This window comes from Crinia signifera, chromosome 7 (assembly GCF_055691185.1).
Source record: "Crinia signifera chromosome 7, ASM5569118v1, whole genome shotgun sequence".
Lineage (NCBI taxonomy): Eukaryota > Metazoa > Chordata > Amphibia > Anura > Myobatrachidae > Crinia > Crinia signifera.
Genome location: NC_139223.1, coordinates 120,476,580 through 120,620,758, shown reverse-complemented (window position 1 = coordinate 120,620,758; position 144,179 = coordinate 120,476,580).

Below are 144,179 nucleotides of genomic sequence, written 5' to 3'. Positions count from 1 at the left end.
TATGTATACTGTATATATGAAATAAAGGGGGGGGGGTGAAGATAGATGAGACAAAGGGGCAGGGGATGTGAGACAGATAGGGGGAGGGGGGAAGGAGAGGGGAAGTGAGAGAAAGGGGAAGGGAGGGAGAGAGTGTAAGGTGGGTGAGAGAGGGGGAGGGAGAGAGAGGGGGATGGGAGAGGGGGGGAGAGAAGTTATGCGAGAGAAAGAGGGGGTGGGGAGTGAGAGAGGGAGGATGTGAGAGAGAGGGTGAGGGGATGAGAAAGATGAGACAAGGTGATGTGAGGTGAGAGGGGTTTGAAAATGTTGACAGGCATCAATTTGATCCCCCCAAAATACAAGTGGTGCTGTTCAGGGCTACTTCACGCCTGCCTCTGAAGTAGCAGATCTCCTCTGCTCCAGAAGGCTCTGGCAATGGTGTTGGCAGGTATCCTGTGCCCTGCATTGGCTCCAGCAGGCGGGTGGTGGGTGATGATGTCCTGTTCCCCGATCCTGAAAGTGGCATTGTCTTTTGCTCCGGGGCCCTGGGGTCGAAAGCTGCAGTGGTGGTTGTCTTGCTGCAATGCAGTATAGTCTCCTGTGCACAGCGCCAGAAGTTGCAGTAGCGGATGTCTTGTGCTGTGGTACAGAAAGGTATCCTGTGCCCTGGGGTCTGAAGTGGCGGCGGTGGTTGTCCTGTATTCCTGCGGCATGGGAGATGGGCATAAACATAGCCATCACATTAGCACCCAGTGTTACTTGTGAGTATTTAGGCAAAATAACTACCTTTTTTGAGGTTCCATGATTGTGGGAAATCCTCAGTAAATCCAGATAAGGACCTTAAAACCAAAAAAAGCTTCCCGCTAAGGCGGGAAAGGACAGGATATTGTAGTATCACTTTAAACACATTTATTAACACAATACATAAACAATTAATAAAAATTAACTTATACAATGTAAAAAAAAAGGCTTAACTGGGTGACTGCAACAGCAGTGGAGAGGTATCTGTAGGTGGATAACGCATTTCATCCCTTTTTTGGGTATATAGGACTTCCTCAGGGGATAGCACTAACCTCTTAGGAAGTCCCATATACACAAAAAGGGACGTAACATGTCATCTACATGAATAATTTTTAAAGATATATTGAAAATATATAAAGTAGACTATAGAACTAATAAATACATAAATTACATAAGTGACTACCGATAATAAAGAAGAAGAATAAACATAGCACTGCACCTTACTCATTAAATCCTTTCAGATGTAACATTTTTAGTTCATATATCCAATTCACCACCCTTCTAAAAATAAATTTGTTCTTCAAAATTTACCTGATTGTTTTAAATATCTCCTCTGGATGCACCTTGTGATGATCTACAATGTACATGTGATATCACGTGTTTTGCCCTTTATTCTTGATGTTCCATGCATGTTTTTGAATTCTTATTTTTAGTGGTCTTATTGTCCCACATATTTTGATCATGCACATACATTCCAGTACATAAATGATGGAGGCATGTTACAGTTCATAGAGTATTTTATTTAAAATTCTTTAGTCAGGTCTGTACTGTAAAACATTTTTTTCTTTTAGGAAATAAGAACCTACAAAGATTATACCACCCACATTTATAACAGCCTGTGCATTTCGACAGAAAAGACACTTGGTGTCAGTAAGTCTTTTTTTTTAAACACAATTTGTGGTTGTGCTGGAGGACATTATCCATTAGAAGAATTCCCCAATGGTCTTTAAGAGAGCTTCTAATGCTGTTTTCATGTCTGTTACATCTAGTAACAAACATAACACATTCTTCTTTATCTTCCTTCTCTCAATGTTTTAAAAGTTTGTTCCAATCCAGTAAACTAGTTTGTCCAGTTTCTTCATTGAGTATATGGGTAGGATATCTCTTTTTTTAAAAATCTGTCCAAGTATATTTGTGATCAGATTTTTTTACCCCAGTAACATTTTGAATAAGTGATATTATTTTCGAGGCTGATTACTGTAATAATGTACATAATACTTATGTCAACCTTCTTAACATAGTTCTTGCTTTAGACTTCATACTTCATACTTGTGTTCGTAGTACTGTTACTACTAGATTCATGTCATTGTTTGCAATATACATTAAAAACTGAAGTTTTATTGTGCCTTTCCATATTATTAAAATATTGGCAAATATCGGTACTTGTGAGTTATCTGGGCGCCCGATTTTTGATCGTATACCATCGGATCGGATCGCGTCGCATCGTGTGTTAACCAAATGGCATGCGATGCGACGCGACGAGATCAGCACCCGAGCCCGATTTTACATCGGGTACCATCTGATCTGATCACGTCGCATCGCATGTTAACCACATGGCATGCGATGCGACGCGACGAGATCAGCACCCGATTTTAGCAGGGCAAAACCCCCAAAAAGTGACAAAACGTAAATCCCATCCCCATTGTTAACGCCACTCCACTATTGACGCCAACCCGAAGCGTGGCGAGCGCAGCGAGCCCGCGAGGGGCGGCGGTACGCGTCCTCCGACCTTTTCATGCCCTACTATCCACTAGGGCGTGGAGTGAGAATAGAATAGTGTGGCGAGCGCAGCGAGCCACCGAGGCCCGAAGCGTGGCGAGCGCAGCGAGCCCCGCGAGGGGACACGGATACCTGTGAAGCCCACGAAGGTATGCGCTCACCTGTGAAAGTATCTGCGTCCCCTCGCGGGGCACGCTGCGCTCGCCACGCTTCGGGCCTCGGTGGCTCGCTGCGCTCGCCACACTATTATATTCTCACTCCACGCCCTAGTGGATAGTAGGGCATGAAAAGGTCGGAGGACACATACCGCCGCCCCTCGCGGGCTCGCTGCGCTCGCCACGCTTCGGGTTCACGTTGATAGTGGCTTGGTTGTGAACATCCAATATCATTCATCAATATCATTCATTTCTGACACATTAAGGACAGAATAAACAGAATTTAAGGAATAACTGTAATTAGCATATATCAGAAATAAATTATAATAACAACAACACATAGCATACAATAATTACTCACCGTAATTATGTAGCCAAATAAATTATAACAACAGCAACACATAGCATACAATAATTAATCACCGTAATTATTTATCCAACAAACTGAGTGCATGTAGAATGCGGTTAAATGGGCTGTCCCCCGCCAGGCACTTTCGCCACACAAACTCCTGCATATAAGAGTCCAGGTGATGGCGGGCTGTGCCCCGCTGGCGTTTGTTTCGCCATTTTGCACATCCCCATAGTCTTTCGATGTTTTGGGTGTGTGCTCCAGTGTCCGGGTCCACAAAATTGTATCTGTGGTTCACTCTCAAGTGACTGTATCCAGCCCGCTCCAGTTCTGCGGTTTTGTACGCCCGCCAGCAATCGCTGACAATTGTACTGCCAGGCTCGATGTGCTCCACAATTGCATTAATCAGAGTTGTCGCATCTCGCTTCTCCACTGGTAGCATAAAACAGTCCCCTGTTTCACGACACACTCCTCCAAACACCCACTGCTGTGGGAGAACTCTGCCGACATTGGCTTGTCTCTTTGCGAAGAGTGTCTCATCAACTTCCACTATTTTCCCTGGTCCACCAATCTGGCGTCGAGGCTGGGACATCAGGTCGCATTGACATGCCTCCCGCATCAATGCATTGTAAAAGATAGTGCTTTTATTACATATCTTTAAATTCTTGGTGCAAAACTCTATCGATGTGAGTTCGTCACACCAACAGAAAATAAAGCGCAGTATGGTCATAAATGGCAGCCTGCATCCGGGGTAAAATAGCGAGGCCCGCAGACTCTGCTTTTTCCTACAACTTTTGATGTGGCAGCGCCATTTCCGCTCTTTTACAGACAGGCACATTGGGTGTCCATTTGGACAGGTAGCTGTGGATGGAAGCAGCCCATTGTCCTGCATGAATTGAACTGTATCCTCTTCAGTTTTGGGGAGGCTGAAGATACTGTCCACCAAAGCCATACTGGGAAATAGGGTGTAAGGGGCAAAATGGGGCAATATGGGGCAAATGTCAGAAATTTCACCTCACAAATACTCTGAGACACACCAACACTGCAAATCACTTGTTTTCTCCTGTCAAAACTCACTCACAGTGATTTTGTGCCAGATGTGGCAGAGGGCGGGTTTAAAAATGGGCGGGAAGTGTTAAAATCGCGTTGCGTCGCATCGCATGCCATTGTATACCATACAATAGCATACGATGCGACGCGATTACGACGCGATGGCAAATCGCGTCGCATCGCGTCGCATCGTATGCTTATTGTACTGACATCCGATTTCCACATCGGGCGCCCGGATAACTCACAAGTACCCAAATATCTTCTGTAAAAAACAAGATTTCCCTTAAAAGGACGATCATTATAAATATATGCATTTTCTCAGCACTCCATAAATAAATGATCAAAACTGGGTCTAAAAACGGTCCCCATTGCTATTCTGCATATTTGAAGCAAACATTTATCCAGAAAGTTTAAAAAATGATGTGTTAAAATAAAAACCATAAAGTCACTAACAAAATTCTAAGATCTGTGCTTACTCTCTAAGCAATCACATTGCTAAGAAAAGAGCACAAAATCGCTCCATGTGTATGCCCCTTAAGATATTACCAGGTGTTTGTTCCAACCACCCAGATCTGACAATCGATCTGTAGGTGTATGGCCAGCTATAGTATGGTAGGTATAGAACTCTGGTTTGCCAATAGGTCTTGATCTCCGTGACCACTGGAGAGATGTTGCTGGGTCTACGTGCCTGTAATTGCCATTTGTGTGTCGCTGAGGTAAGCGGGCTCGTATATCCATGAACCATTTTATTGGAGTCCCATGCCGCTTGTGTGACACTGAGTGGGTAGATGGCAAGAGAGCATGGATTTCAGTGAGCCCTGCTTTCTGTGTTCCGGCCGGCATGTACTTACAGCATCTGTATACGACCACTTAGTAAATTTCCCCCTGTGCGATAATTGCAGTAGACGCAGTATCTCATTAAGCTTGCCTGAGCATTAGCAGCTCTAATGTGATTGGCCTTGGCTGTATTCCTTTCCCTTGGAGTCAACCCAGCCATGCCCTGACGGTCATAGCCTCTGAGCTTAGCCTCTGTCCCAGAGAGTGTTCCTGGTCCCTTGTCTTGCTCCTGTGTCCTGTCTTATTCAGAACACCTGCCAAACTTGTCCGAACCAGCCCTGGACCACCTCTTTGCTCTCTTCCCACCAGCCATTCGTTTAACTGAATGGCAGTTGTGGCAACATGTGTTCAAAGGCAAAATGGTAAGTGTTGATGTCAGTGTCCATGTGCTGGTGTCAGCTCCTGTGTGTCAGCATCTGTGTGTTGGCATCAGTGTATCTGTGTGTAGACATTAGTGTGTCAGCATGTGTCAGGGTTAGCGTGTCATGGCCCATATGTCAGCATCTGTCTGTGTCGGCATCAGTGTTTCTGCATCTGTCCATGTGTCAGCATTGAGGTTTCCATGTTTCAACATCTGTCTGAGTGTTGGCATCAGTGTGTTGAGGTTAGTGTGTCAATGTGTCTGTGTCGACATCAATGTGTCACAATCTGTCCATGTGTTTGCATTGGTTTGTCCGTGTGTTATCACCTATATGTGTGTCGGCATCAGTGTGTCAGCATTTGTTGGGGTTACTGTGTCAGAGTCATTGTGTGAATGTGTGTCCAGTGCTCATAGTGGGCCAGTATACACTGGTATGGCTTACTGGCAATTTGAGTTCTGACTGAAAAACCCATCTGCCATTTCAAAATGGTGCTATTCACATGACAATTGGAGCTCTCAAAATGGTAGACAAATTGGTTGTGGCAGATTGGAAATGATGGTTTTCTGAATGCGGAGGGGGGGGGGGGAGTGCCACACAGCCAGAGCCTCTCTGCAGGCCACAGCGCCTCCTCCACACCACCGAGCTGCTGCCAACCATATTCTCCTCTGCACAGCTGCTGACGCCAACCACAGATTCCTCCTCCACCCCACTGCTGCCAATCACAGCTAACTCTGCATTGCCACCAACAAACCCAGGCAAACTCACCACTGCCACTGATCTCAAACTAAGGTAAAGTAATTTTTTCCTGCAGCATTTCTCTCTCCCACCTGTTTGTCCCTGCTGTAACTCTCTCTGTCCATGCTGTCACTCCCACTGCCCCTGCTGTCACTCACTCATCCTGTTCCTGCTGTATCTCTCTCTATCTGTTCCTATTTCCCTGCTGTCACTCTGTCCCTGCTGTCACTCTCTGTCCATGTTGTCAATTTATGTCCTTGTTGTTAGTCTCTGTCATCGCTTTCTCTGTCCCTGCTGCCCCTCTCCTTTATATCTCAGCTGCCCCTCTCCATGTCCTTGCTGTCACTCCCTGTACCTGCTGTAACTCTCTCTGTCCCTATGTCCCTGCTGTAACAATCTCTTTCCCTGCTGTCACTGGTATCCCTTTCCCTGCTGTAACTCTCTCTGTCCCTATGTCCTTGTGCTTACTCTCTCTTTCCCTGCTGTCACTATCCCAGTTGTCACACTCTATGTCCCTGTTGTCACTCTTTCAGTCCCTGTAACTCTCCCTGTCCCTGTTGTTCTTCTCTCTGTGGGCCAGATTCTCTAAGCTTCAATAGTGATAAAATGGAGAGTGATAAACAGCCAGCCAATCAGCTCCTACCTGCCATGTCACAAACTGTGTTTGAAAAATGTCAGACAGGAGCTGATTGGCTGGCTGTTTATCACTCTCTATTTTATCACTTTTGAAGCTTAGAGAATCTGGCCCTGTGTCAGAATCAGCCACCCATCCCTTCCAGTGCTGCCATCATTTTGTTGGGCCCTAGGACTGACAAATTAGGCAGCAAACTCCCTGTCCACCAGCTGAATTCCTGACACTGCCATGTAGGCTGCACATACACTGCCTGAACAGTATTCATACAATACGTACAATACATGAAGTGTATTGCGGCTTCCCAATCAATGCTAGCCACAGTGATCGGGACAGCTGCCGGGTGGGTCTGCTGCTTAAGTAGGCAGGCAGCTCTCACCCACCTGTCAGCAAAACAGCATCCAAGTGCTCCCCCCAGCCTCTGCCAGAGAAGGGATCAGGCACTTAGGGATAGAGTGACCCGGGCCCTCCATTAGATGTCAGAGGCCCCTGTTATCCATAGCCGGGAGGGGTATCCAAGTCAGGTCCGACCTCTGATTTATGTCTCAGGTGCATGGTACTGCACATGGGCCCCGATGGGACATCAATGGCAATCTGATTTGGGCAGATTTCGGGAATGGGTGAAATTGGCCCAAATCGCTGTATTGTATGCCTTAATTGTATGTATTGTTCCATTATGATTATATACTTTAACAACTGCTATATTTGGCCTCTTTTACAGTTCAGATACAGTAGATTTGTGTAAAAGTGATAAAAAAACAACCTTATTGTGCTTTCTTTTAGTGTCATTTTTATTACAATTTCAGCTCCAGCACCCTGTTTCTATGTATTTTAAGGCTTGTTGAAGTCACGGAATATACTGTAGATTAGGGTGGCCAATCCCGGGATCGGGATCGGCGGGATCCCGGGATTTGGCCCCAATATTGCCGGGATTTGAATCCCGGGATTGGACCTTCCAATCCCGGGATTTCGGGATTAGATTAGTTTAATGCTGGGCAGCGTCTGAGCACTTGCTCAGATGCTGCCCGGCTGCTCCTGAGTCCTGCGCCGGCTGTGCAGCTCAGACGCGCAGCGTGATGTGGTCAGAGGTCACGCTGCGCGTCACACTGTGCAGCCAACCAAACATGCCCCCGCACCGCCGTCGCTCTGTACCATACTGGAGGCTGTTCGCTGAACTCGCCGCTGTGACCAGGACAAGGCATGATGACTGAGCGGCAGGGAGAGGTCAGGCGGCGAGTGAGTTGTGACACTGTAGGTGCAGCGCTGCGGACTGCGCAGTGTGACCTATGGGTCACGCTGCAAAGGCAGCAGCACTGAACCCGCTCCCCGCCCGACTTCTCCCGGCTGCACAGTGTAGTGACACACTGACCTCCCTCTGGCATCACACCCACAGCCTGCCTCCATTCCGCTGTCGCCTGCCCCACTTAAAGTAAGGCAACGTGGGGGAGGGGGGGGGGTGGTTTTCTTTTAAGGATGCCAATCCCGGGATCCCGGGAATCCCGGGATTGAGCATTTTTCAATCCCGATTTCCGGGATTGAAAAAATGCCCCGGGATTGGCATCCCTACTGTAGATGCCTCAGACACTAAGGATGGCATTTGGTTTCAAGCCATGTGCTGCAGCAACCAACTTGTCTGTATCAAGTTATGATGTCACGGCAGCTTATACTATGCTAATGACTCATGGAAAAAAGCTTCTCCAGTTCTCCAGCTTCTTTCCAGTTTAAAGCTGCTCTCTCTCGTGACTGGTAATAAAGAGGTAGAGTATGCCGGCACTAAAAGAGGAAAGGGATTAAGTTTGGATTTCAGGAGATGGCATTCCATATGCTGTAAATGTGAATGAGCATTCCTGCTCATGACATGGTATCATGTCTGCTCTTAATTTCCCAGTGCACATTGGGGCCTGCTTTTAGCAAAAATGTACAACATGGGACAGAAGCAGTCAGTACGTTTGATCTCCTAGATCAGTGGTTCTATACCTCAGTCCTCAAGGACCCCCAACAGTGCACGTTTTCCAGGTCTCCACACAAAATCAAAGGGAAAATAATTAGCTCCACCTGTGAGCTCTTAAAATGTGTCAGTGACTAATGAGTGCACCTGTTCACCTGCCAGGTGACCTGGAACATGTGCAAAGTTGGTGGTCCTTGAGGACTAAGGTTGGGAACCACTGTCCTAGATATACACTCCTCCCGAATGAGGAGAAAAATAAAAGGAATCTGCAGGCCGTGCTTTGATGGTGGGGCCTTGTGACGCAATGCTATGGTATTCGAATAATTTAAGCCATGTCCTATATGCAAATATAAGCTATATGCCTTTTTAATGAGACTAGTGTTCTGGACTCGCCCTTACCAGCACCCACCTGCTCAGTGCTGACACACACATTTAATATGTATAGGTACATATGCCTGTGGCTGTTTATCTAAACATGTGCAAAATGATTTTAGGAAAGTTACGCTACTTAAATTAGATACTTTCTCTGCATGATCCCCATTATGTTTCTGTGTAGAAAGAGAATTATACATCAAACCAATTCTTCCTAAACTATGCAGAGTCTTCACAGCATTAGCCAGATGTATTAATCCTTGGAGAGTGATAAAGAGAAGAAAGAAAAATAACTAGCCAATCAGCTCCTAACTGCCATGTTACAGGCTGTTGGTCAATGCACTTAAGGAAAAAAAAAAACATTGTTAGGGTTTTTATCGCAATTCCACATGCACTAAGACCCGATGGCTGTGTTTTCGCAATATAGAGCATTGCCAGAAAAAGCTGGCATCACTCTGTAGAAGCATATGGGCTTCTCACCACCACGGTGTTTGAGGGATCCATCAAGGATCCCTCCCAGCATGCACCACGGCTGGCCCCATCACTCTGCATTAGAGATGTGCGGGCTCGGATTCCCCAGATCCGAGCCAGCACGGACGTCATCAATCCGGGCCCGGATATGAGCAGTGCTCGGCGCTTCCCGCCTGACTGTAATCCGGGCGCACGAGCAAAACGTCATCGCCCGGCGTCGGATTCTCGCGAGATCATGGAACCCTCAAATTCCGCAACCTCGCACCGCCATCTTCACTCCAATCTCGGAGAAGGGTAGGGAAGGGTGTGCTGCTGCTGTGTGTGGTCTCTGCTGGGACCCGTGCTGCTGTGTACTGCTCAGTGATCAAGACATCACCATTGCAAGGATGACTGGTGCTGTGTTCTGTCTCTCCTTTGTGCTGGGGCCTGCCTCTGCTGAGTCTGCTCCTGTATAGTCAGTCACAGTGTGATAGTCCACTGGTGCTGCTAGTGCCACTGCCTGCCCTGCACTGCCTAGTGTCTGCTGCAGTCTGCTCTCTGCTGTTGCCACTGGCTAGTGCCTACCAGTACCTATTGCAGTATATAATTCCAGTGTGCTGTTGCCCTTGGCTACCAGTACCTATCACAGTATATAATTCCAGTTTGCTGTTGCCACTGGCAGTGGCTACCAGTATTTTATTTATTGCAGTATATAATTCTAGTCTGCTGTTGCCACTGGCTACCAGTATTTATCGCAGTATATAATTCCAGTCTGCTGTTGCCGCTGGCTACCAGTATTATTTATCACAGTATATAAAAATCCATTCTGCTGTTTCCACTGGCTACCAGTATTTATCGCAGTATATAATTCCAGTCTGTTGCCACTGGCTACCAGTATTTATTGCAGTATATAATTCCAATCTGCTGTTTCCACTGGCTACCAGTACTATCAGTCCAGGGGTGCCCACATGTGTGCTGTATCCATCCAGGGGTGCCCACATGTGTGCTGTATTTGTCCAGGGGTGCCCCCATGTGTCCTGTATCAGTCCTGGGGTGCCCGCATGTGTGCCGTATAATTCCAGGGGTGCCCCATGTGTCCCATATCAGATCATGGGAGCTGCCCTTTTTTAATGAAAATAAATTTAAGGTGTTTTTTTTTTTTTTTACTACAAGGGCTGTTAAATGCGCTGTAGTCCAGGGGTGAGCCAAGAGTGCTGTATAATTCATGGGGTGTTGCTAAGTAAGGTGTGCTGCTCTTTTTTAAAAGAATACACATTTTTATTTTTACTGCAGGAATTTGTCTGCTGTATAATTCCATGCCTGCCGCCATGTGTGCCGTAACAGTCCAGGGGTGCCGCCATCTGTTCCGTATAATTCCATGTGTGCTGTATCAGGTCAGGGGTGCCACCATCTGTGCCGTATAATTCCTGGGGTAAGCCAAATCTGCCGTATAATTCATGGGGTGCTGCCAAGTGTGCTGTATTAGTCCAGGGGTGATGCTAAGCGTGCCATATCAGTCCAGGGGAGATGCTAGGTGTGCCGTATCAGTCCAGGGGTGATGCTAGGTGTGCCGTATCAGACTAGGGGGGATGCTAAGTGTGCCATATCAGTCCAGGGGTGATGCTAAATGTGCCGTATCAGTCCAGGGGTGATGCTACCTGTGCCATATCAGTCCAGGGGTAATTCTAGGTGTGCAGTATCAGCCTAGAGGGTATGCTAAGTGTGCCATATCAGTCTAGTGTTTGTGCCGCACACTTGTGTGGCTTATCATAGTTATCCAGCTACCTCGGTGCAACCTTTTGCCCTAAAAACAATATTGTAAGGTGTGAGCTGTTCAGAATAGACTGTAAATGAGTGGAAATTAATGTTATTGAGGTTAATATAGCGTAGGAGCAAAACAAATAAAAAATTCTGCGATTTTAGCAGTTTTTATGCTTTTTTAACAAAAAAATCAGAACCCAAAACCCAAGAAATCCAAACACAAAACACTTAGGAGGTGTTTTGGCAAAACCCATTAGAACCCAAAACCTCAAGGTAATCAGAACCCAAAACTCAAAACCCGAAAAGTGGCCGGTGCACATCTCTACTCTGCATATGCGCATGCCCTGGAAGTCCAGCACCAGAGCCGGTTCACAAATGACATCTCTTATCGCAAGAGCTGTACTTTTCCGTTAATAATCGCATGTTAGTGCATATGTGATTATTAACAATGCGGTAGCCACGAATGTCGGTGCTGTTGGGGAAGTGGGTGTTAGCGCATTCCCCATGTGTTTGAAATATGAGAGGTGCTGCTTGGTACTTGTAGCTACATTATCTTTCGACATGGCTTCACACATCTGCCCCTTTACAATGGGCCTGATTCTGGTGCACCTGCAAAAGCAAATTCTCTCTAATGGACAAAGCCATGCACACTGCAGGGGGAGCTAATGGAACATGTGCAGAGAGAGATAGATTTGGGTGTTATTTTGTTTCTGTGCAGGGTAAATACTGGCTGCTTTCTTTTTACACTGCAATATAGATATCAGTTTGAAGTACAAACCCCACCCAAATCTAACTATCTCTGCGCCTGTTACATCTGCCCCTCTGCAGCGCCCATGGTTTTGTCCAGTAGAGAGAAAATTTGCTTTTACAAGTGAACCAGAATCAGGCCCTAAGTCACTTTTTTGGCAGTTTATCATAGATAACCGTGTGTGTTCTGGATTTTATACAGTATATTTTTAGAACCTCTTAACTACTGTAAGATACTTTTGCATCATCTAAAAACAACAATGTAAACATTTACAGTACATTCGTCTTTGTTAAGATTTATTTCATGAAGAATACAGACAGCAATTCCAGCCAGACATCATTAATATACAGTACTATGCTGTGCTGTACTCCAGGTGCTGACTGTCTGCCAAGGCGTGTCTGAAGCCACAGCCCCTGATGTTATAAGTAGCTCATTGTCCAAGATCTGTGGCAAATGATGATAAAGAATTAATTGTGTAAATTAAAACTATGGCTAAATAGATTGTAAAAGGTTTTTTTTTTTTCTAAACATTTTCTCCTTCAGCCAAAACATTTATAAATGTTATACAAAATGTATAGATACTTTCCTCTTAGATAATCCATCTGCACTATACAGAGTGGCGTCTGTTTAATTCCGTGCATCCATCTACAGCTTATCTCAGGCTTATTACTGCAGTCTCATCAAGACACTGAAAAAGTGCCTCCTTATATTAAATAAAAATATAGTCATTCTTACAGTTAGAGATTCGGTAACCTTGGAGGCCGGGAAATATTCAGAGAAAGCTGTTTGGTACACTGGGAGTCAGTCCGGACCATAAAAAGAAACATTTGTTCATGGACACAATAATTCTTCTGAAGCCGTTTATACAGCTGCTGATGTTTGCAGAGAATCATTTTTTTCTGATTAAATGCTAAAGAAACCCCTTAGTTATATAACAGTGTGCGGTCTGTGGTATAAAACGCACGTTTCGCCATGACCAAACAAATAGCACTTCAAAAGTCGCATTGAAAACAGCAAAATCCCAAATGTAATACGGTGCAATTTGAAAAAATGCACCGTAACATCACTATAATCGCAACAAAAATAGACCTGTTTCTGGTAGGCAAGATTGACAGAACCATGCACAAATCAGTGAGATATGTGCATGGTTCTGTCTAAAAAAGTATATAAAGGTAAAAAAAAAAAAAAGGCGTAGGTTCCCCCGATAACTAGCATAACCAGCATAACCAGCCCCGGGCAGGGTCCCAGCTTCCCAAATACTGGGGAAAAATAAACAGGGGTCCCCCGTGTTTAAGAAACCAGCAGCAGGCTCTTGGAATGGTCCTGGTTCCAAAAATATTGAGGGTAAAAAGAATAGGTGTTTCTCATATTTTAAAACCAGCACCAGGCTCCAACAGCCAGTGGTCTCTCCGTGATTGGTGAGCCCTGGACAGGGTCATCTAAGGGAGAGGGGACCTCCCCAATAAAGGGGCCCCTCCAAACTTCACCCATGCAGGGCTGAAGCGCTGGGGTTTTCCCCAGCACCCCTGGAAAATGGGTGTCAAGCTAATTTTTTTCATGTAAATTAAAAAACATATATATATATAACATTGGGTTTTGTTGTGGAACAACATCTCCCAGCAAGCCTCCCCCACATGGAGGGACTTTTAGTCCCACAGCATGACCAATGTTAAAACACAGACACACACACCCAGAACAGTACAACTTTAATAACATACATGCATGCAACACACGCAAACACACATGCTAACTTTGCCACACACTCCCATGTAGGTCAGTCCTCTTGTCCAGTAGAACACCAGGGGGTTAAAAATAACAAAACAAAAAAAAATAACTATAAGAACCCAGGACTTGAAGAGCTGCATCTGTGTATACTCCAGATGCTGCACTTCCCCGATACTGAAGGAAATCCCAGTGATGTCAGACACCAGGACTCCCCTCAATCAAGCTGGGCTGAATTCAGCCCCAATTGGATGTAGCCATCTCCATGGGCTACATAAAATCAGGTGGGGAGCATACCCTTAATATTAAAGAGGCAGAGGTTTCTTGGGCCAGATATTCTTTATTTAAGCACAAAAAAGCAGTTGGTGACACGCCAAGTATTTTCACATTACTCTGATACTGTCTTCAACCTAATAAGAGCTTTAATTATCACACCTTAAGTAAAAACCCCCATAGCAAGGTTGGTCAAGACCAAGACCACTGTTGTTCCTACTGTACAATCTACAACTCTAAATATCCAGACAGACCGGAAGATTGAGGAGGCCCTCCTTATATCTGTTTACTTTTTGCAGATGCCTCTCATTGCCAACAACTCTTCTTATTCAAGTACACCGAAAAGAGTTGGGGTTCTAATCGGTAGTTTAACAGGTATGATAACCTGTTTATGGTTTTCAAGCCTGATGGCACCATCTGTTAAATCCTCATCTTAAAGCAACTGATTCTGCATCTGTTCTTATCAAAGTTCAAGATGAAGTCCTTGTTCTCGATAATCAGTGCCATGGAGGGTAGAAAGTTTCTTGTATCCTTAGACATCTAAGACACTTTCCTGCTTGTTCCTATGTGGGTGGGTTAACCCACATTTACATTTTCTGGCCATTCTATTTGGTCTCTCCACAGTACAAAGGGTGTTTACAAAGTTAATTGGCTGCATGATTTTGTTCATTAAAGCACAAGGCAATCATTATCAATCCATACCTAGCTCACCTTCTTATAAAAGGCCCTTCAGATGCTTGAATGATGCAAATCTGCAGGTAGTAGTGTGCACCTTCGAGACTCACAGTTGGAGACTGAATTACCCAATATTCCATTTCAATCTCTCACAGTGAATGATTATACAACATCCACTGTCAGCGGGTTTACCTGAATACACAGAAGGCTCAGGACATTCAGACTTTGGTGAGGTTACTTCTGTAGCTGCTTCAGGTATGCATTCTCCACTGCATGCAACTGGTATACTGTAGAAGATGGAGGCTTCTTTTGAAGTGATCCCTTTTTACAGGTATCATGCTCAAATTCTTCTGAATCAGATCTTACTTCAATGGTCCAGGATGGGATGTTCTTGTCCTTATTTATGCTAGAAAGAACACTCAGTAAGTTCAATAAGAGATTATTTTGGACATTCTTGTAGCTCCATGTTTACACTGGTATTTTCTCTTTCAGGGAATGTTGATGGCACCACTGTTTAGTATTTTTCTACAACAAGACTTACTTTATTAAGGTCTCACCAAGATTTAGCTCATCTGGCTTTGATGGTATGGGAGGGTTTGAGTTCTTTAACTAGGGGTACAGACCATGGTTTGAGCTCGTTAGCCACGACTTTCCAGATCTAATATCCAGCTTGGCATTTGTACTTTACCTGGTGTAAACAGCACAAACTGTGTCTGCTATTTCTAATGTCGTTTTATGGACATTGGCAGGAGGCCTTGAACTACAGTATAATTCATCTAGGTCAAGTTTTGGGCTTTTCATATATTTTTGAATAGCGTTCAGCTACTATTCCGGAGATACAGACTTTCCTCTAGGGGGACTTTAGCACAAACCGCTGTACATTCCACAAATTCCATATATGGATTTGAACCTTGTAATGTGCCCGTGCTACGGTTATTTTTGAGCCTCTGGAGACAGATGATCTGTGCTACCTTACTTTGCATACAATGAAGATGGTTTTTCTTGTAGCAATTGCTACTTCTAGAAGAGTTCCAGAGCTTGTTGCCTTGTCTTGTAAGTCCCCTTTATCATCATTCAGTGATATTGGGTGGCTTTTCAGACTAAACCTTCCATTTTACCATAGATGAACTCCGAGTTCCACTTAAATGAGGATATTGTTCTCCTAGCTTTTATGGGGCTTACTTGGGCTCACAGACCTCCTCATTAGCTCTCTTGGATGTGGACTGGGCTTTGAGAATTTACATTGATCATATTCTTCTCTTATTGGTGTTAGTAATGCCCCAAAAGTGAGATTGGCCAGAATCTAAAAATGTAATTGTTCAGTTGACATAGGAGCAGAGACATTTAATAAGTAATACAAAGTGAGGTATTCAACCCCATGGCTAATTGCTGTCGCAGGAGCTAGCCAATGTACTAGCAGTGTAGAGAGCTGCAAGGTAAAGTCCATGAGAAAACCAAGAAAATTGATTCACAGGAGAGGGGAAAAAAAGATTGATTCTGCAGTTTACACTGAATTAGTGGGTTTCCATGCATGAATAGCAATTTTTCAAAACATGTAGAACAGTGTTGCCGACCCTCCCGGAATTACCGGGAGGATCCCGAAAATCGGGTCCTCCTCCCGGCCCCCCGGAAAGGTGTGCAACCCTCCCGGATTCCAGGGGGCCCCCCACACCACCCCCCGATTGCGTCATCTTCCCCATACTTTTGGATTGACATCCGTCAATCCGCGGGTCTCAGAGGAGGGGGCGGAGCTAAAATCGCGTCATTTTAGCCCCGCCCCCTCCACGAAGATCCGTGAATGGGGGGGTTTTACCATCCTGGGGGCGGGGCTTAATGATGTAAAGCTCAAGCCCCGCCCCCCGAACTGCAGCTGCAGGTCTCCTCTCCGGGCTTCTCCCGGAGAGGAGACAGAAAAATTCGGCAACCCTGATGTAGAAGGCTGTTTAATTTAATAGCCCTTTGCTGCGCCATGGGTAGGGTCAGACAGGCACACAAGGGAAACCCTTGGTGGTCCCTCATCTACAGATCATGTTTCAGACTATGCACTTGAATTATATATATGTTACATTATGCTCCACAGGTCTATGGTGTATTATCTACAGTATTACTAATATGGTACTTTACCTTGCATGTACTATCAGTATTTAGTATATATTTATAAGGGGCAAAGATAATGCAATCTCTAAATGTTAGCCAAGCCTCTATGGTGGCTGGCCACATGAACCATGATACCATTGCATTCCCTTCATGCCCCAATCTGACACTGGATGGGAGTTTGGTTGAAGATATGATTCTACCCATAGCAACCAATCAGATTAGATCTATTATCTTCTAGAAGGTGCTTAAAAAATAATAAAAATAACCTGATTGCAATGGGTGAAATGCCATCTTCAAAAGAACCCCAAAGTGTCTATATAAGGAGGGTTGGCATGATGAATGTTGAAAAAATGTACAGTACTTTACCCAATTCTTTTGCATTTTAAATACATACTCCATCTCTAGTTGCTACTAAAGATCCTGGCGGGGAGGATAATCAGAAACATTTTTGGCATTTTGTTAGAACAATGTTGCTGCATCAACCCTTAGGGGGGAATCCAAGTGGCCACAAGGCTTACCAAGTGGGAAATTGCCCAGTGCTTCACACCCAGAGCTGTTCAATAAAGCAGTCACTATTTGGTAAACATACCATACATTAAACTTAAAATGTGGAATATCCCAAAAAGGTGCATTTTCTGCCTATGAGGAAATGTTCTCCCTCGGGTCTTAACAGATGGGGTGAATTTCCCCTATAATGCTAATGAAGGTCTGTAAAATTCTAAATGTAAAGTTTTAATTACAAGTTATACAAGTGATTAATGAGTTTGATAATATACTAAATATATGGAAATCTTACAATCACTTATAGAGAAGAAAGCACCATGTAACCTCTATTAAAAAGGTTGTTGTTTTTTTTAAACTTTTTAAACTAAATGTTGGTATTATGTACAAGTTTTTCTGTAAATGTCAATTTAATACAAATGATCTTCAATAAAAGATAATGAACAATATGTCTAGAATAGATAATTCTGATACAGGCACGTGTTATCCTTGACTTCTAAAGTAAACAATAGGGGATGATGCCCAATAAAGGTAAAGGGGCGCCAATTCCTACAGTATGTCAGTGTAATTCTTTTGAATAATCAGTTTATCTTGCAATAGTCTAAGTGCTAGCAGTGTATAGAGAGTGTACAACTAAAACCTTTATGTCAGATCTGCTGTCTGCATTAAAGCACCAGCATTTTATGTGAAAAATACAATTACACTCAAGGTGGCTTTCGATAAATTAAATAACAAGCTTTGCAGAAACAGTGGCTTCTATCCAGGTAAGTCAACAAGAATCCAGTCGGAAAATCAGCCAGAGGATTTCACAATAAAGCCACTCTTTACCATTGTCCAAAACTACTGGGTATTTATGCCAAACTTTTCATTAATTGAATCGGTTGCTAATTTATTACTTTGTACATAATAACTAAGAAATGCAGGAGGTCTAAGCTCCATGGAGTTTAATGGAATGTCAGAAATTACAACACACCAAGATGGATTGTTTACAGTATGGGCAACTGAATTTGTTTTCATTTTAAATGAACTTTGAAAAACACATTATTTATTGCATTTAAATACATTACTTATTTAAATAATAATATATATTTATAAACTAAGGGTCTAATTCTGAGTCACACAAAGGGCCTTATTCTGGATGAATCGGTATGCTACGCATTAAGACGGAATGCGTTTTTTTATCTATTGCGCATGCGTACCGTTCGCAATGTGCATGTGCGATGACAGCACACCGCTTATGGAATGACCTCGCCGATCAAAAAGTCCTGTCCGATCACAGACGCCAAAGTGGGCGTAATGTGGGTGTTTTTAAGGGAGAGGCCAGAAAACTGGGCGAAACTGGGCGTATCCCTGGGCGTACACGGGGTGTGTACTCAAACTGCATGGAGGCGCATCCGCTTCGCTCGGCGAGCGGTCGGGACGCTTTTGCCCCCAAACCATCGGTCCGCCAAAGAGTGCTCCATACCACTCTTAGACCATGCGCCTGAGTACGTCAGCAATCGGTCTTCTAATTAATGCGCACCACACCTTCAATACTAACACCTGAATGCAATACTAGCCAATGCTGCACTCAATTTACTATAAATACCCAATTGAGTAACTGCAAGTAACACACACGCCAGATACACGTTGGAAGCTTCACCTTCAAATCCATTGGAAGGTTCACATTGGAAGGTTCACTTTCTACACTTGTCACTGTAAAACATCACACATATTATTAGGGTAGCGAGACATGTAAATAAATAGGAACATATTAATTATTCACATTATTTACAGCATGCAGACAAACACCAAGATTAATAAAAAAAAATAAACATTGGGGGACACATAGATAGTGAGGAAAGTGCCACATTAGTACACAAGATATATACATGTATTGAGGGTTAAATTGTAGATTCTTTAAGGAAGACAAATGAGGTAATCTAAACCAAATCAAACATCAAACTTAGGATAACTGGGTAATTGTTAGAAGCCAACTTCAAAGGGAATAATTGCTGGACCATATAAGTGAAGCGTACGCTACTGTGCTCGGGTGTACGCTACCGCTTATGAGCGGAGCAGCGAGCTCAGTCTCCGATCGATAAGGCTATGAACCATCCGAGAAATGACATTACTAGCTGTCCCTCTAATGCAGCAGCAAAATCAGGTATTCTGAATATGAGCAGGACAGACGCATTAGTATCAGGGTCCATGAGCTACTGATGGAGCTTCCCAAGCAGAGGAGATATTGGAGGATGGAAAGTGCTGTAAGTGACACAAGGATCCCAGATTCTCCTCCACCCAACCTGGGTGTCTGGGTATTGTTAAACTATTACTTCATATCTAATTTATGCTATTGGTTTACATTTGATATACACAATCTATACATTCCAATATGAACTATTCCAGAAGGGACAAAATGCTCTATACAGTACCTGGACCACCTTCTCTTATGATTGCATTCACCTGTGGAGAAATACCTTTCATATCAGATAAATGTTTCAAGAGAGGTAATGCTAATCATATATTAAGAGAGATGTACAGGTAGAGAGCATTTGGAAGATATGCGTAATCCAATATATACCACTTCCCAACCAAAAACCTCCCCCGGGACTCACTGTCTTAAGTGCTTAATCCGGCCCTTAGTGATGGCTGGGACTGTCCATTTTCCAAGGATTCAGATTAAATAGAAAGTTACATAGTTGTACAATTAAATATTGCATAGCATTGCATGCCAGCAAATGGCATGCGATGCAATGCGATTTTTAATTGTCCAAGCACCCTGACGGGTGCTTACAATGTTAAATTCATCACCATTGTCAACTCCACCCCCACTATCAACGCCAACCCGAAGCGTGGTGAGTGCAGCGAGCCCGCGAGGGTCGGCGGTACGCGTTCTCCGACCTTTTCATACCCCCACTATCCACGTCGGCATGGGGTTGATATTAGATAGCGTGGTGAGCGCAGTGAGCCACCGAGCCCAAAGCGTGGCGAGCAGACACGTAATACGAGCCGGAAGCACAGCAAGCACAGCGAGCCCCACGAGGGGCTGCAGAATACATGTAAAGTAATCCATGTCCGCTCGCCACACTATCTAAAGTCAAATCCATGCTGACGTGGATAGTGGGGGTATGAAATGGTCGGAGGACGCGTACTGCTGCCCCTCGTGGGCTCTCTGCGCTCGCCATGCTTCGGGTTGGCGTTGTTAGTGGGGGTGGCATTGCCAATGGGGGTGCATTTAACATTGAAAGCACCCATCAGGATGCTTGTACAATTAAAAATCTAATCGCATCGCATGCATCGCATTCCGCTATATTGCATGCGATGCGATTGTATAAGATGTACTACGATCAAAATATTGGGCGCCGTGCTAGGAAACAAGTACCCAAGCAACTCCTCCATATTGTAGGCCAAACACCCTGCCCACATTTCTCCCATCTCTGCTGTTGTGCCTGATAGAAAAGAGTAAAGTAAAGTTGATGTCATCGGCCCCACACTGTACTGTGAAATCCATACCGGAACAGCGCTTCCAGAGGAATCCCAGCTACCAGCTTAGCGCTGAGCTCACTTTGGCGCGGGCAGCCCAGATGTGATCTCCTTTATCCCCATGGGCCCAGCTGAACCACATGCATTTCCACCCCTAAATCTCAGTCCTTGCACATACTGGCACACAAATGTACACCAAGAAAGGATGGGTATGGGTCATTGGGTTGACATACATTGGGTCAAACACTAAAGGTTAACATTGGGAAGGTCGACAGTGAAAAGGTTGACATGGAGTTTTCACTTTTATTGTCCTGAATGTCGACATGTACACCGTATATGCGTATCACTACACTCACTGTGCTTTGGGCGTGTTTGTAAACTGTATATAAAATACATATGAATAGTGGTAGATGCTCAATTAATTTAGAAATACCACTCAGGTGCATGAGAGGGAGAGGTTAATACTGAGTAAGTAAAAAAATACATTGTTTCCCCCAGCTCAATGAACGGTATTAGTAACCAGTCCTGAACACTACATGATAATAGAATTAATAGACATTGGTTACATATACCTGTGCAGGTGTATGCTATGCCCACAAGCCATCGTCAAGGCTTCTCTGTATATTGGGGGTCCCTAGCGCTATATCTAGGTGCAGGGTCCGCCACCCCAAAAAAACTAGCATAAGCTAGAAAGCCAGAGCGTCACACCAGTGAAATACAATAGTGTTAATAAATATTAGTGATATGACGCCGAAGCTATATATAGAAAGTGAGAGAGAGAGAAGGGAAAGAAATTAAATGTAATTAAAATATTGAAGAAATAGTATTAGTGAGAAAAAGAAAAAAATAATGATAAGTGTTAACCCCTTCCTGACAGAGCCAGTTTTTGCGTTCCTGACAGAGCCCTTTTTTTCAAATCTGACATGTCTCACTTAAGTAGGGATAACTTTTTTTTGCTTTTACTTATCCCAGTGATTTTGAGATTGTTTTTTCGTGACACATTGTACTTCAAATTAGTGGTAAATTTGGGTCGATACAGTCTGTGTTTTTTTGTGAAAAATACCAAAATATCGTGAAAAAATGGAAAATTTAGCGATTTGCAAAATGTTAAATTTTCTGCTTGTGAGACAAATAATCTTACCACTCAAAATAGTGAATAACTAACATAGGCCATATGTCTACTTTATGTTGACATCATTATTTCAACTTCCTTTTAATTTTTTGGGACACTAGGAGGCTTACAATATGAATAGCAAATTCTCAAATTTTCAAGAAAATTTCAAACACTGATTTTTTTAGGGACCAGTTCAGTTCTGATGTAACTTTGAGGGACTTGTATGTGAGACACCCCCATAAATGATGCCATTTCAAAAACTGCACCCCTCACAGTATTCAAAACAGCATTTTGGAAGTTTGTTAACCCTTTAGGTGTTTCACAGGAATTAAAACAAAGTGTAGGTGAAATTTCAAAATTTCTTTTTTTTTGCAGATTTGCAATTTTAATACATTTTTATAAGGAACACAGTACATTTTACTAGAGAAATGTGACTAAAAATTGATTCCCCCAATTCTTTTGTTTTCATAAATATCCTATATGTGGCCCTAGTGTGCACGGTGACCAAACCACAGGCTTCATAATAGAAGGAGCACCTACTTGATTTTGGAGCCTCCTTTTTATGAGATTATTTTTTAGGCACCATGTAGGTTTCAAGGCACCATAAGATGCTAAAAGTTAGGAACCCCCCCACAAGTGACCCCATTTTGCAAACTACACCCCTCAGGGAATTCATCTAGGGGTATAGTGTACATTTCAAACCCCCAGGGGTTTCACCAATTGTGGTACAACTGGGCAGTGAAAATGAAAAATTATTTTTTTTACACAAAAATGCAGTTCTGGCTCCAAATTTGTCATTTTCAGAAGGTATGAAGGAGACAAAGCACCCCAAAATCTGTGCCCCAATTTCTCCCGAGTACGGCAATGCCTCACATGTGACCAAAAAATACCAGTTGGGTGCATGGCAGGACTCAGAAGGGAAGGAGTGATTTTTGGATTTTGCAGCTCAGATTCTGGTGGAATTTTGGTGGGTGCTATGTCGCATTAGCAAGACCCCCCAAGCACCAATACAGTGGAACCCCCCCACAAGTCACCCCATTTTGCAAACTACACCCCTCAGGGAATTCATCTAGGGGTATAGTGTACATTTCAAACCCCCAGGGGTTTCACCAATTTTGATACAAGTGGGCAGTGAAAATGAAAAATTACATTTTTTTTACACAAAAATGCAGTTCTGGCTCAAAATTTTTCATTTTCAGAAGGTATGAAGGAGAAAAAGCACCCCAAAATCTGTGCCCCAATTTCTCCCGAGTACGGCAATGCCTCACATGTGACCAAAAAATACCAGTTGGGTGCATGGCAGGACTCAGAAGGGAAGGAGTGATTTTTGGATTTTGCAGCACAGATTCTGGTGGAATGAATGGTGGGTGCTATGTTGCACCAATACAGTAGAACCCCCCCACAAGTCACCCCATTTTGCAAAGTACACCCCTCAGGGAATTCATCTAGGGGTATAGTGTACATTTCAAACCCCCAGGGGTTTCACCAATTTTGATACAAGTGGGCAGTGAAAATGAAAAATTACATTTTTTTACACAAAAATGCAGTTCTGGCTCAAAATTTTTCATTTTCAGAAGGTATGAAGGAGAAAAAGCACCCCAAAATATGTGCCCCAATTTCTCCCGAGTACGGAAATGCCTCACATGTGACCAAAAAATACCAGTTGGGTGCATGGCAGGACTCAGAACGGAAGGAGTGATTTTTGGATTTTGCGGCTCAGATTCTGGTGGAATTTTGGTGGGTGCTATGTCGCATTAGCAAGACCCCCCAAGCACCAATACAGTGGAACCCCCCCACAAGTCACCCCATTTTGAAAACTACACCCCTCAGGGAATTCATCTAGGGGTATAGTGTACATTTCAAACCCCCAGGGGTTTCACCAATTTTGATACAAGTGGGCAGTGAAATTGAAAAATTACATTTTTTACACAAAAATGCAGTTCTGGCTCGAAATTTTTCATTTTCAGAAGGTATGAAGGAGAAAAAGCACCCCAAAATCTGTGCCCCAATTTCTCCCGAGTACGGCAATGCCTCACATGTGACCAAAAAATACCAGTTGGGTGCATGGCAGGACTCAGAACGGAAGGAGTGATTTTTGGATTTTGCAGCTCAGATTCTGGTGGAATTTTGGTGGGTGCTATGTCGCATTAGCAAGACCCCCCAAGCACCAATACAGTGGAACCCCCCCACAAGTCACCCCATTTTGAAAACTACACCCCTCAGGGAATTCATCTAGGGGTATAGTGTACATTTCAAACCCCCAGGGGTTTCACCAATTTTGATACAAGTGGGCAGTGAAAATGAAAAATTACATTTTTTTACACAAAAATGCAGTTCTGGCTCAAAATTTTTCATTTTCAGAAGGTATGAAGGAGAAAAAGCACCCCAAAATCTGTGCCCCAATTTCTCCCGAGTACGGCAATGCCTCACATGTGACCAAAAAATACCAGTTGGGTGCATGGCAGGACTCAGAAGGGAAGGAGTGATTTTTGGATTTTGCGGCTCAGATTCTGGTGGAATTTTGGTGGGTGCTATGTCGCATTAGCAAGACCCCCCAAGCACCAATACAGTGGAACCCCCCCACAAGTGACCCCATTTTGCAAACTACACCCCTCAGGGAATTCATCTAGGGGTATAGTGTACATTTCAAACCCCCAGGGGTTTCACCAATTTTGATACAAGTGGGCAGTGAACATGAAAAATTACATTTTTTACACAAAAATGCAGTTCTGGCTCAAAATTTTTCATTTTCAGAAGGTATGAAGGAGAAAAAGCACCCCAAAATCTGTGCCCCAATTTCTCCCGAGTACGGCAATGCCTCACATGTGACCAAAAAATACCAGTTGGGTGCATGGCAGGACTCAAAAGGGAAGGAGTGATTTTTGGATTTTGCAGCTCAGATTCTGGTGGAATTTTGGTGGGTGCTATGTCGCATTAGCAAGACCCCCCAAGCACCAATACAGTGGAACCCCCCCACAAGTGACCCCATTTTGCAAACTACACCCCTCAGGGAATTCATCTAGGGGTATAGTGTACATTTCAAACCCCCAGGGGTTTCACCAATTTTGATACAAGTGGGCAGTGAAAAAGAAAAATTACATTTTTTACACAAAAATGCAGTTCTGGCTCAAAATTTTTCATTTTCAGAAGGTATGAAGGAGAAAAAGCACCCCAAAATCTGTGCCCCAATTTCTCCCGAGTACGGCAATGCCTCACATGTGACCAAAAAATACCAGTTGGGTGCATGGCAGGACTCAGAAGGGAAGGAGTGATTTTTGGATTTTGCAGCACATATTCTGGTGGAATGAATGGTGGGTGCTATGTTGCACCAATACAGTGGAACCCCCCCACAAGTCACCCCATTTTGCAAACTACACCCCTCAGGGAATTCATCTAGGGGTATAGTGTACATTTAAAACCCCCAGGGGTTTCACCAATTTTGATACAAGTGGGCAGTGAAAATGAAAAATTACATTTTTTTACACAAAAATGCAGTTCTGGCTCAAAATTTTTCATTTTCAGAAGGAATGAAGGAGACAAAGCACCCCAAAATCTGTGCCCCAATTTCTCCCGAGTACGGCAATGCCTCATGTGTGACCAAAAAGTGGCAGGACTCAGAAGGGAAGGAGTGATATTTGGATTTTGCAGCACAAATTCTGGTGGAATGATGGTGGGTGCTATGTCGCATTAGCAAGACCCCCAAAGCACCAATACAGTGGAACCCCCCCACAAGTGACCCCATTTTGCAAACTACACCCCTCAGGGAATTCATCTAGGGGTATAGTGTACATTTCAAACCCTCAGGGGTTTCACCAATTTTGATACAAGTGGGCAGTGAACATGAAAAATTACATTTTTTTACACAAAAATGCAGTTCTGGCTCAAAATTTTTCATTTTCACAAGGAATGAAGGAGACAAAGCACCCCAAAATATGTGCCCCAATTTCTCCCGAGTACGGCAATGCCTCACATGTGACCAAAAAATACCAGTTGGGTGCATGGCAGGACTCAGAAGGGAAGGAGTGATTTTTGGATTTTGCGGCTCAGATTCTGGTGGAATGAATGGTGGGTGCTATGTGGCATTAGCAAGACCCCCGAAGCACGGTGAAATTATGAACCTAATATTCCATAGATGTGTGGTATATTTTAAAACACTCCTTTATACATAGGCCGGGTTTGTCGGGGCAAGTGTCACACTGGAAAATAGTTTGCTTTCTTATTCCCTTTTTATAGCAAACTTTGCACCTTTTTTGTGTCCTGCCCTTTTTTCCAGTGGAGGGGATTTCATCAGGAAAATGCTGCCCTGGTACAATACGGGGGCCAGTACTAGAAGTACTGGGGCCCTCTGCCTGCTGGTTCCCAAATATTAGGCCCTTTATGACTTCCTCTTGAAAGTGCATAAATGTCCCCCTCTGGCCGGTAGAACGGAATAGCACGTAAGCGTTATACAGTGCCATCTGGATGATATACACGGCCACCTTCTTGTACCAGATTTTTGTTTTCCGCAGGGCACTGTACGGCTTCAGTACCTGATCTGAAAGATCCACTCCGCCCATGTACCTATTGTAATCCAGGATACAATTAGGTTTTGAGGTGTGGGTACTGGTACCTCGTACAGGGACGGAGGTGGTACTGTCTCCGTGAATTGTTGTCAGTATAAGGACATCCCTCTTGTCCTTATATTTGACCAACAACATATTTTCGGTGCATATTCCCCTGCTTTCACCCCTTCTCATTACTTGGGCAATGTGCGTTTTTGGGAGGCCTCTTTGGTTCTTGCGCACAGTACCGCAAGCTGCTGTACCTCTTGAACCAAGGGCCTTAAACAGGGGGATGCTGGTGTAAAAGTTATCCACATAGAGGTGATAACCTTTATCCAGGAAGGGGTGCACTAAATCCCAGACAATTTTCCCACTAACACCTACGAGGGAGGGGGGGCATTCTGGCGGTTCAATTCTTGAATCCTTCCCTTCATAAACCCTAAACCTGTGGGTGTACCCTGAGGTGCTTTCACACAGTTTGTACATTTTTATGCCATACCTTGCCCTCTTACTGGGAAGGTACTGGTGGAATTTAACCCTTCCTTTAAAATGTATAAGGGACTCGTCGATACAAATAAATTTTTCAGGGATGTACACCTCTTCAAATTTGGCACTGAAATGATCAATGACCGGCCTGACTTTGAATAGCCGGTCAAAGGTGGGATCATCTCTGGGTGGGCACTGTGCATTATCGGTGTAATGTATAAATTTAAGAATTGTCTCAAATCGAGTCCGGGTCATGGCCATACGGTAAAATGGAGTACTGTACAGAACATCTGTACTCCAATATTGCCTAATTTCTGGCTTTTTTACTATGCCCATATGAAACACCAGACCCCAAAACGTCATCATCTCTACTGCATCTACAGGGGTCCACCTAGCAAATGATGACGTGGGGTTTTGAGCAATAAACTGCTGGGCATATAAATTAGTTTGGTCCACCATTAAATTTATAAAATCATCAGAGAAAAATAATTTGAAAAAGTCAATTTCTCTGAGACCTGTGGAATCAAATTGGATTCCTGGCATGGCCAAAAACTCAGGAACCTGGGGCTCAAAATTGTCTGGTGGTGGGGTCCATACGAGATCAATTATTGGGGGGGGGGTCTCAGCTGCTCTACGGGGGCGTCTTTGAGGGGGTCCCTCATCACCAGAGGAGGAAGAGGAGCTTAAGGCGAATCCTTCAAATTCCCTGCTTGCATCACTGGCTGTGTCAGAGTCAGAAGCAAGCAGGGCATATGCCTCCTCCGCTGAATACATTCTCCTGGATGACTGGGAGGACATTTGGGAGGACATTTGGGAGGACATTTGGGATGCCATTTTTATTTTTGTGTTACTGGTAGTGAAATGTTTCAACACGTGTATAGTGTAGGGGGGGGTACAAACTTTATTTCAATCCGGGGGGTATGTAGTGTGTAGTGTGTATGTGGTGCAGAAAAAAAAAAATACTTTATACCAATAAAAAAAAAAAAAATGAAGGGGTTAAAAATAAAAAATTTAAGGGGTTAAAAAAAAAAAAAAGGTCCTGCGCCAAAAATTGAGCACAGATGTTGGTCAGTAACGTCTGTCACTGAACAGCGCTCAAAGGCAACAGGAATTTGATCAAAAAAAAAATATATAGATCAACCCTGTACCGAAAAAGATGATCAGTGATGTACGTCACTGATCAGCGCACAGCGGCCACAGGACACCCACAAAATCACAGTGTGTGTAAAAAAAAAATTAAAAAAAGACCCCACAGCACACACACACAAAAAAAAAGGTGATCAGTGATGCGACACTGATTACCAGTGAGGTGCAGCAGGTGCACAACCTTTGGTGCAACTGACAGGTATATATAAAAAAAAAAAAACCTCTGTACCCCCAAAAAAGTTGCTGATCACCTCAGATATAGTGATCAGCACAAAAGGCGGGGGCAGCAGACAAAAAATTTAGCACTCTCTATCACTCTCTGTCACTATCTCTCTCTATCTCTCTATCTCTCACTATCTATCACTCTATGACACTGCAGCAGCAGCACTGACAGGTATATCTATATATAAAAAAAAACCTGCGCCCCCAAAAAGTTGCTGATCAGTTAATTTATACTGATCAGCACAAAAGGAGGGGGCAGCAGTCAGTTATATCAAAAATATATAGCACAATCTGTCACTATCTCTCTCTATCTCTCTCTCTCTATCTCTCTCTATCTCTCTATAACTATCACACTGCAGCAGCACAAAATATAGCACTCTGTCACTAGGCCTCTCTATCTATCTCTCTCTCTCTATCTCTCTCTATCTATAACTATATCACACTGCAGCAGCACAAAATATAGCACTCTCTGACACTATCTCTCTCTATCTCTCTCTATCTCTCTATAACTATCACACTGCAGCAGCACAAAATATAGCACTCTGTCACTAGGCCTCTCTATCTATCTCTCTCTCTCTATCTCTCTCTCTCTATCTATAACTATATTACACTGCAGCAGCACAAAATATAGCACTCTCTGACACTATCTCTCTCTCTATCTCTCTCTATCTCTCTCTATCTCTCTCTATCTCTCTCTATCTCTCTCTATCTCTCTATCTATCTCTCTCTCTATCTAGCTAGTACACTGCAGCAGCACAATTTCACAGGAAGGCACAAGTAGTAACAGGATCCAGGAAGCAGTGATGAAGCAGCGATCAGGTAAGTATGGAGCAAGCTATGGAGCAAGGTTCTGGTCAGTATGGCGGCAGGGAGGTACGGTGACCGCACTGCACGCTATTCCAGACCGGAATGGCGTCTGCAGTGCAGTCACCGTTAGTTTAAATCCCCCTCCTTGGCTGTGATTGGTCCGTCGGTCCGACGAACCAATCACGGCCTTTGGGGGCGGGCGGGGTGCGGTGGGGTGACACCAGTGTCACCCTTACACCCCGCGGTGATTGGTGCTGTACTTTACAGCACCAATCACCTCTGATCCCGTGTCACCGGCGAACGTTATTCGCCGGTGACACAGGAAAACGCTGTAATTGGCTGTTCACACTGAACAGCCAATCACAGCGATCGCCGACGGGGGGGCGGCATCGCAGCCCCCCCTGGGCATGCACGGACATGTCTGCTGTCAGGGACAGCAGACATGTTGAAACTGTCACCGCGTCTATAGACGCGGTGACAGTTAAATGCCATGACGTACATTTACGCCATGTGTCGGGAAGTACTTCCCGACCATGACGTAAATGTACGTCAAATGTCGGGAAGGGGTTAATAGAATGTAAGGGCGTGCCGCACTAGAGCCACCCAGCTCAACCAGACCAAGGGCACCGCACCCCACACCACTGTTACCCTAAATTGGGTCTACTATTAACCAGCAAGGAGCCACATGATAATGGCTCCTTACTTAAATATATCTAAACTAAGAGCTACCTATTACTCCATGTAGCATAGCAGGACCTGCATCTCTTCCTAATGCAGGCTCCTTTCTGCCTCTCACAACATACATACAGTATGGATAGTGGTAGATGCTCAGTTAGTTTAGTAATACCACTCAGGTGCATGAGAGGGATGGGTTAATACTGAATAAAAAAAAAATTCCGCTCAGCTCACTGAATGGTATTAGTAACCAATAAAGTTTGATAAAAACGTTTACTTTCTTTCCGTGCATAGAATAGTTTCTTGGGCAGTTTATTCTCAGAAAACAGTACATTTATTTTATACACTGTTACTTTATGTTCTTCAGCTCCTTGCTAAATCCCTATCACCGTGAATCTAATTCCACTTAAGACACCGGAATCTGATATTGAGGATAGCTGCTAGAGACGTTAGGGACAGACCAGCCAAACTGAGAGGAGAGAATATCTGCCCAGGAACAGGTTGTACAGTACTTTTCATGGCTGGCCAGAAATTTGATAGCAAACCTCAGACTGCAGCCCTGCTATCTGCTCATTCTAGATCAGCACAGCGAGTGGGTGTTAATCAGCTTTACATTTCACCATAAACAAAGTGTGCGTGTGTCATACTTGGTTACCCTCCTGGAATGGTCGGGGGCTCCCAAAAATTGTGTCGCACTCCTGGACCCCCTTCCTCCAATTCACCAGTTTGCCCGACATGCTAAGTTGGCTGCCTCCTCCCAGTGAGGGCAGCCATAATATTGACAAGTATGGTGTGTACGTGTGTGTATGCATATATGTGTGCAAGGGAGTCAACAGCTAGGCTGGGCCCTGGTAAACTAAGGAGAGGGCATGGCCACCGAGTGGGGTTATGGCCTCCAGAGGGGGTGTGCCCATGACCCCAAGAAAAAATGTTAAACAAGAGGTAGAGAGATAACAAGCTGCTGCTGCAGTTCTCTCTCTACCCAGCTCAGCACACAGCACTGAGAAGCATGTGCTGAGCTAGGGAGAGAGGCTGTGCTGCGGCTGAAGCCTGTCATTCTCTCTCCCCACTGTCCGGCTTGTGTGTTTGTTTTTTTAACTGCAAGTATACCCAGTGGCGTAACTAGATACATGTGAGCCCCAAAGCAAAAGTTTGCAAGGGCCCCTATTCATCAACTAATTCTGAAAAATGTATATAGAACATGATACTTTGACAGGCAAAATTGGCCCCTCTCAGCTCTGGGCCCCATAGCAGCCCCTGCACCTATGGTAGTTACACCCTTGAGTATACCATATAATTTCAGGGGAGCTACCAAGTCTGCCGTATAATTCATGGGGTGGTGCTGTGTCCTGTATCAGTCCAGACGAACTGCCCTCTTTGAGCCAGGTGTGTCATATAATTCTGGGGTGCTGGTAAATCAGTCGTATAATTCCTGGGGTGAGCCAGGTGTGTCATATCTTTTCTGGGATGAGCCAAGAGTGTCATATGATATCTTCGGTGCTGCTAAATCAGCCGTATAGTTCCTGGGGAGCTGCCCTTTTTTTTAAGAATATAAAGTTAATTTTCTTTTTTTTTTTACTGCAGGGGTGCCGCTATGTGTGCTGTATAATTCCATGTGTGCAGTAACAGGTCAGGGGTGCAACCGTCTGTGCTGTATAATTCCACGTGTGCTGTAGCAGGTCAGGGGTGCCACCATCTTTGCCGTATAATTCCGGGGGTGAGCCAAGTGTGCCGTATAATTCACAGGGTGCTACCAAGTTTGCCGTATCAGTCCAGGGGTGATGCTATGCATGCTGTATCTGTCCAGGGGTGATGTTAAGTGTGCCATATCAATCAAGGGGTGCTGCTAAGTGTGCCATATAAGTCCAGTGTTTGTGCCACCCACTTACAGTAGGGACCCATCTCATCTATTTTACTTAGGCCATGGCTCACCGTGGCTCACCATGGCTATCCTATTGTTCTCATCTGCAATACAATACATATAACAATAGAGTAGGGGAATAACAGAGTAATCCAGTTACTTACTTAATCCTATTATAGAGATAGATGGCAGTGGCTCCCACTGTATGTCACAGTCATCCAGCTTTCTTGGTGCAACCTTATTTGGTGCAACAATATTGTGAGGTGTCCAGAATAGACTGTAAATACATGAAAATAAATGTTATTGAGGTCAAAAATAGTGTAGGAACACCCCCCCCCCCCTGTATGTATGTATGTATGTATATATATATATATATATATATATATATATATATATATATATATATATATATATATATATATATATACAGACAGTCCCTCTTTTGGGCTCCACTGCCTGGGGCCCCAACTCCAATTATAGGGTTAAGGTTCCAAAATGCATTGCCATTATTAATCTGTCCCCTCCCGAAGACAATTGAATTGCCACAATTGACCTTCAAATGTTGACTTAGACAAATGCTGAGCCTACATGCCACCTCTCCCAACCTTGACCCCATGGAATTGCATTCGGGAGGTATAGGCTCCCCCATTGATGTAAATAGGTCCCGGGAAGGATGACTCAGGATGCCCACTTAGACCCTGAACACAGGTTTTCGCCTATGTTCAACCTGAAACATTTCCAGAGTTTAATTGCCTGGTAACAGGACCCAAGTTATTTTTATATAACCCATTAAAACCAAGTCTTTACCCAGGTTGACTTGACAATAACTCGGGTTTTTATTTTGAGGTAAAAGTGGTATTATTGTATGTAATGCAGAGATAAACGATGAAGTAAATGTCAACTTTCTTTGGCACTCTGACCAATGACCTTCAATCTAAATGTTAACATATTCAGTTATTAAAATACTGTACTGTAAACAGCATTACAGTAATTATTAACTTAGACAGCTTGAATACACATTACATCCTAACTAATATCTTTCATTGACTAATACCTCACAGCAACTTGTGTGAACAAGCCTGCACTCACCAACCCTTATCACCACTTGTTTCAGCTCATTAAGTGCCAAATGGAGCGACTAAGCATGCTGACCAGCACCAACAATTGATGTACAGTATATTATTTTTGTTCATGGACACTAAATGTATTGAGAAGTAATATTTTTTGGCAACATTCAAGATTCTCCAAACTTGAATCAACAAATTCCTGCATAATGTTTGCACTTATGAGACCGCAAAGCAAAATGAAAGATAATTATCAAAAATCTAACACTTCATTGGGTACTTGTTTCCTAGCACGGCGCCCATCACATCGCAGGCCATAAGGCATACGATGGTATGCGATGCGATGTTACGCGATGCCAGGCGATGTTATACAATTTAAAATTGTATACCATCGCATTGTATGCCATTGTATCGCATATACAATGGTATGCAATATAAAATTGTATGAGCACCATAATGGCTTTTTCAATGTTAAAAGTGCCCCCTATAAGATAATTAACCGTGATGGGTGCTTAGTATGTTCAAAACATCCCCAACGGCACCCCCACTATCAACGTCAACCTGAAGCGTGGCGAGCGGTGGCGGTACGCGTCCTCCGACCTTTTCATACCCCCACTATCCACGTTGGCGCTGAGCCGATGTTATATAGTGTGGCGAGCGCAGCGAGCCACCGAGCCCGAAGCGCGGCGAGAGGATGCGGAACACATGTAAAGTAATACGTGTCCGCTCGCCACGCTTCAGGCGACGTGAATAGTGGGGTATGATAAGGTCGGAGGGCGCATACCGCCGCCCCTCACGAGCTCGCTGCGCTCGCCACGCTTCGGGTTGACGTTCATAGTGGGGGTGGCGTGGGGGTGCATTTAACATTGTAAGCCCCCATTAGGGTGCTTATACAATAAAAATCGTATAGGGGGCTTATACAATTTAAAATTGCATCGGTGTGCATCGGGTGTATGGCATGCGATGGCATGCGATGCGATGCGATTATATGTCGTATGACTTAATATCGTGGGCGCCGTGCTAGGAAACAAGTACCCTTCATTGTCTAAGGGGAATGTTTTTTCCACCTCACACATATATGTAAGCATAAATATGTACATTATTTTACTATTGAATGCTGCACCTTGAACATCACTAAATGCCTGTACTATTTGTGGAGCATCCCTTGCTTTCCCACATGTCACAGCACATATTTATTTATTTATTTATTTACAGTTTCTTATATAGCAGGGCAGATTCTGCTGCGCTTTGAAATTGTAGACAGTGATAGAACAAACTGGGTAACAGACAGACATGGAGGTAGGAGAGCCCTGCTGCAACATAATGTATGCTCTGGAAAAAAATCTACGGATTACGACTCAAGAGCATTTTTCCAATTGTGACTGAAAAACCATGGGCAAATGCCCAGAAACCTTCCCCCAAAGCCTGTCCAGCGACCGCTACATACAGTATAAAGGGCAGAATGGAGCTACTGCACTGTCCCAGTGGCAAAAGATTTTCCTACCAAGTCTACTGTGGATCTGAGTGCTCAATCATTGCACCAGAGAGATAATCTGGTGAGTGGTTTACTGTGGACATGCATCGGAAGTACTGTATAAAATAAAATGCACTTTATTTGTGGCAGACTAGATTTTGGTATATTCTCATTATGCGTCCTTCATGGGCTGGAAGCAATTGATCTAAATTCAGACATTTAAAAACCATCATCCTGGAGTACTTGGTTTGCCACTGAAAGGGATGACTGGTATATACTGGGGTGTTTTCGTATTGTTTGGTGATGACATGTCATTGAAACTATGCAGAGCTGGACAAAAGTGTATCATTTGTTTTCATAAAAATCTTATGAACCAAATATAAGTAGGTGCAAATGGACCATGACGATGATGATGGGTATCCAAACAATCACATGGATGAGCAAAGGGTTCACCTCAGATATGTGTACAACTTTGCTTATGGGGGAATATACACAATTATGTCTGTGCATGAAATGAAGGAATTAGTACTTGGGTGCAACCCTGCATCTGACCCATTTTGTCTACTTTTGAAGTACTGTAAAGTGGTTTAGTTAATAAATAGCAAAATAGAAACATTAAAAACATTGCTACATATGTGTTCTCATCCATCTATCCTTAATATGCCATGCAGTCTGAGATGCCTGGCACAAGTGAGTCACTAGATCCCATGCAACTCTGATAATGTCATACATCTTTTTTGCTGAATAAACACATCATAGTCACAAAGCAAGTACCCAGGATGCACCAGGAGACTATGCAACACTTGTATATTGTGTGTGACAAAAAAAGGGACCTACTGTATGTGCTACTCACTACGGTACATTTCAATATGTGTGCGAGCCAATGTATGTTGTAGGAGGCAGTGGCATGGCTATTTGTGATTATGTGAGAACAGTGCTGCAAATAGGTAGTGACAGGGGCCCTTATTCTGGTTTACTCGTAAAGGCAAATTCCTTCTCTAATGGACAAAACCGTGTGCACTGCAGGTGGGGCAGATGTTAGTTGTGCAGAGAGAATTAGATTTGGGTGGGGTTTTACTTCAAAGTGAGATCTATATTGCATTGCAGTCAGTATTTTCCCTGCACAGAAACAAAATAACTCACCGAAATCTAATTCTATCTGCACATGTTACATCTGCCCCACCTGCAGTGCACATGGTTTTGTCCATTTGAGAAGGAATTTGCCTTTGTGAGTGAACCAGAATAAGGGCCAGGGTCACACAGCAGTACAGGGTATAGCAGGATATGCAGGCTGTGTTACAGAGGATGAAGCTAAGGCACAGTATCATGATGTAAGGAGTGGAATGGAGGCAGCAGGAAGCCACAGACTGAGAGTTATATAGTGGGAGTAGCGGGGTCCTCCAGAAGCACAGATTATATCAGAAGGTGAATAATGGGCCCCATACATCAGCAAATCACAATTTATGGATTTTCAGATATAGGGATATTTTGGCCAGATAAATGGATTTTACAATCTATCTGACTTTGCCCACACATTACAGATTTATTTCAGTGATCATCAGATTTTTCCATCTAAAGATTGCATCTTCATATCTGGAAATTGCCCAATCGATTGCTGTTCATAATGTAAATAGATGAAGAAGACAAATTGGGAATGCCCACACATATAAAAAAGATCTGCAGATAATACCAGATTATTAAACATGTTTAAAAACCTGATTAAGCAATCAATTGGTGATTTTGATTGGGATTGCCAAAAGGGGGAGCCCACACATCTAAAATTAATTGTGGCAATCATCTCCATATCTGAAAATTGTCACAATTAATTGCTGATGTATGGGGCCCTTAATGTGATAGTGAGAACAGGTCTGCATCTGGCAGGTACAGTGTAATGATGTGAGGAAGGAACTTCAGCCAGTAGGATGCCACAGACTCAGGGTTATATAGTGGAAGGAGCTTTTTCCGCAATAAAGTTCCTGCAAACTCAATTGTCTGCTCTGTTAATTACCCCCAGTGATTACTTTTGTGTAACTTACAGGTGTGACTCAAACTCCTACATCAAGCTACTTATTAGCCAGTAAGCGAGTATGGTTACAATGAAAGAAGTAAGCAGCATACTACAAAGTGAAATCTCAGTTGCACACATCTCACCAAAGACTAACAACAAATTCTTTCAACAAGCAGGATTTCAGAAATGAGAATGTTTATGGCACGTAACCTGCTCTATAAACCTGCCTAGCAGAGGAAATGTAGGAACCACCCAAACAAGGTGAAGTTTTCTTTGGACACAATTTATTTTTCTTTAATATATCAGATTGTAAAATGTTGCCAAAAACAATATAATAAAACAACAGTCACTTCTGCAACATGAATGAATTTTCATTAAAAATGTTCCTGTTGCGATCAAGGGGTGTCTTACTAATTAATAGAGGATGTTGAATGTTAAAGAACAGCTGTCTTAAGATTGGGTATATGAATACATAATTAAAAGGTCTAATTATTAAACTTTTATGGTGCAGGAGATGAGTTACCAATTAATCATAATTTAACATTTCCCTTGTGCAAATGCACATCAGCACACACTTTGGTCATATAAGGGCCCATGTAGAGTTGGACATACATTTCTGCACCAAGAAACATATGCCTATGTCCGTATCCACATCTTGGCACATCTTACACTAACAATTCCTTATGCCTGGCGAAGGAACAAAGTAGGGAATGTGCGTAGGCTGAGTACAGTAAGGTCTTGTTCATGTAATTGCAATGCAAGTAGATCTTGATGGAAACTCAGATACTAATGCAGATACAGTACACCTGCCTGGAGATTTATTATGGTGATCATTGCCAGCTTATCTACCGTCTTCTGATTGGTTGATTGTGGATTGGCCACTGCAGCTGTTCATTAGGAGTTGCTGCCTTACTTGACATTTCAAGTTTGGCTACTGCATGAAATTAGACATTTTCTATAATTACAGATAGAGTCTCCAGTAGCCAGTTTATTTAACTTTTACGCATTTTTAGGAAATGATCAACTTCCTATGGTGTAATATTATTTGCTCCACACTTTATACCCACTGTTAATTTAACTACACATAATTAAAAACATCCACAGTTGATTCATACGGTAGATTACTGAAAATATCATCACAAATAATAAAGAGACGATTAAATGTATAAAAATTTGTATAAATCATGTGATTTATTAAAAGATTTCAATTTCAATGAAATTGTAAAAAATGCACAGAATATTTCAGTCGCTTTCCCATTCAAATGTTCCTGTACCGACATATCTTCTTTTATACTTCTGATCAGTAATACTCAAATGAATTGGAAAAATACCATAAAACAAGAATCAAAGGAGGAGTACAATAGTACAATATAACTCATCTGTTAGTGTGTTAACAATGATGCTAGACATAAAAATATTATACATGTCACAGAAAAAAATGGATCTGTATTCTTTAAAATGTAACAAATGTAGTATTAAATACATAATGTATAGATAAAATATATATTAAAGAAAGAATACATTTATATTCCCACATTCCCAAATGTTAATAATAATAGTATAGTAACTTATATTCAGTGCTGAAAAATATTACCATAAAACTTATTTTTAAGATAATATTAAATATTGGACATATTCGCATGGGCCTGATTTGCAGTCATGCGAATAGTATATCCAAAACCCATTGTTGCAGTTACCATGGAATGATCTTTACACTGGTCACGTCATTGAAGGTTCACAGTAGCCTGAGACAATCTGATTGAAAAAGGCTTATTAAGCCTGAATCTAACATCACACACCCTCCCATAAAATGCTCAGACATGCTTATGGGACACTACCTGACACTACCAGCACTTTCCTAGGCACAGCTGTGCTTTTCTTAACACTCAAACCGGTTTTCACCCACAGACTCCTACTTCATGTCAATCACCTCGTGAATGTAGTGCAAGTAGAAAAAGTACCCATCCCGCTTGCATACTATGGGTCATATGCATGCCCAGTGTATAGATAATTGTCCGCTGTGCGGATTCTCAGCCATGCGATCTGGTCTCTATGACCTCCTGATTGTTAGAAGAAAACCAGAAATAGTTTTTATTTAAAGGGTTGCCTTTATTCTAATATAGTATATGACATTTATATACTGTATGTCCTCAAATCGTGCAAAAAATTCAAACAACATCATCCATCTCTAGTCAATAATCTTGTCACGATACCAAGTGTTTCCCAATACAGGTTGAGTATCCCGTATCCAAAATGCTCGGGACCAGGAGAATTTTGGATAACGGATTATTCCGTATTTCGGAATATTTTAATATTTCAATGATGTATTTTGAAGTATCTTGCATTTATGCTGTATAAACACATAATATACACACAAATATATTTTATTACCACATAAAATACACACAAACATATTTTAATTGTTCAAAAAACAAGGTTTCAAAACGTGAAACAAAATGTGTGTACTATCTCAGCACTGAATTTGAATGCCAAGCAATCATTGTCTTGCACATATATAGTGCCAGTTACATATCATGTCCCCAGTGATGCTGTTACATATGTCCCCAGTGAGTTTTTAGCAAAAAAAATTTTTTTTTTCACTTTCTGGAATGTCCGTATTTCGGAATAATTCGGATAACGGATATTCGGATACGGGATACTCGACCTGTATACTGTAGTATGGACAATAGGGCAAAACGTTACTGAAAGCACTGAATATGGTGTTGGATTGAGGTTGTAACAGTATTTACTTCTTCCAAAACAACTCAATATATGTTAGAATTTGTATTCTATAAAATAATTATTAGTTCCGTCCTCTGCACAGAGACCAAAATGTATTTTAAAACACAAGATTATATGTTCCAAAGAGATATGCAAGCTAATGCTTGAGCCTTACTTCTGCTAAATTTATCTTAGACCAAACCAAATATATGCTAATTTCAAGGGTATTTTCTAATTTTACAATTGTAACCAAATATTTTCATTATCAGTCCTACTATGATCATTACTAAGCTGCACTAATATACATTTTGTAAACACTAATGCTCATTTTTATTTTTGCTATAGCTCTTTTATTGGATTTAAGTTTATTTTAAGGTGGCCTAGTTTATTGGTTTTCATCTTTATACTGTACTAACTTTTATCTGAGGTTATTGCTCATTTTTAAATTGTTATATGTACAGTAGCTCAAAGTAGGAAACAGTATTTCCCCCACCTGTCACTCCCCATTTTCATGGATTGTAGCATCAAAAAATTGCTTGGGCTTCTAGAAAGCATTTTATTAATAGTAAAATGTACTGTTACCCATGATGTCACTACTCTATCTATACTCCCATGGTTCACTTACTGCTCCTACCATACTAATGCCCGATCCGGTGGCAAGATGTAATTTGACTGCCCGGCCCACCTCCTGCCCGCAATGCCATGGGAACGCTCAGCATTTTCATGGGGACACCCATTAAATGCTGGGAATTCCCATGTATGACACCCGGGCCTCCCAATGCCCCCCACACACACTGTCCCATGCAAATGGATCGGTGACTATCCAAGTCGCCGAGTCCGTTCGCCCAGGGACCCTGTACATGCACATAATTCATTATGCGCATGCGCAGATCAAAAACATTGCTCCCATGTGTGAACGCGCAGGTGAGCGATTGAATCGAAATAACTTCCTATATGTAATCATTTGTACCATAAAAACAAAAAGTAAAACGGATTACACACTGAACAACTTCTCTGACAGAAAAAAATAAAAAAGGACTGCGCTAGGATTGAGCTGAATTTATAAATCCTCTCTTAATAAAAACCTGCATGGATTCATCTGACCAACCTATGGGGGTCACTATTTAACTCCTAGTTGGACCTTCAATGCAATTGCATACACAATGAACAGTTTTAAAAGAAAGAATATATATTTAATACAAACTGATAAAAAATGAAGAAAGGAAAAAATACACCAAATGATATAAAATTCACAAAAAAAAACATACAACAAACAATATATACCGATAAAAATGCGATATGCAGAGTTAGTCTAGTGTATGCATAGTAGAATGGGTTAGGTTTTAGTTAGTCCATGGTAATTATCCGCGGATGCATAGATTGATTTTGGTTAGTGGGGTGATTCCAAATGCACAGTTAGTGAAGGGTTCAGTGGCGTAACTCTTTTGCCACCAGGCGTTAGCCATCAGGGGGCACAGAGAGCAGGCATTAGCAAGAAACTCTGCGCCCCCCGCTCCCCCTGCTCTGAAAGGGTCTCTGTGATCCGCATGCCGCTACCCGCCGCAGGCTCCTACTGCAGTGCCGCTGCTACAGAGCTACAGTAGTCTGGACAGCTGAGCGACAGCTCGGCTGTCCTATGATATTTGAAACTGCAGCCTGCGGCACCCTGATTGCCTAGTGCACAGGCTTCCTGGAGCCCCGGACGAAGGAGGCTGGATCCCTGAGCAGTGTGGAGTGGACTCAGTCAGAGACGGTGTGCCAAATGTATGACACGCCACCTGTGCTGCCCGGAGTCTGCGGAGGAGGAGGAGAGACAGGAGGAACTGTAAGCTCCCACTCTCTCCAACACACACACGCAGTAGGTAGGGGGGGCACTATCTGTACCGCCTCCGGGCACCTCATCTAAACTTACGCCCCTGGAAGGGTTAATGGTTAGTAGGTATATTTACCACTCCTTTCTCATGTTGTTTTTTTGTTTTTTTGGTTGTTAGTCCAATGCTTTCACACAAACAATCTTGCAAGTACAGGTGGCCACCTAGATACTGTATAAGGTGTAGCTTTCAATCTCACACAGGATCTTGCTGTTGCCTTATTGTGAGAGAACCAGAGGCACTGCAACCACAAGCGAAGCAACAAACAGCTGGTACCAGAATCAGAATAAGGGTCTTTTAAACTTCTCTGACACTTTAAACTGCAATAGAAAGATGGGGTTGCCTTATTACGACTTGCAGGAAATAATAACTTTTATTACAATTAAACCTTTTAAATTGTAAACTTGTTTAAACCTTTAATCACATATTGAATAGAGTCAAAAAGTGAATACTCTAAAACAAAAAGTAGAAAAATATATAATACATGGTAAGAAGGAAAAAGTTAGAAAGTGTGTTTAAATATAGAACATTCCGTCCAGATTATTGTTTTGGTAATAATGGTATTGTAGAATCTCTGTGATCTCCTATTGCAATCAAGTTGAGTGGAATTATTTGAATAGTTAGTAAATAGAGTTAATTCTAAATATATACTCAATTGCACTCATTAATAGTTTTGGCAGTGTTGTGAAGTTACAGATAATTGGAATGTCATATACAGTTTTGGCATGATGCTGTTTAGTAGCGATTGCTGAAGGAAGGTCAGACTGGATACAAAAATATTAAATGGTCCTCTTCTTGTGACTCTGTATGTATGTAGTATAGTACTGTGTGTCCTTCTATAATTCCCATGTATAAAATAAGTGGTAGTGCTCATGATAGGTTTCCCTATACAGTATATATATATATATATATATATATATATATATATATATATATATATTTACTTCCCTCAGCAACCACATTGCTTGCGCTCCACTGAGCGCTCCAGACCCCGGATTTCCACCCACTGATGACGGGAACTAACTTCCGCCGCACGGACTTCCGGCTTGTGCTCCGTTGCCGGGGAGGCGGGGGCTGGACACTGTGACACCGTGCTTTTCACCCTACTTAAGGTAAACACCATTTTGCTTTTATTTGTATCACCACACCTTGACAAAGGGGCGTATAATCCCCGAAATGTTGGCTTATTGCTGTGATTTTTAATACATTTTGAAAAAACTTCCCGACTGAGTGCCGCTGTCTGTTATTTCAAGACTCTATATATATACAGTATAATATAAAAGTAATGCCATGACACCACAGGCTGCTCCCCCTGTATAATATAATAATAGTAATGCCATGACACAAATTATTATACAGGGGGAGCAGCCTGTGGTGTCATTGCATTATTATTACTATACAGGAAACAGCAGAAATATTGTTTTTTTTATCTGTGAGTTTAATGCTCACTTACTGTATTTTCTGCCTCCTGTCCTGCTGCAGCGGCTCCCAGAAAGCAGATTCTGTGACAGTGCGGACTGTCCTCCTGCGGCCCCCCGACTTGTCCAACCTGCGGCCTGCCCTGCCTTCTCGTAGTTCCTCTGCAGACGCGTGGGTGGGAGGAGTCTGCAGAGGTGTACAGGCCACACTGACGGGGAATAGAGGGAACAGGCGGCCGGGCCCTCCTCCACGTAGCCGTGGAGGCCGGCGGCCATGTTCCTGTGGCCGCAGAGATCTTTTAAAAGACTACAGGAACATGGCCGCCAGCAGTGCAAAAAAAACCCGGTAAGGCGGGCGCGGACACGGCCGCGGCCCGCAGCACACATTCCAGAGCGGCCTGGGGGGCAGATGGCACCTTGCCCCCCGGTCCAGCCCGCCCCTGACCTTAGTCATGGTGCAGTCCTTCACACAACAAACTCCAAGCAATGAATGACTGCTCACACCACCAGATCAATACATATAGGGTGTCTAATTAACATAATGTCTAACACCGTTCTCTATACAAATCCTATATCGGGCAAAAACTACTTTTATTATATCAACATATTGTTAGACACCATCTGTAGTGTTAGGGCGCTATATATTCACAATTAAATACACATCCATTTAGCTGAAAAATTATCTTTGTAGTCAGCTTGAATAGCGCTATTGCGCTTCCGGGTTTGCTATGTGCCGGTCACATGATCATTTTGTCACATGGTCACCTGGTCATATCTCCAGGTTGGTGTTATACTCAATACTACTATAGGAAACTATGTTTCATTGGTCACCTGACCAGAAGTATGTGCTCCATATACTGGTCTATTAGACAGTCCGATCACATGGCCCTCTATCCACCAATTAGAATCATTTGATGTAAATTCAGTGTATTTACTAAAAATGTATCAATATATGTACGTTTTAAACCTATAATAAATATGCATTTATGGTGGCATTAGCATCCATTCATCACTTACATATAACAGATATTGTTCTCAATAAAATTGCTAACAAAAAACATACTAACAAAAAAACGTATAACGTTTCTTAACCCCTTATAGATCTTGATCCTCTCTAGATCACTAGAGATTACTTTGGGTCTCACATATACAAAACATATATATTATATACTGTACAGAAATAGAAAGAAAGAGAGAAAAAAAAATTGAAACCATTTTTCATATAAAGTTACATAAAAAAAAAGTCCCCAACATTAATGTAGAAAAGATTCATATAAAAAGCCTGTCCTTATAACCAATTCTGTGTATGGTACCGCTTTGTACTTAGTATTTCTATAGAAAACATTTTAACTGGTTGTTTTCATTTAACCCTCCTGGGTTGATGGTGTCTAGATGGTAAATACATCTTGCTTCTTTTTGTAGTAGGGTTCTAGCCCACTGAGGTAATAGGTCTATTCCCTGCCATCAATCAACATCCATTATGTAATCTCACACCCATTGGCATGCAATAGAATCCTGAAATGTCTCAAAGTTTTTTAATCAGCTTGCTGTTGGTGTCCAGCGATGTTTTTCATGGACATCTATTATTATTTTAGACCATCTTTATTCTATGCAGGTGTCACTCATCTCTACAGCTCTCATATATTGTGTTCAGGGTGGTACGTGACTGGATTTCTCTTGACCTGGATAGGTGTGAGATATTCCCCTTTTATCTATCACAGTTACTGACAATTGTGATAGTCAGTAATAAACTGAATTAATTAAAAGCATTCACCTGTCCTGGTTAAAAAGTATGCAGTTCCTGTCTGTAACAGACTAGTTTGCTAAAGCTGGGCACACACACAAAGATTTATCTGTCAAATCTGTCTGGTGGGAACAAAAACTTGGCAATGTACAGATGGAGCCATTTTCATCCATCCCGATTGATTACAATATTGTAGGACTAACCTTTTTGCTGTACTGATGAAATTAACATTTATTCACAAAACGCATAATGAGGGGATTTTAAGCTTTTAAGATACACTCAATCTTTATACTTGTCCTATGTCTCTCTTCTACTGATGCTGCAGATGTAGGACTTTGTGCTTTAAACATTACTTTAAGCTACTCATTTTCACTGAACATACATTTTTTTGGATAGGATAGAACTGTCTAACCCTGCTACACTTATCCCTTGGCTTCTCTCCTGGTCTGACCCATTTGCATTGCTGTTGTAGGAGCAGCTGAGAGAGGGATGTTCACCTCCGAGTTGTCTTTTCTGTCACTGCAATTGACTAAGATGGGACACATTACCATTGGTCATTACAAATACAATTGTGTCAAAAGATCCAAAGCATGTAATGAGTGGAATAACATCCCTTTCAAGGAACTGGTACTTGTAGTTCCCTGAGTGGTATCAGCTTCATGCCAGGCTGTGAGTGGTGAAGCACCGAACAGGGCTTGGACTAGATAATTCATTTTGCCAAGCAGAATACAAGGATGGGCTGGAACAAAAAAATGCTTCCAACCAGGCAGGTACTGGCAGAGTACAATACCTGGAACTGGGCTGTAAATTAATAGGACTAGATAATCCTTCTTGCCAAGTTGGGACCAGCATAATACAGGGCTGGGCTGGAACCAAAAAATGCTTCTTGCCAGGCTGATATTGGCAGAGTACAAATCTGGGCTGAGACTAGAAAATGCTTCTTGCCAGCTGGAACTGGTGATGTACAGTACTGGGTTGATAATACTTCTTGCCAGGTTGTAACTGGTACAGTACAGATCCAGGCTGAGACAAGACAGTGCTACTTGTCAGGCTGGCACTGGTAGAGTTCAAGAAGGAAAGGAATCAGTAGATATACACATTCTGTTCTTTATGTTTTTGTTTCAAATATATGCTGGGTATTGATCCACTGAGACCACACCAGCAGGGATCAATTGAGGAAAGAAACATAACATCAGACCTCCTCATAAGGAAGTATTATTTTGTTCATTTAACCTCTTACACCATGGTGTCCATACAAGGGAAGGGCTAATATGGGTGCACCACCTTTCTTCCTTCTTATCAGTTTTAAAGTCTTAAAGGTTAGACTTAACAGGTACACCCATAAGCTGCCACCTTAGGGGCGCCTGAGATAAACCCAACACTTCAATTAATGAGAGTTCAAAACTTGGCTGGGACCAGATAATGCTTCTTGTCAGGCTGGGAGTAGCAGAGTACAGAATTGGGTTGGAATTGAATAATTCTTCTTGCTAGGCTGAGACTGGCAGAATATGGGGCCAGACTGGAACAGAATAATGCTTCTCGCCAGGTTGGGAATGGTCTAGTAAAGTACTGTGCTGAGACAGGATAATGCTTCTTGCCAGGTTAGGACTGGCAGAGTAAAGAACCGGGATGACATTGGAAAATTCTTATTGTCAGGCTGTGAGTGGAGGAGTACAGAACTGCGTTGAGACAGGGTAATACTTCTTGGCAGGCTGGCAATAGTGGAGTACAGAAATGGGCTGGGACCACACAATGCGTCTTGCCAGCCTGGGACTGCAGAAGCAGAATAGGGCTGGGACAAAATAATTCTTCTTGCCAAGCTGGAACTGGCAGAATACAGGGCTGGGCTGGAACCAAAAAATGCTTCTTGCCACGCTGATATTGGCAGAGTACAAAACTTGGTTGAGACTAGACAATTATTCTTGCCAGTTGGAAATGGTGGCATATAGAACTGGGCTGTTAATAGATAATTTTTCTTCCCAGGTTGTGACTGACAGAGTAGAGAACCAGGCATGGACCAGAAAATGCTTCTTGCCAGGGCTGGAAATGAAGAATTCTTCTTGCCAGGCTGAAACTGGCAGAATATGGGGCCAGGCTGGAACAGAATAAGGCTTCTTGACTGGCTGGGGCTGGCAGTGTACAGAACTGGGCTGGAAATTAATAATACTTCTTGCCAGTCTGGGACTGGCAGAGTAAAGAACCAGGCTGAGACTGGAAAATGCTTCTTGCCAGAATGGTTGTGGTCTAGTACAGAACTGCGCTGAGACAGGATAATGATTCTTGCCATGTTAGTGCTGGCAGAGTAAAGAACAAACTTCTTATTGTCAGGCTGTGAATGGAGGAGTACAGAACTGCGCTGAGACAGGGTAATGCTTCTTGTCAGGTTGTGGGCTGGGATCAGACAATGCTTCTTGCCAGGTGGGGCTGGCAGAGTTCAAAGCTAGGCTGTTACCAGATAATTCTTCTTTTCAGGCTGGGAGTGGTGAAGTACAGAACAGGGCTTGAAAAAAATAATAGTTCTTGTCACGATGAGACTGGCAGAGTAAAGAACCAGGCTGAGAGCGGAAAATGTTTTTTGCCAGGCTGGAAATGGGGGAGTAAAGAACTGTGCTAAGACAAGATAATGCTTCTTGCCAGGTTGTGGGCTGGGATCAAATAATTCTTCATGCCAGACTGGGGTTGACAGAGCACAGAACTGGTCTGAGACTGGACAACACTTTTTGGCAGACTGCAGTTGGTTTAATACAGAACTGGTCTTGGACTTAATAACACTTTTTGGCAGACTTGGACTGGTGGAGTACAGAGGTGGGCTGGGACCACACAATGCTTCTTGCCAGCCTGGGACTGTAGAAGCAGAACATGCTGGGACCAGATAATGCTTATTGCAAATTGTCCTGCACTGGTGACTCAAGCTTACACTGACGATAGCCTGTGGTCAGACAGTGCACCCAATGGAGAGTGCTGATTGAGGGCACAATGAACAGTGGTCAGCAGGACTAAGTGCTCTCAACTAAATGGGAAACCATTGTATGTATAATACATCCCACTCTTGAGAAGCTGGAAATACACTAGAATTGTGAATAGGGACAGAATAAATGCAGTAGGGCACCTGGAGCCTATGGATATGGCAGTTAGCTATGTTGCTCAGGACATCTCTTCCTCTTAAGTTATCCCCCTTTATACCCTTTGCTGGGCTACAGTTGGTATGGCAGGGCATGACACTTCATGACTTTGTGAGTGGTCAGGCCCAGTCAACTGACCTGCAACAAGATGGTGGTACCCATAGACAGGAGCCAGCAGGAGCTAAACATGTGGGAGAAACTGGGACCACAGGAGGAACGACCAGTTATCACTGCTTGCTGCCAATCGGACTTTACAGGCACTCATGCAGTGTTTTTATTTCTTCTTTGGGCCTCTACATAAACATTGACCTCTGATATTGGAATGATATCACAGCTACAATACATAACATGCATCTACGGTAAAAATGTGCTATGCTCCACCTCAATCTGGTGTTTTAAAAGTACACTGTAATGGAGCACAGAAACATCTTCATCTTATGTAAACTATATATTGACACATTAAATAGTTTCTCTAAAAAATAATATTGGGCATATTAGTTTACTTCAAGCAACATTTCATATTACTACAAAGCATGGAAGTTGCTTAACAGTAGATCCTGGAATGTTTTTACTTTGCAACTTGTTCTTGGCTATACATCCAATTTTGGAATGTTGGTTTACTTGTAAAGAAAACAGGATTAGGGCATTGGCTACCTGACAACAGAAAGGGAACCTCTAAATCAATTCAACATCCTATGTAGCAAATATTAAATTACTGCTTACCAATATCCATTCTAAATGTAACAAAAATAAAAATTTGGCTTCTCCGTTTCACATTTGAACACATATATCTATTTCAAACCCAAACACAGAGAACAAGATGTAACCCTCTCCCTAGAAGAGGAAAAAATAAAATACCTCTTACATCACACTTGCAATGTGACTTATTTTGATTTTGCAATTTTAGAAAAGGTAAAATGATAGAAAAATATACAAATTTTAAATCGAGCAAAAACATGATATTTTTATTTTTGTTTCCCTAATAGAAAAAGAAGTTATGTGATCATTTTTATTTTTCATTTTTAAGTATAATGGGGTTTCTGAACTCATAATACATTGTAAACAATATATTAAAATAGTAACAACTTTATCCTAAGCAGTTATTTTTTTAATAACAGTAAGCCTGTTGCCTCTAAATAATCACTAATTGCACCATTTTCCAACTGCATCACTATTATATGTAAGTAAGTTTAATTTATATAGCGCACATTCTCCAACAGAACTCATGGCGCTTTACAGACATTAAAAAACAATGCACATAATACAGAGGATGTTGGTAGTACAGTAACAGACAAGTCACAGACAAAAGAAACCCTTGAGCACACAGTAAGCATAATGCAGGAGTGGTGCAGCATTTTGTATAATAACTCCATGGGTTGTGTACTCCACCCTGACAAGGTACCAGGTGTGGCAGCCATTTGAGGCTCTCTGCATAGGATTACCCCTAAAAGAAATTACCCAAAATGGATGATTTCAATGTATACTCAGGTCCATGTATTTTTCATCCCATCCACAAGTGCACCAAATGATATGTGTAGATATATACTCTCTGCTAGCATAACATGAGAGAGAGTTGGCCAGGATTATAATAGTTACAAAGGCCTGGGTGTCTATGGGGAAGTGTCATACATTACACTCAAATTGCTTTACATAAGCAAAGGCCAGCTTCTTTGTAGCGTTAGCTGGCTCCCCATATGAGAAAACAACATTATGTCATTCATTGGATATTGTAATTCATAGGAGTTTAGGTTTCCTCTCACCTTTTGCATCCTTGGTTAGCTTAGATATGCATCTGTAGGAACGTTTGCAAAACTGGAACAACATGGAACAACCTTGTTCAGGTCTCCCTGCAGCCTAGATATCTTATTTATACCTCTCACTGGATTTCGATTGGTAGGGAGACAAAGCTCACCTGTTAAATTTTCCAATTGGTCCAGATGCCAAGAAGGAAAATGGCAATGCCCATTAACAAAGCCAATGGGAAGGACTCATGGCCCGTCTTGACTGCTGCAGCAGGGAACACACATGCAACCATCCCAGGAGCATGCCTGTAGCCCGAGAGCATGATGAAGAGGTCAGTAAAAGCACACCATTGCCAGGACATAACAGTGCGTGTCCTCTTGTGTTTGCCCACAGTTCTTGTGAATACATGTAATGGACGTTATGAATTATTCTAGGAGCATTCTAGGAACATGTAAATTTGTTATGAGCCACCTCTATTGGTTCTGTGTAAATGCAGCCTGACTCTTGTATTTGTTCTGTGTTCAGTTTCACCTGTCATATAATTAGGCAATTACTCTGCTTGGGTCAGGCTGCACACCTGCAGTTACTTTCCTCCTTAAGAGGTATTGTATATTCTAGCTGTTCTCATTGGACACTGCTTCCTATATTACCCAGCTTGACCAAAACTCTGGGCTGGGCTGGGCCATTGCAGCAGAGCACATGCATGCTTTCCTTACCAACCCTTTGCTTATGTCCTGTACTTTGTCCTTGTCTGTATACCCTATCCTACCCAGCCCTGAGTTTGTACCTACCTGGATCCTGATTCCCAAAGTTTGTTTGACCCTTCATGTGCCTGTGCTGTGTTTGGTCCTGTTTGTCCCAGTTGATACTTGCTCCAATAGAGCTTCTGTTTATGTACCTGTGTGTTTCACCCATTTGTCTGTCTGTAACCAGAACCGCCCCAAAGTCTCATCCTGCTCTATGTACTGTCTGTATCTACCCACCTGTGCCGGCTCTGCAATCTGGTCCTGTCACTTGTCTGTCTGTACAATACTGCATTTAGACACTGCCTGGGACTGCACCTCTAACCCCATTGTGGTTCAGTACCCAGTGCTTGGTAATTCCCTCTCCAGTGCTGTGGTGCTTGTGTATACCATCAGTGGTTCTGTGCTAGTCGCACATGGTAGTTTGCTAAAGTTTGTATTTGTCTTGTGTGTCTGGTCCTTCCTTTTGTGTCCCAGTCTGACTCCAGTCCTGTGTTTGCCTTGCCCAGCCTCATGTAGCAGCCTTGTCCCCTCAAAGGTCCTGGCGGCACCGGGGTTGGGGTGATCTTAATTCACCCCATTGAACATGGTTGTTATAGGTGAAGTCTTAGCCTACAGGAGGCTTCAAGGACTGCTGGACAAGTGCAACAGTGCCACCTATACCACCTTGGTGGCATCCATAACTCCTTTGTCCAGGACCATAACTCTTCCAGTAAATAAGGTACTGTAGACATCCATGACAATAACATGGTTTTATCAACTTTAAAGTCTACTCCATGATATGTTCAAATCTGTTGAGAGATTGGTAAATTGTTTGAAAATGATTCAGGATTAATGGTTGTAGCAATGAAATATAAATAGAGTTTAGCATCTACAGAAGAGAAGGCAATTTTGTATACTACTGCCCTACTACTGCCATGCTCAACTGGAAAAGTACCAACAAAAATGAGGAATGAGTTTCATAGTCGGAACTTTAAGTCTTAAATCCTTAGTTGAAAGTTATACGCGATCATGTCACTTGAGGTTTCGTACAACCCAGTCTTTCCTGTCAATTAAGACTGAGGCTTTTTTTCAAAGACATATGTATGCTCTTTAAAAGTGTGTACAAATAGCTATAAAACAGCAGTTTCTCTCCACAGAGGCAAGGATTAGTATTCCGTATCATGGGGATGCTGACCATCATTTGCAAAAAGGGTGTTTATTTGGTGGTAGAATGACATCGGAAGTTATGAGCAAAAATCTGCCTAGGGTAGCAAGTCTTCACAATTATCTTGGGAAGATGAAATATGCATTTTAAAGAAAGTTACCAATAAATGTATGACCCTTCTGATGTGGCCATTTGTCTATGAGTGATACAGAATAAAAGTAGAACTTGACTGCTTGGCAGAACATAAGGCTTTTCAGAACCAAGCAACAAACAACTCTGCAATAAATTTTAATTTCTTGAGGAAGACTATGAAGAAAAAATATATCACATAGAAAGAGTTGGGGTATTTTTTAAATACCACTCTTTTGCAAATCCTTTGGATCCTAGTAAATTAATGATAAAGTTCATGGAAAGGTTAGACCACATCCAAGTAGGTGTAGAAAGGGGATAGAGCAAGCCTGCTGGAGGATGACAAGAGGTGTTGAGTTGTGCACATTTCAACAGGAACAAATAAAATCTTGAATGTCTCTGCTCTTGGAAGACCATCAGTAATTCTGTAATACATTTTTTGAATGCCTACCTGATGTGCAAATAAGGAATCATGTCCAATTTAATTCAGAACTCTTCAAGTTCAAATGTTCTTTCTCTAGAAGAAGTGCAGTAGTGGTAGCAAGCAGGGCCATCTTTTCATATGGGCTTAAAGGGCACTTGTCCAGGGGCCCCAGGTGTATAAGGGCCCTATACTGATAGCTGAGAATCCCCTTTTTCCAGGGATATCAGATTTTTGAAAATCGGCCCTGGGGAAATGGAGATATCCAACTTCAAAGCAGCAATCCAGATCCGACCAGTTAATTGCTCTTCCCAGTCAGTTTTCTCAGTTTCTGTCTGACTTAGTGTTTTTCTGAGAGTATATGGCAAAATCTGGGACTCTTCCCTTTCTGAGAACACTTGCTGCTTGTCTCTATCTTGCCCAGAACCAGAGATATCAGCCTTCCAGCAGCCGGTCCCTGCTCCAGCTCCAAACGTCTGGTGTACAGTTTTATATTTTTGTCAATGGCTTGCTCTGGCTCAGTCCTGATCTCTGATCCCCAAGTTCCCAGCTCCTCCTGAAAGTTGGGACTCTAGGTTTTTATACTATTGAAGGCTAAGAAATCTATTTCCAGATAACGGAGATATCTGCAGTCAAACAAGCTGCACTTCCACTGGAAAATGATGATTATTAAGCCCACTCCATTATCCAACCCTCCACTGCATATAAAACACCCCCTACCTCCCTGGAAGTCATTTACAACAGTGCCCCCTTCCACACGTTAGTGTTCTCCCTCCCACCACCTGTGCAGTAAAGGAGTAATTAGCAGAAGTTACTGCTCCAGGTCCAACATGTTGAGTGGAAGATAAAACACCCCCTGCCACCCGTGGGACATCAAAGCTGCTGCTGATAGCACCCCCCACCCCTAGGAGGGGAGAATGGGTAAGGGCCCCAGTGCATTGCTTTGCCCAGGGGCCTACACTGCTGTTAAGATAGCCCTGGTAGCAAGGACCATTAGATCTTCTATAGGATAGACCTTGGCAGACAACTATTCTTCATCCATGGAAATAGATCTCAATAAAGTGTGAGCTTTAAAATTATGTGAACCAGTTAAGACAATGGACTGATTTAAGATAAAGAATATTTTTGTGATCAGTGTAAATAATAATTGATTGTTTTGCTCACTATACATTTTCTATATTTTTTTGCTATAGATAGAGAGAACCATACCAAACAAATGAGACCAAAAAAATATGTGTATTTTTATATAGAGGGAAATTATACAATATCACTTATACATGAGTGGCAAAAGTAAGTAACATTTAGGTTCACATACTTTCTGCAGCAAATATTTTGAAGGTGAAATTGGGATTCAGTAATTTTCAGTCTATGGGATGGCAATAAGGTAATAATACACCCTGTTTTTTTAACACAATTTTATTGTGAAGGCAAAAATAACAGCAGAACAATTGACTTATAGGATACAAAAAGAGGCAAAAAAACAAAACAAAATACTGTAGAAGGAGTATTCCTATATATAAAGTAGATACATATTAAGAGGTAAACATACTGTACAGGCACAGGGTTTGGTAATATAAAAAAAAACAAAAACAAACCTGGCATCTACAGAGATCAAGGGAGACAGGAATCCCAGATATGCAAAATATGTTTTTATTTTCAAAAATGATTTAAGGTAAGTAGATAAACCAACAACAAAAGAGTGCAAAAGAAGAGGTCCAAATAGTGGAATGAACTAAAAGGGAGAAAAGAACAGGTAGGAGAGGAAACAAGAAGAAAGAAAAAGAAAACACCACAAGAAGAAAATGGATAAAGAAGATAAAAAGAAAGTCAACTGCACATCTTCAATATTTAAATATTTAAATCTTTAAATCTAAAAAGATTCAAAACAAATGGTAAATGGAAGAAAGATCAGAGAAAACATCAATCAGGTTTAATTACATTGCAATGACCATGTAGCGTTTCTAAATGCCTTCATAAAAAGGGCAGATTGAAAAGTAGGTAGATAATCCAAATATACACTACAACATGCATAACACTTGACCACACCCTTTTTAATGTTATCCATAGATGCAAAATACAATACAATTTAGAGAGACATTCCTGCTGAACTATAACTAAAGTAGGGGCCTACAAATGTTGAAATGTGGGTAAATCTCTGGTCCAGGTTCTATATCCCAGACCATATTTTGTCAACATTACCTGGCAATAAATATGCATACAGTATGACAAAGTAAATATGTATTAAGATGAAGTTTACTAAAACTATAATGTTTAGACTGCAAATGCAAAAAGAATTGGGAGTGAGGAAGATCATCATTTATTTTTCTCACAATTGTTGAAAGAAAAGAGAACCCCAAGGGTCACGACATTTGAAATCGCAGCTATACCTAGATTGCAGGGTAAGTATTTGGTAAAATGTGGGTCAGTATGGAATTGTTTGTTAATTATTTTCCAAGACTTGTTAGTGTCTTTAAATAACATATCTGAGTGCAACCCTCTAAGATCTTTTTTTTTGCGTGGCAAGTATAAAAGAGAAACAGGGGGAAAGGAGGACATAATTATTACTCCAGTTTTAAATTACAAAAATGATTCGATTGTAAACACAAGTCAGAGATGTATCAAAAGGATGCAGCGAGGAAAAATGTCTGTATATTTGGAAGACCAAGGGCGAAATGTAATAGGGTGCGATTTTTAGACATGTGCGATTTTTGGTCAAAAAACGGCCGAAATCGCACATTTTCCGAAAATCGCACATTTAATAGGTTGAAAATCGCGGTAAAAAAATCGCACTTTTTACCGCGAAATCGCACTTTTAGAAGTGCGATTTTTAGTCACATTTCAATTCGCATCCAGATGTTTTCCCATTATAAATGTTACCAAAAATCGCAAAAAAAATAGACCAGGTTCTGACAGGCGAATTTGACAGAACCATGCACAGATCATTGAGATCTGTGCATAGTCCTGTTAATAAAAATGTGTAAAAGTGTTTTTATTAAAAAAAAACGGCGTAGGGTCCCCCCTCCTAAGCATAACCAGCCCCGGGCTCATTGAGCCGGACCTGGTTCCAAAAATACGGGGGGACAAAAAGCATAGGGGTCCCCCGTATTTCTGAAACCAGCCCCGGACTCTTGGACCGGTCCTGGTTCCAAAAATACGGGGGACAAAAAATCTGGGGGTCCCCCGTATTTTGAAACCAGCACCGGGCTCCAACAGCCCACGGTGTCATGCCACAGCCGGGGGACACTTTTTATACAAGGTCCCCCGGCCAAAACATGAGCACCGTGGCTGGTCAGCCTTGGATGGGGTACCTGGAGGAGTGGGGACCCCCCCAATAAAGGGGTCCCCCCCCCAGGCTTCACCCGTCCAGGGTTGAAGCCCGGGGCTGTCAATGGCGTCCGTGGCCAGTGGACGCCGGCCTGATAGGGTTCAGTCCTGATTGGCTGAGCTATGCGTCTCCATGGAGACGCATACTGTAGCTCAGCCAATCATGCTCTCAGCCTCTGTAGCACTCGGACAGCGCTACAGAAGCTGTTAGAAGCAACGGAGAAAGCCGGTTCTCCCCGCTGCCTGTCAGTTCGGGGGGAGCCGGCTGTAAAGCAGCCAGACCAGCGCTGGATCCAGGAATGGTAAGTAACGCTGGTGTAAAAGTGAGGTGTGTGTGTGTAATAAACTTTTACTTCTCTGTGTGTGTGTGTTTTTTATAAACATTCTTTTTACAGGTGGACTACAAGTCCCAGCGGGCCCATTAATGCCCCGCATGCTGGGACTTGTGGTTCTCCAAGTCCCAGCATGCGGGGGAGGTCTGCTGGCACTTGTAGTTCGCCGGTATAAAGCAATGTAATGATATGTATGATGGATTTAACCCTATCAGGCCGGCGTCCACTGGCCACGGACGCCGGTGACAGCCCCGGGCTTCAGCCCTGGACGGGTGAAGCCTGGGGGGGGGGGGACCCCTTTATTGGGGGGGTCCCCACTCCTCCAGGTACCCCGTCCAAGGCTGACCAGCCACGGTGCTCATGTTTTGGCCGGGGGACCTTGTATAAAAAGTGTCCCCCGGCTGTGGCATGACACCGTGGGCTGTTGGAGCCCGGTGCTGGTTTCAAAATACGGGGGACCCCCAGATTTTTTGTCCCCCGTATTTTTGGAACCAGGACCGGTCCAAGAGTCCGGGGCTGGTTTCAGAAATACGGGGGACCCCTATGCTTTTTGTCCCCCCGTATTTTTGGAACCAGGTCCGGCTCAATGAGCCCGGGGCTGGTTATGCTTAGGAGGGGGGACCCGACGCCGTTTTTTTTTTTACTTTTTTTCAGAAAATGGGGATGCATTTTTTGGGAATTTGGTAAGTTTGTATAAACGGGAGAAAGGGAAAATGGGTCTTCTAAGCAAGTAAGTAATGGCACCAATGCAACCATTGTATAGGCTACAAATAATCGGCCACATCACTAGGATATTGTTTGATATTAAGTGCAGGATAATGGAGTTTATAGCAATGAGCAGTTTATTGCAGTGTGCAGTTACTGTATATCAGTGTCTGAATTGCTTAGAAACATAAATATGTACAGAGGAAACCAAGGCTCATATGATTCTGAGGGGCAGATGTATTCAGCCTGGTAAAGTTATAAAGTGGCAGGTGATAACTGCAGCAACCAATAAGCCCCTAACTGACTTTTCTTAAACCCAGTGTGTAACTTGACAGGAGATTATTTGCTGGTAATTTATCACTTCACAAGGTTTTATAAATCTGCCCCTAAATCGCCAGCGAGCCCAGCTCCAGAGCAGGCACATTCAGTGCTGCCAAGGGAGGGGGTAGCCTTTACCTAGGCCCAGGTCTGAAGGAGGGACACGATGGGGGACTGGGACTCGCTGCCCCCTCCCCCATTGCATAGAGCCAAGCACAGGGAGAAATGACATGTTGCAGAACCAGGATTCTCTCTACCAAGCCCAACACATGCTGCTCTGTGCTGGAGGAGAGAGAGAGGCTGCTGCATCAGCAACCTGTTCTCTCTCTCCCTGCATGGGTGTAAGATCACACTGCACCCTGCCGCCTGCTGGATTAGACACCGGGTGCCCCCTCTGCAGCGCGTGCGGCCACCTCATGCCCACACAAACTACAGTATGGGCCTTATTCAGGTACATTCACATTCCCGTGCATTTGCACAGGGTACCGATGGTGGGTGCATGTGCAGGCGCATGCGGCCATGGCAAACAACATTGTGGGCAGGGCAGTTGCAAGGCTTCTCTGCATCCTAGGCAACCCCCCCCCCCCCAAAAAAAAAAAAAAGGTGACATGCATGCATGGTACAGGGTTTGGTATACATACAACCATACACTGCATCTATATTTCCATCCCCCCTCCTCTCCAGCCCCAGTACATTGTATCCACTACTACTACCCCTGGGTAGTGACTCCAGACAGCCACTACTCTGGGTGCTGTGCCAGCCCCAAACAGAACTTCTTACCATTAGCTGGGTTAGCGGGGGGGTGTTATTACCCCCGCTTCTGCGCGTTAGTGCTGCAGCTGGCGGGGAGGCACTGGACCCTGCTGCTACCGCTGATTCCCTAGTACAGCTGCCACCGATGAGTTGTGGGCAGCAGCTGCTGCACGGTGGATGAACTGCTCCTCCTTCTTCCCCAAAACCATGGATAAACTTTGTTTAATAAAAGAATGGTGTTGGGGAAACAACTAATCACAGGACCCACTGCTGCCACCAATGCTTAATTTAAATGTTGGGATGAACAAGGGGTGCCCTCCAGTGGCTGCCGTCTTAGACATCTGCCTAAAGCCAAGGGCTTACTACCATAGGTGCAAGGGGTGCAGCTGCTATGGGGCACAGAGCTGAAGGGGGCCCATCTTTACTGTCTAACTAATATGTTTTACATGCATTTATCACCATCGGTTGCTAAATTGGGGGCCCTTACCAACTTTTGCTATGGGGCCTAGGAATATCTAGGTACGCCTCTGCCTAAAGCTAATGGCAGCTCCTGGGTGGGCGGTGGTGGGCCAGGGGACTCGTCCATGGTAATGCCCAGCATTTCATGGGTGTTTGCATGTTAATCGCCTGGTGATGTGGGCCCCGGGGGCGGGAAGCTTATATCCCCGGATGTCAGCTGCCCGCACACTTCTCTCGAATGTCCATGCACATGTAAGATTACCGGAGAGTAACCTTAGATGTGCGTGGGCCTTCCACATCCTATCAAAGGATATGGGTGTTCCCCCACAGCCTGCGAACGGATGTTTATATCCATCCGCAGACCCTGTGAATGTAAGCAGTGTGCAAGGAGGGGGCGGGCGACCCGGAACTTGCAGGGCAGCGTCTAGTGGGCTCGCAAGGCTGCAAAATTGTAGCTTTGTGAATAAACCAGAATAACCCCCTACATACATTTATTTTCACAGGAGTATGACCACGCCTCCTCCATTGGCCATGCACCTCGTTGGCCATGCCCCTTCATTTTACTCATTGAAAAAAACATGCAACATATGTCCAGAAAAAAGATTTATGTTCAGCTCTGCCTCAGCCCCTGTCTTTTATGTGATGGTTATTGTTGTAACTGTGAGAATCAGGGAACACTTTAAAATGGTACAATAAAAAAACTTCAAATATAAAATAAGATTAAGAAGGGCAACCAGAATCTGTAAGAATTTATATATTGGCAGAGATAAGGAAACTGTGTTAAATGTGTAATAAATATCTCATGTGATAAAATAAGCATTCACTGATAGAGATCGGTATGAATCATTACTAGAAATGCAAGTGAGGGAGTGGTGCGGAAATTACATAATACATGACAGAAGATAAGATGTTCTCAGCCCACCTGGTATCTGCATTTTTCCATATTATTTGGACTCTTGTAACTACCAAGTAAGTTCATAATTATCAACATTTATTTATATCTCATCAGCACACTGTGGACAGAATGTAGGGCTGGCTTGAGGGGTGAGAGGCTACTTCGGGACGACAACCCATAGGGGAACCAATGACTGATGGCACCACACCATCTTTTTCATTTCTGGACACTGCTTTTACTTTGTGGCTCAGACTCTTCCTGAATCATGCAGCAGCACAGTGCATTGCACATTGACCACTACACCATGGGCCCGATTCAGGCCGGAATGCACTGCGGCCAAATATAGATGAACTGCGTATAGGCCGCAATGCATGTGTGCAATGTCTGCAGCGCCCGCCACCAACTTTTTATAATCACTGGCCATTCTCACGCAGTGATTGACAGGAAGTAGGCGTCTGGGGATGGGAACTGCCCGTTTAGTGGGAGTGCTATCAGAAAAAAAGTGTCAGGAAAAACTCAGGTGTGCGTAGGAAAATGGCAGCTGTGTCAAAGCATGTTAGGGTGCTTGTGATGTCCGCTCCAGCCAGGATATGTCATTTTTGGTACTTGTGTATTTGCAGGGCGCCAATTAACATATGTATGCACGTTTTCGTGCCGTGCGATCTCACTAGTTAATATGGTACTGATATATTAGAACGGCGCCCGTTACGCAGTTAGCGTAGCAGCGCTGTCAGAATCAACGTAGTGCTGCGTAGATAGCATAGTCAGTCAGAGTAGCATAGTGTTCCCGCTCCCTGTCAGATTCAGTCAGAGGTGAAGGAGAAGTGACTGTAATGGCTGCAGAACGTGTCACAATGTTCACCTTTGTAATATTACTTGTGATCAATGCGCATTAATTATGAACTAGCAGCCTGCTATATTCCCATGGGAGGGATACCGCCCCCCTTAGACTGAATTTTTGTATGGTAGAGATAATGGGATAGCTTGGCGCACATTCATAAATAAAATGTGAGTTGTTTAAATTAAAAAAAACAACATTTATTTGCATATTAAAATTACATACATAATACACCTGGACACTTTATATCCAAACACTGGGAACAATTTATACAAGATATTTGACCTCACCCTAGTTGATGGTTGCGGTGGGCTTTCTCTTAAAAGCAATAAGACCTGAGGCACCACCGCAGAAGGCTTGAAGGTAAGGGACCTTTATTGATGTTTACCTTTCCTAACAGTTTCTGTGAGCAAGAACTCAAGTTGTCAAATAAAACAAAGGTGCTATACAACAACCTAATGCGGGAGGCCTGCACTGTGGACATGTCAGAGCCACAACGCCATGTTGGCGGACCAGGAAAAATCCTGGAAGTAGACGAGAGCCTCTTTGTACAGAGTAAAAGTCACGTGGGACAGATGCTGCCTCAACAGTGGCTATTCGGAGGCACGTCACGAGACTCAAAATGTGCGCATTTCATGGCTAAAGTTTTTACCACAATTTTCATCCTATTACATATCCAAATTCAGCTGGTTTTTTTTACCAAAAATCGCACGTCTAAAAAAATCGCACCCTATTACATTTCACCCCAACTGTTGCTCTGAAAATGGTGGATGGACACGGCCAGTTCTTTAAGGTGAAGACATGGGGTTCCAAATCACTCAGGCACAGTGATAGAAAAAAAAACAGCAGTGGTTTATGAAACAGAATGGGTGATAACAGCTTAGCATACTCCAGTAACACAATCCAAACCGACAGTTTCCACAGCAATCCCCTGGCAGAATATCACTCCTAAACCAGGGAGCAGAGATATTATCTCTTTAAGCTCCCTTGGCAGCTCTGTTCACACCCCCAGAATCACAGGGATGTGTTCACCTTTCTTCTGTGTCTTAAGGTATGGAATCACATATACAGGTTTTGATCAAGGTGAGTACATGAGACACACAGAGACAAGGTGTCTGGTAAGCTTTGGAACAAAGAAGATTCCACTACACATAGCTGGGTCTCCTATGGTTGGATAAACAAAGATAACTTTTGTTGAACAATAGATTATAAATAGAAGGCACAATGGTACCATACATCAATTAACTTTTGGGGTATTTGTTATAAACTTTTTACACCAAAATCCCTGGTCGTCGGACCTTGGTCTTCGAACACGGGCGTATCCAGGGTCAGACCCAGCTTCATACACCATTTACACAGTACTTCGACCAGGGTTGGATCCGTGTCTGCACAGTTTACACTGAACCTGGGTCAGCCCTGCTTTTCCCTATGATTGCCAGGGATTTCATGCATGTTTCCAGGAGGGATTCCATTCCTGTTGCCATAGGGGGGGTTACATGCTCGTAGCCAGGATGGTATTACATGGTTGTTGCTTAGGGGATTACATGTTCATAGAAAGAAACGGGTATAGGGTGCGCTGTTAATTGCTGCTGGTTTATATGGATTGTCAGCCCACTTGTTAATAAACAGAGTAAAAAAGGGAAATACATCCAGCGTTGGCTATGTTTCTCAAATAATTTGAAAAAAAAAAAAAACTATTTGGAGGATGGCTTCTTCATAAGAATATAACAAATATTTAATAAACACAACATTTAAAAACAATAAATAAATAGAATATATTGTCAAGTTGTACTGCCACGTGACACACTGACACTAGGACGGTATAGTGGTATATTTCTCCTATATCACGGATGCAGATTCAATTTGGGTTGTATTTTCAATGTAGCAGAAAATATATTAGTCCCCAGTGCGGATTACCATGTCCGCAGATGTTAGGTGGGTTGTATCCGGTAAACCTGGGTGCTGTAAATGATTGCCAGGCACCTGCAAGGATTCTTGGTGTAGAATGCAATTGGCAATATGTAGTTCACAGGAGTATCCAAGGTGCCTTGGTATGAGAATGCTTTATGCTGCTGGTAGTCTGGTCGTCAGATTGTAAAAAGAGCCATAAGTATGTCCAGAAATGGAGAGAATCCGCAATCTTCAGGAGATGGAAATTTGGGGAAATAGTCCTCAGGAAGTGCGGAGTCAGTTTATGGCATCAGCTCAACGCGTTTCTCTGGGTTGTGTCTCCCAGCTTCATCAGGAGCAGAATGAAGTGTGTCTCCATAGAGTGCATGCATATATATATATATATATATATATATATATATATATATATATATATATATATATATATACCCTGTATTTAATTGGGTAATAAATTGCAGCTGTGTGCTGCTCAATTAAAAGGAGGAAGCCGTCCAAAATATAACAATGGAATATATAATGCTAATACATATTTATATGTCACATTGGAAGATATGAATAACATTTGTTTTAATGCAGGATAAAGGATTTTAAACAGCATAATTTGTCTACTGACCATGTAAAATTGATCACACGATGCTTGCTCCGATCACGTGACCCGGGAGAGAAAGTAATCTGATTCGGAGCCTGCATTATATATACAGAAAAAAATATCTACTTACCCCTCCCGGGGATATTCCGGAGTGTGATATAGCTCCCGCCTCATCCACCCCTAGTATTATATATTGGAGTAGATGTTCGGCGGTATATTTACTTACATGGAAATTGCGCCGTTTCTTATGGCCACTTCTGGGTGTATGACGTTGGTTTATGCAGGTCCAGTCAAAAGATCGGAGCTATATCACATGATCGTTTGGCACTGATTGTATTAGTTACTATAGTAACCGGTGTTTCTGTATAAATATATATTTTGCATATTAATGTTTTATGTTTCAAGAAAAATACATATATATGAGATGGTAAATAGTACTTATGATTTATATATTTATCTATCATATATAATAAAATTAACTGTTTTATTTGTCTAGTTTTGGTAAAACTGTTACATTTAATGGTGTAGATTTATTAAAATGTCACTTTTCAAAATATTCAAATAAAAGAAAAAAAAATTAAATAAATAAATTTGACACTATAATCGAACACGGGTCTCCAGCATGTAGAGCTGCGCAGCTATCCACTACACTACGCAACACGGTGATGTGTATGGTCTGTAGAGTGCTGGTATATATAATCAGTGGCATCCGTAGCCCTATTGGCGAAACCCTGAGATGGTCCCTTTGTGGATTAGCGCTGCTGGAGATACTGTAAGTACCAAAAATATTCAGCATCGGCTACGTAAACATGAAGGTAAATACTGTATTTGTATAGGCTTATTACACTACACAGCCCATTTTCTTGCAGCGATGTTCACGGGCGTCTCATTATGCACGAGCATCTCATTATGCAAGAGCGTCTCATACAGTAAGCGTGCTCCGTACGGCGAATGGCGGGGTTCCATTGGCACATTACAGTATATCACTCCGACGCCAGCTTGATAGAGCATTAGCCACTCAGTGGTGGCGGATTGTATTGTATGGCGTGCGCCCACGCCCCTTGGCGGACGGGAGCGCAAGAAGAAAATTGGAATGCCAGAACCTCCGCCATGGCAAGCTGGCGGCAATCATGAGAGGCGCTATGTATATTCATATGTTTTTTTATATATTCTATTTATTTTTTGTTTTTATAAGTGTTTATTAAATATTTCTATATTCTTTTGAAGAAACCGTCCTCCAAATTGTTTATTTTTTTCAATTTATTTGAGAAACAGCCAACGCTGGTTGCATTTCCCATTTGTACTCTGGGATTACATGTTCGTTGCCCAGGAGGAGTTTGTTGCCTGGCAAAGAGTGTCTCCAGCTGACGCAGTGAACTGTGAAAAATGGCAGCGAGAGCCACCATCTCTATTTTCCTGATAAGGAGCAGTGCCTGATTCCTCCCCATACCATTATTACCCCCCCCCCCCCCCACACTGAGCTATATACTGGTGTGCAGCTGCTTAGTGTAGGCTAGGAGGGGGTGTGGCCAGGTCAAGTCACTCTGCTAAATGGGCTTGGGCGACAAGTCTCCGCTCCAGGAAGTGTCTGTCAGGCGGTGCTCAGTGCAGCATTGGCTGGATCAGCAGCATGGAGAATGTGGAATACGGGGCGGCCAAGACTGGGGGCAGTTTAAATTTGGAGAAGTTTCTCAAGTGCCCAGAGATGATATTACGCATCCTCAGTACTGTGAGAACTATACACACTCCTTTATGACCAGCGTGAGAACTATACACACTCCTTTATAACCAGCATGGCTGCTTGACACTGCGCTACAGTTTTGAAAAGAGGGCCAGTCAGGATCACTCCGCGGGCCACATACCATTCGCGGACTGCATGTTGCCCAGCCCTCAATTCAGCCATTGTTTTGGAAAATGTTAATGTAGTGCAGATCAGCAATGATGTTTCTCTTAGATATATGAAGTGACTGGTTTATGTCACATCAGTAAACATAAGATACGAGCATCCACTTTTCTGTTGATTACATGATGCCTCAGGAGAGTACAATTGGAGCAGTAAAGACCTAAATCATGTCTTATCTAATCTGTATCTAATCATTTAGATATTGTAGGATACAGCAGTTGACTTGTACTGTGTTTTGAACAAATTATGAAGTAAAATGATTGTATTATCGTTTATGTTTCCAGCTGTAAAAAGGAATTGACTTAATATTTGTCTAAACAAAGATAAACATGTAAAGTATGGTTGTTATATTCCTCAATCTCCAAGTGATTAGAGAACATTACTAGACTACAGTATACTGTAGCATAATCTAAACAGATGCACAACCTCCGATTCTTCAGCTGCTTTACAAGAAGCATTCAGGTATTTGTATATTTACAGGAAATGGAGAGGTTCTGATGTGTAAGTCATTTATAAAAGGCTATATTTTCATCTTGTGATAGTCCGTGTTATACTACTGTACTTGAAATGAGTGCACCTTTATTTCAGTTCATTAGATGATGCCCCGTTTTTGTCCGGTAGTTTGAATATTCTTAAATCTTTATGTGTTTTCAGAAGAAAAAAAATAATGAATTCATTAATTATTTCACTAATTAATATACGTTTTCCACTGATTTCCTCTTTTTTCACTATCTGTTTCCCAAAACCCTTTTATAAATGGTACTTATATTAAATAATGATCTATTTTATAGGCTATCCATAATTTGATTCAAAACTTTATTCAAAGTCTTGGCCAAAGTCATTTAATCCTGAATAGTTATTTGCTGTTTTCATCATCTTTCATTTTAACCATAACACCATAGAGTATGTGGTAATGAAGCATGATAAACTGTAAACACACAGACATCATTCCACAATCATGCATAAATGATACAATGCAGGGGGTACAATATGGTTGTACAATTTGATTCGGTACAAGGTTTACTTAATGAACAATACACAATTGTACATAAATGATAAAATGCAGAGGGTGCAATTCCATTGTACAATTTTGATTGGGTCCAATTAAATTGAAAATAATTAGCATACAATATAATTGGCAATCGTAACAAGAAAAGTGAGAGATCTCTGCTTCAATGTAGGTGGTTCAATGGTGATGCGGCCACTTATTGCTTGTCCAAGGGTACTGGAGGGGGGGTGGAGAGTTGGGTAAACTACAGTCCGGTTGTTTATTGGGTGTGTGGTGGGCTCTGCAGTGAAAGGGTCAACTCTCTAGATGAAGGCCCTAATAGGCTGAAATGCGTTGGGTTGTACAATGGCATGGTATCATTTATGCATGATTGTGTATTGTTCATTAAGTAAACCTTGTAGCCAATTTAATTGTACCCAATTAAATTGTACAACCAAATTGTAACCTCTGCATTGTATCATTAATGCATGATTGTGTATTGTTTTATTAAGTAAACCTTTTTACCCATTACGCCGCAGTTTGATCGTTACTCACTGACCCAACCACAAAGAAGCTGAGCGCAGCACTTTCGAATTGTTTGCTAATAATAAAACAAAAGTATTTGCTTTGATCCAGGTAATTTAAAGTTCTGAAGATTCAGCATTCCCAAATCACTTAGGTTAACACCTCCCTCCAAAAGTAAATCAATTACACAGACTGCCATGAGACATTGGCCTATACACATCAATACGTTCATTAATTAAACTATGATTATGCCATCCTATGGACTTGGCCAGAACATCAGAGACTGTGTTGTTCATTCACACATTTCAACATACAGTGAACCAACTCCAAGTCATTTCCTGGGTAAAATATATGTAAATTACATATGTACGAGATGCATAACTTGTAGTTTATTTGAAACAGCAGATACATTCCACCGCACACATTCCAAAGTACCTGTAAAAATGATATCCATCTTTACGTGAAGCAGTAAATTCCAGGTCTATTGCATACATTTATGGTGTGATCTTCTCTACTCTGGGAAGATGGCTAGGCACTTTAAAAAGAGGATGGCTATGCATTGCACCTTCATCAGACATTGATCTGTATGCTTTTCTGTATGTTCCTCTGACAAAATTCTTCTTAAATGGACAAAACCAAGGCCCTTATTCTGATCGGTGTGGCCGGATGCGAATATGCGGCCAGCACCGTGCATCCTAAACCCCGCCTTCCATACGGATCACCAACTCTGCACGTACGCGGTAAGAAGCTGTCCGAACGGACCGCACGTGTATTTCTCATGAATACACCTCCTCCATCTCAGGGAACCTCCCCCATCATTCGATGGTCGCAGACCATCGAATGCAGGACCGAATGGCCAGGCAGCTCCCGCAACCTCAGACCACACGGGCATTTCTCCGTGCAAAAGCAGGGATCTTGGCGGACAGCTGACATCCGGCAATGTCATATGTCCGCCCCCTACACGTGCGTCACGGCCGAATTACCATACGTACGCCCCGCGTTTGCATGGGAACGCCCATGAAACGCGGGGTGTAAACATATGGTAATGAGCCCAAACAGCCCTTCACACCCCTCTCCACCCCCTGTTCGTAGTGTACACATTTCATGCGGAATGTGGCCTTGCGTCTGGCTCGCACATGCGCAGAGACGCCTCTGCACATGCGCAGACACAAAACATCGGCGGCACGAACGCACGCGGATATTACCGCACCAACCAGAATAAGGGCCCATGTGCACTGCAGGTGGGGCAGATGTTAATTGTGCAGAGAGAGTTAGATTTGGGTGGGGTTTTACTTCAAATTGAGATCTATATTGCAGTGTAAAAATAAAGCAGCCAGTATTTACCCTGCACAGAAACAAAATAACTCACCCAAATCTAACTCTCTCTGCACATTTTACATCTGCCCCCCTGCAGTGCACATGGTTTTGTCCACCTAAGAAGGATTTTGTCAGAAAGAGTGAACTAGAATAAGGCCCTTAGTTACTCTGGTGTCTATCTGTAAAATTTAGGTACAAGTATTTTTGTACAGACATGAGTTAAACGATTATACTTTACAAGCTGAGGGCACCAAGGCAAAGTTGTGCCCTGCATACTACAGATACAGATTTTATATATATATATATATATATATATATATATATATATATATATATACATATATATATATATATATATATATATATATACATATATATATATATATATATATATATATATATTATACACACACACATATATATATATATATATATATATATACATATATAAGGTCTTCACTTTCAGTATGTAGATATATCAACATCACTGGCAATGTATTTTCATGCAATGGGCAAGATGTAATGCAGCCGTGGAAAGCTTGGCCGGGCCCAGGTACTTTTCCAGGGGCATTGCCTAATCATAGGAGGCATGGCCATGCATCACTAAAATAAAATACATAACAAAAATAGTACTTTTAACACTTCCCTCCCCACACTGTAGCCCAGCACACAGGAGCAAGTGCTGGGTTGAGAAAACCTGCTGCTGCCAAGTAAGGAGGGACCCACTGGACCCATTGACTAGCCTTTGGCCTATATAATTAGTAACACACACCCCTGACACGCTCAGCACCACTGGCCGTGCGTGATGCCACTAGAACTCATAGGTTTTTTATAGGTGCAGTCATTTACAAGACATGAGTTCAGCTGGCATCCAGTATGGACTTGCACCGCATTACATCTGGCCCAGTGTTGTCTTCTGAAGTTGCATTACTGAGTGATTTTTTTTCTTGTAAAGCTAGTGAATAAATATACTGTCCCTCTTTTTGTAGCTTGTCAAAATGCAACAAGTTACAATACAATATCTATCTATCTATCTATCTATCTATCTATCTATCTATCTATCTATCTATCTATAATTTAGTATCTAAATGGTACTTAACCAGTGGATCCCATAGAGGCTCTCCACCTGTAAAACTCTAACAGGAAAGTTTTCTATAGTAACAGTTTAAAACCCCTCCCATGAGAACTTTGCTTCAAATTATGCATTCTTTTTTTATATTATACCACTATAGGGACAACCTTTTGCTTCATAAACAGGACCAGCTGTACATCTGACTCTTACAGCCCACTTATTGCAAACTCCATTCCTTGATCAAGTCAGCTGTGCATGAAGCACTTACCCAATGCACCTGCGCTCATTTCCTGTACAGGAACATCATTAATTTGTAAATGCTTAAATTTGGAAAGGAGAAAACAACGGAAGTTGTCTTACATTGCATTGTACAAAACAAACAGATCAGGACAGTTACTCTAAGAAAGTATTAGTTATATATTGGTATGTAGTGTACACATGTATTTGATATTCATCATTTGCAACATCTGTTAATATACACATCTTAATTTGTGATAGAAATACATAAACATTTGAAAAAACATTTAACTAAAAAATGATATACTTTGGGTGGTATCCAATTAGTAGCTCAAATTTTTTGGGACAAAAAAAAAAAGGACTATTATGGCCCTTAAAAGCCTTTACAATTATAGCCAGTTTTTTTACAGCTTAAAACTGTCCCATTTCCAGGTGCAAAAACATGAATATGGGATACATTCCCATGTTTTATCATGAAAAAAAGTGATTCAAGGGTCTGGTTTTCAGGGATTTGTTTTTTTCTTTAATCCCCGATAATTGCCGGTATCAAGGCTAAAAGTATGTCCACGGGCTAGTCATTTAGGTATGGTAAATAACCGCAGCTAATTGGATACTGTTCTTCAAGGGGAGCTGTACTAAGACAGGGGTCAGGGAACGGTTTTACCTTTTACCGCAAAATATATTTAGACACGCCGATGTTAACTTCTTGATTTGAAAGGAAAGTAATCATATAATTGTAATATACACATGTAGCCCCAGATGTTGATGAAATAACCCGCTAGTACAGTACACAACCTGGCAGCAATTGATGACGATTACCATGTATGGCTGTGTGTGGTACAAAATATGTACTACACACAGCCATATATGGTAATCATCATCATCATTAACACTTTCTGCCAGGCTGTGTGAAATAGCCATTGATAATGTGACGTCTAGTGTCGAATGACTATTAGTGTCAGTGTTTTGAGATGATATAGTGACAGTCTCTGCAATTTTTTTCCCTAGACTAGAGATTGGTATACCTTGACAGGAGCCTTGCCAGAAGCCTCGCCCCTGGGAAGTACCATGCGCGTGCGCGGTAATTCAATAATCGGAAGGACTGCGAATTCGCAGCTCTCTGAATGGGGCTGAATCAGCCCCAGAGCTTGCAAGAAAGCTCTGTCCCTGTGTTGCCATGCCGCAGCCCTATTTGTTAAAAAAACTGTCAGGGAGCAGAAACCAGCACATATGAAAATTCAATGAAGCTAGCAGGGGCGGCAAAGAAAAGCAGGAAATAAATGTCTGCTTTTTTTTTTTACTTCTATGTTTCAGAAGACACATAATGCCATCTAGAGATGGCATTATGCTTATCTAATACCATGAGGGATGCTTCTATTCTCTCATAAATACAGGTTGAGTATCTCTTATCTAAAATGCAAAGGACCTCAAGCTTTTTGGCCAAGAGACTATTCAGTTTTGGAATATTTTTTTTTCATACACACCTGGTCCCCTGGTGGTTCCTTGTTAGTCCTCCGATGTCCACAGTGTCCAATAGCGCCCACGGTGCCCATCAAATTCGTCTTCAGCGGCATCCCCGGCCCCAAGGGTGAATTCTAGGGATGCCACTGAAAATTACTCCAATGGTCGCCGTGGACACCAGGAGACGAGGTGAGTATGTAAAAAGGTGCGGAGGGAGGGGGGGGGGGTAGAAAAACAAACAAACAAAAATCAATATTCTGAAAACCAACAGTTTTAAGACTGTTTTAGGATATTCGTATAAGGGATAACCAACCTGTATAAATACTGTTCCTGAACAACCCCCATCATATCCAAAGGGTATGTGGTAGGAGAAATGAAAAGGTAGAGAAAACATTGATGTATCTGCACTTTTCATACAACTAAAAAGAGAGAAGACAAAATAATTGCTTTCTCCAGCTAGAGAGGAAATTCTGGTTCATTCGGTCCCCGGACAGGGACCAATGGTAAATGCCTGCACATGGGCATGTTTACTTATACGCATGTGCAGGCCTTATGTGTGGGCACCTTCGGAGATTTGCATAGTTTCCTTGGCACTCACACTGGGGGAGGGTGGCGTAGAGGAAGAATGCAGCAGCCCATCCAGTTCTCGGAGCAGGGCACAGCAGATCTAAGTTAGCAGAGACTGACTTTGGTTTGCTCCTAACTGTCCATTTAAACCCAGCCTTTAACTTAACAGTTAGGAGCTGATAGGCCGGTGATGAAGTACCAAGCACTTTAAAGCTGGGTACACACTGAACGATTGGAAACCCAATGTGGGTGTTCCCGATCAATTGAAACGACCAATCGATCAAATCGTTCCGTGCATCGTTAACGATGCGCATAACCGCAAATTGTTAACTATGGTAAATGATCTTTCCTGCCTGCAGGAAGATCATAGACAAATTGTTTTTCAAGTGTATCAATTCCGTGTATACTCATGATGAATGATTTGATACACTCATGAACGATGTCGGAACGCTTCCGACATTGTTCCGTGTGTATGGGCCTTTACACTTCTTTCTTATCACTGCTTGATACATCTACCCCTCTGTGTGAAACACTTCTTATATAATCCAACATATTTTTATATTGTAAGTACAGTAAGCAACCTTGAAGTTGCAACAGATAGTTACTACAACTATTTCAGATAAAAAACTAAATTATTTAAGGTATGCTTCCAGTTCGTTTGAACAAAATGTGAAAATGGAAGTGTAAAATCAGATAAGGTTCTATGAAGATAAGAGTAAGGTTATTCATTTACTGTAGCAAATAAAAGTAAAACCTGTTACACTTAATTAAACGTAAAACAATTAAAATGTATTTCTTGGAAGTGATTTCACAAAATATAAATCAATTTTGTGAACACACTTTTATTTCTGTATATTAATAGATATATAACTTTATTTTAATGGGAAAACCATGTTATAATTATAGTTAAGAGCATGATCAATACCTGGGTCTCTGTACTAGAGGTGGTCTTTGGGCCTGATTCAGGGATGTACACAAACCTGATGGTTTCAATACATTTCCAATGTTGGGTGGGCTGGGAATGTGCAGGACCCATTATGTGTATGTGCACCATGGGTTGACTGTGACTGCACTCAGTTCCTCTGTTTGGAGTCAAAGGTCGGATACGCTGGCCAAAGGTCTTAAAAACTGGGCATGTCACCCACTTGAGTCAGGGTCTATGTCTTCCAATGCAGGTTTCCTGATCCCTAGCTGAGCAGTTATGGTGGTCAATCTGAGTAAGTTGTGGCTTACTCAATGACAAATGCAGCCAGCATCGTAATACTGCATCATCAGACACTGCACTCATATTGTAGATGCTGGGAGGATGCGTCTATTTCCTACAGATGCATCCTGCTACAGTAGCATTTTACACATCACTGTACTGTCCTAAGACACAGCAACAATGCATACTGTTTTCATCTCTGAATCACACCATTTGTCTTTGAAAACCAAATGCACCGTGTACAAAATGTATTAATATTAGTAGTAGTAGTAGTAGTAGTAGTAGTAGTAGTAGTAGTACAACTACTACTACTACAATAACAACAACTATTCTTCATTTGTGTGGTTCCCCTAGGTAAGTATATAAACAATGAAGTAGAACAAGAAAACAATTATTTACAGTACAAGACAATGCTGGACAAGTATATGGTTTATAAACATTGCTGCAGCGGTCATAACACACAAGTAAGCAGTAGGGTGGCAGCAACAAAGGATTGGGTGCCTTTATAGGGAGTATTTAGTAGAGGATAATGTAATTAATTGAAAGAAAAGCACATAGAAGGGGAGGTCTCTGGTCATCATAGTTTACATTCTAAAAGGGAGTGGAGATAGCTGGGTTTGATGAAGTTAGTCTTGAGAGCATGTTCGAAGTTTTGCAGAGAGGTGGAGAGTCTGATAGAGAAAAGTAAAGACTTAAAGAGATAAGGAGAGGAAGTACTGTAACCAGTGGGCAGTAGAGTCAAGGAAGGCAGGATTGTGAAGGGCTATAAGATCAGAAATGAAAATGTAAATTATGTGGTATGAAGTTAAGTGGAAGGGTAGGCTAGCTCAATGTGGGTTAGCTCAATGTTAGACATATTAAGTTTAAGAAAGAATTGGGACATCCAGGAAGAGAATACTGATTCTTTCCTCCAGCAGCCTGAGGGGGGCGCCGTACCACGAGAGGACCATGGGACAACAGGGAGATTCCTCCAGCGGTATTATTTCAGGAGACCGCACGAATAGAGAGGACCTGTGTCATAATTCCTTACTTCAAAACACAGATGGACAGTGAACCCACATTCAGTCCTTGGTAATCTGCACTTACCTACTAAATTCACCTTAAAATTTTGAAAAACTGCACTTACAGTAACCCTCTCCAGGAGTGAGCAGCTCAATCAGTTTTAATATCCCCCTTTTTATTGTATTGTATGTATTACTGTATTAATTTGCTTTTTATATAAAAATTATGACTATTTAATTTAATTGTCTGTTTTTCATTGTAGTAAAAATGTGCTGCACTCTTTGCGTTTCTTTTTTTCCTATGGTACAATTGTTAGGGACTGACTACACCTAAATAGAGCAGCTGCCTTTTTTCTGAAGACCAGCTCAGATTCGCAGGCACCCTTGTCTTTGTCTCTAGCAGGACTAGAACTTTGCCTTTTTTGATTCTGTAGACAGTCTGAGATATGAATGAGGACAGAGGGGACGAGGGCAGGAGAAGGCATAACTGAGAATCATCGGCATGGAGATGAAATTGGAGGTCAGAAGATCTGATAAGCTCATTTAATAGAACATATACAGGGATAATCAGATATGTCCAAAAAAGTATAATTGGGGGACACCAACTGTTAGTGAAGGTGAGGGGGTGGTTGAGGTCATAAGAAGAGACAGAGAAGGAATAGTTACAGAGGTAGGAGGACAGCCAGGAGAGGTTAGTTTCACACAGACCAAGGGAGGAATGGAGTTGCAGTAGGGGAGAATAGTCAAAGGACCAGTTTCAATAGCATCACAGAAATAGAGGAGAATGAGCAGAGATTAATGGCCCTTGGCTTTGACAGTAAGGATGAAATTGCTACATTTTATGAGGACAATTTAAGTGGATTGGAGAGGATGGAAGCCAGAATAAAAAAGGTTAAGCAGGGAGTCCGAGAAAAAGAAAGAGAAAAAAAGGAGAAAAGAAATAGATAGTTACAGTAGTTGGAGAGAGTGTTAGGATCAAGGGTAGGAGTCTTTAAGAATGCAGAGACAAGGGCATGCTTGAAAGCGGTGTGGGCAATGCAAGAATGCAATGGTAGTTCATACAGGACTTTTGGCGTATAAGAGCAAAATTACATTGCTTTAGATATGCATTCAGATGTTTAGCCAAACAGTGAGTTCAATGTTGAGTGTCCATGTTATACAGACAGAAGGCATTGTTTCTACAAATGTCATTGTCTCACTGCTAGCAAATCACAAGAAGATTGAGCTGAAACAAATCATACATCTAAATAAAATTATCTTTTAGATGTAAATTTGATACCACAAATGTAATTAAAAAGTACAATTATATGAAACATACAGATGGAGCCCTCCCCAGTCAGCCTTCCAAGGCCTATTTTTTCTCAGCTGCAATACAATACATAGAACAATACAGTAGAGGATTGACAGAGTAATCATATTACTCACTTAATCCTATTAAAGGGCTATATGAGGATGGCTCTATCTGTATACCTCATTTCAGTTGTGTAAACTCTTAAAAATAATTTTAGTGTTGTTTTGTAATCAGTAATTCAAGATCAGTAAGTCAATGTAACAACTAAATAAACTAAAGGCAAATTCTGGCTTCATAGTATTGACAGCTTAATAATGTCAGACAGACAAGAACGGATGCTGCCGAAACCAAAGCTAGAAAAGTCACAGAGACTACGGGTGACTCCCCCCCCCCCCAGCACAGGGCACCAAAAAAATGATCCTGGTTTCAGAAATTCGTAGGACAAAAAGCCGTACTTATGTAATATCTGGGCTCCCGTTTTTCTTATGAGACCGCTTCCCCTCGCGGGGCTCGCGGGGCTCGCTGCGCTCGCCACGCTGCGCTCGCCACACTATATAAAATCAACTCCATGCGTAGTTGGATAGTAGGGGTATGAAAAAATGGGGTGCATTTAACATGGGAGCCCAGATAATACATAAGTACCCAAAAAGCACCATGCTCAAGGGCAGTCCTGGTCCTCAAAATACTGGGGACAAAATGAGTAGGGATCTCTCGTATCTTGGCAACCAGCACCCGGCCCAAACAGCCAGCAAGGTAATGCCACATCCGGGGGAAACTTTTATGCAACTTCCCCCAGCCCAAACATTAATCCCTGTGGCTGGTCAGCCTAGGCAGGGACCATGGTGGAGTGGGGACCCCCCAATAAAGAAACTTGGGGCTGTCCCTGGTGCCCCGTGGCAGTGGGCATCGGGCTGATGTAGTTGGAAAAAATAAATCAAACTATTATGCATCATTATGGAACTACAAGTCCCAGCAAAGCCTGCACTGCATGCAGAGACTTGGAGAACCACAAGTCCCAGTATGCAGAGCATTAAAGGACCCGCTGGTACTTGTATTTCACAACCTTACAAATATTTAAATAAAACGTACGCATAAGAAAAGTAAAAAATTTTTACATACTACAGTCACTCACATAATACAGTCACCTATTGGGTCCACCGCTGGCCTTTCCTGTTGTCCAGTAGAAGTCCATATGGGGTACCTGTGCAAGGAAATTATACTCACCCGCCACCTACAGTACAGTGAAGAATGGTTCGCTCGGTAGCCTGTAGGTATCCCTATGACAGGAATAGAAAATCTGTTGTCATTCTTGTTTCCTCCCCAAGCCAGGGGTTAGACCCACCCACCAATCAGGAGCGGGCATCGGATATCTCCCCTTTTTTTAATTTTTACTTTTACACCTTTTTCTGGACAGAACCATGCACAGATCTTACTGATCTGTACATGGTTCAGTCATATTCGTCCATCTGAACCTGGTATCTTTGTTTTGTATTTTGGTAACATTTTCCAAAAATCACACCCTATTACATTTGCAAATTGTATACTTTATAATGGAAAAACATCTTGATGCGAATTGAAGTGAGGAAATAAACCGACGGGTCAAAATTTGCAAATTTTGAGGCAAAAAGTGTGATTTTTACCACAATTCGCATTCTATTACATGTGTGAATTACTGTACTCAAAACAGGGGAATTCGGACACATTTTGACTAAAAATCTAAAAAGTCTAAAAATTTCATCCTATTACCATCTTGCCCAGAATGTCATTCACCATGTGCTTTTGTATTTGACAGTTAACATTTTTTTTTTTGTTCTTCAGGGCATTATCTATACAAAATAAAATGCAACTTTGTATACTTACTGTTTTGAGTCTTAATATTCACATAACAGAATAAAAAAGTGAATTTTTAATTTGAAAAGTATTGTGGTCACCGCAATTGCAATTGGAGATTTAATGTAAAAAATAATTCAAGTAAACTTTAAAGAAATGTGAACTGTGATTATAATATACTACAAAGAGACTGCAAGAACCTTAAATCTAAATAGTGCAACATTCACAATTTCAACAACATAAAACTACTAATTTGGTAATGGAAACAGTTTTTTAGTGCAATAATTAAAAACATTGATTGAGTGAGTCAAATGCAAATTCTAAACTTAATCAAATGCCTCTAATGCTGGAGGATACTCTACAAGTTTCTGCAGCCTTTTCAAATTATTATTATTATTTATTATTAATAGTTTCTTATATATAATGGTAAGAGTCTTGAGTAACCTGACAAAAATTAAGTAATCCACCCAGTGATCTATAGAGAATATCTAGATTTGTGGCCCCATGGATCCAAATCACTTTGGAAGATAAACTTTTGAAGCAGGCATGGTCAAAGGGCATATTGTACTACAGTAAGTGCTTGGTGATTTATGTGAATACTCAAGATTTTAGTAAATTGCATACCTTTCTAGGGAGTAGATCTAGGGTAGGTTTTTGTGACAATATGCCACACAGAAGCGCTGATGCCAGGAACCGCTGATTATTGCAAAATCTATGGCCATTGGGCTAACAGAGACTGTGACTGGTCTATGGATCTAAAATAACATCTAAGCCTGGGAGTGTGGAGTCCTGTTGGATACAAGGAAAGGGGGCACCTATACCCCACAAGGAGAATACTACCAAGAGCACACCAGGGAGAGACATTTCCAACAACCATAATATATGGTCACAGATGAGATTGATTCTCTGAAATGCGGGACTGGTAACTATATCCATTGCCTCATACATATTGCAAAAGCCTAAATTACCAAAGCCTCAATAGTCAAATTTATAGCCTCACTATGAATTCAGATATATGTTATATGTAGTTTGTCTTGTTTGTCCATTTTTATCAAGAAGTGCACTTTGAATAATTGTTTTATGCTATGTGGAAAATAAATTTGTATTTTTGAATATATACCAATTGTGTTTATTGTTCTGGGTTTGGCTGCGCCTCCTATAAACAGAAGTTGGTGGTTTCAACCAACCTTCTACCCCCAAAAGCTTTCTAGGGAGTAGATGTATGAAGCAGTGATAAGGGAAGAGAAGTGTGCCAGCAGAGACGTGGCCCATGACAACCAATCAGCTGCTCTGTATAATTGTATATTATGCAAATTATAGATGTTACTTCAGTGCTGATTGGTTGCCATGCGTCATTCTCTGCTGGCACACTTCTCCTCCCTTATCACTACTTCATAAATCTACCCTTAGGTGTCTGTTTTACATTTGATCTTGTATTGCATAGTAATATATTGTTTGTTCGTTTTTTTGCTAATGTGGCAGTGACCCTCCCCCCTCTGTCTATCTCTTCACTGGCTCCCCATTCTTTTCTGGGTTCTCTTTAAACTCCTCACCACCACCTACAAGGCTCTCTCCTCCTCCACCACTCCTTACCTCTCTTCACTGATCTCTATCCACACTCCCTCCTGTCCTCTTCGCTCCGCCGTCGACCGCCGACTGACCTCTCACCTAATCACCTCCTCCCACTCCCGTGTTCAAGACTTCTCTCACGCTGCTCCCCTGCATTGGAACAACCTCCCGCCACCCATCAGGCTTTCTGATTCCCCCACCTCCTTCAAGCGCTCCCTCAAAACCCACTTCTTCCGTCTAGCCTATCCCTCCTCCTCCTAACCTCTTTTGCTCCTCCTATCCTGCCTACCCTACCCCTCTATCCGTTCCTACTTATCCTATTGTTTTTCGTTCGTCCCCCCACCTCCTTTTAGTCTGTTAACTCTTATGAGTAGGGCCCTCCTTCCTCACGTAGTCACCCTACTTATCAGCGGCATAACTATAGCACCGCCGGGGGCTGCGGTGCTATAGTTAACCCCCCCCCCAATCCCCCGCAGACTTACCTATCTCGCTGGTCCTGGCAGTTCTCTGAAACTGTCTGCTGTATGGGGTCGGCCATTTTGTGGTGGTCCTCAGCAGAAGAACGGAGCCGCCGGGACCAGCGCGATAGGTAAGGCTGTGGGGGATTGAGGGGGGGTTTGCATGGGCGGCGGGGTAGGGGTGCTTGGCGGGGCGGCAGCGGGGGGGTGGGGCGCACCACCCTAATGGCGGGGGGGTGCCAAAAACGTAGCTACGCCACTGCTACTTATTTACCTCACCAGTGCTCCTGCCCGGTTCTTCCCTTTCTCTACTTCATCTTCAGTCTCCTTGACCATTTCCACACCTACTTCAGAACTGATGCTGATTTTAGTTCTACCAGCTATACCCCTATTTATGCTGTATTTTATCAACACACCCTGTACGATACCTTGTCATTTGTTATTTGTTTGCTATGTACGGCGCTGTGGACACTTTGTCGTGCCTTATAAATAAACGTACTACTACTACTACCCTCAAGGCCATGGGAAACAATTCAATAAATTACATGACCAGGCCAAGGGTGGACACAGCATACACATAGAGTAGCGGAAAATAAATAATATAACCTATCATTGTGTCATAAAGTTGGAGAACTTTTTTATAATTGAAACACAAGAGATAACCCTACAGTGCAGAACCATTGGCTATTTGATTTATGAAGCCTGGGAGCTTTAGTTTGTCCACTGGCCCCAATTAATCACTAGTGGAAATTCACTCACAAAGCACAGACTTCCATACCCATACTTATAAAAGTTTTCCTGTTATTTTACGTAGTTATCCTGTGTGCTTTTGTGTCGCTGTTTAATTTCAGCTCATGGGTCCCAAATGTAGCACTTGATGAGAACACATTGTCAGCCAAGCTTATAAAGATTTTACAGACATAATCATCTTCCCACAGTCACAGTGAACCTATTAAAACTGAGCCGTCTGCTGGCTGATAATTTCCCATACCACAGACTGCATCACATTAAGATACCCTAATGAATGTAGGACAGTCAGCAAAGTTAACACACAGAAAAATAAGCCCTGTTATAAGAGCTAATCAGATGTTCAGTATAATTTTCTTTATTGCATACCAAAAAACAACAGCTACAATAGATTAGATTTACAAAGATTTGTGTTTAAGCTCAGTTTAAACTAAGCAGGTTACAAATGTACATGCAGGGCCAGATTAAAGGGAGTTCTCAGAGGGTCAGTAGCCCTGTGCCCCCCTCTATACAGTAATTTTTGGAATATAGAAAGACCTTTTGCACTGATCTTCGCTTGTGGGATATGTGTGATAATATGGTTTCACCTTACCATAAAGGAATACAAATAGTACAGGAAAAAGTATCACAATGTCCCTTTAGCGCTGACCACAATTTCTGTTTTTCTTTCATTTGTTTTACCCAAAAGAAGAAAAAGGAAAAGAAACAATAGTGTAACAATTTTATGTGGATGCTGTTATATAATATATTATATGGTGGAACTCATACCCTTCTAATATGTCTACTCTTAAAGTAGGCAATGGAGCATCTTTGAGGGAGTGGGTAACGTCACCAAATAGATAAGCCTCTTGATAATTCACAATGTGCCATAGAAGAAAAAACAAACGCCAATGTCTACAAGTGATTTGCAGACAAAAGAGCAGTTGTTTTAAGAAGGTCACAGGCATCCCTGTTCACTTTTGTGGGTTCTGTCACACCAAGTCCTTCATCAGTCCTCCAGCCGCCAACGTGTTTCAAAACAAACTTTCAAGGCATGCCTTGAAAAAGAAACAGTCCAATCACATCCTCATTATACAAGCAACACCTATCCTCTGTCTTTCTTTTTAACATTTTCCATCCTCCTGATCCCTGGCCAAACTGCTGGGTCACCGTATCATACAGCACACCAGGAACCTTTGCATTCTGGTGGACTTTATACAATAAAGAAGCCGGAGGACGATGCGCTGTGGATGATGGTAAGTAATGGTGGGGTGCTGTCATGCGGGGGGGGGGGGCACGGCAGGCGGTTTGGGCGCATGCGGGGCGTAGATGGCCGGCCGGAGGTATGGCGATGTGCCGCTGGGAGCCCGGACTGTAAGTCAGTCCCGGGCCCCAAAATGTCTAGTGGCGGTCCTGATCCTGGGTATCAGTGCCTACTGTATTTCCCTACACATTGTAAGCTTGTGAGCAGGGCTCTCATACCTTTGACTGTCTGTAAATACTAATTTTGTTGTATCACTGTCTCTTTGCTGAGTTATATAAGAAACTGTAAATAAATAAAAAATATAATGCGCTATATAAGAAACTTAATGAATACATAAATGATGTGGAAAAATAGACTAAGGTACTAAAAAAATGCTTTTGTACAGCCAACTGGTCTTTATTGTCTGTAATGCCCTGATAGGTTTAATGAAGTTATTGTTGATTTTTGCTATATTTTAGATTTTTACGCTTCTCTGCACACAGGGCCTTATTCTGTTTGGTGCGGTCCATTCCGAATTCTTTCGGAGGGTGCTTTTTAGCTATCTGCGCATGCGTAGACAATGCAATGCGCATGTGCAACGCAGTGTCTTCACACTCGTTCTCACCAATACGTCTACAAATGTGCACCGAACTCCCTCGGGAAATATGGGCGTCATGTGGGTGTACACAAGGGCGCGGTTTCAAAGTGGGCAAAACTGGGCATAAATCTGGGCATACACGTGGGAGTGCACAAACAGTGGCATGCGTGCATTCGGACCGGACAGAGAGTGCAAGCAAACGAACCAAGCAGAAATCTGCGGAGTCCATAAGCAAGTAACAGTTCTCAATTAGTATGCCCGCACCTTAAACACTCGCAGCTGACCACAATAAATTCCACTCCTCTAGTCATTAGTGATTAATTACACTCTTTTCACAGGTTCAATTGGAACCACTAAGACAGGTAAAGGGGCAACAATGAAGTAATAACATTTAACATGATGTAAGGGTTAATCTAAAGTGCAAGTAATGTGTTTAAGTATCAATTAGGAAGTAATTGATTACATTTAAAAATAATATATATGTTATGAGGTTGGCTAATTGGATAAGCGTGTCATGTTGCTGAAGCATGACTTCCGAATAGATTAGTGAGGTTTGCGGAAATACACCAACTCAGTGCGTGCGGTCAGATTCCCGTCCTTTCGGACGCAGTAAGACCGTGCTGATTCTTTGAGTTTCCACCGCACACGCACGTTTGGATGCAGTCTGAAGACACTCCCTGTTCTAAGAGAGTCCGTCCAAAACGGATGCGGACAACCTGTGGGCGTGTGTTCTTAGAATGTCCGCCGTGCGTGGCGTTCGGTCATTTCCAAAAGAACGCGCATCCCAAAGAACCAAACAGAATAAGGCCCACAAGGCTATACTATATTAAATTGCCTGGAAGCTGAATATTAAGCTGAGTATACACTGAAGCGATCCCTACTGGGACCAATATAGTTACCTATATTGTTGGAGAACGGTCACTTACATCACCGGCTCTGTACATGCAGTCACTGATGATATTGTTAGAATGAGCTGCATGCACAGATGTCAAGGGGAGTCATTAAAGATCTGCAGATGCTTACGTCTTTAACAATATTGACAGTACACAATAAACTATATGCACACGATATAGATAACGATATTGTCCATATAGTAAATTTATATGTTACCCAGTGTGTACCCAGCTTAAGCCTTGATGTGCCCAGGATGAACTATGTGAATGTAGAGAGGTAAAACCAAAATTTTTCGGGAAATTAAATCAGAAGGTTTAGAACTTAAACAGAAACTTTGGTAATACTAGAAAGGAAAATTAAAACAAAGATTGTTATCTACAGTTAATTTGAGTAGATGCCTAGAAGTATACCAGCTGTGTGACTTATTATGTTTTTTAAGACCTTAAAAAACACGGGAGCACGCACCTGGCGATTTATCGCCACAGCACAAACAAATCACTGGCAATTTAAATATGGTCGCTCAGCGACCAAATTGCCTGCAATATTGTGTACAAACCTTAAGAAATCTCCTCCTAAATCTGAGTAACAAGTTCTGTTAAAATAAAATTTTATTCAAGTTCCAGTCCAAACACCTCAGTAAAACAATACTGTGATATTTTCATAATTACAGTATATTCTGTTTCGTTTAGTTCACAGCTATGTTTACATTTGGCAATGTATAGAATCTTAGGGCATGAGAGATATGAACTGTAGATATAAATGCTGATTTTGCAATAATTTGATCCCATATGGTCTATGTACCTCACCACTAGATATTTCTATGTTGGACACAAACTGAAGTCGGAATGGTACCAACTCCCTCAAAACTTTGAAACTGAATCCAATACTTCCCTGCTGGCTTTGTCAAGTGGCCTGTGGTCAAAGACTGTAATTGTGGACTCTCAAAATAAGAAAAACAGACAGAAGACCATGTACACTATGGAGCCTAGAGATACTTAACTGATGTTAAAGAAATTGTTGGAAGTGATCTTACATTGCTATTAAAAACTGGCACTTGACGACTCTCGGGCATTTAAAGGCTAAGTTGTCCATTGTAACGTAGGAAGATTTGAATTACTGACCTTGAAAAAGGGACTGTAAAAACACTTTATCACTCAGAACAGGGTGTTCTTAACATGCCACAGAATTTTGCTCTGGACGTTATAAATAAACCAAAGTAGTAAACACAAAAAAACTTGTGTTTCTTGCATGTACAATTGGAAAGTACAAAACAATTTGAACATATTTCAAGGGTTAAACACATTATTGGAAATATTTAAACAATTCTTCATGATGCACATTTGGATCCTGATAAACCAAACTTTACCAAGGTAATCATAATTATTATTATAACTGGGATATCCCCCAACACACCTGTTTCTGGGGGGAGCCCTCTAATAATAAGTGTCTGTCAAATGCATCAATTGGCACTCCCCACTTGTGTGATCACTTCACTTTTACCCATTGCAGGAAGGGACTTTGGCTCTGATTCTGGTTCACTCAAAAAAGCAAATTCTCCTTTAATTGAGAAAACCATGTGGAATGTAGGGAGGGGGAGAGCTAGATTTGGGTGGGGTTTGTACTTCAAACTGATAAATATATTTCAATGGAAAAATTAAGCAGCCAGTATTTACCATGCACAGAAACAAAATAACACCCAAATGTAACTATCTTAGCACATTACATCTGCCTCACCTGAAGTGCACATGGTTTCGTCCATTAGAGAGAGAATTTGCTTTTGCGAGTGAATCAGAATCAGGCCCATATACCCTTATTGCTGTCTAGGACCCAATTTTAAAATGTACCCCAATTTATCCTGGCAAAAATATCCCTTTAACATAAGAGTAAAACAATCTGAGTACAAGTGATGCTGGTGTAAAATAGTAAAAATGATATTCCAACTACTTCAGTACTGGAAATGCTTGACACATCTCATGGTTTAAACCAAATAAATGAAAAAGTAGTTGGAATCTATTTAAATACATTTTGTATACAAAGCAAAGAACAGTTCATTTATGATGTTTGCCTATGCCCTTTTTTCAATGGTTAAGTGCATAGATTTAAAGGCCAAAATGAGTCCCCAGTGAAATATAGTATTTTGTTTTTTTTGAGGATGAAGTAGCACCACTATAAAGTTAGTTATACATGTACAGAGAATGAATGCCTAATATTGTGCACTTGACCTCTTACCAGATAAAGAAGGACAGAGGCTCAGGGCATAACCACTATCTGGAGCACACTAACATCACAAGCTTTCCATCTTATGCAGAAGCATAACTACGAGGACAGTATACAGTGCAGGCAAATATACAGTAGTATCAGGTTTAGGGCCAAATGTACAGTATTAATCTTCAAAAAGTGATACAATGGAGAGTGATAAACAGCCAGCCAATCTGCTTCTAACTGCCATGTTACATGCTGGGTTAGAAAAATGACAGGTTGGAGCTGATTGGCTGGCTGTTTATCACTCTTCATCTTATCACTTTTTGAAGCTTGATATATCTGGCCCATAATGAGATACGGACAGAGCTTTCCAACCAGAGGAGAGATAGAAGGGTGCAGAGAGCTCATCCTCCTACTTGACTGAGTGTCTGGGTGTTGTGCAATCTAATGTCGTATGAGGGTCTAGAGCAGTGATGGCTAACCTTGACAATCCAGTTGCTGTTGAACTACACAACCTAGCATGCCCTGCATCAGTTTTACTATTTGGCTATGCTAAATCTGATGAAGGGCATGCTGGGATGTGTAGTACAAAAACAGCTGGAGTGTCAAGATTAGCCATCACTGGTCTAGAGACATACAAAAGTCCCCCTGAGTCCTGTCCCATCGAATAAGTAGTACATAGGCTGATGCTGTTCTTGCACAACAAGAATAAATTATAGATTTTAATTTACTATGTGTAACATAAAAACATCAAATTTGACGGCAGATAAGAACCATTTGGCCCATCTAGTCTGACAATTCTTTAACCATATTGTTACCCTAAAGGCTATTTAATCATCATTTCTTTGTAAGGATATCCATGTAACTTTTCCATGAATGTTTAAATGGCTAAACTGTCTCAGCCTTTACCACCTCTGATGGGAGGCCATTCCACTTGGCCTAATTCTGGTTCACTTGCTAAAGCAAATTCTCTCTCTAATGGGCAAAACCATGTGCACTGCAGGGGGCAGATGTAACATGTGTGGAGACTGTTAAACACCACTGGAGTAGCGACATCACTTCAACGTATACCCCACCCAAATGCATTCCCAATTTGTATTAGCTACTGTATGAAGGCACTCCAACCCTCGTACCTCATCTCGTAGGTTCATCTAAAAATGCTACATAGGGCTTATGTTTCCCCTGCCCAATGCATTCATTTTAACTCATCTCTTTCAACTGAATGTTTAAAATGCCACTGCTCTTATGCCTCCATTTATCATTGAATGTGGGACTGCCCATACATACATTGTCTCTGGTGCAAACTTATGAACTACCTCAAACATCTTCTTAAAATCTCCCTTGTTCTTGACCCCCCAGGAAGTATCTTAGCAGACTTCACTAAATCGGATCTTAATACCTCCAAACACCAATCCCCCCCCCCCCCCCATTGATCATCCTTATAAAAACTGTAGCCAAAAGTATAATACTAACCCGTTGGTTATCCCAAACATTGCTGTCACTCTCAGAGGTACATCAAAAACTCCTTAATGTAATGTATTTTGACAGGAAAATTGCTCTAACCCCCACCAACTCTGGTGCTACCTCCTAATTCAAAATATGGGCTCCTTTCATAGCTGACCTGGACAAGTCCACCCAAGAATCCATATTTCAACTTTTTCACCAGTCTGAAGTTCCCCCTGCGTCCGGTGTGCTATACCTCCCAAGTGATGACATAGAAACTCTACCACTATCGACCTTATACTGATGATTTAAGTACCATCTCCTTGTCTATATGTTCATTGTTACATCTCTGTAGATTAAGCTAAAATGTGCATACCTTGTTTTTACATTTAGTTGTAATGAATAATTTTAAGTGCTGCTTTGATCCATTTCCTCTAAAGCAGAATACACAGACCATGCTACCTAAACGACCACGGCCCTGTTACCCCATTCTAGGGTATGTACTCCCTGCCCCTCTTGTTCCATGGACAGAGATTTGTAATTCAATTGCTATTCTGTGAATCTGAAGGAAAGATGTGAATATGAAAACCAAAGACCATTATAATACATTTAAAGATACAGCTATAGACATGGAAAAGATAGGGAAGGGCTACAAAAAAATATCATACTGTAGTGATCAATATTGAAGTAATGGAATCTGCATCAAACCAGCTGGCACTGCATAGAGAACACAATCAGGGCTGCCATCAGAAATTGTGGGGCCTGGGACCGACAAAATAGGCAAGGCCCCTTTTCCCTTTTTGAACACCTGGAATGCCGGTGAGACCTGTGTCTGCAGCACTGGCCGCACTACTCAACTTTGACATTAATGGAAATGTGAACTTTGTTTATGACAAATTATACTTTTTGAACTCCAATCCTGGGCCCCTTTTCTGTCTGGGCCCGGGACTGGAGTCCCCGCAGTCCAACCAAAATTGTAAAAATGATGTACAGTACAATACCTATTTTGAGAGAATAAAGTACATTTTGAATTTTTAAGGTTAGAAATAATATAAAAAAGATATATGTGTTTCAAATGTGCTGTAATTGTGTACTTGTTATTGATTTATATCATTGTGAAATACAACTTATCAAAAAAACTGCTATATTTATGTCCGACTTTATAGAGCTTTTTTGTGAGACTTTTGAACTGGGCTCCCATTACATCCGAGCCTGCAACTCTTATACTATATGATGCCTTCCGCTTTGTCTGAAAAAATTGGATGCTTCCTTCTCTAAAAATACCATCAGAAGTCAGATTTGCATTTAGAACATTAAAGATGCACACTATTTCATTGGCCAAGTTCCAGGAGAAAATTGGACATTACACAAATACACAACACAAATACCAAATACATTTACAGGTTGAGTATCCCGTATCCAAAATGCTCGGGACCAGGAGAATTTTGGATAACGGATTATTCTGTATTTCGGAATATTTTAATATTTCAATGATGTATTTTGAAGTATCTTGCATTTATGCTGTATAAAACACATAATATACACACAAATATATTTTATTACCACATAAAATACACACAAATATATTTTATTTGTTCAAAAAAAACAAGGTTTCAAAACATGAAACAAAATTTGTGTACTATCTCAGATATTGAATTTGAATGCCAAGCAATCATTTTATCATTTTCTTGCACATATATAGTGCCAGTTACATATCATGTCACCAGTAGTGCTGTTACAAATGTCCCCAGTGAGTTTTTAGCAAAAAAAATATTTTTTATTCACTTTCTGGAATGTATGGTTTTCGGAATAATTCGGATAACGGATACTCGGATACGGGATACTCAACCTGTATAACGTTAAAAAAATAAATTGCCAACATATTAGTTTTTGTTTTCATTCCAAATGGAAATGTAATTTAATAAAAAAAATAGCTGTTATAACTTATTATATAACCAACACGCTTGTGATTTATTTCATATAATATAATTGAGTTGCCAGTGAATTAATTCAAATTTAAGAATGCTTTGTAATGAAGGCCATGCAAATAAAAACGTACAATTCATACTTGTTTTAACTGAGATACAAAACAATCAAAATAATTATCGAATATTTATTATTCTATGGACAATATATACAGGACAGAGAGTCCATTATTAACACACTTTATTTGTAAATGTCCTTATGGAATAAAATAGATCTCTCCTTGATTCCTATGGAACAACTGCGCAATGTTGCTTCTATCTAGTTTCTGGTACAGTATCTTTATGTACAGTACATAGCATGGTGCACTGATTAGACAAGAAGTGTGCTGTAGGTATAAAAAAATTCGTACGCATAAACTAGGAGATTACTGTATGTTGAATATACCGTATCACTATGCTGACAATAAATATGAGAAAAGTTGGTACATGATGTTTGTTCTTTAGATCAAATATGGATAGTAATAGGCTAGTACAATAGGAAATTAATGAATTACACATAGTGAACTATTTTGTGGGCTGATTCATTATTAAGTAGATTGCAGTAGATCAATTTTTTAGACAGCAGTGGCCTTACTAAGGTACTGCATAAAGTAATAAAACCTTTAAAGGGTCTTGTATTCCTTATGAGACTCATTTATTTAATACTGTACATTGTAACAGCTTTATAATAACAAAGGTTATTCAGACTAGAAGTGTGTGACCTATGGTCTAGGACACAGGTCTTCAACCTGTGGCCCTCCAGATGTTGTGGAACTACATATCCCAGCATGCCCTGAGGGTTTTTGGCATGCTCATATAGGAAAAAATGTGGCAATGCATGTTGGAACATGTAGTTTCACAACATCTGGAGGGCCACAGGTTGAAGACCCATGGTCTAGGACATCATTCTGGTTGACTCGAAAAGTTGCGGATTGCGATCATTGGCAGACTGATACACGGAGCTCTAAAACATTGACACAGTGAAAATTTGGACCTCACAATAATGGTTGTGTCACAAACACATGGAACGATGGAGCTGTATCTAACAGTGGTGTTCATCATGGACACCCGCAATGAGATTTGGGCTTTGCTGTGCCCAACATGTGGAGCAAGGCTCTGTGTCTGGATTCCCAGGTAAAGAGGCTGGATGGGCCTGATTAACCAACAGACTGATTAGGTTGCAGCCTGGAGTGCTGGGTCCTTGGGGGAGCAGTGCCAGCACAGTAGATTGCACTGGGGTGGGTGCACCTCCTAGTGTCAGGGGAGTTAGGGCTCAAAAAGGTCTCATGAGATTTCCCCCGGGAACTATGGGAGCATCGGTGCCTGCTGGGATTGCCAGTGTAACTGAGGTAGAAACATCGGGAAGAGGACATCCTGTGAGTGCCGTGGCTGGCTCCACCGCCAAGGCTGTGATTAAGCTACAGCAACCGTCACCAGCACTGCTAGGGGGATAAGTGGCAAAATGAGTGTAGCTGAGGCCCGAGCCTGGAACAGATTTTTAGTTGAAGATCAGATTTAGAGCTGCAATAATGCTTGCACTGCCACAAAAGTCGCAGCATGATGATGTTCTGCTGGCATATGGGGGAGACTACAAGCAGCATTACAAAGAAGCTGAATCCTCAGAAGCAGCAGTGCATATAGAGAAACCTTCAGGAGGCAAATACTTACACAAGAAACCTGATGAGCATTAGCAAAATATGACACACAGCCGCTACGTACAAACAAGCAGCTCTTTTGCAAATGCAACATCTCTGGGAAGTACGGATGGTGTGATGGTTATCATTACTGCCTCACAGCACTGAGGTCATTGGTTCTATTCCCACCATGGCCCTACCTGTGCAGAGTTTGTATATTCTCCCTGTACTTGCGTGGGTTTCCTCCGGGTACTCCGCTTTCCTCCCACATTCCAAAAATATACTGGTAGGTTAATTGGCTCCCAACACAATTAACCCTATCATGTCTGTGTGTGCTTGTACTTGTGGTATGGAATATAGATTGTAAGCTTCACTGGGGCAGGGACTGATGTGAATGTTCAAATATTATCGGTACAGCGCTGCGAAATATGTGTGCGCTATATAAGAAACTGTTAATAAATAAATCTCTGAATTAGGCCCATAGTGATGAAAATGCAAAACAAGTAATTTAACCTATTGCTTCCTGTACAAATGACTTTTTTATCATCTGTTGCTGCCAGTCTGAAATCTCGCACTCTGCTTGTAAAGTATTGTTTGATTTTCTGCCATAAGGTAACATTAGCCAAAACAAACACTGGTACCCCACTCAAATACTCATAAAATGAAATATTAATTTCCTAGAAAGCTTTTTTCTGAAATTCCACATCTGCTTTTTTTTATTATTATTAATTCGGAGCCCTCTAATCTTTTCCATTGTGGTGTGTGTGGGAGAAACATGATGGTATAAAATACTTGTTGTTCAGAAGAAATGTGTCCACACCCTCTTCTATTAAGAACAAACTCTTAATTCCAAAATATGTTCCAAGCTAGTTTTAGGTACATTGTTTTATACAAAGGTTTGTTTTCTTTTAATGACAGTGTATATGCAATACATTTATGAGTAATCTAATCTAATTGTAAAGCCGGAGTATAAACCTACGTGCGAATCAAATGATTAGTAAACTGTATTGTTTTTACCCCTTTTTTTTCTACTGTTTACACGTTTCCAAAGTTTAATTGGTGAAGGCTTTATTGTTTCATATAGGCTGAATATCACTGATTGCGCTGTGGATACGTTTTATATGCTGATATGGTCAGGTTTGTGAAAATGCATTCGCAAGTTGAACAGGACACAGGGCGGGGTGCACTATTCCAAAAATGCAGTAAAAACCCAGTTATGGAGTTTTTACAGCATTTCCATATGATCTAAACCCCCTCCGCCGGATCAGCCAGGGCTTCTCTCCGCAGTGCTGTGTGAGGGATCCATGTCCCGGGAAGCGGTCATCTATTAGAATGAACTTAGGTCTACAGTCATTAGGTCGACCCCACTAGGTCGACTGGCAGGAAGGTCGACATGACTTAAGGTCGAATTTGCATAAAGGTCAACATGAGGAAGGTCGACTGGTCATAAGGTCGACATGGGTTTTTCACTGTTTTTTGAGCCGACATGTGCCGACAGGCGGTATTTCATGCCCTACCATCCACTAGGGCGTGGTGGGAGAATAAAATAGTGTGCCGAGCGCAGCGAGGCACCGTGCCCGAAGCATTGCGAGCGAAGCGAGCGATGCGAGGGTCCGATTCTCATTGCCAACTGTGTCCATGTCGACTGTGTCGACATTCGGATAAAAAAACAGTGAAAAACCCATGTCGACCTTATGACCAGTCGACCTTCCTCATGTCGACCTTTATGCAAATTCGACCTTAAGTCATGTCGACCTTGGCCCATGTCGACCTTAAGTCAGGTCGACCTTCCTACCAGTCGACCTAGTGGGGTCGACCTAATGACTGTAGACCTAAGTTCATTCTGACAGATGTACCGATTCCCATGTCCCTTGCATTACTTATTGCATATGTTAGAGCATATGCAATTAGTAAGAATGTGGTAGCCGGCGGAAACGGGCGGATGTTAGAACATCCTGCCCAATGGGAGGTTCTCAATTGGATTCCTCACGACTAAACATTGTGTCATAGGCTTGTATTAGGCAATGCCATTTATAGAAGAAATGCAGTAAAAACTCAGAAAATGGCAGTCGTGGAGGTCTGACCACATTTTTTTTTACATTGCTGCATCCCACCCTATATGAGGTCAAACAAATAAAAAGTTCACTTTTATTCTATCCAAATCCAAATGTATATCCCAATCCAAAGGTGAAAACTGTGGGGATCGTGACTTCCGGAGGGAGGCAGCCAAGTGTACTTTTGTTATTTGTGACAACAGGTGCAATAGGGTAACATGGATAACCGACTCCCCCCAATTCTGCATCCCTCAACATGCGAATGCATAATGTGCATGTGGTAGGAAATATAGGGGGTGATTCAGACTCACTCGAAGCAGCCGATTTGTTCCCGAGGCCTATTAGAGGGGTTTGTGCATGCAAATACTCACCTGGGTGTTCAGTACAGGGTGAGAGGGCATGGGATGGGCAAGGGGCGGATGCAGGGCATCGTCCAGAGCTTCATGGGCGTGCCCACTAAAACAGTGGTCCCATCCCAAGTTAGTTGAGAAGCGTATGCTTGAAAAGTCAGTCCAGGCTATCTTTTCTTTACGACAAATCGGTGGTGAGCAAACATCAAATGGTTTCTCTCCCATTCAGCTGCATGCAAGTGAATGTGAACAGATATGGCCAGCGGAGGGTGTTAATATACGCAGCCTAGCAAACAGATCTGAATGAGGCCCATAAATGATAAGCTCCACAAAAGGAAAGACTAATATGATTGATTCAATATTTAGATGGTATGTTTATAAAATATATATAAATAATAATAATAATGATGGAGGGGAATATTGAGAATTTTTGCAACACTAATATATTTTCTAATATTTTCTAATCAGGGAAGTTGAATTGAAAATCGGCTATCAAGAGCAGCAATATCAGTCAGTGCATGTATAAAATATAATACATTAAAATGCACATTAAAAAACTAATACAGTATTTAAAAAATGTTACATTGACACTTCTTTTGTACAGTGCAAAACATGTAATATAAAGCTAGAACATTTATAGAAAAAGTAGATAGGCAGTAAATACGTTGATAAGAAGAAAGGTGGGTTTCCTGTGAGTTGTCAGACAATCTGACAGTCTGGCATTCCTAACCAGACTGCAGATATAGTAGACAGTGTAATGAGTATATATCCTGTTACTTACGAGCGAGGAGTAGTTCTTTCTCTGTCAATCACTGTGCGCTAACAGCTGGAGTTCACACTCTATCAGGTAAACTTTCCTTGCGCTCCTGGAGAGAGTAAGCTGAAAATAATCCAGCTGTAAGGTGGGATGAAAGGTTATAAATCATGGTGGACTTTCCCAGGGTGTGCGTGAAAACTCGCAGGAAGTCTGATTAGTCTTGCATATGGTGGTTAATGTATTGAAGATGAATATTTTTAATTAAAATGAATACAAATAATATTATTAAAATAATAAAAAAAACACTGATTGATACTGTAAATACTCCAGCTTGATTTTCATGCAACAAAATGATAGATCATGGCATGTTTCTGTCAGCTTTCATTTTTCGGTACTTGTTTCCTAGCACGGCGCCCAAGATTTTCATCTTATGGCATCTTATGCGATCACATCGCATCACATGCCATATAGCCGCATACGATGCGATGGTATACGATATTTTATTGTACAACCACCCTGATGGGTCCTTACAATGTTAAGTGCCCCCCCCATTGTCAACACCACCCCCAGGGTCAACGCAAGTTAACTTTAGATAGTGTGACGAGCACAGCGAGCCACTGAGCCCGAAGCGTGGCGAGCGGACGCGTATTACTTTACATGTATTGCTCGCTGCGATCACCACGCTTCAGGCTACTGTTCACATGTTGTTGTCAACATAGGAGGAGAGTGAGCGGTATCTTCTTCACATCACAAACACTATAAATGAAAGTATAGTAGATAGTGCAGGAATAGAGGGTATATCCACAGGTAGGCAGTTCAAGCCTCAGTGTGGTAACCCTGAAAGGGAACAGTATGGGGAGTGTACCTGTACTTCTAATTGGAGATGGTGCCTTATTCCAATATGTGAAACTCCAGACTGGTGGCGAGCTCTGCCGTGCACAGCAGAGACTCCAGCATCAGCAACCGATGATCGTTTGGCCAGCAGGCTTCCTCAGTGTGTGTTTATGTCATACATAATTTTGCACAGCACCCCATTGAGGGGGCGTGTCATGCTCCTCCCAAAAGGCGTGTCTAGTTCCATATATGGAGAGATTGCAAAAAGTGATTGTGAACGTGGCACCTAGAAGCGTGGGTGTGTACTGCTATATCTGAGTGGAATCTTTTTAAATGACTTATATACAAATGTAGATGAGCCCCAAAGCAGTTAGTAAGAGATACTATACTTGGTAAAGTGCTGGGAAATGATGCTGATGATTCAATGTAAATGTATCTGTTTCTCATTCATTTTTTCAACAAAAAATGTAACAGTGTAATGTGGGTTAGGTGAAATGAGGGAGATTGGTAGACTGATGAGGGAGAGAGGGAGATTGCTGCTAATTCAGGGAGTCTCCAGCAGAATGCAGGAGGGTAGGCAACTATGGTTTTTGTTCATTTTTCTACATGCCAGCCTGGCAGCCAAAATGCCAGCTGTATAACCTTCACTACATGCACATAGGCAGTATGACTGGTGAGTCCCTGAGCACCAATACATGTGTGTTTTAGCATCATTACAAGGGTATCAGGTCTGAATTACCCCTTTTTGGTTCAGCTATAGGAAATCCCTGTCTACAGTATGTAAAGTATGCAGGAAAAAAGCAGTACAGTATAAAGCTTTTGAGAGGAATTCATAGGGAACCAGAAGAACCAAGTATTTGTCTTTGGGAAGCAAGTATAGATAGTACAGGAATTGGAGCCTCTTTCTAGACTACCAGGAATGTGCTATCTTTCACTGTGGGGATGGATATGAAATTAGTTCTGCTCTTTCTAACTTTGACATTTTCCCTGAGTCTCTAAATAGCTCATGCACAACACAGCTGCACCATATCTAATAACAAACTACAATAATATTGTTTTCAATTGAGAAAATGCTTCTTATCTGCCTTAGCTATGTCTAGCAAAATATCATTATCACTATAATAAAAATATTATGATGTTGGGTTCATGAGGTTTCAATAGGCAACAATGTTTACACTTTCACTTTTACAAGTATTGTGTAGTATATAAAAGTTGTACTGTATACATGCCATTCACAAATGAGTCTGAGACAGTTTCAGCTTCTAGTTTTTATGTGTTAGGACCCGGGGGTCTGTGGGTGCACCGACTGGTGCAAGTGCGGCGACCGCACGGACTCCCTGGTGTCCAGTACCTGCTGCGGAGGTCGTGCGGGGGGTCAGGAGCAGGCAAGGTTCGGCGGCATATCCGGATTCCTCTGTGCGTCGGACGCCGGAGGTTGCTAGGCAACCTGTCTGGAGCAGGACTTCCGCCAGCAGGTGGAACTCCCGGGCCGGTTGCTTAGCAACGGCAGACGCTGGGCAGCTCGGCTGCAGGGCCGCCGACAGGGGGTGCTGCAGGCACAGCTGTCCCGGGCCCAGCCAGTGAAGGGCCCGGGGCACCGGGCCATTCATTCTACCCACAGCACCCCACCCTCGCTGCCCTCGCTGATAGAGCCGCTGATCGATCCGGAATGTGCGGAAGCCGCTTGGTCCGGCACTCCAGGCTCACCCCTCCTCTGCCCGGGTCCTGTCATGTGCGCGGTCACCCGGAGCTGTCACACTGTCGCCCGGAGCCCACCAGCCTCTCGCCCAGAGCCCCCCAGCTGTGTATCTGGGCATGGGACACCCGGGCGGCCCAGTCTCCCTTCTGCCGCATTGTACACAGAAGTGTACAGTATACAGTATATCTATATGTTCTGTGTGTGTGTGTGTATATTTATGAATGTATGCTGTATGAGTTATGTATGTATCTATTCAGTGTGTCTTGTGTGCTTTATGTATGCTGTGTATGTATGTATGTATGTATGTATGTATGTATGTATATGTAGTGTGTGTGTTCGTATGTATGTTTGTATGTATGATATCTATGTGCAGTGCTGGTGTGTGAGAGAGAATACTGTATTTATGTATGTGTTGTGTGTATGTATGTATGTATGTGGGTGGGTGGGTGGGGGGTTGGCCCTGAATAGCCTGCGGTCAGCAGAGGAGCAAATGGGGAGGGGGGGCCTAGAAGTCAGTCCCGGGCCCCACAATTTCTAGTGGCAGCCCTGCTCGGCTGAATAGTCCTGGCTATTTCTAACCAGCCAGGACCCCGGGATGTTGGCGCCTTCACTCAACTGCACCATTTAGGAGAAAGGGCTTGGCTTCTCACGCCCTTTCTCATTGGTTGGGGATTCTCTTTTAAGAGCGCTGGGCTTTCTCCCAGATGCCGGTGGTAATCTTTCTGTTCCTGGCTGCAGGGTCGCTGCAGTGAAGTTGCTAGCGGCTTTAACCGTGAGACTGCCTAATTTAGACATCTCCAGGACGACTACCTTTACTGTTCCATCTAGATGTCGTGAGTGTTTGGGCTGTAGTCTAAGTTGCCTCATTAGCATGTTGGTGCCCTAGTGGAGGTTGGGCATTATTCCTCCTTTATTTCGGTTGGGGTATTTTGTTGCGACTGGGTCACTGGATTTATGGTTTTGCGACTGGATCTCTGGTTTCCGTTTGCTACGAGGTCGCTGTATTTATATTTCTTACTTGATAAAATCTCTTTTCTCATTTTATTTAGGGACTTGTACTTTAGTTTATCCCTTAGTCCGTTGAGGTTGGGGTATTCCTTAGTTTAGTTAGATTCTCCTATTGGTCCCATCTCTGGCAGCCGCCGTAGACTTGTAACATCTTAAAACCTGGCTGCATCTAGGTCGGAGCAGGCTTAACGTGCTCCTTCGAATGCAGTGGCTACAGGAGAAGCCTAGCACCCCGCAGTCTACGGCCACCTGCCAGAGAGGTTCAATAGAAACAGAATAGGGCAGCTCTGTACCGTCCAGTCTTGGTGGTATTCAGCAGGACGAGTACTCCCTGCATCCGAACATCATGATGAGCAAGTTACAGGGAATCACAAGGTTTGTTGGAACCTTACAGTTATGGAATATTGACCTTCTCCATGTCGACCTAATGCTTGCGTCGACCAAATGACCATGTTGACCTAGACCCATGTCGACATTTGAGGGTGGCGGCCTAAGGCTTGTTGACCTTCAGTGTTTGACCCAATGTATGTTGACCTTCCTGTGGTCAACCCTATGGACCACTTAAGTAGGGTACCCAATGCATTACTTTGCCTAGGGCCCACAATGCCGATAAGACTGCCCTCATAATCAATATACAGTATTACAGTGGCATTTGCATATAAGTGCAACAGAGGCTGAACTACTCTTGGTGCTGGAGCAGTGCACCAAGGGACCCTGAGGACTTATGGGCTCACTGCTTCCCTTGTGTCACCCTCTTTTTGTTTCCCACTATTTTTTCCTGTCATACCCACTTCTGTGTCGCATACTGTATTGTAAACTTGTGTTGGGGTGGAGGAAGGAGGAAGGAGGCCCAATTTATATTTTTCCACCTGGGCCCACAAGTTCCTTTGTAGTAGTTAATACAGGTGAATCTTATAAGACACCACCTCCACACTTTCACTTGAGGGTCTGGAAAGTGAGTATTGGTAGCAGTGTGGGGGTGGGTGACACAGTAGATTGAAGTTTTGCATACAGTGCACAATAGCCTTACGTTGGCCCTGCTGGTACTGGGTCTCCAAAAACTTGTGTGCTTAATACAAAGTACAGAGGTGAGAATCAGGGTTAGAGTTAGGCTTTAGGGTATGGAGGGTTAGCGTTAGGCTCAGAGGCGGAACTACCATTGGTGCAGCAGGTACATTGCACCTATGAGGACTAAGGAACCCACTCACAAGTTTTGCCACTGTAGTTATGGAGGCTTAGGGGGTAGGGAGAGAGGGTACTGTATACATACCCAGTCACTGCATGGATGCTATTCAGCGAGATGCCGCTGTCTGTCTTCTGCATGATGTCATCCCATCCACGTCATGCGTACTGATTCCCTATTTAAATTTAGTTACTTAAAACATGTTTTTAGGTTTGCAGCCGGTTGATGTAATGGTACTTGTGAGTTATCCGGGCGCCCGATGTGGTCATCGCATGCCATTATAATAAGCATACGATACGACGCGATGCGACGCGATTTTCCATCGCGTCGTATGTCGTCGCATCGTATGCTTATTGTATGGTATACAATGGGATGCGATGCGACGCGACGCGATGTTTACACTTCCCGCCCATTTTTAAACCCGCCCTCTGGCACATCTGGCAGAAAATCATTGTGAGGTAGTTTCCAGAGGAGAGAGCAAGTGTTTGAGTGAGAGAAATTGATTTTCAGCATTGTTGCATATTACTGAGGTGAATTATTGGACATTTACCCCAATATTGCCCCATTTGGCCCTTTACACCTGCCCCATTTCACCCCTTACACTATTATTGCCAAAATGGCTGTGGGTGATGGCATCTTCAGCCTTCCAAAAACAGAGGAAGAGACAGTCACATTCCTGCAGGAGAAAGGGCTGCTCCCATTGACTGCCACATGCCCAAATGGCCACCCTATGCGCCTGTCCCTGAAAGAACGCAAATGGCGCTGCTATATTAAAATCTGCAGCAAAAAGCAGAGTCTGCGGGCCTCCCTGTTCTATCCTGGGTGCAGGCTCCCCTTCATGACGATCCTGCGGTTTATCTGGTGCTGGTGCGATGAACTCACATCAATTGAATTCTGTGCCAAAAATCTGAAACTCTGCAATAAAAGCACCATTTTCTACAATGCCCTGATGCGGGAGGCATGCCAGTGTGATTTAATGGCACAGCCACAGCAACAGATTGGAGGCCCAGGGAAAATGGTGGAGGTCGATGAAAGCCTCTTTGTGAAACGCAAGGCCAATGTTGGCAGAGTACTCCCACAGCAGTGGGTGTTCGGAGGAGTGTGCCGGGAGACAGGGGACTGTTTTATGGTTGCAGTTCCGAAAAGAGATGCACCCACTCTCATTGGTGCAATTGTGCAGCATGTGGCACCTGGCAGCACCATTGTAAGTGATTGCTGGCGTGCCTATCAAACCAGTGAACTGGAGCGGGCTGGTTACAGCCACTTGCGGGTAAATCACCGCTTCAACTTCGTCGACCCAGAGACTGGTGCACACACGCAGAATATTGAGCGACTTTGGGGGTGTGCAAAATGGCGCAACAAACGCCAGCGGGGAACAGCACGCCATCATCTAGATTCCTATATGCAGGAATTCGTGTGGCGAAAATGCCAGACGAGAGACAATGCATTTGAGCGTATTCTGCATGCGCTCACGTTAGTTGATAAATCATGATGTTGATTAAGATTATTGTGTGCTTTATGATTATTTGTTATGCTAATTTATTTCATTCTTATGTTAATTACACAGTTATTACCTTTAATTCAGTTGTCGTTAATGTGTCAGATATGCATGATATGGATGAATGATATTGGATGCTCACAGCCAACCCGAAGCGTGGCGAGCGCAGCGAGCCCGCGAGGGGCGGCGGTACGCGTCCTACGACCTTTTCATGCCCTACTATCCACTAGGGCGTGGAGTGAGAATATAATAGTGTGGCGAGCGCAGCGAGCCACCGAGCCCGAAGCGTGGCGAGCGCAGCGAGCCCCGCGAGGGGACACGGATACCTTCACAGGTAAGCGCGTCCCTTCGTGGGCTTCACAGGTGTCCACGTCGCCGTGGACACCTGTGAAGCCCGTGAAGGGACGCGCTTACCTGTGAAGGTATCCGTGTCCCCTCGCGGGGCTCGCTGCGCTCGCCACGCTTCGGGCTCGGTGGCTCGCTGCGCTCGCCACACTATTATATTCTCACTCCACGCCCTAGTGGATAGTAGGGCATGAAAAGGTCGTAGGACGCGTACCGCCGCCCCTCGCGGGCTCGCTGCGCTCGCCACGCTTCGGGTTCACGTTGATAGTGGAGTGGTGTTAACAATGGGGATGGGACTGACATTGTGTCACTTTTTGGGACACTTTATTGGGGGTTTTACACTGCAAAAATCGGGTGGTATCGCATCGCATCGCATCGCATGCCATGTGGTTAACATGCCATGCGATGCGACACTTTACATAGTACCCGATGTAAAATCGGGTTCGGGTGGTCATCTCGTCGCGTCGCATCGCATGCCATTTGGTTAACATACGATGCCATGCGATGCGACGCGATGCGCATACGACCAAAAATCGGGCGCCCGGATAACTCACAAGTACCGATGTAATTTTTTTGAGTGAGCTTACTGTCATATATTGTAGATGGCGGTCCAGACCATCTCTAAGACCTCTCTGGGTTTCCTCAGGTTTCTCTTGTTTCCTTCTAGAATACCAAAACCTACAAGTCTGTTATTTCATTTCTGGCTAAATTGGCCTTAGCGAGTGTATGTGCAATTGAATTCCTCTTTTTGAAATTGGAAAATACACTGGGGCAGGGATGTGACTGAATAAACATCTGTATAGTGTGAAGTACTGCATACTTTGTTGACAACGCATAATAGTAATAATAATAATTATAATTATAATAATAATGACGAAGATGATGATGAAAACAGAACTCCTTAGTTCTTTAAGCATGTTTAGTGACATAAGATTGCATGTTATATGTCACTAAACATGCATGAACTGGATTCGAAATCTGCTTGGGAAAATATGAGATTCAAGGGGAAAGTTTTAGTTAATAAAGTAAATCTGGAGGTTGATTGATTATAGTATGCACAACAGGCGGAACCTCAAAGAAGCCATCATCCTTCCCAAATAATTTACAAACACTTTATAGAAGGTGACGTTCCTTTCATAGAATATTTCCTAAAACAAAACACAACAAAGGAACGATTATTTATGACATTCTTCCAGCTGAGGTGCTAAGGAAATTTATGTAATACCAAATATAGTAATGTCAGGAATCCCTTTGAACGTAACAGGAAATTTACGTTGGATAAATTAGTTTAAGATGTCTGAGCTGGTTTTCATTTTACTTGAAACGAGTGTGTTTGCAATCTTTGTCCAGAAAGCAGATACAAATTGTACTCATCACTGCAGTTCACAGTGGTCACATACAAAGGATTTTGTGTATTTTAAATGTGGTCCGTTTCAAAACCAGCCATCAAGTGCAAACAGGGAAACAACTACACGTTACTTTATTATCATGACACATTACTAAATACATACCTATAATGTACACATTTGAAGCTATTATAAAAAAAAAAGGTACTTGTTTCCTAGCACGGCCACACCGATTTACATCGGGGTGGTCGTGTCGGAAAAATCGGGTCGATCGCATCGCATGCGATTTGGTCGCATGCGATGCGATCGACGCGACCGACCGATTTCCGACCCGATTTTTTCATTAAATGAAATGTAAATCGGGTCCCTGGGACCCTATTTTACATTGGATTCAATGTAAAATATTCCCAACCCCCCCAAATTTTACGGCGTACACCCCACCCCACGATAGACGCCAACCCGAAGCGTGGCGAGCGCAGCGAGCCCGCGAGGGGCGTCGGTGCGCGTCCTCCGACCTTTTCATTCCCCTACTATCCACGTCGGCGTGGAGTTGAGAATAGAATAGTGTGGCGAGCGCAGCGAGCCACCGAGCCCGAAGCGTGGCGAGCGCAGCGAGCCCCGCGAGGGGACGCGTATACCTGTGAAGTTATACGCGTCCCCTCGCGGGGCTCGGAGGTGCGCTGCGCTCGCCACACTATTCTATTCTCAACTCCACGCCGACTTGGATAGTAGGGGAATGAAAAGGTCGGAGGACGCGCACCGCCGCCCCTCGCGGGCTCGCTGCGCTCGCCACGCTTCGGGTTGGCGTCTATCGTGGGGTGACGACGGGGACATCTATAATGTGAAATGGGTCATATTGGCCCATTTCACATTTTTCACATTTTTTCACGATTTCAATGTTAAAAAATATTTTAACATTGAAGCCTATGGAAAAATCGGGGGCATCGCGTCGGGACCAATGTTAATGGTCCCGACCGACGTGATGCCCCCGATATTTTACCTTTCCCGACACGATTTCAATGTTAAATTATTTTTTAACATTGAAGCCTATGGAAATATCAGGGGCATCGCGTCGGTCGCGTCGGGACCAATGTTAATGGTCCCGACCGACGCGCTGCCCCCGATATTGTGTCCTAGCCGGCAAAATGGACCTGATTTCAAAGGAAATCGGGTCCATCTTATGGATCGTGTACCTTAACTTAAAGGTACACGATCCATAAGATTGTGGCCGTGCTAGGAAACAAGTACCAAAATAAAATTGGAGGAATGTCAAATATTCTTTTTTTTAATGAACAACAATACAGCTTATATTATTACAGGAATTAAAAGTGAACTATGTGGTCCTTTTCTGTCCTAAATATGTTTCTTTTAACCCCTTAAGTGCCAACATCTCGATGAGAGATGTGAAGAGTATCCGCTAAAAATGCCACCGTCGCTCATGTTTATTATATAAACTAAAATAAAAAATGTTGTGTAAAAAATTCCGGTATCAAAACGATGATTTCATTGTACATTCACCCTGATGGGTGATTAGTATGTTATATGCACCCCCATTGTTAACACCACCGCCACTATTAACGCCAACCTGAAGCGTGGCAAGTGCAGCGAGCCCACGAGGGGCGACGGTACGCGTCCTCCGACCTTTTCATACCCCCACTATCCACATCCGTGTGGAGTTGATTTTATATAGTGTGGCAAGCGCAGTGAGCCACCGAGGCCGAAGCGTGGCGAGCGCATGCGTATAACTTCACATGTATTCCGCGTACGCTCGCCACGCTTTGGGATCGCTGCGCTCGCCACACTATATAAAATCAACTCCACGCCAACGTGAATAGTGGTGGTATGAAAAGGTTGTGTACCGTCACCCCTTGCGGGCTCGCTGCCCTCGCCACGCTTCGGGTTGGCATTAATAGTGGCGGTGGTGTTAACAATGGCGGTGCATATAACATACTAATCACCCATCAGGGTGCATGTACAATGAAATCATTTTAAAATTGTACAGTGCGGCTCTTAGGACCCGAAAATCGGGTCCCATCGCATACCACTAATTAAGGCATGCGATGGTATGCGATGGGTGCCGTGCTAGTAAACAAGTACCAAAATTCCTATATAAGGTAAACATTATAGGTCATTATGATGAGTAGAAATGTTTCCTTGGCAAATTTCACTCCTATTTTGACAAATTTACTTGGCACTAAAAAGGGTTAATGTATGTTTTCTATTAAAAAATAAACCATGAAAAGTACAAAAGTATAGAAATATATGGTCTCAATATGATGCGAATTGGTTGAACAGAGATAGTGAAATTACCTCAAACACAAGGACGTAACTACCATACAGGGGCGGGCTGGGCCGGGGGGCAGGGTGCCATGTGCCCCCCAGGCCGCTCTGGCACGAGTGCTGCGGGCCGCAGCCGTGTCGGCGGCCGCCTTACCTTCGTTGCACTGCCGGCGGCCATGTTTCTGTAGTCTTTAAAAACATGTCTGCGGGCTGCTGCTACAGAAACATGGCCGCCGGCCTCCACAGCTACGTGGAGGAGGGCCCGGGCCGGCAGCCTATTCCCTCTGACCACCCAGCACTTGCAGACGCTGGGTGTGGACGTCATGACAATGCTGGAGTGAGTCTGGACGTATCGGGGGACTGATCTGTGGCTGCAGCAGGAAAAATTCAGTAAGTGAGAATCAAACTCACTGAGGTGTCCTGCGGTCATGGCATTACTTTTATATTATACAGGGAGAGCAGCCTGTGGTGTCATAGCATTATTATTATTATACAGGGGGAGCAGCCTGTGGTGTCATGGCATTATTATTATTATTATTATACAGGGGGAGCAGCCTGTGGTGTCATGGCATAATGACACCACAGGTCGCTCCCCCTGTATAATAATAATGCCATGACACCACAGGCTGCTACCCCTGTATAATATAAAAGTAATGCCACGGCACCACAGGCTGCTCCCCCTGTATAATATAATAATAGTAATGCCATGACAAAAATTATTATACAGGGGGAGCAGCCTGTGGTGCCATGGCATTATTGTATAATAATAATGCCATGACACCACAGGCTGCTACCCCTGTATAATATAAAAGTAATGCCACGGCACCACAGGCTGCTCCCCCTGTATAATATAATAATAGTAATGCCATGACACAAATTATTATACAGGGGGAGCAGCCTGTGGTGTCATGGCATTATTATTATACAGAGGTTGCAGCCTGTGGTGTCATGGCATTACTTTTATATTATACAGGGGGAGCAGCCTGTGGTGTCATGGCATAATTATTATAAAGAGGGAGCAGCCTGTGGTGTCATGGCATTAATTTTATATTATACAGGGGGAGCAGCCTGTGGTGTCATGGCATTATTATTATTATTATTATTATTATTATTATTATTATTATTATTATTATTATTATTATTATTATTATTATTATTATACAGGGGGAGCAGCCTGTGGTGTCATGGCATTATTGTATAATAATAATAATAATGCCATGACACCACAGGCCACTCCCCCTGTATAATAATAATGCCATGACAATACAGGCTGCTCCCCCTGTATAATATAAAAGTAATGCCACGACACCACAGGCTGCTCCCCCTGTATAATATAATAATAGTAATGCCATGACAAAAATTATTATACAGGGGGAGCAGCCTGTGGTGCCATGGCATTATTGTATAATAATAATGCCATGACACCACAGGCTGCTCCCCCTGTATAATAATAATGCCATGGCACCACAGGCTGCTCCCCCTGTATAATATAAAATAATGCCATGACACCACAGGCTGCTCCCTCTATATAATAATAATGCCATGACACCACAGGCTGTTCTCCTTGTATAATAATTTGTGTCATGGCATTACTATTATTATATTATACAGGGGGAGAAGCCTGTGGTGTCCTGTCTTTTACGCAATGGAGCAGCCTGTGGTGTCCTGTTATGATTATAACACGGGGAGCAGCCCGTTGTGTCCTATTATACAGGGGAGCAGCCTGTGGGGGTCTTTATATTAAACAGGGGAGCAGCCGGTGGGGTCCTACTTATGGGCCAGTGCTCTGGACTTGCCCCCCAGGCTAAAAGTTGTCAGCCAGCCCCTGCTACCATATGTGCAATTGGTGCAGCTGCTATGGGGCCCAGAGCTAAAAGAGGCCTAGCTTCACTGCCTAATATGTTTTACATACATTTATCACCATCAGGTGCTAAATAGGGGTCCCTTCAGTGGCGTAACTATAGCTCCGCAGCCCCCGCGGTGGCGCAGAGAAATTGGGGGCGCCGCTGGGGGGGCTGCGGGGCTATAGATACCCGCGGTCTGCGTCTCGCCCGGCTCTCTGCCGGGACCTGCCTGACCGTCACGGTCCCGGCCGGCTCCTGCTGCAATGAAAACTGACAATTAGAAAATGGCTGCCACCATACTGCAGACAGTTTTCTGTCTGCAGCATAGGGGCAGCCATTTTCTAAGAGTCCGTTTTCATTGTAGCAGCAGGAGCCGGCCGGAACCGTGACGTCAGGAAGGTCCCGACAGAGAGCCGGGCGAGACGCAGACCGCAGGTAAGAAGGGGGGGCAGGTTAGGTGTGTGTGTGTGTGTGTGGGGGGGGGGGGGGGGCACCGAATAAATAGTTAGTTACGCCCCTGGGTCCCTTACATACTTTTGCTATGGGGTCTACGAATAGTTATGCCTCTCCCCAAACACACGCTGTATATTATCATATGTTGCTGTATGACACATTTTAGTGATTTGAAGGGTGATGGGGCATATGATTTTTATGAGGTTAGATGGATTTTTATTTTGCTGCAAATTGGTGAGTGTTAAAAGTGGTTGCGGACCAGATTTGATGAAATGTCAACATTTACTGTATATAATAGAAGCTGTAGGCAGAGATTAATCTAGTTATGGTGACACGTTGTGGATGTTATTGTTCATGTATACAGATAAGTAAAAAGCTCATGTTAATAAGTGGGGAGTAAACAATTGATGCATCATTGAATACAGATGGGGCAGATGGGGTTGAAAGAAGATTGAAGGATGTGATTGCTTTAAAAAAATACTATGGAGTGAAATGAAGAGAAGCAATATGTGGTACATGGTGGTTTTGAAATTAAAGTCAAGTTATTAAAGCTAAGAGCATAATAAAATTGCAATTATTAAAGTTAACCATTAAAATACCTGTTTACTGATGTTGTTCAGCTGTTCCTTTTCAAACACTTAGATGCCCATTTATCATATGTCACATATTCAATGCAATCTTGGCGAGACCTTACCGCCCAGGATCACAATGCAATATACAATCCTATTGGTGAGATGTATTATTGGACACAGGTAGAGACAGGCTCCCATATGATCTGATGGCTGCCAAGAGAGCTATGTGGTCAGAAATGCAGTACTAAGCAGCAGTCACTTCTGGAGAGGGCCCAGGGGAGGACCCACTGCATTGCCAGCGTTTTCACATGGTGGTAATTGCGGTGGCCTATATATTGTATTCTTTAAATTCTGGATATTGGTAAACTGTGCAGAATCATATCCCCCATAGAAGCCAATATGGGATCAGATTGTGTAAGGAAATGGAGGGATCTCAGCAGGTATCGGAGTTTAGATGTAGAAAGGTGATATATCACACTGTATTTGACTATGCAGACAGCAGCCCTGTATTAACTATGCATCTTAGATGAACAAGAAATATCTGCGTTCAGAGTGTTGGTTGTTCACTTAGATTGCTAGAAATATGGTTCTTCTGGAGGAACTGAAGCTAAAGACATGCATTTAGTATGGCAGAATTAGGCAGATTGGGACAATTCAGACCTGTTCGTACATGTCCCAATTCAGTCCCGTTCCTGATGATGACAGTCAATGGGTAGGCATGCCTATAAAATCGCTAGGTAGAGCCCATCAAATGCAGGCATGCTCCTGCCTGCTTGGGGCGGGCGGATGATGTCACATGACATCAGTGGCCGCCCCCGATTTGCAGAAGACGTCCATCTTAAAAGTAAGTCCTGGATTATCTGCGAACAGAGAAAAAATCATTCACTGGTGAGTAGCCATCACATGATTTTTACTCAGGTGGATGTGTAAGCATACACATACGCTCGCAGCACAGCAAGGGGATTCAGGTGGGGTGGGTGTGCGTTCCGCAGGGTGGCAATAACCTGCTCACCAGGCAGCAAATATACGCAGCCTAGCGAACTGGCCTGAATAGGGCCCTTGATTCATTGCGCATTCCTCATCTCAGATAAATAAGACCCTGACGTGCCTTGCTGTAGAAAGACAGCTTTGATATGTTCTTATGGTAACAGTCTCCCATAAATTGGATAAAGCATAAAAGAGGAATTTTGTTAGTCTACATTGAATCCATGTTCCTGAATCCATGTGGCGGGCACTCTGCTCCTGCCCTTATTCTCAGTGATTCACTCATTTTTGTTTTTTGGATGATGGTTATAAAGTTTTAAAGGGACATTTATAACCTTGTTTGCACTTTTCTTAAGCTTTTGCAAGTTTAACTGATGAAAACGATTCTGGTCCATTCCCGGGCCGCATGTGTTCGCATGGGGCAGATGTTTTTGTATTGTGCATGCATATGCGTATTCTGCACATCTGGTCACTGGGTGCACGTACCCATGCTTGCGAACAGAGGGCGTAGGGGTGGCGGGCGGTGGGCTGGACCATTATCATATGGGAACACTCAGCGTTTCATGGCATTCCCATGAGAATGCTGGGCATTCTAATGCTCATGGTTTGTGACAGATAAGCGGGGGTTGGGCAGCTGACATCACCGGATGCCTGCCCACTTCCCCCGAGCGTACACACATATGTAAGATTGCTCAGACCAACCTTACTTATGCGTGCACCTTCCACATTTTTCAATGGTCGCCGCCCATCAAAAGATATGGGAGGGTTCCAGTGGCATGCGAATGGATGTTTATGAAAAACATCCATTTGCAGCCATTGCGAACGCACGCCCCTTGCGATTGGTGGGCCAGCGTACCACCATTTACAAGGCGTGATATGGGTCACTGGCAAGGATTCAAATTCGCATCCGAATGAATGAACCAGAATACCCCTTTAGAGTAGACTGTAGAAAGGATGAGCTTTAGTTTCATTGGTAGTAAATGCTTTAGGGCCCAATGACTTAATAGTCTGCACAACTCCATATTAGCACCCAGATCAATTTTGAGAAAAGGATTTAATGGTTATTACCAAAAATCTCCTACAATGCAGACAAAGTTAAGATGCTATCTATTCTATACTGTAAACATTCTAGTGATCAATTTCTATTGCTAAATGGATGCTGTTGAACAATATTCTTACAAAGGGCATATTGAGAAACAATGTTCAACATAAAGAACATTCTAGTAAACATTAGTAAATATACAATGCACATTATTGACTACAATCAATACCACACTCATGGAGAAAGGGAGACCACCGAAAATCTTTGTTGATTTTATGATATAGACTAGATATACAGTATGATGGATTTTTAATGCACATTTCTGCTGGTGGCAAATTGCAGATCCAACATGTTATACCATGATTGAATTAGTCACCAATAGCAACATATATCTTGGAGTATTGATTGGATCATTGGTTGTGTTGTCACTGTTATACCCATAATAAAGCTTCCAGTCTTCTAATTATAGGATAGGTACAGCCATTCACATATAATTGTGTGGGTGTCAGTACCTGGGAATTCCGTGGACCCGGGTGAGGACCAGGAACTGGAGTAGCTTGCAGGGTAGCAGGGCGAATATAAGTCCTTCTCATACGGGCCCTGGGAGGAGCCCGGAGCTGGAGGACACTGACGTGTAGAAGTTAGCCACGGGGTAGATTATGAAGGAACGGGTGACATACAGGAATCAGGAACCAGTTGTAGCAAGACCAGAATACACAGGTGACTGCAGTGGGTAGCACCCAGGTAGGGGGTGCGCAGGAGACTGTGGCAGGCTGCAGCCAGGCAGAAGGTGTACTGGAGACTGGTGTAGATTGTATCCAAACGGAAGGTGCACAGGAGGTTGCTTGCAGAATGCACCCAGATTGAAGATACACAGGTGATAGCAGGAGTTGTACCCAAACGGAAGGTGCACAGGAGGTTGTTTGCAGATTGCACCCAGGCAAAAGGTACACAGGCGATAATAGTAGTTGTACCCAAACGGAAGGTGCACAGGAGGTTGTTTGCAGATTGCACCCAGGCGGAAGGTACACAGGTGAGCAGGACTGATTGCACCTTGGAGCAGAATGCTGGAGGTGCACAGATGATCAAAGGCTGATTGCATTTGGAGCCAGACGCTGGAAGTGCACAGGTGATCCGGACTGATTGCACTTGGAGCAAGACGCTGAAAGTGCACAGGTAGTCAGGAGAGCTCAGGTCGCTGGTGTTCCCTAAGGATTGACAAGCAAAGAACTGGCGCTTGGTTCAAACATGAGTCTTTTATCCCCCCTGAGAGTCTCTGATAGGCTGCTGACTTCAGCCCGGATTGTATTGGCTGTCTTCACCAAGATGGCGCCTGCTGCGCAGACGCTGCGGCAAAGGTAGTGTGCCTTGTGTCAGTGAAGTCCCCACAGGCGGCCGGAAGCACTGCAGCTGCTGCTCCGCCGGTGCTCGCATCCAGGGTGAGGGGACAGAGCCGGGAACCAGGCCAGGACACTCCGCGCCAGCACAAGGCAACCAGTCAGAGCGGACAGCATCACCCACACATAATGGTGACTGCCCTCCTGGTGCTCTGCTCAGATGCCCGAGACCACGCACCTGGACCAGATCCCACCACACTACCCGAACTGGTAAGCGACACACGCGGACCGTGACAGTGGGGACCTCTCAGCATTCTGATTGTAAAATGGCTAATGACATTCATTAATCAACATGATAAGAGCCATCTAGCAGTATGACATCATATCCAGTAACTGTGCAGCCACAGTTTGCCAACTGTACTAGTGTGTTAGGATTAAATAATTGTACTTACTCCCTGGGCCAACACTCGAATGTTATGGGCCCCATACTGTACATCAGCAAATAATTGTGACAATCCTCAGTTCTGGAGATGATTGTCACAATTAATCTTTAATGTGTGGGCTCCCCCTTTTGGCGATCCCGATTAAAAATTGATTGGGTTCGCCAAGCGTTTGCTGAATCAGATTTTTAAACATGTTCAATAATCTAGTATTATCTGCGGTTCTTTTTTATATTTGTGGGCGTTCCCGTTTAGTCTTCTTCTTCTATTTAAATTATGAAAAGAAGTAACGTCTGAAATGACAATCGATTGAGGTGATGTATGGGCACTTTCCAGATATGAAGATGCAATCTTTAGATGGGAAAAATCTGCCGATCACTGAAATAAATCTGTAATGTGTGGGCAAAGTCAGATAGATTGTAGAAACCATTTATCTGGCCAAAAAATCCCTGGATCTGGAAAACCATTAATTGTGATTGCTGATGTACAGTATGGGGCCCATTACACCTCAACTGCACCATAGAGCAGCATTGACACAGTGGTTCAAGATAGATTTAGAGGTGATCAATTTATTGAAACTGTAAATATAGAAAAGGATTTATGTTTCTTTTATATATACTGTATAATATTTTTGTTTCAGCACTAACTTTTGACAAGCAGCTTAAGAAGTTCATTCTGATTAGTGAACTCACCTGTACGTTTGCACGGGGGTTCGATGGTGAAGCTCTGCGCATGCGCATATCCACTTATGCGCATCCGATCGCTTGGATCTCAGTGGATTAGACATCTCCTGCATGAAGCTGCAATCCCAGCACTGTGACCAATTTCAAATTCAACATCGAGACCATTAACTTCAGCTTGCGCAGCTGGCCAATGAGTGTGGGGGCTGAGATAGCAAGTAAGTCTGCATGGTGGCACACAGATCCGTGGCTCTCACCAGATACGCTCCCATTTCTAAGAAGACATTGACAGTGAACCAGGCAGCAGCAGCGGAGTAATGGCCATCATTGCACATGTGCAGAAAGGACCAGCTGCAGATTCCCAACAACCAGGAATCTGTGTGGCACCTGAACATCACTGAATCAGGCAACAAATTCTGTAATTTTAGACATTTAAAAGACATATTAACTTTATGTTGATAAGGTGAAACCTCACATTGGCCCTTATTCTGATCGGTGCGGCCCGATCAGAATATGCGGCCGCAAGCGTGCAGGCGAATCCCCGCCTTCCATACGGATCGCCACCTGCCGTCCGTATGCGGATATGTGGCGATCCGCATGAAATTGGACGGGGATACGCCTCCTCCATGGTGGGAGCAGCCCCTGCATTCGATGGTCGCCGAACATCGAATGCAGGGCCGCACGCTCCACCAGGTCCCGCAACACAAGACCACACGGACACTTGTCCGTGTGAAATCATGTATAGGGGCGGGCAGCTGACATCCGGCGATGTCAGATGCCCGCCCCGTACCCACGCGTCACGGCCTCATTACCATGCATACGCCCCGCGTTTGCATGGGAACGCCCATGAAACGCGGGGCGTATGCATAGGGTAATGAGGCTAAGTAGCCCCTCACGCCCCTCTACGCCCCCTGTGCGGCGTATAAAGAATCCGTGCGGCGAAATCGCCTGCACATGCGCAGAGTGACCTCTGCACATGCGCAGACGATCAACATCGGCGGTCCGTCCGCATGCAGGAATTTCCGCACCGATCAGAATAAGGGCCATTGTCACTTAACTTCAAAGTAATAGTAACATTTCCATTAAAAAAAAAAAACACTACATTTTGAGTTGAAGGCTTGTTTGCAATTAACCCTAGGAGATCGTTCTCCTGTAAAGTTCTCCTGTGTCAGATCGCAGGAACACAGCTGAGAAAATACAACTATTGGGTCACAATTTGCTGACGAGCACAATGGATAGTCAGACAAACTTTTTTTCACACCTTCGAGCAAGCTACTTTCTCTGCTCTGCAACACAACAAATGAGATCAAAGTAATTCAAATAAAATACAGTAAAATATAATTCCCATAGAGATTAAAGCCGGGTACAGTTTAATCTCACATATGTATGTAACATCCTAAATACATTATCTGCATAGTTGATGAAATAACAGGCATTGGATTCCTGCGGTCATGATTTTGAAAGCTGCATTTAGAGATGTGCGGGCTCGGATTCCCCAGATCCGAGCCCGCACGGACGTCATCAATTCGAGCCCAGATCCGAGGAGCGCGCGGAGCTTCTTGCCTGATTCGGATCCGGGCGCGCAGGCAAAACGTCATCGCCGGCATCGGATTCTTGCGAGATCACAGAACCCTTAAATTCCGCAACCTCGCACCGACATCTTCACTCCAGTCTTGGAGCAGGGTGGGGAAGGGTATGCTGCTATTTATGATCTATGCCGGGCCCGTGCTGCTGTTTACTGTGTCTCTCCTCTCTGCTCAGTGTTCAAGGCAGTTACATCACCATTGCAAGGACGACTGGTGCTGTGTACTGTCTCCCCTTTGTGCTGTGTCCTGCCTCTGCTGAGTCTGCAGTGCTCCTGTATAGTTAGTCATAGTGTGAGAGTCCACTAGTGCTGCTAGTGCCACTGCCTGCCCTGCACTGCCTAGTGGCTGCTGCCAGTACCACCTACAATTAATTATTTCCAGTCTGCTCTCTGCTGTTGCCACTGGCTCGTGGCTACCAGTACCTATTGCAGTATATAATTACAGTGTGCTGTTGCCCCTGGCGACCAGTACCCATCACAGTATATTATTCCATTATTTTCTGTTGCCACTGCCTACCAGTATTTATCGCAGTATATAATTCCACTTTGCTGTTGCCGCTGGCTACCAGTATTATATATTGAAGTATATACTGTAATTCCAGTCTGCTGTTGCCACTAGCTAGGCTACCAGTATTTATCACAGTACATGATTCCAGTCTGCTGTTGCCACTGACTATCAGTATTTATTTATCGCAGTATACAATTCCAGTCTTCTGTTGCCACTGGCTAGGCTACCAGTATTTATTGCAGTATATCATTCTAGTCTGCTGTTGCCACTGGCTACCAGTATTTATTGAAGTATATAATTCCAGTCGACTGTTGCCACTGGCTACCAGTATTTATTGTAGTATATAAAACCAGTCTGCTGTTGCCAGTGCCTACCAGTATTATTTATCACAGTATATAATTCCAGTTTGCTGTTGCCACTGGCTACCAGTATTTATCGCAGTATATAATTCCAGTTTGCTGTTGCTGCTGACTACCAGTATTTATCGCAGTATATAATTCCAGTTTGCTGTTGCCGCTGGCTACCAGTATTCATCGCATTATATAATTCCAGACTGCTGTTGCCACTGCCTACCAGTATTTATCGCAGTATATAATTGCAGTCTGCTGTTGCCACTGGCTACCAGTATTTATCGCAGTATCATACCCTCCAACATGACCCATTCCATTAGGTACAAAATGCTCTGTTCCTGGACTTCAGTGGTAGTTACAGAGGTTGGACTCCAGCACAGTCCAAAATTCAAAGAGGGGAGGTCACATCAACTGCCAGTGAGTCCAGGACAGTGATGTTTGGAGTGGCATTAGGTGTGGCTCCCCTTTTTGAATATTGGACTGTGCTGCAGCCTCACCTCTGCAACTGCCACTGGTAAGTAGGCCAGAAACAGAGCATTTTGTACCTAATGGAATGGGTCATGTTGGAGCGTATGCAGTATATAATTCCAGTCTGCTGTTGCCACTGGCTACCAGTATTTATCGCAGTATATAACTCCAGTCGGCTGTTGCCACTGGCTACCAGTATTTATTGCAGTATATAACTCCAGTCAGCTGTTGCCACTGGCTACCAGTATTTATCGCAGTATATAATTCCAGTCGGCTGTTGCCACTGCCTACCAGTATTTATCGCAGTATATAATCCCAGTCTGCTGTTACCACTGCCTACCAGTATTTATTGCAGTGTATAATTCCAGTCTGCTGTTGCCACTGCCTACCAGTATTATTTATCGCAGTATATAATTCCAGTTTGCTGTTGCCACTGGCTATCAGTATTTATCGCAGTATTGAATTCCAGTTTGCTGTTGCCACTGGCTACCAGTAGTTATGGCAGTATATAATTCCAGTCGGCTGGGGCCCAACTACTACTGGTGCTGTCCTGTGGCATACCTCAACAAAAATAATGGAGTTCCAAAATATGGAGGATAAAAAAATAGGGAAAGACGAAGAGCCGCTTTCTCGTAGTTCTGAAGCTGCTGCCACTTGTCATGATGACATAGACGATGAAATGCCATCAATGTCGTCTGCCAAGGCCGATGCCCAGTGTGAAAGCAGAAGGCATGTAAAATCAAACCAAGTTCGATAAAATGATTAAAAAAAGTAAATGTAATTTACGACACAGAGTGGAAAGGAATGGCTAAGGCCATGGCCTAAGTGCATGACTAGTGGTTCAGCTTCACATGACGATCAAAGTCCTCCTCCTCTCCCCCACCCTATAGTAAATTTAAGAGAGTTAAGCTGACACCGACTTAAAAAACACAGCAAACAACTCTGCCTTCTAAAGACATATCAAAAATCCCCAAGGAGAGTCCAAGGGTGTAGTGGTTTTGATGAAGGACCTTCCCATCACTGTACATGAAGAGGTGGCTCCTTCCACCATTTGCAGTACACCCTCTGCATATGCTGGAAGAATCACCCACAGTCTAGTTCCAGATTTTAATAATGAAGGTGATGTTGTACACCAGGAGGAGGATATTGATGTAGCTGATGCTGAGGAAGAAGTTGATGAGGAGGATGCTGAGGTGATTTGCTTAAATGAGGCATCAGGGGGGAATGAGGCACCAGGGGGGAAAACAGTTGTTATCCATGGGATGAAAAAGCCTATAGTCATGCCTGGGCAGAGGACCAATAAATCCACCTTTACGGTCTGGAATTGTTTTTATCTGAATCCGGACAACATATGTATTGCCATATGTAGCTTATGAAAAGCTCCAATAAGCAGGGGTAAGGATCTTGCCCACCTAGGGACATCCTCCCTTATACGGCACCTGAAGACCCTTCATAAATCAGTGTTTAGTTCAGGAACTGCGGGTAGCAGTCCAGGGACACCTACTGTAAATCCCTTTTTCCTCCTTTTGGAGCAAAGCGCCTGAAAAGCACACCACCAACTCCCTCCTCGTCATATTCCTCCTCGATCCGGAGTCCTGCAGGCCATGTCACCAGCATGACTGACTCCCCTTCTTTGTTGTAAAATTTTTATTGTTTTCTTTACATATATAGTGGAGACATTAGATAAGAGCATAAGAACATTGAAGAACATCAAGAAAAGAACATACAGTACATGGTATTACGGTAACCATGGGGAATTAACATTGGAACTGTCTTCCATTGTCTTGCTGGGTTAATAATAGATATTACAGCATTGTCGTGGTACATATCGAGCAGATGATTATCAAAGTTCTATAGTATTCACTTTATAGAACAATCTGTAAAATCGAGTAAGGTCCTAAGTAAGAGATGGCCTTACATAGATAAATACTACTCTAAAACATCTTGTAATACTAGAACTTATATTATGACATATGGCTTTAACATAGAACATGATACAAGATGGACAAGACAAGAGTGAGGGAGGGAGTGGGATAGGGAGAGGGAGTGAAGATCTTCTGTTATATAGAGAACTGCGTTATACAGGTCAGATATTATTTGTTGTTATGAGCATTATGTTTCAATAGATGACATGACTTGTGTGCGTTGGGTAGTATCGAGACTGTCAATGTAGGGTTTCCATTTATCCAAAAAGGGTGCCATATCTTCATATAGATTGAGCGTCAGAGATCTTTTGTCAAATAGCATAATTTGAAAGAGTTTGCTTTTGAGTTCAGTCAAAGTCGGGGCTATTGGAGTCGTCCAGTGGGTGAGTATGATTTTCTTTGCTAGGGTCAGTATAATAGATAAGAGAGGTATGTGTTTTTTTGTTGCATAGGTGAGATTCCAGTTTTGGAAATTGAGACATAGACACGCTAGTGGGTCTGGTGACAAGGGTAGACTTAAAAGAGTACTGATGAAGTGGAGGATCTTACGCCAAAATTTCAAGATTTTTGTGCATGACTACATACAATGCAGAAACTTTGCATTGTTCATTTTGCATTTGGGGCATTCACCTGTGGCCTCTGGCGCCATATATTTGGTTTGGGCAGGGGCGATATAGAGGCGATGTATGGTTTTGAAATGTACTTCCTGGAGGTACGAGGAGTGTAAAATTTTGAGGGATTTAGAGTATGAGTTGAGTAAGATTTCGGGTGAGGTCACATCGGGTATGTCTATTATCCATCTATGGCACCACTCTTCTAGGGGGTGGGCTGGAAGTGCGGCTAAAAGTGTGTCATATATAAAAGAAGTTTTATATTTGGAGTGGTATAGTTTCATGAAAGTTTGCTCTAGAGGATCTGGATGTGTGGTGGCTATAATAAGAGGGATAAGTGTTTACACATAATGACGGGCCTGGAGAAACATATAAAAGTGTGTTTTTTGTATGTCATATTTAGTCTGCAAGATTTGGAAGGAAAATAGGGTTCCTCCTGGATCAAAGAGTTTGGTGGCTAAGTTTAGTCCTTTACGACTCCAGTCCTTGTAGTAAGAGTTTTCGAGAGAAGGTGGGAAGTTGGGGTTTCCCCAGAGTGGGATAAAGGGTGAAATAAGGGGATTTCTATGGAGTACTTTATTGATTGAATTCCAAGCATTATATGTACTCTTGAAAAGAATATGGTTTTGGATATGTTGTGCGATTTTTGATAGAGGGGTGTGTAGCAATGCACTAGGGGAGAAAGGGTGGAAAATATTCTCGTCTAGTTCCAGATCTACATACGTAGATTTGTTATACAACCAATCCGAGATATATCGGAAATGTATAGAGTTAGAATACCATACAAAATTGGGGATTTTGAGACCTCCTTGTGGTTTGGGACGCATAAGTCTAGGTAGGGACATTCTAGGTTTTTTTCCTGCCCAAAGGAATCTAGACATTAACTTTTCTAATAATTTTATATCAGAAGGTGGGACGATGCACGGGATCATTTGTAGATGATAAAATATTTTTGGGAAGATAATACTTTTGAGGACTGCCGCTCTGCCTAAAAGTGATATCGGGAGTTTCGTCCATGAGTCCAGTTGTGTGGTTATTTTGTTTATGAGTGGTGTGAAGTTTGCTTTGTACATGGAGTGCGGACTCTTAGTAATGGAAATGCCTAAGTATTTGACGCTGTCTGGTTGGGTATTGAATTGGGTGAGGGTGGGGTGTGATGCTAAATCTGGAGGGAGTGGGGTAAGAGGTAGGATTTCGGTTTTATTGATATTTATCTTATATCCTGAAATAGGGCCAAAGGAGTCTATCAAATTCATTATAGCTGGTACAGACGTTAGGGGGGTTAAATAGAAACAGTAATAAATCATCAGCGAATAGAGCTAACTTTAGTTCTTCGTTACGGATATGGATTCCGGAATATAAGTGGGATGATCTCAGAGCAATGGTAAGTGGCTCTATGGCTAGTGCAAAGAGGAGGGGGGATAGGGGGCAACCCTGTCTCGTGCCTCTCTGTATGTTAAATGGGGGAGATATGAAGCCGTTGCATGCAATTTGGGATGTAGGAGTGGTGTATAGAGTTTTGAATTTTATGAATTGCTGGGGTATTCCAAATTTTAACATAGTTTGATAAAGGTGTGACCATTTGACCATATCGAAAGCTTTCTCAGCGTCGATCGCTAATATCAGCTTGGGGGTGATAGGGTGTGTTTAGGAGATCGAATTTTGTGTTACTGCTCGTACCTTCCTAACATTCCTAACAGAGTGGCGGCCTGGTATGAACCCAGTTTGATCTGGATGTATAATATTCGGTAGAATCGGGTTTAGCCTTTCAGCCAGGATCTTAGTTAGTAATTTATAGTCACAATTCAGTAACGAGATCGGGCGATACGAGCCTGGGAGTGTCAGGTCTCGTCCTGGTTTGGGATGTAGCTTTATAACTGCTAAGTTAAAATAGGGGGGTATAGAGTTATTTGCTAGGATATAATTAAAGACCAATGTGAGAATGGGGGCAATTTTATCTGGATACATTTTGTAAAAGTCTCCTGAAAACCCATCTGGGCCCGGGGCTTTTGCTGTCTTCAAGGATTTGATAGCTTTGATGACTTCTGGGGTTGTGATGGGACTTATTAACGTTTTGGCCATATCTGGTGGTACTTGCGGGAATTGTAGTTTGTCCCATATTCCCATTATATGGGAAGACGATTGGCTTTGGTCTTCAGGATAAGGAGGGTGTATATGTGTTTGTTGATCGGAATATATATCTTTGTAGAAATCTGACATGACTTGTGTTATTTGGGCATTGGAAGTGGTGAGTTCTCCATTAGGGGATATTAAGTGATGTACGGTCATTGGGGGTCGGGTGGATTGTAGGATAGAGGAGAGAAGTTTTCCCGTCTTATTTCCTAGTTTATGGTATTTGTAATTTGAATTGAACTGGCTTTTGTCAGACAATGATTGTAGTATGTCTTCTATGATCGTTTTAGCCTGCAAGTAACTGCCTCTATGGGTATGTGTGGGGTGTCTTAAAAAGGTGGCGTATGTTTCTTCTAAGGATTTCTGAGCTGTAATATAGGCTTTGGAAAGTCGTTTTTTCTGTAGTCTTTCATAATGCATGATCACTCCTCTCAAGACTGATTTAGCAGTCATCCAATACAGAGCTGGATTGGATGCTAGGCAATCTGCGTGGTTAGAGTGGAAGTCTTCCCATGCTTTTGTTAAATGGGATTGAGGTGGTGAGATGAGAGGGGAATTTCCAAAGCCTATGTGGGGATATTTCTTTTGAAGTCTGGAGTGTAATATGAACCAAGGCATGATCGGAAATTATGATGGGGTGAATTTTTGCTACTTTTACCTGGGGGAGAAGATTTGTAGAAATACAGATAAAATCTATACGAGATAGGGTGTGATGAGCCGCTGAGAGACAAGTATATTCTCTTTAAATCGGGTGTAGGGCCCTCCATACCTCTGTGAGGTTTAAACTTTTTAGTAAAAAAGGAACGTTTATTCTGGGAATGTCTGTTTTTTTTTTGGGATGGAGGATCTATCAAGGGTGGGGTGGGCGGTGAGATTGAAGTCTCCACATAGGATGAGCGATGATGACATATGTGGGGTGAGGAGAGTTATAATTTTCTTAAAGAAAATTTTAGAGTATGTATTGGGTGCATAGATAGAGCATATGACATATGGGGTACTGGCAATTGTAACTGTGACCAAGAGGTATCTTCCCTCTACATCAGCTTGGGTTGATGTGACCTCAGCCGACAGGGATCTAGAGACAAGAATCACAATGCCTCTTGATTTAGAGTTATAAGGGGCAGATGCTAGAATCCTCCACTTCATCATCTGTAGTTTCAAGACTTCCGGTGGCAATAAGTGGGTTTCTTGGAGACATATTATATCTAATGACTGTTTCTTTAGATAGGTCAGTACCTTGCGGCGTTTAGCCGGTGAATGGAAACCTCCGACATTGAGAGTACCTATTTTGATTTCAGTCATGGGTGTCAGGGTGGAAGTAGGTGCTGCTCAGCAATCTGGTGTGATGATTCAACTTCTGATCTCTTATTCTTGTTACCTGTGGACACATTAGGAGAGAGACAAAGAGGGGGAACACAAATAGACAAGACAGGGGAGACATCAACAAAACTTGTAATGGTAGTGTGATCCACACACTGTTTAGGCATTTTCGGGTCTGGACATTCCGCACAGAGAAACAAAAAAAATCTTCTGAATAAGAAACCAAATTATGAGGTTTCTGCTAAGAATACGGGTACGGGGCATGGGTAGGGTATTGGGGCGGATTCCTCTTCTTTTTTTTTTTTTTTTTTTTTTTGTTTGTGCCAATCCTCTGGGCGAAAAAAGAGAAAAATATATCAAATAAATTAACAGCTTCTTCTTCAAGTGGTAGGTGTACATCTTCAGTTAGGAGATAATAGAGGGGGGGGGGAGGGAGGAGAGGGGGGGGGTGAGAAGAGGGAGAAATGATAAAAAAAGGGCATCAGTCAATGTCATCCATACGGGAAACTTTGTATGTGTCTCTAAGATTCTTCCTGATATAAGAGGCCTACGTAAAGGGCAAACTTTTTAACTTGCGTAGAGATCATTTATCAGTTATGTCTGATGGTGTCGCAGAGAGTTTCTCTCGAAGGTATTTTTCGGCATCCTCAAGTACCGAGAAGTCATAGTGGTTGTCTTCGGTGAAAATTCTTAAGCGAGCTGGATACATCAGGGCAAATTTGAAATTGTTATGAACCAGTTGTGTGCATACTGGAGAAAACGCTTTTCTTTGTTTGGATAATTCCGCGGAAAAGTATTGGAAGATTCTGAGGCGTTTTCCTTCCCAGAGAAGTGTTTGGTTTTTTTGGGAGGCCCTCCAGAAGGCTATTTTATGGTGGTAATTTAGGCATCTGAAAAGGACCGGTCGTGGTCTAGGGTCGTTGTGTTTGGGGGTATACCCTATTCTGTGGGCTCTTTCAAATACTAGATCTTTACATTCAGGGGTGATGCCTAGTAGGTCGGGAAGTTTCTTGGTGACAAAGTCCATCAGAGCGGGACCTTTGACATCTTCTGGGAGGCCTACTAGCCTGATGTTGTTCCTTCTGGAACGGTTTTCCATCTCATAAATTTTATTCCAAAGGTGATGGTTATCCTTCTGGAGTCCAATTATATCTTTTAGGGCTGTATGCATGTCATGAGAAAGGGTGCCTATTTTATTCTCGTTGTCAGTAACCCTTGTAGTCAGATGCTGGAGTTGTTGGGAGATCTCCTGGACAGCATTGGTTAACAGAGGTGCCATAGTAGATTTTATAGCATCAACAATGTCTCTGTAGGTAACAGGGTAATCAGGATCTCTTCGGGCCTGTGGGACATCAGAATTTTCTTGGGCGGCTGCTGATTTTTTAGAGGCAGGGGAGAGGGGAGAAATTTCATCCTCCTCTTCTGATGACCTGGTATATTCTACTCTGCGTTTGTCATTTCTTGCTGGGTTTTGTTTTTGATTGATCCCAGGGGCATGGGATTTCTCCATTATTATTGGTTGGTGTACTTTTCCCTCCAGGTGTGGGGGGTAGCTGTATAAAGTGACTGATATCACAGTGCTGTTGTTATGCTCCTGCACTGGTATTGTAATGGGAGCAGTGGTGGCAGAGATGCGTTGCGTATTACAGGGGGTATGACAGGGGTCTAGAGGTCTGGATAGGAAGGTGCTGGGGGAGATTTGCAGCTGAAGGTCCTTGAGGGGCGCTTTTGTGTGCGCTGTACCTTATATCCTGGGCTGTAGGCCAGGAGCAGCGTGTGTGTCCGGTGTTGCTGGACGGGTGCTGCGTCTGGGGAGATGACCTTTAGCGGGCTTGAGTCAGCTCTGTGTAGTGGGTGGCTGAAGCTGGAGGGTCTGCTGTGCTCCCCTCTATGCAGAGTGTGCGGTGCGGGTTTCTTCCGTAGCCGAGTATGTCTGGCGCCGGGCGGGGATGACGTCACCGGCTCTCAGCTGGATCTTTACAGCGCCGCGGAGAAGCTCTCAGCGCCGGAGAGGTATCGGTCCAGCCAGGGAGCTATGAGGAGGAAGGCAGTGATATTCGAGGGCAGGCAAGTGCCCTCTTTTTGCAGGTATGAGGATTCCGCCCGGAGCTGCGATCTCAGGCAGCTTCTCCCATTGAACCGGACACTGACTCCCCTTCTATCCGAGATTCCTCTGAAGGATCCTGCAGCGCTACACGTATTACAGCCGCCATTGCTGCTGCTGGGAGTCGGTCATCATCCCAAAGGGGAAGTCGTAAGAACGCTACGTCTTTCATTAAGCAATTGACCATCCAACAGTCGTTTGCCATGAGGACAAAATACAACAGCAGTCATCCTATGGCAAAGCGGAAAACTAAGGGCTTGACAGCTATGTTGGTGTTAGACATGTGTCCGGTGTCCGCCATCAGTGGAGTGGGATTTAGACTGTTGATGGAGGTATTGTGTCCCCGGTACAAAATCCCATCTAGATTCCACTTCACTAGGCAGGCGATACCTACAATGTACAGGGACGTCAGAAAAAGTGTCCTCAGTGCCCTGAAAACTGCAGCTCTACCCACTGTCCACTTAACTACGGACATGTGGACAAGTGGATCAGAGCAATCTAAGGACTATATGACTGTGACAGCCCACTGGGTAGATGCATCACCTTCCGCAGCAGCATCTCCTGCACGCCAGCTCCTTCCAAGGCAGGTGTATCACTGGTTTCAGGAAGAGGCACAACGCTGACAATCTCTTAGGGAAACTGAGGGAAATCATCTCCCAGTGGCTTACCCCCCTTAGACTCTCCTGGGGATTTGTGGTGTCGGACAACGCCAGTAACATTGTGCGGGCATAAACATGGGCAATTTCCAGCACGTGCCATGTTTTGCCCATACAATAAATTTGGTGGTGCAGCATTTAATCAGAAGTGACAGGAGCGTGCAGGAGATGCTTGTGGTGGCCTGCAAAATTTGTGGACACTTTTGACATTCTGCCACTGCCTGCAGAAAGCTGGAGTGGCAGCAAAAACTCCTCAACCTGCCCTGCAATCAGCTTAATCAAGAGGTGGTGATGCGCTGGAACTCCACCGTCTATATGCTGCAGAGGATGGAGGAGCAGCAAAAGGCCATTTAAGCCTACACGACCACCTACGACATAGGCTGAGGAGCGAGGCTGCTCCTGACTCAAGCGCAGTGTTGTGCAAGGTTCTCCAGACATTTGAACTAGCCACACGTTAAGTCAGTTCCGACACCGCCAGCATTAGTCAGGTGAATCCCCTGATCAGGCTGTTGCAGAAGCAGCTGGAGAAAGTGAAGGAGGAGCAAAAGCATAGCAATTCCGCAAAGCATGTCACTCTTGTGGATGAAGCCCTCCATATGCTTTGCCAGGATACGAGGGTGGTCAGTCTGTTAAAGTCAGAGGAATACATTCTGGCCACCGTGCTCGATACTCGAGCGTATGTTGTGTCTCTGTTTCCGACGGACACAAGTCTACAAAGGTGCAAAGACCTGCTGGTTAGGAGATTGTCATCTGAAGGGGACCATGACACGGCCCCAGCTCCTCCTTCATTTTCTTCCACACCTGTGGATACCCCGCTACTGCCGCTACACACACACATGGCATGGAAGGGTAAGTCTGCCGGCAGACACCCCTGCACCTTGGAATACCAGGTACTCACGCTCATTTGACTTTGTTATACTCCCAAGCCAGGAACTATACCGGTACTGGACTTTTATATGTTTGTCTTGTTTGTGTTCCCCAGTACCAATGTGTTTATGTGAATACCGGTATTAGACGTTTTAGACTAACACTATATTAAGATTGTTACAGTGGTAAGCCACCAGAATATAATTTTTAAATGTTGTGCTAATTGTGCAAGATACCAGTTTAAATAAACTATCACTCTTTGTGTTACCAAATTTCTGTGTAAGGCACTTTTATCCTTTATTTTTATTTATAGATTTTTTATTTTGGTTACCAAGCGTAGGGTGTCCCATCCACACCAGTCTCATACCCTCCAACTGTACCGATTTTGCCGGTACAGTACCGTTTTTTAACAGTCTGTACCGGCAAAATCAGTTTGTACCGAATGTACCGGTTTCCTGTAACTTGACTGTGCGCCGCAAAAAACATTCCTCCTCCTGGCTGTCAGTTCCTGGGCCCCGCTCTGTGTGCTTGCTGTCCTGGTGCTCCGGCTCTACCATCTCCCCCTCCGTTCCCATGAGTGCATTGCGCACTCAGGGGAAGGCTGTCTCTCTGCCCTTACTGTCTGCGCATGCGCAGACTGAGAACTCAGGAACGATCTCTATGAGGGAGAGAGGGGTCACGGGTGCGGTGGCCACTGCCTGGCGCGCATGAGGGGGATGATCATCTACGCTGCGGTCCGGTCGCCATTGAACAGCACACAGTAGGTGACAGCCAGGCTGCACTAAATAATCACTCCAGCATCTTGTTAAACTTTGCCTGCAGCTCATGTCACATGGTGGCTTGGTGGGCTGCTGCCATATTAAATAAGCATATTTAATATACTTATTTATTAAATAAGTATATTAAATATACTTATTTAATATTCCAGCAGCCCACCAAGCCACCATGTGACATGAGCTGGATGATACTTGTAGTAGTTGGTGCACAGCCACAGTACACATTCAGAAAGGGGACGTGGTTACACCCCTTTTGCCCATGGACACGCCCATTTGTTCATGGCCACGCCCCCTTTCTGAATGTGTACCGATTTCTTATATTCAAATGTTGGAGGCTATGCTGTCTATACTCATATCTACTGGGTATTAAGTAGTGTACCCGTACACCCAGCTGCTATAACCAGAATAACAGGTCTGTGGCGCAGTATTCTCACCACCCACTCTAAACCTTCTTCCACACCTGTGCCTGCAAGTAAACAGCTGTGATTTCCCACACAACCCGCTGGTGGGGATACAGGGCAGGCAGGAGGGGGTTTGGACATCTGGTCCGGACTAAAGGACCTGGCAATGATTGCTGACATGTCTACTGTCGGTGCATTGGATGCTTTCATCATTGAAAAAATGGTGGAGGATTACTTTGGTGACAGCATGCAAGTAGACATGTCAGACAGTCCTTACCTGTACTGGCAGGAAAAAAAGGCAGTTTGAAAGCCCCTGTACAAACTGTATCTATTTTACCTGAGTTGTCCCCCCTCCAGTGTGTACTCCGAAAGAGTTTTTAGTGCTGCGGGGAACCTGGTCAGTGAGTGGCGAAGACGGTTGCTTCCGCAAAATGTGGAGAAGGTGATGTTTATAAAAATAAATGATCAATTATTCAACCAGGAATTGCCTGCAGAGATAATAACGGGACCTGTGATTGAGGAGTCCAGCGGGGACGAATTGATAATCTGTGAGGATGAGGACGTACACACTGAAGGCCAGCTATGTTGGTGTTAGACGTGCATCCAATGTCCGCCATCAGTGGAGTGGGATTTAGACGGTTGATGAAGGTATTGTGTCCCTGGTACCAAATCCCACCTAGATTCCACTTCACAAGGCAGGAGTTACCCGCTCTCACCCTGCATTATTTCGGGAGTCTGCCACTGCAGCTCTCACCCTGCATTATTCTGGGAGTCTGCCACTGCCACTCTCACCCTGCATATTCTGGGAGTCTGACAATGCCGCTCTCACCCTGCATTTTTCTGGGAGTCTGCCACTGCAGCTCTCACCCTGCATTATTCTGGGAGTCAGCCACTGCCGCTCTCACCCTGCATTATTCTGGGAGTCTACCACTGCCGCTCTCACCCTGCATTATTCTGAGAGTCTGCCACTGCCGGGCTCACCCTGTATTATTCAGGGAGTCTGCCACTTAAGCTCTCACCCTGCATTATTCTGGGAGTCTGCCACTGCAGCTCTGACCCTGCATTATTCTGGGAGTCTGCCACTGCTGCTCTCACCCTGCATTATTATGGGAGTCTGCCTCTGCCGCTCTCACCCTGCATTATTCTGGGAGTCTACCACTGCCGCTCTCACCCTGCATTATTCTGGGAGTCTGCCACTGCCGCTCTCACCCTGCATTATTCTGGGAGTCTGCCACTGCCGCTCTCACCCTGCATTTTTCTGGGAGTCTTCCACTGCTGCTCTCACCCTGCATTATTCTGGGAGTCTGCCACTGCCACTCTCACCCTGCATTATTCTGGGAGTCTACCACTGCCGCTCTCACCCTGCATCATTCTGGGAGTCTACCACTGCCGCTCTCACCCTGCATCATTCTGGGAGTCTGCCACTGCCGCTCTCACACTGCATTATTCTGAGAGTCTGCCACTGCCGCGCTCACCCTGCATTATTCTGGGAGTCTGCCACTAAAGCTCTCACCCTGCAATATTCTGGGAGTCTGCCACTGCAGCTCTGACCCTGCAGTATTCAGGGAGTCTACCAATGCAGCTCTCACTTTGCATTATTCTGGGACTCTGCCACTAAAGCTCTCACCCTGCATTATTCTGGGAGTCTGCCACTGCCTCTCTCTCCCTGCATTTTTCTGGGAGTCTGCCACTGCCTCTCTCACCCTGCATTTTTCTGGGAGTTTGCCACTGCCGCTCTCACCCTGCACTATTCTGGAAGTCTGCCACTGCCGCTCTCACTCTGCATTATTCTGGGAGTCTGCCACTGCCGCTCTCACCCTCCATTATTCTGGGAGTCTGCCACTGCTGCTCTCACCCTGTAATATTTCGGTAGTCTTCCCCTGCCGCTCTCACCCTGCATTATTCTGGGAGTCTGCCACTGCCGCTCTCAGCCTGCGTTATTCTGGGAGTCTGCCACTGCCACTCTCACCCTGCATTATTCTTGGAGTCTGCCAATGCGGCTCTCACCCTGCATTATTCTGCAAGTATGCCGCTGCCTCTCTCACCCTGCATTATTCTGGGAGTCTGCCACTGCCTCTCTCACCCTGCATTTTTCTGGGAGTCTGCCACTGCTTCTCTCACCCTGCATTTTTCTGGGAGTTTGCCACTGCCGCTCTCACCCTGCACTATTCTGGAAGTCTGCCACTGCCGCTCTCACCCTGCATTATTCTGGGAGTCTGCCACTGCCGCTCTCACCCTCCATTATTCTGGGAGTCTGCCACTGCTGCTCTCACCCTGTAATATTTCGGGAGTCTTCCCCTGCCGCTCTCACCCTGCATTATTCTGGGAGTCTGCCACTGCCGCTCTCACCCTGCATTATTCTGGGAGTCCATTGATGCCGCTCTCACCCTGCATTACACAACCACATGCCGTTGGAAGTGACAGTAACATTTCTGCCACTGCCTGCAGAATGCTGCCGAATCACCCAATGCTCCTCGGCTTGTAGTAAACAATACAGTCAAGTCAGATAGTGGTCTTATTAGATATTAAGCTGATAAAAACAGATACACAGCACAGCACACTCCCAGACCAACTCAATCAACACAATAAGCCAGATAGTGGTCTTATTAGATATTAAACTGTTAAAAACAGATACACAGCACAGCACACTCGCAGACCAATGCCCACTGCTCCCCGGCTGCACATCTAAACACGATCAAGCAAGATAGGGGTCTTATTGGGTATTAAACTGAACATGTACGATTAGGAAGGAAGCCCCTGGTTTCTCAACAGGTATACAGCTCCAACCCAGGGGTAAAAATGGTCCTAGAGAGGTGGGGGAACTCTTTTCCATCTGTCACCTAGCAATTAATTACCCCCCTCACTTTCACCCATTAGGTAATGTTTTTTAGAGACGACTGGTAATAATCCCACAATTGAGCAATCAGATTATTAATAACACGATAAAGCCAGATAGGAGTCTTATTGGGTATTAAACTGATAAAAACAGTTACACACTTGCAGAACAAGTCAGTGTTTCACGAAATGCCCACTGCTCCTCGGCTGCACATCGTAAACACGATCAAGCCAGATAGGAGTCTTATTGGGGCCTAGTTTTTCAAACTGCCATCCTGTCTGCCGCTGCAGTGCCACTCCTAGATGAGCCACGTGCTTCTGCCACACACTTGTGTGGCTTAGCATAGTTTTCCAGCTACCTTGGTGCAACCTTTTGCCCTAAAAACAATATTGTGAGGTGTTCAGAATAGACTGGAAATGAGTGGAAATAATGTTAATAATAGCGTAGGAGCAAAAAAAAAGTTTTTTATGCTTTTTAAAAAAAAATCAGAACCAAAAAGGTTTAGGGGGTGTTTTGGCAAAAACCATTAGAACCCAAAACCTGAAGGTAATCAGAACCCAAACCACAAAACACTGAAAGTGGCCGGTGCACATCCCTAGTTGCATCACAATGGTCAGGGTCCCAAAACCTTTGCAGTAAGTATGATAACCCTCACCCCAACTACCTAATCCTTCCTATCTGAAGCCTAACCCTACCCCTTGCAGCATAACCCTAATACCCACCTGAAACCTAGCCCTCCCACCTTAGTGCATAATCCTGACTCTCCCTTTTAAGTGCCTAATCCTGGCCCCACTGCCTAATTCCCACCAGAAGCCTAAAAAGTTTCTTCCCTCAAGCGGTTCACCTGTTGACACGTGATCTCATGAACACCTCACTGTCTAGTTGTGCCATAACCCTTTGCACATAATCTAACAGGGTGTCCCTTCTGAATAACTTTCAGTATGACTGTACATGTTCCCCCACCTGTTTATATTGTTTATACTGTATGCTGTTTACTTGTTACCCACCTGGCTGCTGCACAGCAAACTGAAAACAAATTCCTAGTATACGCAAGTATACCTGGCCAATAAAGTTGATTCTGATTCTGATACATTGACATGTTCATATACAGTACTGTACTGTATGTGTGCACACAGTTCTGAGAGTACGCAGTGCAAATTTGTTTACTTTACATTATGACATTTATCATACTCCTCACTCCGAATGAACCCCGGTGTCTCGCCAGGAATTGGATTCTAATTTCTGTGAACATCGCAAAAGCTTTGGCTCATAAAATGATCCATTCATCATTCTTTCTAGAAACTTACTTACTTACTTAGGTAGCATCTATCCCAGGGGTGGGCAACATACAGCCCGTGGGCCAGATCCGGCCGCGAACCGATACTACCTGGCCCGCTGCCCCCCACCAGTGTGCAATGACAAGCAACCTGACTGGCTGAGCTGCTTGTCATTGCGGACACTGGGCTTGCGAGATTACAGCAGGATCTCTGCAAAACCGGAAGCGAGGAGTAGCGTCCAGAGGAGAGAGATGCAGAAAGTACAGTCTCTCCAGCAGGTGGAAGTAGCAGGACCTGCTGTTAGTGGCGTGTGGAAGTAGCGGGTCCAGCAAGCCACCCCCTGCACTGTGATCCTGGTCGTCATCAGCAACAGCGCTGAGCTACTAGCACCAGGGGAAAGCATTCCCTGACAGCAGCTCAGCTGTGCCTGCACATGTCAGGAACCATGAGCCAGCAGCAGGAGCCAATGCCAGTGGCTCAACTTGCTGGCAGCAGCACACACACTGTGTATACTTACCTGGTGTTGGCACAAGGATGGGTCGGTCAGGTTTGCACCCACTTTAATTTGAAACTTTTGTTGTGAGGATCCTCTTTAAATAAATACTAATTATACCGTGCAGTGTAAATATTCTAAAAAAAAAACATTAATCAGTAAGACATCTGACATACAGTATACTTAGTTGCCAATAGTTTCTATTTTCCATGGCTTGTTCCAGGTCTTTTTGTTGTTATGATTCTGCTTTTCAATAATTCTACTTACACTAAAATTCCCTCTATATAATCTGCATATTTTCATCATTATAGCTTTTTACTTTTTTAGAAGTTAAAGGAAGTCATCTACAACCATCAGGTAACATAAAGGGGATCAAATACGATTTAATGATCTATTCCAAAACAAATTTACAGGGGCAGGTACCGCCAGCAGCTAATATCAGTTAACAGACAGTGGGCCTTATTTTGGTTCATTCTTTCTGACAAAATCCTTCTTAGATGGGCAAAACCATGTGCACTGCAGGGGGGGCAGATGTAACATGTGCAGAGAGAATTAGATTTGGGTGAGTAATTTTGTTTCTGTGCAGGGAAAATACTGACTGCTTTATTTTTACACTGCAATATAGATCTCACTTTGAAGTAAAACCCCACCCAAATCTAATTCTCTCTGCACATGTTACATCTGCCCCACCTGCAGTGCACATGGTTTTGCCCATCTAAGAAGGATTTTGTCAGAAAGAATGAACCAAAATAAGGCCCAGTGTGAGGATATTTTCCGTACTGAGTACTCTAAAATTAGTATACGGCCAAGCAGCATTAAGGCACCATAGGTCATAGATGAGTCTAGGTGTTGTGCTTTTTTCTGTTTTTGTTGTAGAAGGATAATATTTTTTTATCTTGTGGTATTTTTAGAGAATAAATGCAATTAAAATATAGCCCCTGTACCCTATTTGACATTGGTTAGCTAGAGGGTAGGAGCAATAGATACTTCTACTTACAGTAAGTGCATACTGAATTTATGCTTCTAACTAATAAGAAAACTTTTGTATAAATGTTGTGTCCATTCTGAGTACATTTTGGGATATACTGTATTTACTAAAAGACGATTTTGGTTTCCTTTAAAATCGACCAGAAAAGAACCAACATCCCCACAAAATCAACTACATTCCATTCCATTTTAAATCGATTTTTGGTTCAGTTGAGAGTTAACAACATATTTAAACTTTCGGTACTTATGTATTATCTGGGCTCCAATGTTAAATGCACCCCATTTTTTCATACCCCTACTATCCAACTACGCATGGAGTTGATTTTATATAGTGTGGCGAGCGCAGCGAGCCACCGTGCCCGAAGCGGTCTCATAAGAAAAACGGGAGCCAAGATATTACATAAGTACCAAACTTTCAAGTAGAAACCAATGCCCTATCATCAAATGCTGAATGTAACTGAAAATGGTACTCTTAGTATACAGTATGAGCTATTTGGAATAGAAACACTGTTGCCTATTTTATAGGAATGTTGGTTCTATTCTGGTCAATTTTAAAGGCATCTGAAATTGACTTCTAGAAAATATAACCATTGGTTTCTATTTGAAGTTCTTAATGTGTTATTCATCCTCAATAGAACCAAAACTTGACCGAACATCATCTCAAAAGGGATTCAAAATGCACTAAAAATCAACAATATTATTCAAAAGAATTCCTATTGACCAAAACAAGTCACATGCACTCTATTACCCACAAACACCATTATTCCTGGGCTTATTTGCTTATCTACAATTGTTTTAATCACATGTCCCACATGCTTCTATCCCATGTTTTTTCCATCATATTGAGATTGCCATATGACAAAATAAAACAGAACTGTTTCTGACAGTTCTATTGAAAATAGAGATTTTTTTTTTGGGGGGGGGGGGGGGGGGTACATTTTTGGTTCTATTAAGACTCTGTTTTCAAATTAACTGTTATCAAATGAGCTGTTCCTATTTATGTATATGGGATAGTACCAATGGTCTATTTCAAGTTCTATTTGTGTGAGACTTTGAACTTTTGGTGATTGTGATTTTAAGTAGTTTTTTTCTTAAGTGAATAACTGTTTGTCAAATGCACCACCAGATCACCTCAAAATCATCCTATAATGGACTGAAACTGAAAACTCTACCATTAGTGATTATACACTCTGGTGTCAAAAATATTTCTGTCCTAGGAGTTTCTGTCCTACTGTATATGGACCTTTCTTAAGACTGACATTCAATTGTATAAAGAAAACAAAGTAGCCAATTGACTGCCAGCTTTGAGAAAGGTCCATATAGGACTGTAACATCGGCAATTATGGCACATTTTGGAATAAACTAATTTGTCTTTGATACAACAGTTATCTGGTGAGAGCTATTTATTCCCCTCTGGGGATTCTCTTGCTCTAAATTTGTAATATCGGTAAAACAGTATTTCTAGATGGCACCCCAGCCAATGGCTCCCTCTGGGTGAGAGTGCAGGTTTGTGTTCTACTATATATATATATATATATATATAGTATATATATATATATATATATATATATATATATATATATAGACTCTCCAAGTCTGCCGGCACTCAATGGAAAGAAATCAATACAGCGGGCCCCGGTGCCCAGAGGTCAAGCAATACATCCCATCCAAAGAAATGGCACTCCAGAGGCAAGTTTAAGCAGGTAAAAGAAAGCGTGTATTAGCAATCAAGCTTTCGGGGTTTGATCCCCTTCGTCAGGATACACAACAGCCTGCGTATTAGTATGGCTGTTGTGTATCCTGACGAAGGGGATCAAACCCCGAAAGCTTGATTGCTAATACACGCTTTCTTTTACCTGCTTAAACTTGCCTCTGGAGTGCCATTTCTTTGGATGGGATATATATATATATATATATATATATATATAGTCGGAGGTCCGGCACTCCTCACTTGCCCCTGCTCCACTCTGTACCTTGACCTGGGTGCCCGCTGTGTGCTGGCTGTACCAGCGCTTGTATGGATAGCATGTAGTAAAAAGCGTCACTCCAGGTACTTGTTCAAAAACGAGTTTACTGTAGGTCAACAGTGTTTCGGGCCGGAGCCCGTCTTCAGGACATAGATATAGATAGATCCCATATAGCGGCACTATATTCGGAGTGTGCATGCTGACGCAGTACATGCTGTTTTGAGGGCACCGGACATCGTTACTTCTGATTATGCAGTGAGTGCCAAAGCCATCGAATACTATATATATATATATATATATATATATATATATATATATATATATATATATATATATAGAAAGCACTTACCCCCTCGCAGAAAGGATTGGAGCCGGCACACAGTAGTAGGTGAAGAAAAAAAGGGTTTATTGCAATTACATCATTGCACAAAGAGACAGCTGCCGACCTGACAGCCGTTTCAACTGCATGTGAGCAGTTTTCATCAGAGGTGAATGATGATGAAAACTGCTCACATGCAGTTGAAACGGTTGTCAGGTCGGCAGCTGTCTCTTTGTGCAATGATGTAATTGCAATAAACCCTTTTTTTCTTCACCCACTACTGTGTGCCGGCTCCAATCCTTTCTGCGAGGGGTTAAGTGCTTTCTATTAACCACATTATGTGCCTGGCACCGGAACAGTTTTATCTTTAACCAGAGTGCCAACCTGAGAACCCAACTGTCTATATATATATATATATATATATATATATATATATATATATATATATATATATTTTTTTTTTTTTTTTATTATTATTTTTTTAATGTCTAAGCTCAAGGCTGGAATCTTCCATTGGCTGATACACATAATTATAATTATAGAGCATGTTCTGTTAGGGTTTGGTGCCTGTTATTTTTACAAGATGGAGAACCATAGGTTACCCATTACTGGTACATAATAATCTACAGTTAGCTTCTCCTCCTCAAACTGCCCTTTTATTCATTAATTTGAACACCTATGTATAGCTGTTACATCAGCCAAAAAGTGCATTAATATCAATACAATCTAGAATATAGAATGCGCAGACTGTTTTATAAGAGCAAAACCAGGGGAGTTTAAACAAGCTGGAAATCTGGGGATTTCTCTTACACACAGTGTTTTGTAGGTTAACAGAACCCCTTTTGTAACCTGCCTACCCTTCTATATAAATGTCTGATGAAAGAATACAGGGCTTGTACAGCTTGTCTGCGCTATAGATTCACTGATTGATAGTGATTGGGGTTATAGAGAGCAAGAACACTCAGCTTTTTTCTGCTCTAAATGACACTCACACACTAAGCCCCTTGTGCTAGCTCCTGGGTCACCTGACAGCGTTCGCCAGCGTGAAGCAAAATGGAATTAATTGTTACACATATCTGTTAAATCCAGGACTCCTGGAGACTATAAAGGTGCCACTGTATTTTTTCCCCCTCATTGGAGGTAAAGCAAAGACATGTCAGTATGTGAAAAGAGGGGTCTTTTACTTTACATGTTCCCTGGACAGCCATTCGTTTTACTTTCAGTGCATTATTTAAAGCTCCCAATGAAAATAAAAGTGGAAAAGTGTTTCAGACTTCAGGATGTAAAATATGCGACAAGCTGATCATTATATGGACAGGAACTGGCAGTAACATTTTCTATAACACCAGTGCACAGTTGGATACAAGCAGGAAGCATATGATGCTTAGTTGAAATATTTACCAATCTGTTTTTATTTTTTTTATTTTACTTAATGAACAATTATGTCTGTGCTTGTTTTTCTCTTTATTTTTCAATATAGCTGAACATACACAATATGCGGATATACAGTATATATATATATATATATATATATATATATATATATATATATATATATATATATATATATATATAATGTCCAAAGAAATAATGGCACTCAGGAGGCAGATAACAATCAGAAGAAAGCAGATATAATGTCAAGCTTTCGTGGACTTAAACCCCTTCTTCAGGACAAACCTGGAAAGAAAGAAAGAAGTAATAATGCCACTGTATAGGTCATTGGTACGGATTCAGTATGAAATGCCGGCTGTCGGGATCCCGGCGTTTAAAATCCGATGCCGGAATCCCGACCGCCGAAATCCCGACAAGGGGGGGAAGTGGATCGCCCCCCCCTTAATGAGCTTGAGAAAGTTGACCTTGCGGGGGGCAAACACTTTCTATGTACCATCGATGTGGTTAGCCTGTACACCAGTATACCACACGATCGAGGTGTACAGGCTACTAAAAGAATATTGACCAACAACCCCCTTTATAAAGGTCCTGATGTTAACCTGCTGCTGACATTACTTGAGCTAATATTGACTAGAAATTATTTTATCTTTCAAGAAAACCCGTACATCCAGGTACGTGGGTGTGCAATGGGTGCTTCTGTTGCACCTACGTACGCAAACTGCTTTATGTTTCAGATTGAAGATGATCTGTTCTTCAAAAATACTGAGTTTGCAGGCCACTGCATTTTTTTCAAACGATTTATCGATGACATCTTCGTCATCTGGAGTGGGACGGAACTTGAATTTAAGAATATCATGAATTACATCAACACTCAGGACGATCATATAAAATTCACGTACTCCATTAGTGAGAGTGATATTCCTTTCCTGGATGTTAGGGTCATAATGAATTATGGGAAGATATCTACAACCTTGTTTAGCAAACCGACTGATGGCAACTCGCTTATTTTGGCCACAAGCTTTCACCCAGAGCCACTTATTGAAGCACTTCCATTTTCCCAGATGTGCAGGGTCCGCAGGATCTGCAGTGACCCAAAAGAGGAAGACATTCAATTACCAATTATGTCCAAAAAATTCTTACAACGGGGAAATTCCTCTAAAACTGTCTGCACTGCACTGGAGAAAGTGAAGAAGATACCTCAATTGGAACTTCGTACAGTTCAACCCCAAAAAAGTCTTGCAAAAAGTACAATTCTGGTGACAGAGTATTCGACAGCCAGCAAAAAAATAGTGGGAAAAGCCAAGTGTTTATGGCCAGTCATCAGCTCAGACCCAGAATTACCTTTATTAAAGGATAACACATTAATATCCTGCTTCAAACGTAGTCGTAGTATCAGGGACTGGGTTGTTAAGACTAATCCAAGGAAAAAGACACCTGAAGTAGGAATCCATTTTCTTAGCAAGAGACCAGGCAACTATCGGTGCCTTGGTTGTAATACATGCAACTTTCTGGAAGTGGGTGACATGTTCTCCCACCCCAGATCAGGCAAGGTGTTTAAAATCAAGCATATATACACTTGTAATTCCACATATGTTGTCTATTTAATCAAATGCCCGTGTGGTCTTGCATATGTGGGCAAGACCACTTGTCAATTTAAGGAGCGGATGGCGCAACACAGAAGCGCTATCCACTTAGCATTTATTGGCCCGAGAGACGGACCAACCAGTGGCCCGTCATTTTAAGATCATGAAACATGGAGAATCCACTGTTAGATATAAAATCATTGACAGTGTGCCGCCAGATGTTCGAGGCGGAGACCGTGCTAAAGCGCTTCTGCAAAAAGAGACGCGTTGGATATTTATGTTGGACACTGTGAACCCGTCCGGCCTAAATGAACAATTGAATTTAAATTGTTTTCTCTAACACTACTTTCTTGCTGCATCATTATATTGTTTTTTTGTTGGTTTTCATGACCTGGGATTAATTTTTAATGTCACTGTATATTTTTTCAGTCACCGTGTCCTAGGCAACCGATCCAATCCAGGTGACATAGCCAGCATAATCAGGAGCCACCTGACCAAGCGGCGGGTTGTCATGACAACCAGGAAGCGGGTGCAGCGCACGGAAGTGTTGCTGGCGGCACCTAGGTTACGGGATGACGCCCGTGACGTCATCAGGAGGGCGACGCCGGGACGTACGGAGGCGGGAGTACGAGCCAGGAACGGCTGCTCACACCACGAGGTGTAGGTAAGGGTATTTAAATGTTGTTCGTTAAGCTGACAAGTTGCTTCTGATGAAAATTTCGCTGTGAATTGAAACGTTAAGCTACACTGTTGTGTCTGCATTTTTCTTGATCCGTGAGGGCCTGCAGGGAACTTCCATCATGAATTGTTTCACTAGGGGTAGAAACATTAGGGATCTAGTTGTGAAAACAAATGTGACCAATATGTGTCAAAACACTAGTGAACATTTTCTGAGACCCAGAAAGGGATGTTTTAGATGTCTAGATGTATAGCCTGCAGATCTATGTCTACTGGCTTGTATTTTTTGCACCCCCATTCTGGAAAGAAAATTGTCATTGCTTAATGATTAAAGCACCTGAATGAGAGACATGCTCAGCCCTCGTTGATTTAGGAATCTGTGAGAATCCAGTTCCTTGTGCTTCCTATAAAAGGCAGCCTCTAGCAGACAGACCCTGCCAGAGTATAGGTTCACTAATCTGCTCCAACGTTCCCAGTGCTTGGTCTGATATCCTGTGATTCCAGTGTATGATTCAGGCTATACTCCTGACTATTCTCCTACTGATCCTCCGGTACTGTTTCTACTGATTCAAGTGTATGACCTCGGCTATCCTGGTGACTATTCTACGGTCGGCTCCCTGTGTACTGCATTCGTGACATCGTGTATATCCTTGGCTTGTTCTTTGACCATTCTCCTGCCTGCTTCCTGTGAACTGCATCTGTGCCATCCTGTGTATGCAATCAATACAAGGAAAGGGGAGAGGGGAGGTTAAGGGTCCGCACACACTGAATGATATTGGATAGGTATTCCTATTATAGAGTTCGTCGCCTTGGCTGGCTACAAATGTTTCCAAGCATATTTGAATGTTGATACAATGAAACAATGTTGCTGTAAAAACGTACTTGTAGAGAATTGAGTTAGTGAAGGTGATCTATGGGTCTCAAGTCCTATGCAGGGAAATCATAGACAATATCACTTGTAATTTATCAGTATTTTATCTCATAAACTCTGTGACAGTGTGACATTATTTAACCCTATCTCAGCTGGCAATAATCCAGTATATGTTTATAGGGAATCCAGTGTACCCATTTAATAAGTTTAACTCTGATATAAATCCTAACCGTCTGCCACTCATAATAAATTAACCCTGTCCTAACCCTGCCCTTATCTAGGCAATACGCCAACATTTATTTAAAAGGAATTATATGGGTTATGGAATAACAGGGTGATTGATAAATTACCTGCCAGACGGCACGGGTATTTAGAGGTGACATCTGTACAAAATGCTCAGCCAATAATGTGTTGTAGATCTGTGTGAGAGAACTAAAATACTCAAACGGTTCCTGTACTGAATATACAAAAATTGGGGAAATATCCCATGAATAAGGCTTTATAGCGCTGTGAGAGAGAGCAAAAGCGAATTCATCCCGACTGATAAAACATCAATTTATATTTAATATTACACGGGTAAACTAGCACCTAAATTGTACCGAGTTCAAGTTTGAAACAAATGTGAATTATTCACTGTCTATAAGGATTAACCCTGCCCTAACAGAGCATATCTATTCAAAAGTGATTATATGGGTTACTGGGTGACAGAGTCATCCTAATTAAAACTACATCCTTAAGAAATTCTCTGCCAGACGGTATGAACATATAAGGTGGCTAGAATAATTAAAACCGGAAAAACACTCTGCCAGCAATGTCTTACAGCTCCGTGAGAGGGAACTGAAAAGGTCAAATATACGAGGCGGCCTGTGTATTCTATAGGAACTAAGACTAAAGTATCCTATTAATATCAGCAATAATATCTTTAACTCTATGAGAGAGAGTTAAAAGACTCACACAGTAGACTCCATTCAATTAGACTGAGATAACACAAAAATGCCGACATCTATACAGATGAAATCCTTTTAGACTGGGAATTAAAACCCTAAGAAGGATACGAGGTACCTATATTTATTCACAACTGTCCCCATGAAATGAGATCCAAAAACCTCAAATACTGAGATATACCCACCATTGATGTATGGAAAGTGGGAATTAAAACCCACAACTTGATAACAAGTGCTGAACATCTTGAGACACGAAACCCTGCTAAAGCGGGAATTTAAAACCCCCCAAAATAAAGGGACCCTGACAGATAGATCACACTTGGAACTGGGAATTAAAACCCGGACATATATGCATATATTATAAATTTCTCCAGAGTGGGAATTAATTACCACAGAGGCGGACAAGACATAACACCTCTCAGACGGAGAATTGAATCCAAACATCTGTATAAAGATTCACTACAGTACTCAATTGCAGCAAACTTGTAGCCAGCCAAAGGGAAACTTTTTATCCCTATCTAAATCACAATTTTCTATCTTTCGTGCAACCAGCACGTCACATGTATGTTATATGTATGTACGTTATAAGTCCATTTTAACCCCTTAAAAATTTTCACAAGTCTCAGAAGGAGACCATCCTGTGAGGTTCTATATATTAAAAAACCATCACAGGCTGTGGGTCTCTCTTCTTCTTAAATGATAATACTAATAAAAGTTATATTTTAATAATAACCCTCTCTCCTGTATTTGGGGCCATTGCCTGTCTCCAGACACAGACTACTCTTTGGTGTGCATCCACAGCGCAATTCTTTTTCTTTCTTTTTTCTCCATCCTGTGTATGACCTTGGCTTGTTCTGTGACCATTCTCCTGCCTTCTCCCTGTGTACTGCATCCTGTGACTCCCAGTGTATGACCTGGCTAGTACTTGGACTCTTGCTCAAGCCTGCTCCTTCATTACCTGTATCTGTCTGCAAGTTCCTGACCTGGCTAGTCTGACCATGAGCATTCCAGAGCTGACCCTACCTTACGCCCTGTGTTTGCCAGCACCATGTGGGAAACCTGATCAGGGGACCGCGACCGGCGTACCGCGTGCACTGAAGCCCAAATCCCGTTAGGAGGGGTCACTGGCAAAAACCACCGGTATGGTTAGACTCCGCACCCCTGAGTCAGGTCAAGCCAATTCCCAGTCTAGTATTCACCTTTCCTAGTTTATAACCGTGACATATGCATGGGGTAAATATAAATTTCCTTGTGTCTATTGCCATATTTTGTGTAAAAATCTATGCACTTTATATTTCTATTTCTTGTAGTTGATGTATGTTTATGTAGTTGACCGAGGACCTGGAGAATAACTTGCCAAACAGAGCTCCACAACTGCCCTATACACCGGTCCTCGACAGAGCTCACCGGCTGCGGCACAGAGTGACCTATCCATTGGACGACTCACCGTCCACCCATCAACCCGGCGGCTTGCTGCAGGAGCGTGTACGTAGCCACACAGGGAGGACGCTTCCGCCCGCCGCAGTGTTCAGCAGCTCACACTCTGCTCGCTGGTTGGTGTAGCTGCTGTCTACATCTAACACTGTAAGGTGTGTGGCGTAGCGTGCACCAACGCACACCACTGGGGACCTGCTGAAAGTCTGACACCAGGATCTGGGAGACGCCATACAGTTGTGTCATACACCCTCTAAAGGTAATCACCAAGTGCCTCTTTCAATCTAACCTCCATGGTCAAGGAGTAAAAACCAACCAGCTTTGCCCATTTGGGAGGACATACCTCTTTTCCCCAATACAGCGCTGGGAATTCCACCCCTATAATCAGGACGGTAAAAACATCTGTCCAACTTGTGCGCACAATCTGAGTACCCAATCAGGACTTGGTAACTATATGTTACTTTTAATCAGTATTGCATTGATGTTTTTGTTTTAAATTGTTTATTGCATGCATGCAAAATAATATGTATGTTATTTATTAATTAAATTGTAAGTTTTGTGTGCATAAGGCGCCTACTGGTATCTTTTCCACTATGTTTATGTAGTTGATGTATGTTAGGTCTACATGGTGACGTGTGTCCATGTGAGAGCTGTCTAGAGGCGTCAAGGACGGGTTGCGTCTAGCGGATTACCGCGGCAACTTGCTCCGTTTGATGACGTCAGAAGACCGCGCCTCAGTGTACCACGCACTCTCATTGCACTGGGGTTCTGGTATGTATATAATGTCGTTTGTTTTATTTATTTGTTGTGTCCTGAAGACGAAGCATTAATAAATTGGCTTTGAAACGTTGACCGATAACTATGGTTTGAAGAGTGATTTATTGTGTGAGTGCCGCCCAACATCTACAGTGCATATATATAGATGCCCTCTGACGAAGTCTCTGACAAAACGCGTTATGGCGTGGCTTGTTATACCCGCTTCTCCACTGGTCCACTGGTCCCGGCTTCCACACGCTGACATCTCTGGCTCTGGCTTCCACTCTACCTTCGGCGCAACCCAGCGTCCTCGGCAGTCCTGGTCCCGGCTTTTTTGGTATCGTCCGTGCAGCTGTATGCCCCGGGTATTTACATACTATCTTGTGGTAACCAGCCCACAGTGCACTAGCACTTGGTACGAGCAATTGTCTTTTATACCGATTGGATACTCTATGTGTGTTTCCATAATAAATTTTGTTTTACCTGCACCATGGAGCGCACCTTTCTCTTCTCTTTTCTCTAGATATATCCTTTTAGAGGATTTAGGAAAACGTCATGTCCAGGGGACATATTTAAGGCAGCAATCCTTGTAAAGATGCAAAAGAGATTTTTATTTCATGTGGCAAAATTTCATAGCCAATTTGGACTGGGATGCAACTTATGGCAGTTTAGAGGCATTAAACCATCAATGGATATATTCACCAAAGCAGAGCATGATCACACAGTCGGCAGCAGTCGACTGCTGCCGACTGTGTGATCATGCTTTGCTTTGGTGAATTACATTACTCACATTTTAAATATATATTACTCTTGATAAGTAACAGAATAAAACTATGTTCTGCCGTTATAAATTTTAGCCAACATTAACACAAATCCTACTGACTCTTCTTGAGTATTGAATTCAGTTAGTGTGGCAGCTAGGAATACTGTACAAAATAAATGCTGTATAAAGAAGCCAGACTTAGATTTGATTGATTTGCTGGTAAGACATATTCATGTTGGTACATCATATTCAAAATGCACTAGTTGTTTGTGGAGGGTTTAGTACATGGCGCTGCAGTGAGAAGCCAAGTAGCAGGTGCAGCATTTTTTTTTTAGAAGATTGATTTTTTGACTTAGCGTAAACTAGATTAATCAGAAATTTAAGACATGAATGTGTGCCTTCTACAAGATTCTAGATATTCTAGATTCTTCAAGATTCTAGCAACATACACAATTCCGTTATAGAAACACTGCAGGCTGCATCGCTACCATATCTATTCTCAGCTTGTGAACTTCAGTGACTTCAACATTCCCTCTTACAAAAGCATAAACCATTTGTAAATCAAAAAGATATGTTACTATTTTGGTGCACAGAGTAAGCCACAAAACTACTTGTGGGGCTGGATCTAGATAGTACTATAGGACACATTTAAGGGGCACATTTATAAAATTATGTTTCTGGAATGTGCTGTAAATATTGGCATTTTTAAATTAACCCTTTGAGTGCCAACATTGCTGTGAGAGAGCAGGGGGCTACAGGCTCTTTAGCATGACCAACACCGCCCCCAGGGCATTCACACAAAATTCACCTGGAGATCAGCAGCCTTAAGCTCTTTAGCATGGCTGCCTCTCATCCAGAGTGTCCGTGGCATTTTCTATCTAAAGGAGCTGTTCATCGCTCCTCCTCATTCATTAAACTGCCTGCCACTGCCTCCTGCTTGCTAGTATAAGCTGGTACACGGTGGCAGGGGGATAACGTAGATCGCTGTGATTTGCTCATTGTGGCCATCTTGGATTTTCTTTAATGGCTGCATGAAAATAAAAATTGCCATCGCAAACCAATCATAGCTTAATGTGGTATTGCAAAGCCACCTTGAACCAGCTAATATTAGGCAGCTCGAGGTGAAGCGAGGCAGTCTAACCGCAGTGGAGGATCGATGAACACCTCCTGAAAATAGAACACGAGTTGGGAATCCTGGATGGGTGGCAGTCATGCAAAGCACTTAAAGGCCTCTGTGTCCGCCTACGAGGAGAAGAATGTACACTGTCTGCTGGAGGCAGCTCCTCTGCTATCCCTGTCATGGCATCAAGGGCACATGCTCTGCTCAACCCACCCTTTTGCAATACCCTTTTGAAGCCCTTCTAGCGTCTGCAATATAGGACAGAATGGCCCTTGCCTGGTACAAATCAGTCTGCCATGCAGCAATGCTGATGAACTATGAGATGACTCTGAGATGATACGCACAGATGAATGTTGACACACACCATATTTGGGGTGGGGGGCACCAAACTCCAACTTGCCTCAGGGAGACTGAGATGAAAGTGCATCTGAATGGCACATTAAGTCACACTGTGGAATACTAGTATGTGAGAAGATAGAAAGCATGTAATTAATACTGGGTGGTGATTGCTCCACTAATGAAAACTACAGAAGAGTGCCGTGGATGAATATGGCACTACAGTATACAATGTACAGGTAATATAGCACGGCCTGACAAGTGGCCCAGTGCACAGTACAGTAAATATGTTTCCCTTTTAAATACAATAATACAGTAGTATTGTGCACATTATGAAATTCTACAAGCCCCAAGTGTAATTTTCCGCCATCCTTACAAATGAATGCCGGACTCCAGGATCAGTTTACAAATTAACAACTCCAACATAGTGGTTAAGGTAACACTTTACATATATGCATTGGCAGCTGCATTTTTTTTTTTTCATTTAATATTCGCTACACTATACATTATTATTATTATTATTATTATTATTATTATTATTATTATGGTACTTGTGTACTTTCACGGCTCCCACAATGTGCATCGTACAGGGACAAATCATCTGATGCGATGTGATGTCATTTTTCACAGAAATTATGGACATGAGTTGAAATCATGTAAAATGCACCCCAAATGTCATTTTTCACACTGTACCACCCCCACTATCACCGGCAACCCGAAGCATGGCGAGCGGCGGCGGTACGCGTCCTACGACCTTTTCATACCCCCACTATCCACGTCGGCGTGGAGTTGAGAATAGAAAGTGTGGCGAGCGCATTGAGCCACCAAGCCCGAAGCGTGGCGAGCGCAGCGAGCCCCGCGAGGGGATGCGGATAAATGTGAAGCCCGCGAGGGGACACGGATACCTGTAAAGGTATCCGCATCCCCTCGCTGGGCTCGCTGCGCTCGCCACGCTTCGGGCTCGGTGGCTCCCTGCGCTCGCCACACTTTCTATTCTCAACTCCACGCCGACGTGGATAGTGGGGGGTATGAAAAGGCCGTAGGACGCGTACCGCCGCCCCTCGCAAGCTCGCTACGCTCGCCACACTTCGGGTTGGCGTTGATAGTGGGGGTGGTACAGTGTGAAAAATGACATTTGGGGTGCATTTTACATGATGTCAACTCATGTCCATAATTTCTGTGAAAAATGACATCGCATCGCATCAGATCGCATGCGATCTCATGAGATTGCATGCGATGTGATCGCATGCGATTTTAGCAAAAATGCATAAAAATACGGGAAAATCTAATAACATCGCATGCCATCGCATGCCACTACATATATCATGCAATGGCATGCGATGGGAGCCGTGAAAGTACACAAGTACCATTATTTTTATTATTATTATTATTATTATTATTATTATTATTATTATTATATTATTATGATGATGATTATTATTATGATGATGATCATTATTATTATTATTATTATTATTATTATTATTATTATTATTATAAGTTATTATAAAGCCTCTGTACCCCCCTACCAGGTGAATAATGTAAACTGTCTTCTGCCGAACTCTGCAAGGGGAGAGGCGATCACAGTGCTCGTCCTGGCCAGAGGCAGCCCCTCTACTATGCCTGTCATGGCATCAAGGGCACATGCTCTGCTCAATCCACCCTTTTGCAATACCCTTTTGAAGCCCTGCTAGCGTCTGCAATATAGGACAGAATGGCCCTTGCCTGGTACAAATCAGTCTGCCCTGCAGCAATGCTTATGAATTCTGAGATGACTCTTAGATGATACGCACATATGAATGTTAACACACACCATATTTGGGGTGGGGGCACCAAACTCCAACTTGCCTCAGGGAGACTGAGATGAAAGTACATCTGAATAACACATTAAGTCACACTGTGGCATACTAGTATGTGAGAAGATAGAAAGCATGTAATTAATACTGGGTGGTTATTGCTCCACTAATGAAAACTACAGAAGAGTGCCGTGGATGAATATGGCACTACAGTATACAATGTACAGGTAATATAGCACGGCCTGACAAGTGGCCCAGTGCACAGTACAGTAAATATATTTCCCTTTTAAATACAATAATACAGTAGTATTGTGCATGTCACACCAGGGGTCTGAGTCGACGAGACTGAGACCTCTGGTGGGGACCTGGACCGGTACCTGAACCGGGGAGGTTGGAGAGGACCCTTACGCATAGAATGCGTGACAGTGCACCCGAAGCCAATGAATAGTCAGTGGTAAAATACAACCGAGTTTTATTAGCAGATGGTTGTAAATAGACAGGCAGTAAAGTATGCAGGAGATATGATACAGTCTATGCAGATAGCGAAACTTTACAGCTGGATGATGATGGTATGATATCGATGGTGGAACATCGGATCCGGAATATCGGATATGGAGTGAAGACTGTGGGTCCTGAATGACGGACCTAAACTGGAGGTGGAAGATCCGGAATATCGGACTTTACTGATGATGCTGGAACATCGATGGTGAGCGATGATGGAACATCGGAAGGACCAGAGTCCCAGAGCTAGGCTTGAGTGCTGGGCTGTAGAATCAGGATCACAGGAGATGGGATAACCTGGAACTTCACAGGAGATGGAATGCCTGGAGTACACTGCAGCATAGAAGAGACAACACCAGCAGGAATACACTTGCACGGAGACAAGGACAGCTGAACACACACTGGAGACAACTGAAGCACAAGCAATGGTTCTGAGAGCTCCCAGCATACTTATACCCACTGAGTGGCCAGGATTGGCCGGGCAGGTATGACTCGGAGATCAGAACCATCAGGATTGGACAGAGCAAACATGTAACTGGGAAAAACATGGCAGCCCCCATGTCTGCTATGGCGGGAAAGTGTGTTTGTGCACGCCATGCTTGTGGCTGGGAGCAATGGCGGCGGACAGACGGATTGCCGTGCACTGGGTACTGTCACTGGGAGTCAGGATAGCGGTGCGCCTCGCAGCCGCGGACCCAGCAGCGCCGAGAGGACTGGAGGATGGCAGCAATGATGGCGCACGGCAGACAGGACGCCGGCAGGGATGACACTTGAACCGCAAGCTGAACCTGCGGAGGCACTTAGCCGGTAAGAAAGTCTGTCTGACAGCTCGGATCGTGACAGTGCACATTATGAAATTCTACAAGCCCCAAGTGTAATTTTCCGCCATCCTTACAAATGAATGCCGGACTCCAGGATCAGTTTACAAATGAACAACTCCAACATAGGGCGGTATTCAATGAGGCTGATTCGCCAGGTTTTTATGGCGATTTTGTGCTGTAAGGCGAATTTCTGACTAAAACGGTGAATCACCCTATTCAATGACCAGATGGCGAATACATTTCAAGGTTTTTTTCGCCATGATTCACCGAGTAGCAATCGCTATATTTTTATGGTGAAGTGGAAGGTGAACTTTTAAAATAAAGTGTTTTGTTTTTTACAATTGGTGTCAAAAAATCTGGAATTTTATTCTGAGGAGGGGCATGCTATTTTTATTCATGTGCTGTAAGCACATGAATATATATTTAATTTATTATTTTTTTATTTTTTACACAGACCAGCCAGCAGGGGGCCTAGGCCGAGCCGCTCATTAGATATTCATATATTCACTTCACCCGATCATTACATATGCATGATCGGGTGTAGTGAATATACCCGGTCCCCTGCTGGCACCCCCGGGGGGCAGCCTGTGCTGCCTGGCACCCAGGGAGCCCACCTCCCCCCCACAAACGTTCTGGGGCAGGCAGGGAGACTTCCATCTCCCTGCCTGCCACCGTCCTCAGGCTCCCTGTGGTGTCCGCCGCAGGAGCTCAAATTCGCCAGTCAGGGGCAGCGAGCCCCTGACTCGTTGAATACCGGAGCCGGCGAGGCTCCGGAACGCAGCGAGCAGTGGCGAATGTGCAGCGAATCCTAAACAGGATTCGCTGCATGTCGCCGGTATTCACATTGAATACCGCCCATAGTGGTTAAGGTAACACTTTACATATATGCATTGGCAGCTGCATTTTTTTTTCATTTAATATTCGCTACACTATACATTTTTATTATTATTATTATTATTATTATTATAATTATAATATTATTATTATATGTTATTATAGTTTTTTTTTAAGAAGAGATACTCGCAAAGCATTTCACACAGTGAGCTCTGCTAAACATTCCCCATTCTGTCACAAGCTACTGTAGGCACCTTCGCTCCTGCTTTCTCTTCTACAGTTTCAATACTGTCTGCTTCTGTACTGTATGTCCTAAAACTGCATTGGACGCTAAACTCCCTGATCAAAAAGAGGCCAATCAAGCCTCTATCAGCCTCTTTCCTTCATTGCCACTACTAAGCTCTACTGTAATGTATACACTTCCACTCAGCTGCATCAGGTGTGAATGAGCTGAGAGGCTTCTGATACAGGAGGCTGTGTGCTCTAGCAGCTATGGTGACAGTATACTGTAGCTTGTGCAGCACCTGGGGTTTGTTTCCCACTCGTGAGATGATCCCTTTTTCTCTCTTAATACTTAACCAAAATCAATAAATGATGTACCATTTTAAAGATTCTCCGCTTCTGAACAACTGCACATTGAATTGTTTGTTTAAAAATCGAAGTTAAATGTACTTCCCAACATGACGGTCACCAAAAGGGGCATGATGCTCTGTTCCTGGACTT